The sequence below is a fragment of the Tamandua tetradactyla genome, chromosome 4 (assembly GCF_023851605.1).
Source record: "Tamandua tetradactyla isolate mTamTet1 chromosome 4, mTamTet1.pri, whole genome shotgun sequence".
Taxonomy (NCBI): domain Eukaryota; kingdom Metazoa; phylum Chordata; class Mammalia; order Pilosa; family Myrmecophagidae; genus Tamandua; species Tamandua tetradactyla.
In genome coordinates, this window is record NC_135330.1 from 100,674,202 (window position 1) to 100,796,097 (window position 121,896).

Here is a 121,896-nt window from a genome sequence, read left to right on the forward strand (position 1 = left end):
AACGTTGACTGAAAGAAATGAATTGTCCTGAAAATTGACTTTCTCCCAAAATTAGTTTGCAGCGTATCCAAACTAGCCAGGGTGCTGGGTGCTGGCAGGATTAGGCTCATTGGGAAGGCCACCCCTCTTTCCCAGCTGTACTGCTGAAACAAAGAACCTCAGACTGGCTGCCTTAAACAGCAGGAGTGTGTTCGCTCGTGATTTTGAGGCTAAAATACTAGTCCAGGCCACGGTGCCATCAAGGCGATGCGTTCTTTCCAAAAGCCTCTTCAGGTCACCAGCTGCCAGCAGCCCTGGGCTTCTCTGTGACAAGGCGCAGAGCAGACTCTCCTTCCCAGCCAACTTCTTCTCTTCCAGGTGCCGAGGACCTTCAACTTCTTTCTCCTTGTGGGGCTCTCTGTCTCTCTCTCTGAATTTCATTCCCCTGTAGAAGACTCCAGCGATAGGCTTACAAGCCACCCTGGGTGAGGAGGGCCACACCTTAGCTGAAGTGGCCTCATCGAAAGGTCCTACCTAGGATGGGTCCCCGCCACAGGGATGGATTAGGTTTAAGAACATGCCTTTCTGGGGTTTGCACAGCCCCAGACCACCGCAGGGGCATATGGACAGTTCCTCTCACATGTATTTCTGGCTTAATCTTTCTCCTGACTTTTGGACCGTGTTTCTAATCACCCATAAGACGAGTCTATTTAGAAGAACTACATCCGTCCTAAAAGCTGCAACTTCAGAACTAAGCTCATCACCTCCTTCACCTCACGTTCTCTCCTCTCTTAACTAACCCATTTGCTCAATTAGACCTTTCAAATCATCCTGTTTCTTTCTTCCCTCCCATGTTTAGCCCCATATCTCATCTCCTTCCCCTCCCTCTGCCACTGAGTTAAAGTTCTTATCACTTTATTTTATATTGTTAGTTGAGGTTTTCTTTTTAGGAGGGTGGGGCGGAGGGTCAGGCACTAATATTCATGGATGCACACTTTCATTTTATACATTCTTATTTCATCCTTTTGCACATGTGAGAAACGGTGCTAAACAATGAGGAAACGATATAAACGTGGTGCTCTGTTACAGACCCAGAGAAAGAAACAAGCAACAGCACGAGGCAGGGCCTTATACCAGGCTCTGGGTGTAGAAGGCAGTTCCGGGAATGGAGAGTCAGGGAGGGAGGGTTTGGTAACGAGATGTCTGTGCAGGCGTGTGAAGGATAAGTGGACATCAGCTCAGCACATGTGATGGCCGAGCGCAGAGATCCAAGGTCATGGAGACGATACACCATGACGAGGGAGACGTGAACTGTGGAAAAGGCACTGCAATGGTTTTAAAAGCTGCCCTGATTTAGACACGGCTGCAGAGGTTTGACAGCCCTTGCTCCGAATGTGGAGCCTAATTTCCCTTCCCTGGAGTATGGCCCAAATTTGGGGCAGAGCATGGTACCCTAAGGCTTCCGAGGCCACGTCGTGGAAAGGGGGTCCTGTGACTGTCTCTGTCCCGGCCCCCTGCTTGTGGGGAGCTGGTGCTGTGCTTTCGGAGGCCACACGGGCAGCCCCTGGGCAGGGCCACGTGGGTCTGGGGGCGTCCTGCGAACATGGCCACGGGCGTGAGGACCACCTGGGGCAGGGGTCTTCTACCCAGAGCCATCCACCCCCGACCCCCACGGGCACCCCGGTTTTGCATGTCCCGCAGATGTCTGTGGTCACAGATCAGATGACTAAACGCATAATAAGGGGAAGGTGCTACCTCAGATGTGCTCTTCCTCATCAGACATCATGAAGCGAGAGCCTGGTGCTGTACCTCGCAGGAGACAGCCTCCCTCTGCAGGATGTTGAGTGGCTCTGCCTGTCTCATCTCTGCCCAGCCCTCCCTCCCCCTCCCTTCCTCTGATAAAGAAGCATTTCCACCCTTTTCCAATCCCTCCACTGAGAGCTGTGCCAGAGAGGGTCATGGATAGGATGATGGAAGACAGCAGCCCGTAAACTAAGCCTGTCCTAGTCACATCTTGTGCAACCCTGGATGAACTGTTCTCTAGCAGTGGGAATCCTCTTCTTAGTTAAGTGAAGATTGGGAACAGATAGAACTTTCTGTAGCCCTCCAGTCACTCAAATAGGTAAGCCATTTGTGCCAGTTTGAAGGTATTATGTACCCCAGGAAAGCCATGGCTTAATCATAATCCAATCTTGTGGAATCAGCCTTTTCTTTTGATCCTGATTCAACACTGCAGGCTGGAAACTTTTGATTAGATTATCTCCGTGGAGATGTGGCACGCCCAATGTGGTTGTGACCTTTTGATTAGAGGGAGATGTGACTCCACCCATCCCAGGTGGGCCTTGGTTAGTGTACTGGAGTCCTTTAAAAGAGGAGGCACTTTGGAGAAAAAGCAGATGCTTCAGAGCCAACGAAAACTTCACAGCAGAGCTGACACAGATGTGGACATGTGGAGAGCAGAGACATGGATGTTTGGAGATGCTTGGAGATGTTGCCATGAGACATTAAGCCAGCCAGAATCTGGAGAGAGCCAAGGGAAGCCAAGAGATGAAAACAAGCCCTGGAGAAGCAAAGTGAGGAACCCCCACAGGAACAGAGGCTGAAAGCAACAGAGCCCAGGAGCAAGGGACCAGCAGATGCCAGCACGTGACTTCCCAGCTGATAGAGGGGTTCCAGATCCATCAGCCTTTCTTGAGTGAAGGTAACTCTTGTTGGTTACCTTTGGACACTTTGACTTCCCTTGAACTGTAAACTTGTAACTTATTAAATTCCCCTTTCTAAAAACTATTTCAGTTCTGGTATATTACATTCCAGCAGCTTGCAAACTAACACACCATTCAAACTTTAGGCCATTCCTGGCCTAGACAGAAGCAAGGAAATGCCAGTGAGTTTAAGCACAAAGCACGTTTTGGTTTATGATTGCCAATTTCTGCCACTGGGAGGCTTATCCAAAGTACCATATGTTGTTTCCCAGGGTCTCCTTCAGGACACAATGCTACTAAACAGGATGCAGCTACTTCATCCGTCATTGCCAAAGCACAATCTGCCCGTGGGGCGCCAAGGGGCTGCGGAACTCGGAGTCGCTGACAGTGCTCCCTGTGTCCAGCTGGCCAGGCTCCTGCTGCTTCGCGGCAGCCCCACAGCTCTGCTCTAACCCCCATCTGGGCCTGGGATGGGGCCTGGGACGACATCAGACCCAACTTCCCACTCATCTACGAATTTGGATTCGAAGAAAAGCCTTGAGAGTCCGTTTTAGCCTATGGTGGAAAGGGGCCACGGTAGCATGCCACTGTTTCCCCAGGGGGTTCCTTTGGGAGCTTCTGGGGCTTTGGAAACAACATGAATGTTTAAACTGACAGAGAGACCAGCGAGAGGTCCTGGTAATCATTTCACTTTTTTTTTTATATGTTGTATGGCGGGGATCACATTTCATTCTTTTCCAAGTGAATATCTCATTATTGGAGCATCATTTGTTGAACTTTGTTTGTTTTGTTTTGCTTATTTGATTATTTTTTGGAAGTGCATGGGCTGGAAATCGAACCCGGGTCTCCCGCATGGCAGGCAAGAATTCTATCACTGAACTACCTTTGCACCCGCAGTCATTTCATTTTAAAAAGTTTCTCCAGGTAGGCTGTATTGGCCCCACCGACTCGTGTCCTGAAAGGGCCCTTGTGGGTGTGACGAAGCCAAGGGCCCCGAGATGGGAGGGTTATCTGGGGTCATAGGATGGGAGATGCCAGGAGACCCCAGGGGCAGAGGGAACATGGTGGCTGAAGCAGAGTGAGCTGGAGATGCTGTGTGGCTGTCATGGAAGATGGAGGGAGCCCAGGAGGGCAGCCTATGGGGCTGGACGGGAGAGAGGGCAGGTTTTCCCAGAGCCCCAGGCAGAGTGCCAGCCACCGAGACCTCAGCTTGGCCCAATGAAACCCACTTTATCAGACAGCATATATGGGTTGTTTGATGTCACTGAGTGCATCGTGATTCCACAAGGAACTACTGCAGGTTCCAACCACTGAAACCACTTCTAGCTCTGCACTGCGTCTCAGTTTCAGACACGCCTCTCCCTTGCCACTTCTGCGGGCGAGGTGACTGAGCAGCCTGTGGGTTTGAGAAGATCTTGTCTAGCGAGAAAAAGACAGCCTCCTAGGTTTTGGGGGGAAATTATGGAAAATATCACTTTTTACTTCCTTTCCTAGGTATTCTTAGATGCCTAGAATCTAAAAATACTGGGGCTGAGTCTCAGGAAATCATGTGCTGTCTTCCATGCCTCTTCTGCAGCTTGCCTGTTCTCTCATCACAGACGGCAGAAAGTCTCAGTATTTATAGGGGATTGGACGACAGTAACCCAGGGTACAGGACACTGATGAGTTAAGGTCCCTGTACCAGTCCTGCCCTTCTTGGGGTTACATACCTGGTGTCACGCAGATGCCAGAGAAGGACTCACAGAGACTGTGCTTAGCCATTGACATTGCAGCGAGGCAGGGATCTCTGCTGGGGCAGCCTGCAGGACAGATCAAGCCAAGGCGGGGCATGTTGGCAGCTGGCAGTTATGACATTCTGTCTTGAGAGGTGTCGGTTGCTCTCTTCTCTTCCCTACGGCATCACCACCAGGTGGTGGGTGCACTGGTAACTGGTCGCAGACCCGGTTCTGACATACACAACTTCTCTTGGCAGGCAGGCACAAAACCAACCACAACCTGCTTTGCAAGCTCAGTGGAGTGCCTCCTCTCTGTCTTTGAAGCACTCCAATAAATACCTTGCCTAAAAGATTGACTCAGGCAGAAATCCAAGCGACAAACTCCTGCCTGAGCCACTGCACATGAGGTGGGTTAGAATGAAGAGCCGAGGCGGCCTCTCCAAAGGGGTTGGTGGCAGAGCCGGCAGTATCCTGGGAGAGCCTGCACAGCGTTTCTGTCCAATCCATGCACCTCAAACCAATGAAAAAGTATTTCTAACGTCCACTTGAGACAGAGCCTTGATGTTCCCTGGAGGTAAAGATGCTTGAAGTTTGTATCGTGCCTCTCCAGTGTCGGCCTTGCATGCAAACCTTTCAGAGGTCCACGTATCACCCATGGGATATGTACTCAGGTTAGAGTGCCTTGGTTGTTAAAAAGCACCCCGATAGCTAGAGTCAAATGTACAAAGCACATGTCCTATGCCCAAGTATTCACGGGGACTACAGATACTACAAAGGATGGCTGGAGAGCTGCAGAGCTGTGAGGCAGGCACACTTGTCCCCGAAGAACAAATCAACCAAGGATAGCAGGAGTTATATGGTGTCTATTTAAGAGAAGTTCCTAAAAAGCACAGTCCAGGGAGATGAAGTCAATGTGCTTTTCTCTGTTCCTCTCACTGAGTACAAATAAAACCCCTGGTTATTTGTATGAAACAGGTGTAAGATGGCTCCGAAAAGTGGGCAGGACAAGGTGGCCTGGCCAGGGACCTCAGAGCCGAGGGAACCGCCCGCTGATGGGCTGCTGGGTTTCTTTGGTGCCTCAGTTATCCCGGACTTGGCCAAAGGAGCTGGCAGCCTGGGAATGCCAGTAGGGTAAGGCGCAGCCTAGCAAACCCCAAAATAAAAACCTCGTCAACAGTGGTTGTTCTACCCCAAACCCCACAGAGGAGATTGTGGCCCCAGCTGCACCTGAGCCAGCGATGGTGAATGGAGGCCTGGATGCCTGGAAGGAGGCGGCCTAGCTCAACAGAGAGCCCGGGGGAGTGTCAGAGGAGGCCGCCGTGGAGCTGGGACTTGCCACCCCACTTGGCATAAAAAGGACTGGGAGAAGGGCTGGAGGTGAGTCAGGTTTGCGCCCTCTCAGCCACCCCCGCCAGGGCCCCGTGGAGGCCACCGGTTCCGCGGTTCGGGTACCTCGTTGCTAAAGCAAGTGCTGTGCGCTGGGGAGGCTTGAACAGTGGGAGTGTATTGGCTTCCGGTTCCGAGGCAAGGAGAAGTGCACCTCGGGGGTGACGCTTTGTTCCCCGAGACTGGGGGTGTTTTCACTCACTCTGTCCCCTCCCGGGCCAGCGGGGCCTCTGTCCCCACCACCCTCTCTGTCCTCACTGCCCTCTTGCTTGCAGAGCCCTTGCCGGAATATCTGCTCTCCTTGCAGAGGACAAGAGGGAGGTGGGGTCCAGGCACCTCTGCTCAGAGATAATGTGCACGGCTACCGGGTGTGTGTCGCCCAGCTGTGCCCAGGGTCAACTGGGCTGGTACGTGGGACCCCTGCAAGGACCGGCACTCCAGGGAGGGCCCCGTGGGAGGAGCCCCTCCCCAGGGAGAGACCAAATGATTTGAAAAATAATAAAATCTGCCAGGACAAGGTCTTTTCTGATGGATGTGAATTGGGCTGAAACTTGTAACTTCAAAGCGAAGGGTGTGTGTGTGCATCCGTGTGAAAAAGACAAGTCACCGCCCAGCCCGGAGACCGCGCCCGCGACACAAGGCCGCTGCCTCCCTCCCGCAGCCCGGCTGCGCTCTCTAAGCATCAGTGGTGCCCTCAAGGAAAGTGGGACTGACTTCCCAAACGATGCAGAGTGAGGGTGCCGGGCAGCTGAAGGTTGCAGGGACCCGTCCTCCCTCACTGTCCTGGCCGGGGAGCTCCCAAATGCCTGGTGGTCAGAACTGGCCCTGTGGCCTGGACTCCACTCCAGACGTCTGAGTTTCACCCCAGGGAAAAAAAAAAGGAAAAAAAGGAAAGCCTATAACCTCTTTTCTCATCAACTAGAATCTAAGAACTAGTTGATCAAAATGGGCATCATTTCTCTCTTTTTTGAAAAGTCACTTTTACCGTAGTTCTTTTGGGCATGGCACTTTGTCCACAAGCTGAGCTCATCACTTTCCGTGAAAGGGGACACGGTGGATAATGCAGCCACAGACCTGCTCTGGGTACCGGACCCCTGGCTGAATTCAACAGCCCCCGTCTCACCGTCCCTCCTTCTCTCGGCTGATGTGCCCTTAGCTCAGCTCCTTGGAACCCTCTGCTATGCAGTGCTTTATCTCCCACAGGTCTGCCCACTTTCACTTTTTTGTTTTTTTAACTTTTTTATTGTATAGTAAAACATATATACAAAGCAAAGAAATAAAAAAAAAGCAATAGTTTTCAAAGCACTCTTCAACAAGTGGCTACAGGACAGATCCCAGAGTTTGTCATGGGCTACCATATGATCCTCTCATATTTTTCCTTCTAGCTGCTCCAGAATATAGGAGGCTAGAGGGCTTAAATACTTTTTTATCATCACAATTGACTTTTTTTCCTTCTTTTTTGTGAACAATAACATATATACAAAAAGCTACAAATTTCGAAGCACAGGACCACAATTAGTTGTAGAACATATTTCAGACTTTGACATGGGTTACGATTTCACAATTTTAGGTTTTTACTTCTAGCTGCTCTAAAATACTGGAGACTAAAAGAGATATCAATTTAATGATTCAGCATTAATATTTGTTTGTTAAGTCCTATCTTCTCTGTATAACTCCACCATCACCTTTGATCTTTCCATCCCTCTCTTTAGGGGGTTTGGGTTATGGCGATTCTAACTTTTTCATGTTGGAAGGCTCTGTCACTAATATGGGGTAGGGGATGGAACTATCTGATGTTCTGGAGAGGCTGGGCCCTCTAGGTTTCAGGACTTATCTGGAACAGGGACCCATCTGGAGGTTGTAGGTTTCTGGAAAGTTACTCTAGTGCCTGGAACCCTTGTGGAATCTTATATATTGCCCTAGGTGTTCTTTAGGATTGGCTGGAATGGTCCTGGGTGGGGGTTGGCAGGTTATGATCGGTAGCAAGGTCTACCTGAAGCTTGTGTAAGAGCAACCTCCAGAGTATCCTCTCTACTCTATTTGAACTCTCTCAGCCACTGATACTTTATTAGTTACACTTCTTTCCCCCTTTTTGGTCAGGATGGAATTGTTGATCCCATGGTGCCAGGGCTGGATTCCCATGGTCCCACGTCGCCAGGAGACGTTCACCCCTGGATGTCATGTCCTGCATAGGGGGTTCAGTTCTTTCCACTTTTAATCCTTCCGCCCTAAACTCCTGCACCAGGCAGAGGGACGACAGCACCTGATCCCGAGTTTCCTTTTGGTAACTGACCCGGGGAACCGTTGGATAATTTGTTACCATCGAAGGTAAGAGACTTGTCACTTGAGGCAAATCAAACCCCACATAATGAAACGTCAGCTGGTAACTTTACATTTCTCCTTTGTCACCCTGTGTCCTTTGGGAGTAAAAAAAGAAAAAAAACTCAAAAGGTAGAAGGAATCTGTTTGGGAGCTTTCTTTCTCTTTAGGCTCAGCGGGGAAAAGGTCATCCACATGTTTGGATGAGCAGAACTACAAAGGAACGTGAGATCTTGGGTGCCTGACTAAGCACCTGGGAATCTCAGCGGATCATGGCCAAGCTTCACTCCTCTTGGTTCTCCCAAGGAGAGACAACCTGTGACTGGGTCCGAGTCTATTGGGACACTAGAGTGTCAAAGACCCACTAGAAAGACAGAGACCCAGGTGAGGGCAAGGAAAGAATGTTTAGACTTGGCACGCTGGAAAGGTTTTGAACCCTATAGCTAATCATTTCCATTTGTTTCTGGTGTCTCTGCTTCATGTTTCTCTTTGCAAAACTGACACCATACACTTAGTGTATATGAAATAAGGCATCCCCCTGTGAGCTGGGAGAGCTTCCCTTTTTTTCCTGTTCCTCCTAGTACTTAGTGCCCATCCCCCATGGTTGTGCTGATTCAATAAACATAAGTCTGTGTCTTTTCCCTCCTATAACTAAATATTCCTTTTTTTTCCATTAACACTAGCAAGTGTAAAAAACAGCTCAAAGGTGCAAAGTAAATGCATGTCAAGTTAAATCTGCTTCCAAGGTGCTAACTCCAAAGAAAACTAAACTGTAGCAAGAACATTACTTTCCAGAATGGACTGCTCATCCCTAAGTGATTTTCCAATTTCCCAAACCCGCTGGAAGGAAACTCACTATGGAGGGATGCTGAAAAGACCGGTGGCTCTCACGGTGGCACCAGCTGTGCCCTTCCACCTGCTGCCCGCAACCACACTCCACCCACTGTGCCCTCCCACCTGCTGTCCATGGCTGCACTCCACCAGCTGTGCCCTCCCACTTGCTGCCCGCAGCCACACTCCACCCGCTGTGCCCTCCTACCTGCTGTCCATGGCTGCACTCCACCAGCTGTGCCCTCCCACCTGCTGCCCGCAGCCACACTCCACCCGCTGTGCCCTCCCACCTACTGTCCATGGCTGCACTCCACCAGCTGTGCCCTTCCACCTGCTGCCCGCAGCCACACTCCACCAGCTGTGCCCTCCCACCTGCTGCCTGTAGCCACACTCCACCAGGGACACCTCCCAGCTGCTGCCTGTGGCCACACTCCACCAGCTGTGCCCTTCCACCTGCTGCCTCGGCCACACTCCACCAGGGACATCTCCCACCTGTTGCCCACAGCTAAAATTCACCAGCTGTCCCCTCCCACCTGCTGCCCTATTAAGCAACCATCAATGTCGAGCTGCAAGCTAGCCCCTCACTGAGCTGCCTCTATCTTGCAGACACGTTTTACTTTCAAGTTTGAATAAGTTCCATGCATTTAACACTCAGGAATGTTTTGAACAAGTTGGATTTAAACGGGCCCTAGTTCTTCTCCAATATTTTATTTCAAACAGGATGTAATAAGCAACTTTGCACAAACGTTGTTTTGAAAGGTGATGAAGCCCTAGAAGGAGAATTGCTAGCTCAAAAAGAACTTAAGATTTTTTAAAATCCTGAATATTTGATTCCTTTTGAAAAAAGAGCGTGAGTGGTGGCAATTCTGCGCCCGCCTTCCTTGTGGTCACAGTCCATGACAGCTGAGTAGCCCATGCTGCTCTTCAGTGGGGCATAAGGACCATCTGCCAGTCCCCACCACACCCTAATAACCCAGGTCACTCGTCACTGTTGCTCCCCGTCTGGCACAGTGGACATTTGGTTTTGTAGTCCCTGTTGCAGAAACCCGGCCACCCCACCACATAATGCCCTGCCATCTCTGTTCATGTGGATGGACAGTCCAGGCACGGTCCATGCATGTCCAGTCCAGGTGCTGCCGCCTCCGTTCACACAGAACAGCCCCATGTCCCTGGAATCCCCCAGCCCCTGCAGACCTCTGAGCTTGTATTCGGTGCCATCTCTGCTAGGAACAAGCAAGTGCCCACCCAGCCTTCCACTCCGGAGAATTCCTGCTACTCTTTAAGACCGTTTGGGTGTGCCACCTGGAGAAGTCGGCTGCCCTCCCTGGGTCCTCCTGTGGCTGCATCGTTACAGTTCTCCCATCGTCGTGTCGCAGCTGTGACCTCACATTATCTGCCCTCTAGACTGAGGATTTTTCCAGGGCAGGGGTGAGGGTCTCAGGGTCTGTGGGTCCTGGCGGCTGCCTGGTACATGTTTATTCCATGAGTACGCAGTGTCCTGGGTCTGGAAAGAGCCAAACTCTGGGGAGAGAAAGACACTGCAATTGACAGACCCGTGTCCAAAACTCGGCACTGCCACTCATGCTGCCTTTTGGAGACCAGTTTTTATTTGTGAAAGAGGTTAGTAAAATGTGCCTTACAAGGTTATCATGAGAATTAAATGGGATCATTTAAATGAAATGCCTGATCGCAGCTGGCAGCTAATGCAGACACATGCACACGAGAGAGCTTTGGGTGAGGATGTCCACAGTTCATACTTGCAAATCCGATAATAATGTGTAGATAGAAAAATAACACTCTCAATTTAACCAAAAATAGTGTCAATTTATGACCCAGTTTTACGAGGTAGGGACCTAAACTTTTTACTTAAACTTTTCCATGTGCAGCCTGCTGCGGCTAAGGAGATGTCACAGCTTCCCCTGAAGGGCCATAGGAACCCAAGTTCTGCAGCCTGCTGTGGGCGGGAGTGTGTCCCCTAGAAGAGGCGCTGGGGTCCTATCCCCGATACCTGTGAATACAATAGGGGCTCTGCACATGGACGCAGACAGGACGAGCTCATGCCGCAGGAGGGTGGGCCCGTGAGCCAGGGAGAGGGTGACTCTGAAGAGAGGACGGTTCGGGCACAGGCAGGCTCGGGGGCAGCCACGGAACGACTGAGGCAGAGATTGCAGCCCAGTGACTGTGACAAGCCGCAAGGAGCTAGGAGAGCAGGAAGGGTTCCCCCCTGCCAGCTTCAGACGTCCAGGCTCAGAGCTGTGAGCCTGCGATGGCCCTTGTTATCTGCCACCCGCTCGCAGGCCTTTGTCACGGCGCTGCAAACCAGGATGGCTGCAAACCAGGACGGCTGCAAACCAGGATGGCTGTGAACCAGGACGGCTGCGAACCAGGACCGCTGCACACCAGGACCACTGCGAACCAGGACCCCGGCGAACCAGGACTGCTGCGAACCAGGACCGCTGCGAACCAGGACCGCTGCGAACCAGGATGGCGCTTAGGCCATTCTCATCTCCCCATTCTGCAGGGCTGAGCCTTATCCTTTACTTTCATTTCAAAGTAGCACTTAGGAAAGCAGAGTGGTCTCCTGCCTTCTTGTCTCAAGCAAGCTGCTGGCAGTTAGGCTGAAGGAAGAGGGAGGCGAGGGGCACATTTCCTAACCCTTCCAGGGGTCCCTGGCAGAGGCTGCACTGGGTGGGGCAGACAGTTCACCAGCCTCAGCGATGCTGCAGAAATGGCACGCCGAGCTTTTCCTTCCATCTGGCTGGGTGCCTAATTTCAGCATAAAACACCAGAAAAGAGCAAGGAGAGACAAATGGAGACCATCCCCGGGAACCTCCTGTGTCAGGCCTTTCCAGTGGAACAGGAATCAGAACGAGCTGCTTCTGGAAGATTCTAAGCACAACCCTGATTTCGCCAGCTCATGCTCCAAGGGGATTTTTCAGACTAGGAAGCCACACGCAAAATAAACATGATGGAATTGTCATTTTCACTCAGTTAAGCATTTCCTATTAAATCCCCCATTCTGCTAACTAAAGGGTGGCTGGAGGAGGGTGAGCTGCGGGCGCCGTGGAGGGGGGTCACTGCAGGCGATTCAGGAAGCCCGCAGCTGCTGACTCTGCTACCAGCCCAACGCTGTCTGTTCACTATCCGTGTCTTTCGAGAGGTAAAACAACGTAGGGCAGACTTTGCTGAACTAGCGAATGCCTGTGTGTGTGATTTAATCACGTATCTCCATGACGATGTCAGAACAGCTGAGCCGGCCCCTCGGGCTCATCCCCTGGCACCTGATTGGAGGTCTGGCCCCCTCCAAGGTGGACGCATGGGGACATTTGGCTCATGGACTGTTTATCTTGTATCTTACTCAGCTACATGAGTTTTGAATGCATTGAAAGGGCCTCTTTCTGAAGAAAATTAGAGAATTCAGAAAGGAGGTGGCAATGAAATGAGGTATTGTGGTTTGCTTATTGTGGACCTCTTCTCTAATGAATTAACACAACCACCAGCCAACTCTTTGGGCCTCTACTGACCAGTTTCTTCAAGAAAATTCACAGCCACTTTATTTTTTCATAGATTATGCTTGAATTTGGGACCGTGTAGAAGCTTCTCTCTTTTAATTGAGCATATTTTGATCAGCAACGGCTTTTGGCTGGAAAAGATGCTGCATATCATAAAATCCGAAACAAACTATAATTACTGGTGGATGCTGAGGTTACAGTGGAGACCGTGGTTTGACTGATGACAGCACCAATTTGGAGTTGGTCTCCTTCTCTGATGGACTCTGGGTTAATGTCTTAAGGATCAAATGCAGCACAAGGAAGAAAAGTAGCCTTTCAAGGCTCCAGGCCTGCCGAGCGCCACGTTTCCGCCGCAGACTTCGCACCTCACTGTCGGGGGTCCGCCTGCGGCCACTGCCTATTGAAGCAGAGCTGCTGAGACGGCCGCACGGGAGCGGTACCACGTTGCTGAGATGGCCGCACAGGAGCAGTGCCACGTGTGGCCATGCACAGAGAAGAGAATGGCCCTCTGCCTGGGCTGCGCTGCGAACTGAGCCCCAAGAGTTTGGGGTTATGTTGGGCCTCTCTTTCCAGGCCCTGGCACCCAGGTGTGTACCTGCAGGCACAACGGAACCACCAGTTTTCTTCGGACTTATCAGCACCAAAGCGTGTCCCCTGAAGAGCTGGGGGAATGCCCTAGTGACCATTTTGCTTTGTTTTTTCTCTTTTGCATGCTGTATAATGCGGGGTAGGGGAGGTCACATTTCATTCTTTTTCCATGTGGCTATCCCATTATTGCAGCATGATTTTTTTTTGGAAGTGCAGGGGCTGGGAATTGAACCTGGATCTCACGCATGGCAGGTGAGAATTCTACCGGTGAACTATCCTCACACCCCCTGGGTGGCCATTTTTTTTTTTTTTATTAATTAACGGAAAAAAAGAAATTAACCCAACATTTAGAAATCATACCATTCTACATATGCAATCAGTAATTCTTAACATCATCGCATAGATGCATGATCATCGTTTCTTAGTACATTTGCATCGGTTTAGAACTAGCAACACAACAGAAAAAGATATAGAATGTTAATATAGAGAAAAGAAATAAAAGTAATAATAATAGTAAAAACAAACAAACAAACAAAAAACTTATAGCTCAGATGCAGCTTCATTCAGTGTTTTAACATGATTACTTTACAATGAGGTATTATTGTGCTGTCCATTTTTGAGTTTTTGTATCTAGTCCCGTTGCACAATCTGTATCCCTTCAGCTCCAATTACCCATTATCTTACCCTGTTTCTAACTCCTGCTGAACTCTGTTACCAAGAACATATTCCAAGTTTATTCTCAAATGTCCGTTCACATCAGTGGGACCATACAGTATTTGTCCTTTAGTTTTTGGCTGGACTCACTCAGCATAATGTTCTCTAGGTCCATCCATGTTATTACATGCTTCATAAGTTTATCCTGTCTTAAAGCTGCATAATATTCCATCGCACGTATATACCACAGTTTATTTAGCCATTCTTCTGTTGATGGACATATTGGCTGTTTCCATCACTTTGCAATTGTAAATAACGCTTCTATAAACATTGGTGTGCAAATGTCTGTTTGTATCTTTGCCCTTAAGTCCTTTGAGTAGATACCCAGCAATGGTATTGCTGGGTCGTATGGCAATTCTATATTCAGCTTTTTGAGGAACCGCCAAACTGCCTTCCACAGTGGTTGCACCATTTGACATGCCCACCAACAGTGGATAAGTGTGCCTCTTTCTCCGCATCCTCCCCAGCACTTGTCATTTTCTGTTTTGTTGATAACGGCCATTCTGGTGGGTGTGAGATGATATCTCATTGTGGTTTTGATTTGCATTTCTCTAATGGCCAGGGACATTGAGCATCTCTTCATGTGCCTCTTGGCCATTTGTATTTCCTCTTCTGAGAGCTGTCTGTTCAAGTCTTTTTCCCATTTTGTAATTGGGTTGGCTGTCTTTTTGTTGTTGAGTTGAACAATCTCTTTATAAATTCTGGATACTAGACCTTTATCTGATATGTCATTTCCAAATATTATCTCCCATTGTGTAGGTCGTCTTTCTACTTTCTTGATGAAGTTTCTTTGATGCACAAAAGTGTTCAATTTTGAGGAGCTCCCATTTATTTATTTCCTTCTTCAGTGCTCTTGCTTTAGGTTTAAGGTCCATAAAACCACCTCCAATTGTAAGTTTCATAAGATATCTCCCTACATTTTCCTCTAACTGTTTTATGGTCTTAGACCTAATGTTTAGATCTTTGATCCATTTTGAGTTAACTTTTGTATAGGGTGTGAGAGATGGATCTTCTTTCATTCTTTTGCATATGGATATCCAGTTCTCTAGGCACCACTTATTGAAGCGACTGTTCTGTCCCAGGTGAGTTGGCTTGACTGCCTTATCAAAGATCAAATGTCCATAGATGAGAGGGTCTATATCTGAGCACTCTATTCGATTCCGTTGGTTGATATATCTATCTTTATGCCAATACCATGCTGTTTTGACCACTGTGGCTTCATAATATGCCTTAAAGTCCGGCAGCGCGAGACCTCCAGCTTCATTTTTTTTCCTCAAGATGTTTTTAGCAATTCGGGGCACCCTGCCCTTCCAGATAAATTTGCTTATTGGTTTTTCTATTTCTGAAAAATAAGTTGTTGGGATTTTGATTGGTATTGCATTGAATCTGTAAATCAATTTAGGTAGGATTGACATCTTAACTATATTTAGTCTTCCAATCCATGAACACGGTATGCCCTTCCATCTATTTAGGTCTTCTGTGATTTCTTTTAGCAGTTTTTTGTAGTTTTCTTTATATAGGTTTTTTGTCTCTTTAGTTAAATTTATTCCTAGGTATTTTATTCTTTTAGTTGCAATTGTAAATGGGATTCGTTTCTTGATTTCCCCCTCAGCTTGTTCATTACTAGTGTATAGAAATGCTACAGATTTTTGAATGTTGATCTTGTAACCTGCTACTTTGCTGTACTCATTTATTAGCTCTAGTAGTTTTGTTGTGGATTTTTCCGGGTTTTCGACGTATAGTATCATATCGTCTGCAAACAGTGATAGTTTTACTTCTTCCTTTCCAATTTTGATGCCTTGTATTTCTTTTTCTTGTCTAATTGCTTTGGCTAGAACCTCCAACACGATGTTGAATAATAGCGGTGATAGTGGACATCCTTGTCTTGTTCCTGATCTTAGGGGGAAAGTTTTCAATTTTTCCCCATTGAGGATGATATTAGCTGTGGGTTTTTCATATAGTCCCTCTATCATTTTAAGGAAGTTCCCTTGTATTCCTATCTTTTGAAGTGTTTTCAACAGGAAAGGATGTTGAATCTTGTCAAATGCCTTCTCTGCATCAATTGAGATGATCATGTGATTTTTCTGCTTTGATTTGTTGATATGGTGTATTACATTAATTGATTTTCTTTTTTTTTTTTTTTTTTTTTTTTTTTTTTTTTTTTTTTTTTTTTTTTAAAGGAAAGACAGAGAGAAGGAAGGAAGGATAGAAGGAAGGAAGGAAGGAAGAAAGGGAAACATTTTTAAACATTTTCTTGTTTTATTGTATTCTGTTTCTCCGTTTTTGTTACATGGGCTGGGGCCGGGAATCGAACCGAGGTCCTCCGGCATAGCAGGCAAGCACTTTGCCCGCTGAGCCACCGCGGCCCACCCCTAATTGATTTTCTTATGTTGAACCATCCTTGCATACCTGGGATGAATCCTACTTGGTCATGATGAATAATACTTTTAATGTGTTGTTGGATACGATTTGCTAGAATTTTATTGAGGATTTTTGCATCTATATTCATTAGAGAGATTGGTCTGTAGTTTTCTTTTTTTGTAATATCTTTGCCTGGTTTTGGTATGAGGGTGCTGTTGGCTTCATAGAATGAATTAGGTAGTTTTCCCTTAACTTCGATTTTTTTGAAGAGTTTGAGGAGAGTTGGTACTAATTCTTTCTGGAATGTTAAGTCTAGCTCATTTATAGTAATATTCAGATTCTCTATTTCTTTATTGATCCTCTGTCTAGATGTTCTGTCCATTGATGAGAGTGGGGAATTGAAGTCTCCAACTATTATGGTATATATGTCTATTTCCCTTTTCAGTGTTTGCAGTGTATTCCTCACATATTTTGGGGCATTCTGGTTCGGTGTGTAAATATTTATGATTGTTATGTCTTCTTGTTTAATTGTTCCTTTTATTAGTATATAGTGTCCTTCTTTGTCTCCTTTAACTGTTTTACATTTGAAGTCTAATTTGTTGGATATTAGTATAGCCACTCCTGCTCTTTTCTGGTTGTTATTTGCATGAAATATCTTTTCCCAACCTTTCACTTTCAACCTATGTTTATCTTTGGGTCTAAGATGTGTTTCCTGTAGACAGCATATAGAAGGATCCTGTTTTTTAATCCATTCTGCCAGTCTATGTCTTTTGATTGGGGAATTCAGTCCATTAACATTTAGTGTTATTACTGTTTGGATAATATTTTCCTCTAACATTTTGCCTTTTGTATTATATATATCATATCTGACTTTCCTTCTTTCTACACTCTTCTCCATACCTCTCTCTTCTGTCTTTTCGTATCTGACTCTAGTCCTCCCTTTAGTATTTCTTGCAGAGCTGGTCTCTTGGTCACAAATTCTCTCAGTGACTTTTTGTCTGAGAATGTTTTAATTTCTCCCTCATTTTTGAAGGACAATTTTGCTGGATATAGGAGTCTTGGTTGGCAGTTTTTCTCTTTTAGTAATTTAAATATATCATCCCACTGTCTTCTAGCTTCCATGGTTTCTGCTGAGAAATCTACACATAGTCTTATTGGGTTTCCCTTGTATGTGATGGATTGTTTTTCTCTTGCTGCTTTCAAGATCCTCTCTTTCTCTTTGACCTCTGACATTCTAAGTAGTAAGTAAGTCTTGGAGAACGCCTATTTGGGTCTAATCTCTTTGGGGTGCGCTGCACTTCTTGGATCTGTAATTTTAGGTCTTTCATAAGAGTTGGGAAATTTTCAGTGATAATTTCTTCCATTAGTTTTTCTCCTCCTTTTCCCTTCTCTTCTCCTTCTGGGACACCCACAACACATATATTTGTGCGGTTCATATTGTCCTTGAGTTCCCTGATACCCTGTTCAAATTTTTCCATTCTTTTCCCGATAGTTTCTGTTTCTTTTTGGAATTCAGATGTTCCATCCTCCAAATCACTAATTCTATCTTCTGTCTCTTTAAATTTATCATTGTAGGTATCCATTGTTTTTTCCATCTTTTCTACTTTATCCTTCACTTCCATAAGCTCTGTGATTTGTTTTTTCAGTTTTTCTATTTCTTCTTTTTGTTCAGCCCATGTCTTCTTCATGTCCTCCCTCAATTTATCGATTTCGTTTTTGAAGAGGTTTTCCATTTCTGTTCGTATATTCAGCATTAGTTGTCTCAGCTCCTGTATCTCATTTGAGCTATTGGTTTGTTCCTTTGACTGGGCCATATTTTCAATTTTCTGAGCGTGATCCGTTATCTTCTGCTGGCGTCTGGGCATTTAGTCAGATTTCCCTGGGTGTTGGACCCAACAGGTTGAAAGATTTTTCTGTGACATCTCTGGGTTCTGTTTTTCTTATCCTGCCCAGTAGGTGGCGCTCGTGGCACTCGTCTGTCTGCGGGTCCCACCAGTAAAAGATGCTGTGGGTCCTTTAACTTTGGAAAACTCTTGCCATGGGGGAGGTTAGCCAGCCGAAGCAGCTTGGAAGAGTGCCAGCCGGCCCGGTGGTCCGAACGCAGGGAGGGTCGCCGGCCACCGCAGCCCGGGAGAGCGCCTGACCGGATTTCCTAGTCGGCCCGGGGCGCCAAGCGTGGTGGGAGGGCGCCAGCCGCCGCAGCCCAGGAGAGTGCACCATTCCCAGTCAGACCGGGGAGTCACGTGTTTGGAAGGGACCCCGTCGGTCACCGTTCTCCGCGGTCTGGGGATTTCCAACCCAACTCTCTCAGTTGGTCCGGGGGGCCTCGCGTGGTGGGGGCGCCAGCCACTGTGGCCCGAGGGGATCACCTGCCCAATTCTGCCAGCTGGCCTGGGAAGGAGGAAGGGAGGGACTCCGGCCGCTTGCCGTCCCGCCTGGGAAAGCCCGCGCCCCTCGGCAATCTAACCAGAGCTGGTTCTCCCAGACAGTCAGCCGTTCCAGGATGGGGTACGCCGTCCCTTTGATCTCCGTCGTTGCTCCGGGAGCTGCTCTGTATCGTCTCTACTCCCAGAGTAGCTGTTCTGGAGGAGGAAAGGTGAGGGTGGCAAGGCTGTCGAGGCCGGTGGTGGAGGAGCCGGTGAAGGCGGAAGAGGGCACGGTGGTGGTTGGAGAGCTGCCGGAGCAGAAGGGGAAAGAGGAGTGCAGGATGGCGGCGGGAGCGCCACCGGAGCAGAAGGGGGAAGAGGAGGGCTGGATGGCGGTGGGAGCACCGCCGGCGGAGAAAGAGGGAGAGGAGCCCTGGGTGACCATTTTAAAGGGTAGTTTGTGGTGTGCTGCTGCAGGAAAGTATGTCAGACTTGCAGCCGCTTTCCAGCTGAGGGTTCTGGGGCAGTGTGCTCGGAGAAAGCCTGCGATTTTGTCAGTGCAAGAGGGTGCATGCACTGTCATGTAGAAACAGCACAGCCTGGCGCTCCCCACAACGGTGGAAGAGCACATGTTCATGTTGCTCACACACATTATCACATGCACTCACACCTCCAGAGGCTCTAATGGGAAGAGGCGGGGAGGCCCGAGGGTACAGGAGCCGTGGACAGCATCAGGTCTGCTCCTGAGGCCTGGGAGACCAGCCTTTCCCTTGTCCGGGTTTTAGCTGTTCTGCATGAAATTTATGTTTGGTCATGGGCGGCCCAAGTGCTAACATACTGCCCTCCTCATTTTGTTCTTTATTTATGATTAAACCAGAGCAGACACTCAGGCAACAGGACACAGCATTGGAGTAGGATTCCTCACAAGTGCCTTGATGGGGATGGGCATCTCCCGCTGCCGGGTCTGCTTTAAATCAGCCCTTGGGGCTCCTCTAGAGGCTGCTCTTATACAAGCTTCAGTTAGACCTTGCTAACTATCATAACCTGCCAACTCCCATCCAGGACCATTCCAGCCAATCCTAAAGAACACCTAGGGCTCTATCTGAGATTCTACAAAGGTTCTATGCACTAGGGTAACTTTCCAGAAACCTACAACCTCCAGATGGGTCCCTGGTCCAGATAAGTCCTGAAACCTAGAGGGCCCAGCCTCTCCAGAACATCAGATAGTTCCTTCTTCCTACCCCATATTAGTGACAGCCTCTTCCAATATCAAAAAGTTAGAATTGTCATAGCCCAAACACCCCTAAAGAGAGGTATGGAAAGCTCAAAGGTGATGGCGGAGTTATACAGAGAAGATAGGATTTAACAAACAAATATGAATGCTGAATCACTAAATTGATATCTCTTTTAGTCTCCAGTATTTTAGAGCAGCTAGAAGTAAAACCTAAAATGGCGAATTGTAACCCTCGTCAAACTCTGAAATATGTTCTACAACTAATTGTGGTGCTGTGCTTTGAAATCTATAGCTTTTTTGTATATATGTTATTGTTCACAAAAAAGGAAGGAATAAAAAGTCAATTGTGATGATAAAAAAGTATTTAAGTGCTCTAGCCTCCTATATTCTGGAGCAGCTAGAAGGAAAAATCTGAGAGGATCATATGGTAGCCAATGACAAACTCTGGGATCTGTCCTATAACCACTTGTTGAAGAGTGGTTTGAAAACTATTGCTTTTTTATTTCTTTGCTTTGCATATATGTTATACTGTTCTAGTTTGCTAGCTGCCAGAATGCAACACACCAGAGATGGATTGGCTTTCAATAAAAGGGGACTTATTTAGTTGACAGTTCTTCAGAGGAAAGGCAGCTAACTTTCAACTGAGGTTCTTTCTTACGTGGGAAGGCACAAGGCAATCTCTGTGGCCTTCTCTCCAGGCCTCTGGGTTCCAACAACTTTCCCTGGGGTGATTCCTTTCTGCATCTCCAAAGGTCTGGACTGAGCTGCGAGTGTTGAGATGAGGTATGCTGAGCTGCTTGAGCTGGACTACCTTGAGTCTCTCATTTAAGCACCAGCCAATTAAATCAAACATCATTCACTGTAGCAGGCACGCCTCCTAGCCCACTGCAGATGTAATGAGCAACAGATGAGGTTCACATATCATTGGCTCATGTCCACAGCAACAGAACTAGGCACCTTCACCTGGCCAAGCTGACAATGAATCTAACTACCACATATACTATACAATAAAAAAGTTTAAAAAAATAAGTCAGTCCTCTGGGTGTCGTCCTAAAGACGGGATGGGCCGACCAAACTGGTAAGAGTATCAGACAGTCAGTTGGAGGGTTACAGCTTGACTCAGACCTTTCTGGGTTCAAACTTACAGTTTGCTTTCTTTTCCCCAACCCTTCACCCATAGGCAAGAGTCCAAGAAAACTGGTGCCCAGGACGCAGCTGCCTGGCGGGTTCTGCCCTGGACATGGAGCACCTTAGGGGTCCCCAACAAGACCAACCACACTGGTGAGCAGGCTGCCTGACCTTCTTCCACCAACACCCGGCTGAGCCTGGTGAGTTCTCTCTGGAGAAAAATCAAAAAGTGGAGGGAAATAATTCTTAGAAGGACTCCTTGTTCTTTCCAAAAGCATACAAACTAAATGACTTGGGATTCTTGAAAACCTAATTCATTATACGATTTAGGTACCTGGGGTAACAGAAATGAATGTGAGTCAAGTAAAGATGAAAATATTAGCCACCATATCAACAGCCTATTACAGGACGCTAACTGAAGGGATATCATAACAAAGCTTTGCTCTGAAATTTTTTTTTTTTTTTTTTGCATGGGCAGGCACCAGGAATCAAACCCTGGTCTCCAGCGTGGCAGGCAAGAACTCTGCCTGCTGAGCCACCGTGGCCCACACGCTTTGCTCTGAATTTGCAAAGGGCACTTTGGAAATGGGCTTGCGTTGATGTTCCAGTAATCAGGCTGTTCAGTTCCAGTTTCCTGAGACGACTGGTTGCAGCTAAGGATGCAGCGTGTGGCTTTGTGCTACGACAGGCTGCCTGACCATGGCCTTCTTGTGTCTGCAGCTAGGCAGCGGGGACACACAGCCAAGACGGAGCAGCGATTTGTACAGAGGGCGTCATGCATGTTCTCGAGGAGGCTACCAGCCGTGGCTCTACCACAGGGCATCCAAAGGATGCCCAAGTGATTAAGACACATGGTCCCTGTACTTGAGGGACTCGACCCCTGGGAAGCCGGTGGACCTGGAAACCAACAACTGCCACAGGATGTGACCAGCATGAAAATGAAAGTCACAGCGCAGAGAGAGGGTCACCTGCAGTGCCTCTGCTTTCCTGAGCCCAGCTACCCCTGGCAACGTGACAGGCACTCAGAATAAAGTTGGATAAACATGGAGGGCAGCTCAGGCTCGGTCTGAAGTGCTCCAGGGAAGGTTTCCTGGAGATTTTGGCAGGACAGCCTCCGCTTAAATGATGAGAAGGAGGTGACCAGGTCGGCACGTGGGGAGCAGGCCTCCCAGTCCATGAGCAGAGAACACATGTGCATGGTGGTGTGAGCAGAGGGCACACATGTGGTGTGGTGTGAGCAGAGGGTGTGTGTACGTGGTGGTATGAGCATAGGGCATGTTCCTAGTGGTGTGAGCAGAGGGTGTGTCTGTGTGTGTGTGGCGTGTGAGCAGGGCAGAGGTGCGTGTGCATGGTGGTGCCTGCATGGAGATGCCCTGGGACGCAGCATGCCAGGCCTTGTGCCTGCCGTGTAAGCTGCAGGTTGCGTTGGGGACAGGCAGGTGTGTGGCCATCCACTCTGCATCACGGAGGCCTGGACTCTTTCCACATCTCTTCTAAGAAGGGCTGGAGGGCACCGGCTGGGAGATGTTAGGAGGTGATTATGACAACCCTGAAAGAGATGAAATGCTCTTTCCATGCATTCTTTCATCCAGAAAATATTTTGTTAAGCACATACTAAGGGTAGGCAGTGGTCCAGCTGCTGGAGATACAACAATGAACAAAATAAACAGAATGTCCACATTGAGCTTACATTCCCATGAGAAGAGATGGGATTTTAATAAATTAAATGCAGATATAACCTATCAGGTGATGGCAAGTGCTGGGAAGAGAACCAGAGTCAGGGCTCAGGAGTGAGGGGTGTGCTTGCACTCTCCAACAGTGCAGCCAGGTCAGGTCTCCTAGACAAGGTGACTTAGCGGCAGAGACCTGGCAAAGGAGGGAGTGACCGCTCTGAAGACTGGGGGAGGTGAATCCAGGAAGACAGAAGAGGGTGTGCAGAGGTGCTGAGGCTACGGCTCAGTGGCCGGAGGCACCCCAGGGTGGCCAGGGTGGCTGGGTCCCACTCGAGTCCGCATGAAAAGGGGAACCCTGGGGACATGGGCAGAGGATCACAGGATCCCACTGGACCCACACCCCAAAGTGGTGGGAGAAACTTGCAGCTGGCCCTGCTTGGCTCAGTCCATCTGGTTAGGACGCAGGGCGTCCTCTGTGCCCCCGTCCACTCCCAGAGCCCACATCCCCAGCCTTCTGCCCAGCCAGGCCCCTGGGGCGCTGAAGGGTGGGCTGTCAGGTGAAGCTGGGGGCGGTTTGTGCTCCAGGGTGGCTCACCCCTGAGCCCCTCTGCACCCAGACTGGCCTCTTCTGTCCTTCCTCTCCTCTGCTCACCATCAGCCACCCCCTGGCCCGCTCCTCCCTGCCCACCCCAGGCTCAGCCTTATCTTTAGGGAGATGAAACAAACATGGTCCATGAGGAAATGAGTTCATCCAGCACTTAGGAGAATGGTTTTTTTGAATCCTAGTTTTTGCTTTGGTGTAGGATAGAGGAGGACACAGCGTCACCTGGGGGAAAGTCTCCATAGGCCTAGAGAGAGATGTGAGGAAGGCACACCTCTCTCCTTCTGGTGTTGGCCTGTCTGGATGTGCTCCCCTGTCAGCACAGGGAGGGAGGCAGAGCTAGCTGCTGGGCCCTGGGAGCTGGGGAAGATGCTCTTCTCACTGCAGCAGGTGAAAAACTGAATTCACTGGGATCTGAAAAAAGTCAGCTCTGCCCAGTTATAAAAGACCTCGACAGCTATGCCAGAAAAATCAAGAGGGCTACCCTACACGGCCCTGCCATGGATGAGTTTGCAGAGGGGAACTCAGCATTCCTGCCTCATCCAGGCCATATGGACACATGTGCCAGGGGTGAGACAGCTGGGCCATGGAGGCACACACCTGATCCACACAGGAAAATGGCTTCCCACAGTGCTCACAGCACCCACCCCACCGCAGCAGACAGCATCCACCCTGTGGTGGGACAGCGTCCACCCCACGTCTGCTGACAGCATCCACCCCATAGTGCTGACAGTGTCCACCCCATAGTACTGACGGCGTCCACCCCACAGCAGCTGACAGCATCCACCCCATAGTGCTGACAGCGTCCACCCCACAGCAGCTGACAGCGTCCACCCCACAGCAGCTGACAGCATCCACCCCATAGTGCTGACAGCGTCCACCCCACAGCAGCTGACAGCATCCACCCCATAGCAGCTGACAGCGTCCACCCCACAGCAGCTGACAGCGTCCACCCCACAGCAGCTGACAGTGTCTACCCCACAGCAGCTGACAGCGTCCACCCCACAGCAGCTGACAGCGTCCACCCCACAGCAGCTGGCAGCGTCCACCCCACAGCAGCTGACAGCGTCCACCCCACAGCAGCTGACAGCGTCCACCCCACAGCAGCTGGCAGCGTCCACCCCACAGCAGCTGGCAGCGTCCACCCCACAGCAGCTGACAGCATCCACCCCACAGCAGCTGGCAGCGTCCACCCCACAGCAGCTGACAGCATCCACCCCACAGCAGCTGACAGCGTCCACCCTATAGCAGCTGACAGCGTCCACCCCACAGCAGCTGACAGTGTCCACCCTATAGCAGCTGACAGCGTCCACCCCACAGCAGCTGGCAGCGTCCACCCCACAGCAGCTGACAGCGTCCACCCCACAGCAGCTGGCAGCATCCACCCCACAGCAGCTGGCAGCGTCCACCCCACAGCAGCTGGCAGCGTCCACCCCACAGCAGCTGACAGCGTCCACCCTATAGCAGCTGACAGCGTCCACCCCACAGCAGCTGACAGCGTCCACCCCACAGCAGCTGACAGTGTCCACCCCACAGCAGCTGACAGCATCCACCCCACAGCAGCTGACAGCATCTGCCCCTCAGTGTTGTGGAAGAAGCCCAGCTCCCCATCTTGCTCCCACCCTGGGTGCTGACCATCCTATAACCATGTTTTCTGGTGGGTGTGAGAGTCACCCTCATTGTACAGGAGACATATTGGGTCAGCAGATCTTACACAATTGGCTACTGCCCAGGTGTCACCTTGTATGATAGAGCATGTACCACAGACATGGTCGACAGGAGACCCAGAGCCTGTCATTTCAGGTCACTCCTTTATCGTTTTATGAAGTTCATACAGAAATACAGAGAATGAGACCTTTCAAGCTAATGCTTTAAGTGCATTTGTAGCTGGCAATAATCTGAGATGAAAGAAAACTATCTGTTCTTGGGTAAATTTTGCTGTGGAACAGTCTTGTAATTAACACTAACAACCAACCAACAAAAATAATCCTGATCACCACCTCAAAATCGGGTGAGAAAATTGTGTGGATTTTTATGTGAACATAGAGGATTCATAGTGAGAAGTCTGCTAAACAGAACCCTTCTGGTTAATATCAGCATTTATCTCACTTGTACAGTTGTCACGGTCAGCTTCATGTGTCAGCTTGGCCAGGTGATGACGCCCCATCATCTGGTCAGGCCAGCACTGGCCTGCCTGTTGCTCTGAGGACATTTCATGGACATAAATCATGATTACATTGGCCGTATCCACAGTTGATTGCGTTTGTAATCAGCTAAGGGGAGTGTCTTCTGCAATGAATGATGCTTAATCTAATCACCTGAAGACTTTTAAGGAGGATTCAGAAGAGACAGGTTCTCTTCCTGCTTCATCTGGTGAGCTTCTCCTGCCAAGTCGTCCAGACCCTTCACTGGAGTCGCCAGCTTCACAGCCCGCCCTACAGATTTTGGACTCTTCCATTCCTTGGCCGCCCAGTCAGCCTCTCCTGAGAGTTCACTGGGGAACTTCACTGAAGTCATCAGCTTGCAGCCTTCCCTGCAGACCTTGGACTCTACATCCCCACGTTATGTGAGACACTTTTATAAATTTTGTATCTATGGATAGCTCCTGCTGATTCTGTTTCTCTAGAGAACCCTAGCTAATGCAACAGTCATAGTGCCTAACCAATGAAACACTTTAAAGTCTGATGTTCATTATTATGGATAACAGGTAACGAGAAATTAAATGCCTTTGCAATGAATATGTCACCAAGGCTCAAAGTGAGGCTGGAGAGGGGGAGTGAAATGGTCAGAAGACCACGTGGCCCGTGGCCTGTTCCACACGCCCTGCATTGCTGGGTGGCGAGCCTGCCAGGTGGGAAGCAGTTCAGGTCACAGCAGCACCACAGGCAGGGGGCCAGCCCAGGGAGGTGGGGAGAGACAACGATTCTGGATGCATCTTGAAGGCAGGGCTGCCTGGTCAGGGCATGAGAGGGAAGAGTCAAGGATGGCCCAGGATTTTGCTGTGAGCCCCTGGAAGAACAGACTCACCACGAAAGGATCATCAAGGAGCCGTGGAAGGACCAGTTGTGTGAGCAGAGGCTGTGGGAGAGGAAGGTGTTTGGTAACCAGAGTTCATCATTCACTCCACAAGCTCAGAGCTGAAAGAGAATAAAAATTCAAGAGCTCCTTAGGAAGTGGGGTTGCCAGAATTTATTAACCCATTAAACATCTGGAGTGGGCAAGAGGGGAAAAAGAGAGGTGTCCAGGATGACTTTCTGACACGGGCTGGACAAAGGGGCCATTCGTGAGGATGGGGCACTGATAGTGGGCATAATTTCCAGTTGAGCAAGTCACATTTGAAGAGCCTGGGATTCATCCAAGTGGAGAGCACCCTATGGTGTTTGGAGCTAAGTGGAAAGGAGTGTGCTATAGATTTAGGTATCACCCATTAGTGGGTGGGAACTGAAGCCTCAGGAGAAAATGAGAATATTTAGAGACAGGGTAGAACCCAAAGAGAGGTGCATTAAGGCCAGAGCCTTATTCAGTAACATTTAAGGCAAAGAGCCCAAAGAACACCAATCCTGACCTTGTCCAAACTTTCCTGTTGATGGAAAATATTTATTAGCTGCAGAGAAGAGCCGTTAGAGATTTAGACATTGAGTCATATTTTTATAATTTTATTAATAAGGCAAAAAATAGGCTTCAAAGATCAAAAGCAAGGCCACTTAAATTATTTTTCTCTGATTTAGATTTGAGAAACCTTAGGCTATCTGAATTTGAGAAAATACTTAACTTTTTATTGTGGTATAATTTGCCTACAGAAAAGTTCATGTATCATCAATGTACAATATGCTGATTTTTCATAAACTGAACACACTCATTGAATCAGAAGCATAGAAAGGAAATGGCACATTGCCAAGCCCTGAGAAAGCTGCTTTGTGCTCCCACTTCACCTGCCCCAAGGTAACTGCCACCTTGCTTCTAACAGCATAGGTTACTTTTGCCAGGTCAAATACTTGATATAAATGGAATTGTATGATATGTATTCTTTTGTGTTTGGCTTCTTAACTCAACTTTCTGTTGGAGAGTTCATTCACTTTATAGCATGGAGATATGGATTGTGCATTCCTCGCTGGGGCACATTCCATTGACTATTCCTCAGTTTACTTATCATGTTATTGTTAATGGGCATTTGAGTAGTTTTCAGTTTGGGGCTATTATAAATACCATTGCAACAAATATTCTAGAATTTGCCTTTCGATGATGAAAAGGTCTACATTTCTGCTGAGTATACATAGGAGTGGAATCTCTGGATCACAGGATATGCCTCTATTTAGCTTTGGTTTTCTAAAGTGGAGTACCCATATATATTCAAACCAGTGGTGTGTGAAAGTTCCATTTGGATTGAAAGGTCTTCAACAGAAGGAAAATTGGTGCAAAGGAATTTCTTCAATGAGAAGAAAATGCCCAAATCCCAATCCTGCTGGATAAAATATTTTCTCATTTTATGGGCTAAAAGACACATGGTGGAAACAGAAAATAATTCCAGTATTGTGTGTGTATTTTTATTAAATCCTAGTAAGTAACAGGCCCTTGTCTCCCATGAAATGCTGACTTTTTCGAAGACCCACTCAGACGTTATGCCTCCATGGCACCTCTCCCGTCCCCTGCACCAGCAGTCATGCCCCTCGAACGTTTTCCCTGTGCACTGCTGCTTTTTCCACTTGCGTTGGCCAAATCCCCTTCCTGCTACTGCTTGAGGCATGGCAGCCTCTTCCTCACCCACCTGGGCTTTTGCCCACAGAGGGAGCTCCACAGGTAACTGCTTGGTGAATAAACAGCTTTCACAGGACTGCGAGGGGTTCTACCATTTACTTCCAGCTCCTCCACTTAGAGCAGCTTCTCACTTTAGAGAACAAATGACTAAAGACGGTTTCATGAACTCTAAGTTTGAGACTCATCTCCAGCCTACCCCCGGAGGCAGGAAATGGGAGGAATGAAAAGGGGAAACAGAAGCCAGGCAGTTTCATAGTTCAAAGGAACACGCTGCCATCTGCTCTGGAGCCCTGGGACCTAAGTCGCCATGGGGACGCTGGCACCCGGGCTTATTGTGGGCACAGCGTGGGGTGCCCGGGAGGCATGTGGCTGTGTCGCACCTGGGCCTGGCAGCACCATCTGTGTCTTCTGTGCTGAGCAGTGGGACTCACCTGCTCCCCAGGTGGGCACACAGGCGTGTCTGCACACACACACGTGCACCACCTCCCCCGGCCGGAACGGAAAACACCCGCTGGTCTCGTTTCAGATGGTCCTCCCAGCAGGAAGTTCAGCTGAGCCAGGAGTCAGAACGCAGCCCCTTCACGGAGAACCACGAGGGCCTGGCGGAAACTGGCAGCAGAGCCCTCAGCCTGGAAGATGAGTCATGACAACAGAGGTGCCAGTCAAAAAAAAACCCCAAAAATTCTCATCACCAAGCACACAGAAATGCTGGGTAAAATATAGCAAGCATCCCTCGAAATGTACAAACTGAGCTTGGAAGAGAGTGAGAATAACTTCTGTAGTCAAAATGTATCTTCCCCAAATACCCAGTAATTACAGGGGTGTGTTGGTCAGAGTTCTCCAGGGAAACATAACAAATGGCATATATACATATATAGGTATATAGGTAAATATTATGAGATTTATTGTAGGAATTGGCTTGTGGCCATTGGGATTGGAAGGCCTGAATTTCATAGAGCAGGCTACAAGCTGGGACTCCCATGCAGGTTTTGATGAATTTTCAGATGGAAACTCTCCCTTCTGACTGCTGAAATCCTCAGTTCTCCCTTTTGGGCCTTCAACTGATTGGATGAGACTCCCTCAGTGCTGAAGGCATCTCCTTGGTTGATTGTAGATGTCATTAGCCTCAGATGCGATCAACTGGCTGATGATTTAAATCCACAAAATGTGCTTGCAGTGGCACTCAGGCCAGTGCTTGCTTGACCAGACAACAGGACGCTATAAGGTAGCCGATTTAACCATCAGAAAAGAGAAAAGGAGCAAACTTAAAGTCGAGCGCCCCAGAAGAGACCTAGCCTTGCTCCCGTCAGCACCATGGGGAATGCAGCGCAGCTACAGGGCCCCAGAAGGCAGCACCAGGGTTACACCACTTGGTGGGTCCCTCCCCATAACACAGGATTTCAGTACAATCAGAAGACAACTGCAGAGAAACCCAAATTGGAGACATTTTCTCAAATATCTGAGCAGTATGCTAAGACAGTGTCATGGTAAAGGAAGGCAAAGAAAAACTGAGGAGATGCCCCAATTGAGGCATATTGAAGACTGGGGGAGACGAGGCTGATCTGAGACTGAACACCTTGTGGGACGTGGAAGAGAAAGAAGACAAGAAACCCGGTGCCCTCACGCTTAACCCTAGTGTAACCGGAGCATTGTAGCAAGGCTGAATTCTTTCTTTTGATAGATGTCCTGTGCTTACCTAATACATGAACATATGGGACAGCTGTGTATGGGAGACTGTTAAAGAAGGTGTTGAAGCACAGGTGAGGGGCACGCGGGTCTCTGCACAGCTGTAGGTGTGTGGAAGGTGTTGAAGCACAGGTGAAGGGCACATGGGTCTCTGCACAGCTGTAGGAGTGTGGAAGGTGTGGAAGCACAGGTGAAGGGCACGCAGGTCTCTGCACAGCTGTAGGAGTGTGGAAGGTGTGGAAGCACAGGTGAAGGGCACGCGGGTCTCAGCACAGCTGTAGGTGTGTGGAAGCACAGGTGAAGGGCACGCGGGTCTCTGCACAGCTGTAGGTGTGTGGAAGGTGTGGAAGCACAGGTGAAGGGCACATGGGTCTCTGCACAGCTGTAGGTGTGTGGAAGGTGTGGAAGCACAGGTGAAGGGCACGCGGGTCTCTGCACAGCTGTAGGAGTGTGGAAGGTGTGGAAGCACAGGTGAAGGGCACGCGGGTCTCTGCACAGCTGTAGGTGTGTGGAAGGTGTGGAAGCACAGGTGAAGGGCACATGGGTCTCTGCACAGCTGTAGGTGTGTGGAAGGTGTGGAAGCACAGGTGAAGGGCACGCGGGTCTCTGCACAGCTGTAGGAGTGTGGAAGGTGTGGAAGCACAGGTGAAGGGCACGCGGGTCTCTGCACAGCTGTAGGAGTGTGGAAGCACAGGTGAAGGGCACGCGGGTCTCTGCACAGCTGTAGGTGTGTGGAAGGTGTGGAAGCACAGGTGAAGGGCACGCGGGTCTCTGCACAGCTGTAGGTGTGTGGAAGGTGTGGAAGCACAGGTGAAGGGCACGCGGGTCTCTGCACAGCTGTAGGTGTGTGGAAGGTGTGGAAGCACAGGTGAAGGGCACATGGGTCTCTGCACAGCTGTAGGTGCTGGTGGAGGATGTGGAAGCACAGGTGAAGGGCACGCGGGTCTCTGCACAGCTGTAGGTGTGTGGAAGGTGTGGAAGCACAGGTGAAGGGCACATGGGTCTCTGCACAGCTGTAGGTGCTGGTGGAGGATGTGGAAGCACAGGTGAAGGGCACGCGGGTCTCTGCACAGCTGTAGGTGTGTGGAAGGTGTGGAAGCACAGGTGAAGGGCACATGGGTCTCTGCACAGCTGTAGGTGCTGGTGGAGGATGTGGAAGCACAGGTGAAGGGCACGCGGGTCTCTGCACAGCTGTAGGTGTGTGGAAGGTGTGGAAGCACAGGTGAAGGGCACGCGGGTCTCTGCACAGCTGTAGGAGTGTGGAAGGTGTGGAAGCACAGGTGAGGAGCACGCGGGTCTCTGCACAGCTGTAGGAGTGTGGAAGGTGTGGAAGCACAGGTGAAGGGCACGCGGGTCTCTGCACAGCTGTAGGAGTGTGGAAGGTGTGGAAGCACAGGTGAAGGGCACGTGGGTCTCTGCACAGCTGTAGGAGTGTGGAAGGTGTGGAAGCACAGGTGAAGGGCACATGGGTCTCTGCACAGCTGTAGGAGTGTGGAAGGTGTGGAAGCACAGGTGAAGGGCACGTGGGTCTCTGCACAGCTGTAGGAGTGTGGAAGGTGTGGAAGCACAGGTGAAGGGCACATGGGTCTCTGCACAGCTGTAGGAGTGTGGAAGGTGTGGAAGCACAGGTGAAGGGCACGCGGGTCTCTGCACAGCTGTAGGTGCTGGTGGAGGATGTGGAAGCACAGGTGAAGGGCTCATGGGGTCTCTGCTCAGCTTAGGTGCTGGCAGAGGATACTGAAGCACAGGTGACAGGCACATGATTTGGAGCTGTATGTACCACCCCCCACACACCACCCCCAAATCATGTTCTTAGAGCTAATCCATTCCTGTGAGGATGGTAGGATCTTTTGATGAGGTACTTCAGCTAAGGTGTGGCCCAGGTGGGTTGAATCCTCTTACTGGAGCAGTTTATAAATGGGAATGTAGCTCTGCAAAGGGCCGGGCAGAGCCTCTTTCTCTACCTTGACCATTGCAGGCTGTGTAAAAGGGCATGTGGTCACAAGGGCCGAGACTGCCTTCTAATTGACAAGCTGCTGCTGATGGAAATGTCACCCTCAAAAGGAGGCTGTCAGAAAATCAGGCATCATCAGTGTACCAGGTGGCTTGCAGTTTCCCAGAGGCAGTACCTACCACCTTTGGTGATACACTCTGGCTGCTGTAACTTTAATGAATCCATAAAAGTAATGAGGCATTAAACCAGCCTCGGATGAAGAGGCTGGAAAAGTGAGAGTGGGGAAAAATTCTAATTAACCAATCCAACCAATGATGTGCTCAATCAATATAAATCAATTACTCGAGGTGTTTTCCTCACTATCGCTGAGGTTTCTCTTAGACCCGCATGCCCTATAAAGTATGAGAGAAGGTCACTAACCAATGTCCTCTAATCGCTCTGGGAAGTGCTGTGATGCTCCTTGTAATCTTGGGTGAGAAAATGGGGCTTAGGGTGGGTCCCAGGACCCAATGGACCTAAGGCTGCATATATGAATTAGCCTCTCCCAGCTTCCTTCAAAGATGTTCACGTGGCAGACACAGGTGCAAGGACTGGACCATTCTGATGTGGCGAAGGGCTCAGAGAACCAGTAACTTGGAGCTGCAGGAACAAAGCAATGAGCTAGGTGCAAGAGTTTCTCATTACAAACCACAGAGGTGAGGAGGCAGTGGGACAAAATATTTAAAGCGCTGAAAGAAAACAAACTCCAACCAGCAATTTTATTTCTGACAACACTTTCTTTCAAAAATGAGGGCAAGATTATGACATTCCCACACACAAAAGCTGAGGGAATTCATCACGACTGGATGTACCCTACAGGCAATGCTAAGTGGATTCTTCAGACTGAATGGAAAGGACTCTAGACCTTTCAAAGCAACAAAAAGAAAGACTTGTGGTAAAGGTAACTTTTGGGGGGTTGTAATCAATTCAGTATTACTGTAATATATTGTTTGGTATGTAGTCTCACTTCTTATTTCCTACAGGTATAAAATGCAAATGCATAAAAAGAAATTATAAATCTAAGGATTTGGATATACAATGTATAAAGATATAATTGGTAACAAATATAAATTAAAAGGGGACAGAAACGCATAGGAACAGTGTATGTGTGTGCTTTCAGATCTATGTTGTATCAAATCAAATATGATTGCTATAGATTTAGGAGGTTACATTTTAACCCCATGGTAACCACAAGGAAAATAAGTAAAAAAAACATATTCAGATAGAAATGAGAAGGGACTTTATGGGACAATACAAAAATATCAAATAAATATGAAAGAAGGTGTTAATGGAAGAATTGAGGCCAAACAGCAGAAGATTTACAAAAACAAAATAGCAATGGCAGAAGAAAGCAATAACAGTAGTTACATTAAATGTACTTGGGTTGAACTCTTTTTTTTTTTTAATTTTTTATTAATTAAAAAAAAATTACGAGAAGCACAAACATTCCCAACACATACACTCAGCAATTCACAATATCATCACATAGTTGCATATTCATCATCATGACCATTTCCCACACATTTGCATCAATTCAGAAAAAGACATAAAAAGACAACAGAAAAATAAAACAAAAACAGGAAAAAAAAATTTTTACATACCATACCCCTTACCCCTCACTTGCATTATTCACTAGCATTTCAAACCAAATTTATTTTAACATTTGTTCCCCCATTATTTATTTTTATTCCATATATTCTACTCATCTGTTGACAAGGTAGATAAAAAGAGCATCAGACACAAGGTTTTCACAATCACACAGTCACATTGTGAAAGCTATATCATCATACAATCATCATCAAGAAACATGGCTACTGGAACACAGCTCTACATTTTCAGACAGTTCCCTCCAGCCTCCATGGGTTGAACTCTTCAGTCAAAATGCAGAGCCCTTAGACAGAAGAGGCTGAATGGATAAAAAGGCATGACCTAACTGTATTCTGTTTACAACAGGCTCACCTTAAATTCAAAGACATAAGAAGTTGAAAGTAAAAGGATGGAAAAACTATACAACGCAAGTAGTAACAAAAAGAGAACTGGAGCAGTTATACTAATATCAGATAAAATAGGCTTTACATCAAAAACATTTATAAGGGACAAAGAAGGTCATTATATACTAATAAAGGTGTCAATTCAACAAGAAGACATAACAATTATAAATGTGTAAGTACCTAATGGCAGAGCCCCCAGTATATGAAGCAAATACTGACAAATTTTTCAGAGAGAAATAGATGATTCCGCATTAATAGCAGAAGACTTTAACACAGTAATTTCAGTAATGGATAGAACATCTAGACAGAAGATGAATAAGAAAATATAAGAATTGAACAATCTCTAAACCAACTAGAAATAAAAGACATCTAGAGAGCACTTCCGCCAACACAGCAGAATGCACATCCTCCTGGAGGGCACATGGATCCCTCTCCATGAGGGACTACATCTTAGATCACACAACAAGTCCCGGTAAATCCAAGCATATTAAAATCATGCAATGTCTCTTTCCTAGCCACAGTGGAATGTGGCTAGAAATCAGTAACAGAGGGAAGATGGAGAATTTTTTAAAATGTGGAAATTAAACAACATACTTTCAAACAACCAATGGGTTAAAGAAGAAATCAGAAGGGGAATTAAGAAATATCTTGAGGCAAATGAAAATGAAAACACAGCATACCAAAATTTATGGCATGCAGCAAAGGCAGTGTTAAAAAGGGAAATTTATAGGTTTAAATGCTCACATTAAAAGTAAGAAAGATCTTGGATACCTAACCTCAAAACTGAAGGATCTAGATAAAGAAGAGCAAACAAAACCCAAAGTGAGTGGAAGGAAGGAAATAGATTAGAGCAGAGATCAATGCAGTAGAGAATAAAAAAACAATCAAGAGAATCAACAAAATCAAAGCTTGGTTCTTTTAGCTAGACTGACAAAGAAAAAAGTGAAGAAACACAAGTGACTACAGTCAGAGATGAAAAGGGGGATATTACTATCAAGTCCTCTGATACGAAAAGGACTGTAAGTGGATACCATGAGCAACTGTACACCAACAAATTAGATAACCTAGATGAAATGGACAAATTCCTACAAACAAACTACTTTCACTGACTCAAGAGGAAATAGAAGATCTCCACAAATGAATTCCTAGTAAAAACACTGAGTTAGTTATCAAAAGCTCCCAACAAAGAAAACCCTATGATCAGATGACTTCACGGGGGAATTTTACCAAACATTCTAAGAAGAATTAACATCAATCCTGTTCAAATTCTTCTAAAAAACTGAAGAGGAGGAAACACTGTACCTCATTCTATGAGGCCAACATCACCGTCATACCAAAGCCAGATAATGATACGACAAGAATAGATAATTACAGACCACCAACCCTTACGAGTAAAGATGCAGACATCTGCAAGAGAGTACTAGCAAACTGAATGCAACAGCACTTTAAAATAATTATACACTATGATGAAAAGTGGGAATTATCCCAGGTACGTAAGGGTGTTTCAACATAAGAAAATCAATTAACAGAATGAAGGAAAATAAACACATGATTGTCTTAACTGATGTAGAAATGGCATTTGACAAAATCCAGCACTCCTTCTTAATCTCTCTTGATAAAAATGCTTAGAAAAAACTAGGAATAGAAGGAAACTTCTTCAACATGATAAAGGGCATCGTACTCAAGGCGAAATAGGAAAGAGTTCCTCTAAGGCCTGGAGCAGGATAAGGGTGCCCGCCGTCACCACTGTTATTCAACACTGTGCCTGAAGTTCCAGCCAGAGCAATTAGGCAAGGAGAAGAAATAAAAGGAATCTATTTGTAAAAAATGAGAAAAATGTCCCCTATTTAGATCCTATATATAGAAAATCCTGAAAAATCCACAACAAAGCTACCAATACTAATACACTAATTCAGCAAAGTGCTGAGGTAGACGATCAACGTGCAAAAGCTGGCAGTGTTTCTATATTCTAGCAGGGAACAATCAGAAGCAGAACTCAATAAAAAAAAATTCTGTATACAATAGCAACTAAAGGAACCAAATTTCTAGGAATAAATCTAACCAAGAATGTAAGTGACTTGTACACAGAAAACTACAAGACATTGTTAAAGAACTTGAAGACCTCAATAAATAGAGGGACATTCTGTGTTCATGGATTGGAAGAATCAATATTGTGAAGATGTCAGTTCTACCCAGAGATTTACAGACTCAATACAATCCAAATAAAAATTCCAGCAGCCTTCTTTGCAGAAATGGAAGAGCCAAACATCAAATTTATATGGAAGTTTTAGTGACTTCATATAACCAAATCTGTCTTATAAAAGAGCAGAGTTGAAGGACTTACACTTCCCAATCTTAAAAATTATCGCAAAGCCACATTAATCAAAACAGCATGGTACTGGCAAATGGACAGACACATAGACAAATAAAATCAAATTGAGAGCTTAGAAATCAACATCCATGGCTAACTGACTTTTGACAAGGGTGCCAAGTACACTCGATTGGGAAAGAATAGTCCTTTTAACAAATGGTGCTGGGAAAATTGTACATCCATATATAAAAGAATGAAGTTGGACCCCTACCTTGTACCATATACAAAAAACAACCCAAACTGGACCTAAGACCTAAATGTAAGAGCCATAACTATAAGACTCCTAGAAGAAAAGATTGGGTAGCATCTTCAGGATTTTGAGCTAGATAGCGGTTTCTTAGACTTTATACCCAAAGCACAAGCCACAAAAGAAAAAATAGATAAATGGGACCTCTTCAATATTAAAAACTTTTGTATATCGAAGGACTTAACATGAAAGTAAAATGACAACCTATAAAATGAGAAGAACTATTTGGAAACCACATTTCCAATAAGAGTTTAATATTCAGAATATATAAAGAAATTCTATAAATCAACAAAAAAAAATTTTAAATGGGCAAAAGACTCAAATAGACATTTTTCCAAAGAAGATTTGCAAATGGCTAAAAAGCACATGAAGAGATGCTCGACATAATTAGCTATTAGGGAACAGCAAATAAAATTCACAATGAGATACCATTTCACACCCTACTAGGATGACTACTATTAAAAAAATACAAAAAAGTACAAGTGTTGAAGATGATATGGAGAAATGGGAGCACTCATTCATTGCTGATGGGAGGGCAAAACGGTGCAGCCACCGTGGAAGACAGTTTGGCAGATCCCCAGGAAGCTAAGTGTCAAACTACAATATGACATGGCAATCCTATTACTAAGTATGTACCCCCAAAAAGTGAAATAAGGGACTCAAACTGCTATTTTCACACTGAGGTTCATAGCAGCACAATTCACAATTGCCAAAAGGTGGAAACAATCCTAGTGTCCATAAACTGGTAAATGGGTAAAGAAAATGTGATATGTTCATAAGATGGAATATTAGTCAACAGTAAGAAGGAATGAAGTTCTGAAGCACGCGGCATCCTGGAGCATGAATGACATTGTATTGAGTGAGATAAGCCAGACACAAAAGGACAGTGTGGTAGTTAGGTTCAGGTGTCAACTTGGCCAGGTGAAGGCACCTAGTTCTGTTGCTGTGGACATGAGCCAATGCTATGTGAACCTCATCTGTTGCTGATTACATCTGCAGTCGGCTAGGAGGTGTGCCTGCTGCAATGAATGTTTGACTTAATTGGCTGGTGCTTAAATGAGAGAGCACAACGTAGCACAGCCCAAGCAGCTCAGCATACCTCATCTCAGCACTGGCAGTTCAGCCCAGGCCTTTGGAGATGCAGAAAGAAATCACCCCCAGGAAAGTTGTTGGAACCCAGAGGCCTGAAGAAAGGGCAAGCAGAGACCATCTTGTGCCTTCCCAGGTAAGAAAGAACCTCAGTGGAAAGTTAGCTGCCTTTCCTCTGAAGAACTATACATTTTCAACTACATAAATCCTCTTTTATTAAAAGCCAATCCACATCTGGTTTGCTGCATTTTGGCAGCATTGGTAGACTAGAACAGACAATATTTATGATCTCACTGATATGCAGTATTAGAATAAGCAAACTCAGAGTTAGAAGCTAGAATACAGGTTACTGGAGGTTGGGTGGGGGTAGGGAATGGGGAGTTAGGGCTCGAATTGTACAGTTTCTTTTTGGGGTGGTAGGAAACTTTTGGTAATGGGCGGTGCTGATGGCAGCACAACATTGTGAAAGGAATTAACAGCACTGAATTGTATATTTGAATGTGGCTAAAAGGGGAAATCATACGTTATAGATATGTCACTAGAATGAAACATTTAAAAAACCAACACCAGAACTATAGGGCTGGTCAGCACAGTGAACCCAAGTTAAACCAAGGTCCGTAGTTAATAACACAATTATAAAAATGTGCACACCGCTCACCTGGTCACAATTATATGCTCCCAGTCCTCCTTGCCCCCAGTGGATAATATGCATGGCCCATTAGAGGTTCTATACTAATCTCCTAGGTAGAAACAACAGGTAACGATTTTAGCACCTTGATGACTGAGAAAAACAGATTTTTATTTCATGTTATAGCTCTGGTGAGGGTTGAGGGGCTGTAGCCGCAAAGCTGCCATTGGACAGCTTCTGCAGAAATCCCCGCCCTGCCAAAGGGGACTGCCACACTCAACAGGGGCACTGCAGGGCTTGAGGGACTGGTTGGCACAGTGGGCAGGGGCCTCAGTTACCATCTCCATGCAGATCAGTCTGAGTCGAACACTGCCTTTTTCCCTCTATTCCCTCCTTTGGGGTTAAATCCTGATTTCCTGTGGTGGAGAGCTTCTATCTTTATGGGCTATTTACGCTTCTTGTGCAGTATGTAACTGCCTTTACACCTTCCAAAAATGACACCAACAGAGGCATCTCTGAATTGTACATGAAGGAAAGGCACTGTTTATTCTTAGAAAACGAACAAACCCAAATGCATGGCGCTGTCATAGGCTCTTCAGGCACACAGAGTAACCAGACGTCCTCCAGTGGAAACCGAGAGAGGAGAGAAGCAGATGGGGAGCCGGGCCGCATGCTTGCACCCTCAGCCTCCTGGCCCTGGATTGAATAATACAGGGACAGACACCCCCACCCTGCACCCCCATGAAAGGGCCCGAGGGGCCTTTCCCTCAGGGCTCAGAGGAAGAGTTATGGGGTTAGAGCTGATGGCTCCTAATTTCTGCCATACACTAAGACCCTAAAGGTACAGGTGAAGACATGAGTTAGCAGTGACTTTAATTCTCTGCTTTGGAGAACGAGTCGATGCAGGTTTGCACAGTTTGACTGAGATTTATAGTAAACACCACTATGTTTTCATTTCTGACATTTTTATCCCTCTGCCTCAAGTTTCTTGCCTGTAAAAGCATACAGTGGTGTTGTGAGGAGGGGTATCCTTGTGGAGAATAAGATGGGAAGGTGCGCATGGGGTGAGGACTTGGGGAGCCCATGAAACTTTCTTCCTCCACCGTGTGTTCTCTCTTTCCCAGCTCGGTGGAAGGTACTTAGAGCATATGGCAAACGAGGGCAAGCTGCCCCTCCCTGTTCCGTGGACTCCTATCCTGTCTTTCCAATTTTTAAACTCTCACTTCCTCTAATCTTTCCTTCCTCAAATTTATTTCTCATCCCAGAGCAAATGGGCTCCAATTTTCCTTGTCACTTCACTTCAGTTGCCCAGAGTTCCCGGGAACCTCCTCTACACTCAGCCTGAGACTCATTTCACCATCTGACCGGTCTTGAACGTGGTCCACTGCTGGCTCAGCCTTCCTGAGCTCCGTCCTTGAGCTTCTATTAGTTACCCTCTCCTAGATGGCCTACACGACAGACATCACACCTAGCAGTGAGTATATGCAGATGAAATAAACACCATGGAGTTAGCCCCAATATCTATTGGGAACATAGAGGTAATTGATTAATTCTGCCCGAAACACTCAGCCCAGTCCGTGAGCTCAGAATGTTTCTGGAGGCCAAAAGATGACACTTTCGATAGTCAGGGGTGGTGGCTCATAGCAGAACATGCACGGAGGGGCTGACCATCATGCTTTTGTTAGCAGCTGTGTTCCAAACGGACAGGAGCCTGAGCCAGCTACAGGCTGCGGTGGCTACAGCCGTCAGCCAAGCCGAAGTCATCAGGGGACTCAGACTTGTGCACAGTCATTCAGTGCCACAGCTCACAGCTGATTAGACCAAAGAGGGCGCTGGCCACACAGTACAAAGATCGGCTGGGCCTGGGTCCGATGGGGAAGCAGAAATGAAAGGTGCTGTCTTCATCAGCAGGCTGGGTGGCTTTACAGAAGGCAGGGTTTCATAAAATCTTAGAATCTCACTCTTGAAAGGAAATGATTGTCCTCCCACCTTATTATTCTGTATTAAAGGAAACTGAATCCCTGGAGAAATGGAAATGAATGATCTCAAATCCCATCTTGGCAGAGCCGATTTCTTGCCCATCCTCTTTACCTCACCCAGAACAGGTCGGCGTACGCACCTGCCGGGCTTCTCTGCAGGAAGCTGCTGCTGAATTCACTCACCTGACATTTCCTGTCCCAAAACGCTGTGGCCCAGCGACTGGCACGCCAATGGCGGCTCCAACGCTCAGCACCCTTTCTGCCGCCTGAGGCTTCTAACACATTTGCTGAACGACACAGCATTCTCCTATACTTACAACCATTATCACATATACAATAGAGGAATATATAACCACCCAGGCAGAAGGAAGAGCTATGTGAGAACACCCAGAAAGGAGTGCTATAGTTAAAATGCCAGGCAGCTTCAAGAGGGGACATCTACGTGTAATTTTTCATTGTGAGTTCTGTCTCCCTGCTTGTGACCTGGATGATGCAGGAAATGTCAGAATTCTGTTTAGAGCTGCTATAGGCACTGGCCAGCTGGTAGTGGGAGCAGCCCAGCTCTGGAGCTAGAAGAGCTCCAGGGAGACGCTGCTTTCAACCTGCTCAGCATTGGCTCTGCTTCCTCCCCAAAGGAGGATGCCAGGAGCTCTGGGAAGGCTGGCTGTCAGGAGCAAATAACTAAGGTATGAAAAGAACCTGGCACAAGAGGTCTTTTACTGAGGCTCTGTTCCCTTCGCCTTTTCTTTGTGAGGGTCCGTGACTGCTTCTCCTGCTTGGATCGGCTCCAGTTTTCTTTCCTTCCCAGGGCCTGATCAGGGTGAGATGTGGGAGGCACTCAGCTTGGGCACAAAACTTAAGGGGCCTTCAAAATGAAATAATCTGTGGTCTGTGGGTTCAGTCCAGTAGTTTTGTAAAAAAGTTGCTGTGACAAAGCCATGCCTAATCATTTGTGGATTGTCTACAGCTGATTTCAAGCTACATTGGCAGAGCTGAGCTGTTGCAACAGAGATTGTAATGGCCCACAAGGCCTAAAATACTTATTATCTGGCTCTTGAATGAATAAGTTTGCTAATTTCTGATCTATGTGGTTTAATTTTGTGGCATAAAGTTTTTCATAATATTTCTTTACTATTCTTCTCAATTCCATGGGATCTATGATGATAAACTCTCTTTCATTCCTAATATTGGTAGTTTTTCTGTTTTTCTTGATCAATATAGCCAGAAGTTTATCACTTTATTGATCTTTTCTAATAAGAAACTTAAAAATTTTTTTTTGTTGTCATAATATATACATGCCATCCAATATTTCCCATTTTAAGCACTTTCAAAAGTATGGCTATTCAGTAGTATAACTATTGAAAACTCTCACCAACGTCCATTACCTAAACTTTTTCATCATCTTAAACAGAAACTGAACCCATTAAGCAATAATTCCCTCTTCCCCTCATACCCCTGCCCCTGGTAACCCACTATCTGTCTCTATGAATTGACTTATTCTAGCTGTTTCGTATAAGTGAGATCATACAATATTTGTGTTTTTGTGCTTATTTTACTCAACACGATGTCTTCAAGTGCCATGGAACTTGTAGTATATATGGTTGAATAATATCCCATTGTGTGTATATACCACATTTTGTTTATCCATTCATCTGTTAATGGATGCTTGGGTTGCTTCCATTTTTTGAAATTAGGCTACTGTGCCTAATGCTGATATGAACATGGGTGTACTACCATCTGTTCTACTCCTGCATTCAATCCTTTTAAGTATAAACCAAGACATAGGATTTTCAGATCTTGTGATAATTCTATGTTCAACTTTCTGAGGAATTGCCAAGTTGTTTTCTACAATGGCTGCACCATTTTACAATACTACCAAAAATGTATAAGGTTTTAATTTCTCTAAATCCACTGATCCTTATTTCTGTTTTTTTTAAATAATAGCCATCCTAGTGGGTGTGAAACAGTATCTCGTCATTTTGATTTGTCTTTGCCTGATGACCAATGATGTTGAGCATCTTTTCATGGGTTGATTGGCCTTTTTTTTTGTATGTTGTATTGTAGGGGCCACATTTCATTCTTTTTCCATGTGACTATCCCGTTATTGCAGCACCATTTGTTGAATTATTACTATTATTATTTGGGGGGTAAGTGCCTGGGCCAGGAATCAAACCCAGGTCTTCCACATGGCAGGCGAGAATTCTATCACTGAAATATCCTTGCACCTCATTGGCCATTTTCAGTACCTTTTTGGAGACATACCTATTCAAATCCTTTGCCCAACTTTTATTTTTGTCTTTTAGTTGTTGAGTTGTAGATTACTTTGTATAATTGGGATATTAAACTCCTATCAACTGTATGATTAGTAATAATTTTCTCCCATTCTTAGGTTCTTTCCACTTTCTTGATAATGGCCTTTGGCATACAAAAGTTTTTAATTTTGATGCTCATTTCATATTTTTTTCCTTTTGTTGCACATAATTTTATGTCATATTGAAGAAACTGCTACCAAATTAAGGTCATGAAGATTTCCCCTATGTTTTCTTCAACGAGTTTTACGGTTTTAGTCTTATGTTTAGGTCTTTTACCCATTTAAAGTGAATTTTTATGTGTAGTGCGAGGTAGAACTTCTTATAAAAGCGAAGTGGGTTCAACACACCACTTTCTCTTTAGTTTTTCTTGGTTATAATTACTCCAGTAGGGACAGGGAAGGAACCTACCTGTGTTGTTTGTACTGTGGCATGGTAGTCCAGAAACTCAATTTGGTGGAGATCAAAGAAGACTTCTGAGAAGATCCCTGATCCTTCCTGCCTGTTGCCTTCCCCTTGGGCTTATAGCCACACAAAACCTTGACTCTAAACAGCCTCAACTCTAAATTTCTACAGGAAAAAAAACGCACTGCTTTAGAAGATGGGCCAGTGGCTGAAGTTCCAAACCCACAGGGATGGCCACCATCTCGAAAACGTGGAGACTGCTCTTACGTCAGTGAGATGGTTCAATTCTCAACTAGCTGTTCTTTCGTTTTAACGTAACACCTGGTATAATCCATTAACTTTAACACAACACCTGGTATGACCCATCCTTTCTAAAGTAACACTGGTGTGACTCTTATCAATAACGTAACACCTGGTATGACCCATCATTTTTAAAGTAACACCTGGTATGACCCTTATCTATAACATAACACCTGGTATGACCCATTACCTGTGATGTATCACCTAGTATGACCCATTTTACCGTTAGCATAACACCTGCTATAACCTTTGAAAAAAGACGAAGTACCGCAAACGGGGTGACTTAAACTACCAGAATTCTCTGAGTCTGGCAGCTGGAGTCCAAAATCAAGACGCTGGCAGGGCCACACTCCCTCTGACATCTATAAGGAAGAATCTGTCCCATGCCTCTCTCCTGGCTTCTGGACATGGCTTGCCAGCAATCCATGGTGCTTTTCCTTATTTCTGCCTGTATCTAATTCTCCCCTCCTTATAAGGACACCAGCCATGGTGGATTAGGGCCCACCCCCCTCCACAATGAGCCCATTTTAACCTGCCCAGTTCCATCTGTAATGACCCTATTTCCAAATAAAATCACATGCTGAGGTGCTGGAGATTAGGCTATCTTCTGATAGGATACACTTTAAATGAGAACAGCAGCGGAACCCAAGGTTTTCCTTTATCTTTGGCCCACAAGTCATCATCAAAGAACTAGGATTCAACCATTACAGAAACAAAGTGAAACTTTCCCAAGGACATTTATCTACAGGTATTCTATTGCTATATTTATAAATTATAACAAATGCTAAGAACATATTTAAAAATCACAAGTTGCTATCAATGAGACACAAGCATCAAAAGCATCATGCATTCACAGAAATATTTTAAAAATCCCCATTGGTCACCCTTGGAGGATGCAAGGTGACTTATTATTTTGGAAACGGTGGAGAGAGGGAAAGGATAAAGCACTCATCTCACTGTGCCAAGACAAACTGTACCTGAGGATGACCAAATAGATGATAAAGGGGAGTCTGCTTTTAGAGAAGTACTCTAGCTAATGACATGAAGAAGGAAACGGTAGAATTAGAAAGCAGAATCAAAATTTTATAATTCCTATAGGAATAATAGATCTATGGAATGACTTATAACCACTTGTGATTTATAATGGTGCTAATATTACCATTATGTGTGCCCGCTATCCTAGGAAGCAGGCTTGTCAAAAAAAAGACAAACATGAACTGGTGAAATCCCTAACCGCCATTTCACAGGGAATACAAGGTTTTATTTAAATATTGGTTCAAACAAGTAATTTTAAAAATATATGAGAGAATAAGCTCAATTTGAACAGTGACTAGATGTTTAATCTTGAGGAATTCCTGTTAATTTTGAAGGTAGGTCAATGGTAGCAGTTACATTTAGAGAATTAATCATTATCTTTGAGAAATACACATTATATATACATCTCATATCTATTTTAACACTTACTAGGGAAATATGATATTAATTGGTGAAGAATAAAATCAGAATACGGATGTTCTATATCACCACTGCATACAATTATATATATATATATATCATATCTATTCCCTAGTAAGTAAAATCAGAATAAAAGAAGGATGTTCTATATCACAGCTGAATCACGGTGAGTCCTAATCCCACACTGGAGGCTTTATAAAGAGAAAGCCAGGGAGGGGTGGGGAGTCAGCAGCACCTGTGAGGAAAGGCTGGGCATCACCAGGTGGCAGGAAGTCCAGGGAACTCAGGATTGCTGCAGCCTGAGCACTGAGCGACCCCGGGGGAAGCCAGTCTTAAAAACGAAATGATGTTAGGGATTTAATGCAAAATAACCTGTGGGGAGGGAAAGTCTGCAGGGATATAGAAACAAGACTGTCCATGAGATGATAATTATTGAAAATTTCCATAATATAAAGCTTAAAAAAACTGAGGTAATATTATTCTGCATAAGTTTTATTGACTAGGCTTTAAAATACAAATAAAAGTACTTAAGAGTTTAAGGTTTTAATAATACCGATAAAATTAATTTATATAACAAGGATTAATGACTCAAAGTAAAAACGGTAATATTATAGGGAGTCAAATTTTATCATGAATAAAACATACAAAAGTAATCCATTTAGTGGTTTAAAGCAGCATCCACACTACTGATGCGCCCGGCCACAGTGTAGACAGACACCCCACTGCAGGGAACGCTTGGCAGCTCTGGTTGTTTCAGTGCCAAACCATCTCGAGTGTTGAGATGTTTGAATAATTAGTGCAAATATCACTGACAGTGCACACAAATAATCTATGTGAGATAAACTTTGTGTTCAGGCCTGAGCTGTTTGCATGAAAATTATTTCTTCTTAGGGCAAAAAAAAAGCCCTAAAAGCAGCACAGACATATTCCGAGAAGTGAGCTGATAAAATACATAAACACATACATATATTCAAGCTTTTGGAGAGAGTTTTTGCTTAGTACATCACAGACTGACTTCACTTTCACCTGGAAAATATTTACCGGCAGATTCAATAATGAGGTATTTCAATGTTAATGATAGTTTTTACTCTGAGGCTAGTCTGAAGCATGAAACACTGTTCTAGTTTGCTAAAGCTGCTAGAATGCAACACACCAGAAATGGGCTTTTTTTTTGGTATGGGCAGGCTCCAGGAATTGAACCTGGGTCTCTGGCATGGCAGGTGAGAATTCTACCACTGAATCACTCTTGCATGACTCTGGACTGGCTTTAATAAGGGGATTTATCTAGTTAAAAATTTGTAGTTCTTTGGAGGAAAGACAGCTAGCTTTTAGGTGAGTTTCTGTCACATGGGCAGGCAAACAACATCTGCTGGCCTTCTCTCCTGCTTCTGGGTTCTAACAGCTTTCCTGGGACTATTCCTTTTTCTGCATCTCCAAACATCTGGGCTGAACGGCTGAGATGAGCTGTGCTGAGCTGATTGGGCTCCCTTCTGACCTCTTTTTTAAGCCTCCAGCTAATTAAATTCAACTTCACTTATTGTGGAAGGCACGCCCCCGTAGCCAGCTGCAGATGTAATCAGCCAGGGATGAATTTCACACGCTAATGATTCAAGTCCACAGCAACAGAACGGGCACCATCACCTGGCCAAGCGACACCAGAGCCTACCACAGTCACACTGCCAGAAGGTCACACTGGATAACCCATGACCATGAGAAGGCAACTCATACCGATGAATAAGGAAATTGAGGGAAAAATAAATTATTTGTCATCATTTTGAAAACCTAGAGTAACCTACTGTGCTATCCAATACAGTAGCCACATGTGACAATCAAGATTTAAATTAATAAAAAATAAAGCTAAAAATTCAGTTCCTCAGACCCATACAAGTCACATTCAAATGCTCATGAATGTGCATTTGTGCACGTAGTGGACTGCAGAGCAAAGAACCTTATCACTGTCACGTCCACTGCGAGTGCTGAGGACCAAGCATCCAATCAGTGGTGTGTACACCAACTGTGAACAGTTATTTATCGAGCTACTGGCTTAAAGGCCCTGCCTCCTCCCTCTATCTATGATGAATTTCCATGCCATGTTAATTTATTTGAAGAACTTTGTTTCATCTATAAGGACCCATACAATGAACAATTGAAGGGTTTCATAACAGGAAAAAAGTTTTTGTATCCTAAACAATGGATCTATTTCTTTTTATCAGATGAGATTATTTATTCAGATTTCCTTCTTTGCCATGGCTACAAGTAAACACAAAATTAATGTACTGCTTAACTGGTATAACTATTATTAACCCAGGTTTTGAACAAATGTGCTTCCCTTTTCTCATCTGTTCAGTTTTTTACTTTACCCTTTGTATCTTATGGTAAGCAACTGAAATTCATTCTGGAGGTGGGAGGAGCATGAATGGATTATATGTAAGTAGAACTTTACTGCCCTCTTTTGATACAAGAATAAAATGCAGCAAAAGTTCCAAGCGAGACACAATCAAGTACAATTTTTTTAATATAACCTATAATATTCATTACATCAACATATGTACACATTGATACTAAAATTCGTTTTATAAAATTTATTAATTACTCTTGATAAGACTCCAAGAGAAAAAAGAAAAATTGAATATGGAAATTACCAACACTTACTAGGGAAATATGGTATCAGTTGAAGAATAAAATCATAACAACAGAAGGATGTTCTATATCACCACTAACATTCAACAGTTTTCTACAGCGTAACTAATTCAAGAAAAAGAATAAAACACGAAACAGAATATCAAACAAAAATATTGGAAGAGGCAGTGCTTTAGTTTCCCAGGCCCCTAACACAAATAGCCCACAAGGGATGGCTTAACAACGGAGTTGATTAGCTCGCGGTTTGGGAGGCTGGAGGCTGGCTTCCCCCCAGGGTCGCTCGTGCTCGGGCTGCCTGCGACAATCCTGAGTTCCCTGGACTTCCTGCCACATGGCCATGCCCCCTCCTTTCCTCACAGGTGCTGCCGACTCCCCACCCCTCCCTGGCTTTCTCTTTATGGAGCCTCCAGTGTAGGATTAGGAATCACCCTGATTCAGCTGGCCACACATCTTGACTAAAAATACCACCTTCGACATGGCCTATCTACGACAAGTTTGACCCAAAGGAATGGGATTGAGATAAAGAACAGGCGTTTTCTGGGGTACATAATTCAATGTGCCACATGCAGTTAGTTATCTTTAATTTTAGAGGGGTACACCTAGAAAATCTACATATCCATAATACAGGCAATTAAAATAAGGAGCTTATTAAGGGGAATAGATATGAGATATATATATATAATTGATAAGCTTCTCTATACCAATGTAACTAATTATTGCAGTTATAAATGAGAATAAATCCTATTCTAATAACCACAATACTGCCTTTTTTTCAAAATCTAACTTTGTATTTATTTATAGAAAATATAACACTTTTCTCATTCATTTAGCCAGTCAATCCAAAGAAAAAAGTGAAATACTATATTACACGTATGTTAAAAAAATTCTTTTACAAAGATACACAAAAAACATATTTTCAGCAACTTTTTAAAAATCTGGTATGAAACAAAGGTAAACAAAGCATTTCAGAAATGACAACATTAGTTCACCTATCCTGTGTTCCTTCATTTGCCCTTCTCATCCTGGCTTAAAAATAGAACAAACGCTCAAATTACTCTCTTTAATCCAAATCAATGTACTGTATTAGCAAAACTTCATAAAGTCCATGAGGATATATTTTGGTAAAAGCAGTAAATACAAAACTATAGCAATTCCTCACAGCATTTGCAAACGTGGAAAGACAATGAGATTTCATTTTGTTAAAGAGAAATCAAGGCACAGCGCTTCGTCACATTTATAAATGGCCCTGAAATACAGGACAGGTTTCCTGTTGGCAGATTTACCTTCTTAACTGCATTTAGATATGACCCAGGCATTAAAACAAGTAGGGAGTTACTTGAAGTCTGGAAAACAGACTCCAGCCGTGAAACACAACTTGAGATTGATGCATGTCACACAATTTACAGTATGAACTGGGAGAGAGGGAGAGTAATGCTAGGAAAGGGATCATAATACTCAAAAGATTCAAAAGCTCATAATATGGCAAAGTTCCTCCCAAACCTAGCGGAAAATAGAAAAAGTAAAAAAAACAGTCTTCCTTGGAAAGCCAGTATTCAGACCAAGGGAGGAAAAAGATGTGTAGAAATGGACAGGAAATTATTCACTTCAGTATCTCCAAGTGTTTGGCACACATTTCCAAAAATATATATAATTCTCCCGATACTTTCTTGAGGTAGACAAATATTAGGGATTAATTGAATTCATGTTTAAAAATGTAAGGAAGAAATAATAAGAAGCCCCTATTTGTAATGCCTATAAAAACATTTAGATTATTTGGAAGTATCCCTTTCAAAAAATGCTCAGATTCCATTTCATTCCTACATCTAAAGGTCGATATTAAGTATCTTTTGCTGAAGAACCAAAGCCAAGTTAGGGTTTTATTAAAAAACCCACCAAAGTTCACAGCAAGTTTAAAACGTTTTATCGTGTCCACACCAGGCTGTTTCCCTCCGCAGCCGCACCTCAGCTGTTCCAGTCCTGGCCCAAGCCCTCCCCTGGAGTCCTCCCGTCAGGGGCAGCGCATGCCTCTTCCCAGAAGCCGAAACCCACTGCCGCTGCCACTGCATCGGCTCTGGCTGCATGCTCGTCTCCCACCAGAGTATAAGCAAGAAAACCCATCTTTCATCTTTTAATCTCCAGGACCTAGCACTTAGTGGGTACACAAATTAATAAATAGGACATCTGACTCATTATTTCTCTAGCAGTAAATTTTCTTAGGTGAAAACACTGAAGTTTGTAGTTCTTCACGTGAAATTCAATCAAATATCCTCTAAACCTATTTTTGCTGCCATTTTCACCAGGAAGATCAGTATTCCAGGGCAATTAACCAGTTAAGTCCCTCTTTTCAACCTCATTTTTTTAAAATTACATTTATTTCATTGAAATATCCTTATGCATTTACAAGTAAAACTAAGTCCCAAGAAAGGGAACCAAACATGATTCTTAATGATATAAAATCAAATCCTTCTGATACTAGATCAGGTAAAAATAAAGAAACATATTCTTGTACCGAAAGATCAGTTAAGAATTTAACAACACATCTGAACTCTGAACTTCCCCTTGAAAGATCTCCAGGAAGAGTTCATGAATCCAGTGAAGGAAAATAGCTATTCAAAGGGACATATTTTTGCACTTGTTCTGCTCCAATTTCTGCGACGTAGATGGCTCCAGTGCTCCTGTCCACGTCTAAGAGATGAGGTGACACCTGGTCTGCGAGCTGGACTGTACTGACCACGGAGCAGTTGCCAAGGAGTCCGACCGGGGGCGCAGCCAGAAACAAGAGCCTGCCCAGATTCAGCTGGGCCGAAACCACATACTTCCCATCAGGAGTGAATCTGCAAAGAAAGACACTTTGTAGGCTAAACTTAAGGTAAATAAATGTCTATTTATGAAACATTTTTATCCCCTATAGAGCTGAATAAGTTGGCAACTAACACATGCTGAATGGTTTACTTAACGAGAGTTTATATTTTATCTAATGCTGTTTATGTGATGACAGACACATCTAAAGTTTAGCTTAAGTTTTTTAAAATATCAGTATTAGAGTACTACACAAAATGAAACTAATGTGGAACTGGTGGTAGGCCGAGTCTGACACTATAGAACTCAGACTTTGATTTTTGGTCTATATACAAAAATTAAAAATACACCTCATCAAAGGCCCCAGGAGAGTTCTAGTGTATGTCAGCTCCAATACATGGAGACTACCCTGAACGGTGGACCCCCATCCCCATACGCCGGGCCCAGCCTGATAAGTGGACCCCCACCCCAATACATGAAGTCCACCCTGACGCATGAAGTACTGGAGTGGAGCCCTACTCTGATATGTGGGGTCCCGTGATACATGGGTCCACCCTGATGTCTGGAGGCCTCCCCGAGGTGTGGACCTCCACACCTGTAATGGAGCCCACCCTGAAATGTGGGGCCAATTCACCGCAATATATGGGCTCAACCCCCTGACAATAAGTAACATAATCAAATAAAACAAGTATTGAACAGTAAAAAGACGCAATTACCGGACTGCAGAAGGTCCCTCTTCTGTGAAACAGTCAGTCCAGGCTCCTAACCATTCCCCAGTGTCTTTATCGAACACTTGCATTCTTTTATTTCCTCGGTCAGCAACCCATACCTGAGAAACACAAAGAAGTCCTTTGGAAAAGATCCACTAGTGATGTGAAGAAAAAAGAAGGGGCCGGGGACAGAATGAATGTCTTCATTAGTTTCAATACAAGAGGCCCCCAGAGAAGCAATCTAAGCCCCATTTTCAGATAAGGAGACTGAGGGTCTAAGAAACTAAATAACTTGTCTGAAGGGAGTTTACAGTAGGTTAAAGAGCCACAGTGTGTCTCAGCCATCTATCACAACCAAAGCCTAGTGCGCTCTTTCCAGTGAAACACTGGAGGACTCTACCATAATGCAGAGAATTAAGGGATTCTCAAAATGGCAGCCTTCCTTTCTTCCTCTAACAAGCATTCACCTGTCGAGTACTGCCCTATGTCAGCTCCTGGCCTGGCAGTAAGACAGCGGCAAAGAGCAGCAGCCCTGCTCTGGAGCTCCGGCATTCACACTGTAGTGTATAACAAGGTGCCACCAAAGGGCCACCTACGGAGGAAGCTTGGGAGAGTACCTGGTGAGCACCTGGGCCTACTCTAAGCTATACAAGTCCTGAGGTCCTGTTCTAGAGCAGGAAGGCAGGTTCTTCCTAAATGGCATTTCCTATCTTCAATGTTGGCAACCCAGGACACACATGAAGAGAGCTGTTTTTTTAACAACATGTAGTTAGGGTTACAGAGAAGATACAAGACAGACTGGGGTGGGGGAGGGAGCCTTGCCTACTTCTACCTCCCGCTTCAGGTCCTCTGGATTTCCTGGATTGGATTAGTGGATTCAGGGACTACTTCCTCAGGGTAACTTTAATTATTGCTTTATCAATGGAGAATCAGAGAGTCACTGAATTCATCTTCAATCAGAAAAAGGAGAAGTGATGACACTATTTTAGAAAGGTCGTTGACTCTTACGTAAGGTAATTTCTCAAGGCTACTCCCTGACTAAGAATTCTTTAATAAGGATGGGTTTGTTTAAAGATTTTGAGAACTCAGTCTCAGACAAATGACCAAGAAGGAAATACAATTTAGGCCCTAGGCCTGAGTAGCACTTTAGGACATCAGCTTTATCTTTCCTATTCAACTAATCTTGACCATGGGAAATCCTGTTGAAGAAACATCTTTAATTCTAGAACTAATTAACTTTTCCTATAGGGTTTCAGTGATAACTAAATGAGTTAATCATGTAAACTTCTTAGAATAGTTTCTTTCAGTCAGTGCTCCACATTGTTACTTAAAAAAAAAGCACCACATGAAACCCCTATTGTTATACCAATAAAAACATAAATGTGCAGAAATTAACACACAGTCTTCATCACTGAGTGATGCCAAAGTACAACCATGGCCTCCGAGGCCTCTGAGGAGGATGGTGTCACTGTAGAGTACACAGGACCTGGTCCGAGGCCCCAGTGTCCAAACCAACCTGTCTCTCCCATCTTTCTCTAGAACTGCAAATATAAACATTCGTAGAACAGTTTAACTAGTGAGAATGCAGCTTTGTTTTTCCCAGTTAACTTTATCTACCTTCAGTTCCATTATTTATTCCCTTTATCCCTAAAGTGGTATAGGGCATCTGTCTTGCTCATTTCTAAGTGTCTGTGGGAGCCCCTTACCACAGACCCCAAACATTTACAAAGGAGCATGCATGCACACCCAAGCCCAGAGGGAGTGCCTAGACATACCCAGATACACACACACACACCTTCACACCCACTGAGACACACACATGCACATCTCCACATGCAGAGCCTAAGACAGGAAGGCGCTGCATCTTTACCCGACCAACAGGATCAACTGTAACACTGTGAGGGATGTTGAACTGGGCAGGCCCTGTCCCATTCTCTCCACGCAGCCACAGCACTGCAAAATCTGCAAGTGGTAAAAGAAGAACATATAGGGTATCTCATGCATGTTTACACAATATATTTTGTGATATAAGTTACAGCAAAACAATTCAATTATACCTCCAGTTGTCTATGCTTTCTGGCTTCCTGTTTTATACTCATCTGCCTAATTTTATGCTCTACCCTTACCCCTGCCCCCCCAAAAATCTTGTTCTGCTTCAAGCAATTAATCTATCTCTTTAATGATGATCTCCACTAAATTTTTTATCCTTCCCTCAAAATCATTATGTTCAGGATTTTTACCATTCCTTGCCTCAAACTGGTTCCCCTTTCCAAACTGTAATTTGGTGTCATCATTCTTCTGAGGCTAAAAATTCAGTCAGACTTTACTGTCTCCTTCATTATCCACATTCAGTGTTTCCTAAATTTGCTTGTTTCTTTCTTTCCTACAATTTCTTGGAGTCTTGCTGTATCCCCACCCCACCTCCCTTTAACTATATAACCCACCAAATTCGGTTACTGGGACAAACTGACTACAAAGCCCTTAAATGACAGTGAGTTCTCTCCAAATATTTCCTGTCTCGTAAAAGACCTATGCTTCTGTAATATTGTTTTCTTACTAATAAACATCAAGGACTCTTCACAAGCAAAAAAATGGCTTTAAAAATCCTTACAGAAGCTTTCAAAGACACCCCAATCTTATTTCTACTATTCAGAAAGTGCATTTTCAGCTTCTTTCCTAGAAGTCATCTAATCACCACCTCCAGGCCTCCTGGACAGGCTTCCCTCCCCTCCCTTCTCCTCCCACCCAAACCAGTTTATCCAAGAACTACTTCTTTCAAGAAACTGTGCCCTACTTGTCCAGCCCATACTGGTTTCTTCTTCACTTGGTTCCCGTGTTATCTGTATTAGACCTGCGCCTAGAATATGACTGAGAACACACAGCAGGGCACTCAATAGACACCTGCTGGTTCACCAGCTTGTGGGACACCTTGATTCTGCGGTTCCAGGTTCCTGATTTCCCCATCCTTAACTGGACCGGGTACCCACTCATCTCCGGAGCCCAGTGTACACTCACACACTGCCTCCAGTTCCCAGCCTCAGGTAAAGAGTAAGCAGGCCTGTGATCAGAACCATTCTTTGTCAGCCATTCCACGCACCTGCTTTCTAGTTTTTTCCTAGTTATACACTTGAGTCCTGTACACAGAGTTTTATATACAACACAGTCAAAACAGTACACAAAGCATCAAACAGATTAAACTCAACTTATGAGATAATATTCTAAAGACATGCAGAAAATTAAGCCATGTACCTTGGGACAGCTTGAGCAATCTGTTATTCAATCCTCCATCTCCATCTGCAATGTATATATCTCCTGTGTCCTCTACATATAATTCTGCAGGGTTATCAAACTGCAGGGGATTCAAACCAGTGCCTTTTTTGCCTGGGGTACCCAAAACTTGAACAAGGTCACCAAAGGAATTGTATTTTTTAACAGTATGGCCATAGGGTCCTGTAGAGACAAACACACACATTTCACAAATAGAACTACTGTACAAAAATTCACATTTTTTCAAATAAACTGGGTAAAAATTTAATAGGCTTAAAGTCCTGACTCATACAGAAGGCTCATGATGTTAACTGTATCATTTTCATCTTGAATCTTATGACTGTGAATAAGCACTTCTTAAAAAAGGAACTCAAGAATAACAACTCATATTTGAAGACTTATTTTAGACATTAATGTACAAACTCAAATTTCAGATTAGTGAAAAAAATATCTATAATACAGTTTTTTTAAAGCTACATTTTCTCCTTGTCTAAGCACAAGTAAACCAAATGTTTTCTCAGAAATATGTGCATTTTAATTTACAGCTCTGAATAACATTTTCTAATATTCAGAGCTGTAAATTAAAGTGTGCATATTTTTTCCCAGCATATTCTACTAAACTATTTGACAGAAGGAAGGTTTCAGACATGCTACAATGAGTGGGATGTCAGAAATATTAACACTAGTTTTTGCAAATCTTTGCACTTTGAGCAATGAAACAGTTACGGTTTCTTAGCACAATCTCTTGAAAGAAAACTGGCTGAGGAAAATACAGAGGTAAGGATTCCATTCATTGCCTTCACATTTTACAGTTAACCTAATCTGAGAAGAGTAACTGTCACTTTAAAGTGGAAAAGTCCCCTTACTAAAGGTAAGATCATAATTATATGCTCCTTTTTAAACTTCTTGATTCTGGAGAATGACAAAATAAAGATTTTGGAAACAAGACTTCATGAATCATTAGGGAAATTAAGATCAGACGCAGCAACTGATTTTAAAATGTACAAGCAAGAACATGGGCAAATACGTGATTTCTGGCAACATAATCTAATAGCTATTACTATACATACCACTTCCTACATCTGTGATCCAGAGAGCCTGCTCATGTGAGGTGCTGGCTGCGAACATGCCATGAGGTGTGTCAACCGTGTAATTCCAGGCTCGCAGGAAATATCCGTCCTCTGAGAACACCAACACCTTTGGGATGCTATCTCCTCTCTGAAGTATGCAAAAGTAACTCTGTAGGTAAGCTCAGTTTTAAGTAAAAGCAATCCTTATTTTGGCAGCAAAAAAAAAAAAAAAACACATTAAAGGTTAACTGAGAAATTTAGTAACATTTAAAAGGCAACAATGTTAATACCTATTCCTACTCAAAATCAAAGTGATTACGTGGAAGCAACTCAAAGACAAATCCCACAACTACCATGGCACAAATGCATCTGGTTTCCTAGTACAGTAAAACGGGAACGGCTGTTTTCTTTGAGCTTCTAACTTATACTCACTTGCGCTACGTAAACCAATCCGTTGAGGGAGTCAACCGCCACACAAAACGTTGCTCCAGTAAAGTATTCCGAATACTTAGGCCAACCCACATCCAGCCGATAAAGAGTGTTTTTAGTGCTCCAGGAAACAGGAAGAGCGAAGTTCCTTAAAATCTTAAATAAAATCAGAAGACGATTCAGTTTACTTTAAAGGCTTTTTTTCCTTTCTTTCTTTTAAGGCTCTTTTCGGCATGCCTTGACACAGGTTTGCTGGACTGGCAACGACTCCCAAGAAACGGGCTTGGACGTCCACGGACCAGGTCCACCAACTGGGGAGTCTGCCAATTTGGGGGGCGCCGTGGGTGGGGGAAGGAAAGAAACCCAGGAGGAACGGCGGGGCGGCACCCACGGGCTCCTCAGCGCTGAGACAGGCTGGCCCGCGCACGTTTGGGCCGCGCCGGGTCCCCCGGCCGTCCCCGGCCGCCCCCGCCCCTCGCCCGCGCTCACCGGAGAGCCGCAGAAGCGTGAGTGCAAGGCCAGGCAGGCGAGGAACAGGCCGGCGCCCGCCGCGCACACCCAGGCCCTCGCCATCGGGAGTCCGGGGCAGGGAGACTCCGGGAGGGCCGGGACGCTGCGGCCGCGGAGCCGGGCAGCCGGGAGACAGGGGAGCGGGCGCGCAACGACACCCGGAACCGCGGGCTCAGACCGCTCAGCCCCGCGCTCCGGCCCGCCCCCTCGCCCTGCGCCTCGGGCCCCGGGTGTAGGCACCGGTAGCTATGCCTGAACCATTTCCAGCTCATTTTCAAAAAATTCAGATTGAGCCCCGAAACAAAACACACGGAAACCGAGTCTTGATACGAACTGCAGTCGGTAAATGACTGCCGGGCTCTGGGCAGGCCTCGGCCGCGCCCGATCCCCAGGCACTCAGGCAGCCGCCGCGGGCGCCTGTCCCCACCCCAGCACACCCTCCCCCTGGCTCGCAGGAGGGCGCGGTCCCGGCGGCGGCGCAGTGCTTAGGTCACTGGCGCGCGACGGGCGCTGCGGAAGGCCCCCGGGAGCCGGTGGGGGCTGCAGGGTAAGCGGGCGTAGTGCCGGGCGCGGGTGGCGCTGCGGTGTGCGGGACCCCCCTTGCTCGCCGCGGCCCCCTCCGCCCGGCCCCGGCCCGCTCCCGGAAGCCGCGGCCGCTGGCAACAAAGGGCCCCGCGCGCCCGGGGCCGCGGGAACGAGGAGCTGCGGCGGGCGCGAGGGGCGGCGAGGGGCCGCGGCGGGGATAGGCGGGCTGCGGCGGCGCCGGGCCTGGGCCGCAGGGCTCGGGGGACCCAGCCGGCTCCAGGCCCCGGGCTCGGGCCTGACGCGGGGCGGGCCCGGCGAGGCGCGGTTGTGGTTTTATTTTCTGAGAGAAACTTTCCTTCCCCAAAGTCGGCGTTTCGAGCCCCTGGCGCGCGCGGTTTGCCGCGCTCGGCGGCGTTGCCGGCCCTTTCCCGTCTCGGCGCGGCTCCCACAGTCGGCGGGCCCGCGCGGGATGACAGTGTCGCTGCCGACCGCGTAACGCCGAGGCCGGAGTCAAGATGGACAAAAAGTCGTTCGAGACGGTGCTGGATGAGATCCGGAAGGTAATGCGCTCGGCCCCCTCGGCTCCTCCTGGGTGCGAATATTCACGGTTGATTCTCTTCGCGGCGCTGCGTTTAGATCGCAGGAAATAAGGGTTCTCGGGTGGCCAGGTGGGTCTGAGTTGGGTCGGGTAGTGGGGAAGCCTCACTTGATAGAAGTAGGTGTTGTGTGGACGCCGAAGCTTTCTGAGACGCTGCGGTTCGCGGGGATCAGTTAGTCGGGCGTCCCGACCCCGGAGCCTGCCGGGTGGACGCGCGACCACGGCACTGTGCCCTGGGGTGGGGGTCTCACCGTTGAGCCTGGGCTGTCCTCGCGCGGTCCCGCGCGTGACTCGCCGCCGGGAAACGCGGAGAGAGCATTGACCTGGAGCCTTGAGCAAACAGAGGGCTCCTGTTAACATCGCAGGGACTCGCTGCACCGTTGTGTGGACAGGGCTAGCCAGACCGTGCAGGTGGTGGTCTGGTGTTTGCATACTTGTAAGACCCCAACAGAGAGGGGAGGAGTATTACTTTGTGCCCGGGTGCTGATTAGCTCGGTTTCTTATTCCTAAAATGGTCTCAAGACTTGCCACGTTTCTTCATCCTAGCTTTTTTCTTTTCCAATTTCACGTTAGGTTAAATTTACGTATTTGATACAGTTGAAGTTTGTAAAAGAATAGTGTATGGCTTCAAGTAAATCAGTAGGTTTCTACTTTTAGAAGGTAATGGACTGTCAATTTGCATATTCCCTCCCTTCTAAGTATTGTGAAGATACACGTAGTAAATAATAGTGGGGAAAATAGGAAATTTTCCAGAGATAAAAGTGTTTATGGTATATGGCAACTTACATTCTTATTTCTGGTCTGTGGTTAAAATGTCTTTTGCTCTCTCTATTAAATTGTTAAGACACGTAAGCTTTGTGTTAGTTTTGGATAAATGGGATAGAAATATATGTCTAGGTAAGTATGTGAATTAGTAAGTTGTGTTTTTTTAATTGCTTGAAGACTGTAAATTTAACTCAGTTTAAGCCAGGTAATCTCTTTCCCAAAGTGTCACCCAAGACCCCAGGCCTGTAGGTAATACTGGCCAGCACTCCTGGCATATTTAAAGCAGAGGTGGGTAAGGCATTGGGAAAAACACAGGGAGGTAGTGGAGTGGGTGGGGAGGAGAAAAGAGGGCACAAAACAACGTAGACTTTGCTTTTCAAAAGAAGGTCCTAATACTTTAACTCCTCACCGAGCCCTCGCCGTGAGTGCCGGTCTGCGTGCTCTCTCCACACATCATGTGCTGTGACCTCCCCGACAACTCGGTTATGAGCCGCTGCCTCCTGTTTCAGACACAGGCCTCCTCCGCGAGGTTGGCTGGTCTCCTCAAGCTTAGAGAGTAATTTAAGCCCGAGCAGTTGGACTCCTGCCCTTCCTGGGGACAGAGCTGGGCCCCTCAGGTGGGGTTGAGAGAATTGAAACAGGACCTGGGGCCGGCACAGTCCAGGCTTTGGTCCAGAGACCTGCTCTTGACTGCGTGTCCAGTAGCAGTGATGAAAGTCAGACCCTCCAGAGAACATTACCCGGAATGCCACATGCTGCTTCTCTTTTCACTTGTCTTTCAGTGGTTGGTGGCTCCTGAGTTGTGATAGTCTGGCATTTCCATCACCAAGTGCAGCACATACCTGCAGGGGTGATTTATTCCATTTCAGAAGGAAATCTGCATCTGTTGAACGCCTATATAGATCTAATGTTGACTGCTTAACCTTTGGGTGGGTGCTCAATGGAAGAGGAAGCGCTCATGGTGTTAAAATACTGCTGGTGGCGGCACAGGGATTGAACCAGGGTCCTTTGACTCCCTGGGCTCTCATCCCGTGGAAGTGCAGAGAGCCTCTTTCACTTGGTGCTTCATGGGCGTCAGTAAATGATGAATAAGAATGTCTCATGTGTTTAATTTTCTACTTAAAATCCACAGTTGTTGGATATGAGCTTTTCTGAAACTAACTACATTTACTCGAATTCCACATGTAAATTCTAATGTCGAATGCTGCCTGTCACAGTTTTATTCTCTTTCCTGGTCGCAGTGAGTAGGGAGGCCTCCAGGTCAGCGTGTCCCAGCATGGTGTGCCAAGACTAAGGGGATCTGCCCTGATCAGGGGTGCTTGGGCATCTGTGGTCTTTGTGGCTTACTATGCTGGGGGCACACACTCATGCTGGTTTCCATGTGTTTCAGGCTGTTTTGACAGAGTATAAGTTGAAAGCCCTTGAATATGTGCATGGCTACTTCTCCAGTGAGCAGGTACTTCTCGTGGTTTGTTTCTACCTCCTTTTTAAACCAGTGTAATTGTTATTGTCAGCTTACCTGCCGGTTAAGTTCAGAATTGTTGCTATTTTGTTAATGTATTTATTCAGTATATTTAGAGTCTTTCAGTTATGGCAGAAAACTGTAGAATTTATCATTTATAATTCAGGGGTATTTTAAAAAACAGTCCATTTCCATCACAGTTTCATATTCTAAAATGATTTTTAATTAGTATCTTTAAAAAAAGGCAATGTCTAAAATTTATAAACTTCTAATGGTAAACTTACCCAAATTTGTACAGTATTTAGAAGATAACAGTTGAGATTCACTATATAATATAAAAGAAAATTTGAACGAATGTTGAAGTATATTCTAATATGAAGCCAAATGAAAATTATAGCAGTGAGGAAAAAATACTGTATCCAATAAGTAGTTTCTGTACCTGCCAGAAGAAGACTGAACAAAGAATGTCTGATGTGTTTAATTTTCTACTTAAAATCCACAGTTGTTGGATATGAGATATACTACTATGCTTTAAGCATACTGTGCTTTAAGCATAGTAGTTTAGTGAAAACTTTTGTCCAGTTTTAAACCTATTACTTTAGGGTGAGGTTGCTAATTTAACCAAACATCTATGTTTATGTGTGTGTCTGTACATATGCATAAATATATGTACACACGCATACGTCACATAAATGGAGGGGGCGTGAGAGGATTTCTGAGACATGCTTGAAAATATGTGATAGAGAAACTAGGCACAGATAGAAGTTAAAATCTGGAGAACAGTTATGGAAAAGAGTGAGAAGATAGAAAGGGTAGACAGTGGATGAATCTATAGATTTAGTAAATGCTCCAAATATTCATCTATTTCTCAAGCACTTCAAAACTTGAATAACTTTGTAGAAGTTTTGCCCACTAAATTCTTAAAAGATAATTTATGATTTGCATTTGTTACTGCCTGTTTGAGTGTTTTTCCTCTGTCCTATTGCTTTTCTCAGAATCACCTTATGCATTTTTTAATTTAGTTACCCTGGTTAGAGGGTATGCCCTCACCTTTGCAGGAATAACGTTTTGCTATACAGCAAATGCTACATGGCATTTTAAAAAGATTTATAATTTATTTTTGCTAATAGCTTTTTTTTTTTGTTTTGAAATTTTGTAGAGCACTTTTTCCCTTCATGGTTGTTCCCTTTTGCTAAAGTTGCCTTGCAGACTTACTATGTTGAAGGTAGTTCTTTCTAAATCAGACATGATAGTAAAGCTTTGGGGTTGGTAGCATGCCATGTAGCATTTGCTGTATAGCAAAACGTTATTCCATAAAGGTGAGGGCATACCCTCTCACCAGGGTAACTAGAAAGTGTGTATTGTGCATAGGACTTGTTTGCTGTTTATTGATCTCTTTATAAAGAGTAAAAAGTTTTCCTCTTCTTCATGCATCACTCCAATTTCCAGCATTCACCTTGCTTTGTAGAGTAACTGAAGTCATAATGCATTTTCAGATACCCGCAGTAAAATAATTAATTTGGATTTGCAACCTTCTCCTTGAGGTACTGTTTCTTTCTGGCACACTGTTGGAGCCCTGAACAGGTGCTGTGACAACTACTGCCCCCGGCCGGGTGTGAGAGCCTGGGTGCCTGTGCTCTCAAAGTGAGGCATCTTGTAGAGGCTGATGGGATAATTGATGGTGATTCGTAGGTTTTTGGGAGATAGATCTGGTAGGAATCTGAGTATTATGCCCTCAGTGTTCAAGTAACAGGCTAGAAGTTGTAGGCCTATGCAAAAGGTCACCACTTAACAAAACTGTATTACTCTCCCCTACTGCTTTTTAAAGTTTCCATTTGTTATGCATCTTCTCCATCAATTACATCTCCACCCTTCCCTGCTTTGGACCCATGCTGTCCTGTGGCAGTGAATTTGCCCTCTCTGTGCTCTTTTGGTATTATCCACTGTGGCAGTCGCCATGGCATTCAACTTTCGAGCTCTTGAAATGGGCTCTTGAAATTCCTTTAAGGAATTGAATTTTTTTAATGTAATTTAATCTATTTAAACTTAAATAGCGCCTGCAGCAGCTCTAGTGGACAATGAGTTGTAGACAGACTCCAGTGCCATACTCATCACCTGGGCCCAAGCTGCATGCATGGAATAGTAATTCAAAGTTCTGAAATAGGTCTTAAAAGTGTTTGCAAAAACATTGCTGCTACAACTGAATTAGTTCTTTGCATTCAGGTAGTTGATTTGCTGAGATATTTTTCCTGGGCTGAACCTCAGTTGAAGGCAATGAAAGCATTACAACATGTAAGTAACTTATTTTTTCTTACAATGTAGAATTTAAGTATTGTAATTTTCCCCATTTTTCCATAATTTATTTTTAGTTGTAATTTGTATTTGAAAAGCTGACCCTAAATTTTACTGTACTTGGCTTTTTCAAATAACTATGTTAAGTTTTTGAAACTTCATAAGCTGTGCATTTAAATTGTGGGTACTCTTTTAAATTGTTCATCATAGTAGGTTTTTGTTGTTGTTTGTTTGTTTGTTTGCATGGGAAGGTGCTGGGAATCGAACCCGGGTCTCCGACATGACAGGCCAGAATTCTGCCATTGAACCACCGTCGCACCTCCCATCATAATGTTTTTATTGGGCAAGTTAGAGGAAGAAATAATCCTGGGCAAGCAAGCTATAGGATCTGAGTTCCTGGGTGTTTCTGTTTTTGAATATCTGTCTCCACCCTTTTGTACTTAGTCTCAGAAGATCATTTGGAAGGGTTTACTGTTCTGTGGTTTAGACCGGCAGTATCATAGTGAGCTTGCAGTGATGATGGAGCTATTTTATATCTCAGCCACATGGGGCTGGTGAGCTCTGTGTGAAGAAATGTATTTTACACTTTATTTACTATTACTTAGTTTAAATAGGCACATGTTTACCTGTGTTCACTGTACCCACAAACAGGGGTATCTGGCTCTATATAAAGATCTTTCAAGGGGTCAAGTTACTGTCCCTTACCTTCCTAAACTTATCTGCCTAAGAAAAATTGCTTGGTCTGTTAGTACTTTCCCACCTCTGTGTTAATTGCTTATTTCTACTGTACAAAAGAAAGGCCTGTATCACCCACCCCCTGGGGTTGCAAATCTTCCTCCAGGAACTGCAGAGACAAAGCTTTCCTTCTAAGAGGGAGAGCTAAGCAAAGAGAGATTCTGGCGGACATATTTATGGGTCTTGCCTTATTTTATCCAGGCAAAAAATTTATGACAGAACTCTGAGTCACCTGTCTGCCTGCCCAGCTTAGAATTAAAATTCAGAGATGAGGTGGGCATCATGAGGACCACATAATAAATACATTGGTTTAAGCTGAATTAAGCCCAGCCTTAATTCAAACAAGGACAGTCTGATTTGATTGATTGTTTTGACACGGAAGAGTCGTTTTGCCAATTAGGTTATATAGTGAGCATTTCCATAAAGTAAATTTTCCAAAACAATCGTATGAAAGCCTTTACAGATATATGAACTGACATATAAGAAAATTGATCTTTTTCAAATATTTAAACTTCTGATAAAATTTCTAGATGTCAATTTTGAAACATGTGGAGGAATACTGAGTTTTATCAGTTTGAGAACCTCTGCTCCAAATTTTTGGAATCTATTGGGGGTTGGTTTTAACCAACCTGACTTCTTACAGAAGGTTTGCTTTTGAATTTCTTTCACTGTGAACATAAATCTATAAATTGCCAAAATCTTCAACTGCTTTTCAGAAATAAAGGCACTCTAATCAAAGTACATAGCGTTCTACTCAATCCTGGTGAATTGTGCTGTCCAGTAAACTAAGACTCCTTGAGGGAATTTGGTGGAGTAGTACGTTCCAGGACAGTCTGTCTGCAGAACAACTGTTACAGAGTCAACTGTTCTGAAACTCTGGAGGCCAGTGGAAGACTGCAGCATCCAGGGAAGGGTGGGAGAAAGAGGCTGCCAGATTACTTTTAAATGCAAGGAAATTTCTTGGCAAGCAGCCATTATTGTTGCCTGTCCCTGCTCTTGCTGCAGCCCACATCTACTGGCGTAGCTTACTACTACCAGAAAGGGACATCAAAGTCCACTTCCCTAAGTGTGTGCCTGGGGTGGCCACTGATGATGACAGTTTTTGATTGTCTGCTAAGGATCGCTGGGTGTCCAGCTCTGAGAGGGCCTTGACTCCAACTCACCGCACATAAAGGCATGGAGGGGAGTTAAGGACAGTGCATGTCCTTAGCTGCGGAGGAATGTTGAAGAGCTGCACTCGCTGGGCGGGTCAGCAAAGCACAGCTTAGGGGAGCCATCCTGACCTCTCCCTCGTCCCTCTACAGGGTGGTTTGGAACCAGCTGGCACCCCTCTGTGGGTCTGTAGCCTTGTTCTCTCTGGGAGAGGCTAATTTGGGAAATGCCTGTCCTGTGTGCTGTAACCCTTCACCCAGAATATGTTCTCCAGACAAAAGCAACTGGAAACAAAGCAGTGTAAGAAACTAATGAGGTGGATGCCTGGGGCGGAAGCTTACCTGCTTTGATTCTAGAAGCAGAAGGCACCGGAGAGGGAGAAGTTCTGTCTCTTGGGAAGAAGAAGGGGGCATTCAGATACGTATAAATGGCCACCTGCAAGTACTAGCCCAGGTCAGGCTGTAAACCCAGAAAAGACAGGGAGAACCCTGCACTTTACATTTTCCTTAGATGGACCTTCCTGGTAGGAGGACTGGCACTTGAAAAAATCTATGCTGTATCAGCAATCAGCAGCTGGTTATATAAATTCAAGAGATAGATATCTCAGGGAATAAATCCTATAGTAACATTTTAAAATATTAAAATGTACAGAGTACAACAAAAAATTACAAGACAAAGAAAGAAACAAAAAATGATGGCCCATCCAAAGGAAGAGGAGAAAAGTCTAGAAAACAGAACCAGACTGTAGATATACTGGGCAAAGTCTTTAAAAAAATAATCGTAAGTATATTCAAAGATGAGAAAGAACTGAAGGAGATCAGGAAAACAATGAATGAACAATATGTGAATCTCAATAAAGTGATAAAAGTTTTAAAAAGGAACCAAATAAAACTACTGGACATGAAGACAGTGAGTGGAATGAAAAATTCCCAGGAGAGTTTCAACAGTAGATTGAAGCTGACAGAAGAAATAGTTAATGAACTCAGAGACAAGACAATTGAAATGAGTGAGGCTGAGATGCAGAAAGTAAAACGAATCCTAAAAAGTGAAAATAGCCTGAGTTCTCTGGGATACCATCAAATGTACTGGTGTATGCATTATGAGGTCCTAGAAGAATAAGAAGAGAGGAGGGGCAGAGGGAATAGTCAAAGAAATAATGACAGAAAACTTCCCAAATTTAACAAAGAATATAAATATGCATGTCTGAGAAGCCTGGAGAATACCATAGGATAAACTTGAAGAAACATATACCCTGTCAATACTGGTCAAACTGTCAAATGCGAAGGACAAGGGGAGAATTCTGAAAACTGCAAGAGAAAAGCAACCTTACTGTGTACACTGGAGTTCCGATTTGATTGAGTACTGTTTCTCATCAGAAACTGTGGAGGCAAGGAGGCAGTGGGCTGAAATCAAGTGTTAAAAGGAATCAATTGCTTAACAATTTTATATTCAAAAATGAGGGAGAGAGTCAAATATTCCCAGATAAACAAAATCTGAAGGAGTTCATCACGGCTAGACCTGCCCTGGACGCAATGTTAAAGGAAGTTCTTGAGACTAAGAGGGAAAGGCACTAGGCAGTGTTCAAAGCGGCATAAAAACATAAAGACCTCCAGTAAAGGTAACCATGTGGGTAATTATAAATGCCAGTCACATTATATTATTTTTTTGGTGTATAACTCTACCTCTGACTTCCTATAGGTGCTGAAATGCAAAGGCACAAAAAGTAATGATGAATCTATGGTTTTGGACCGCCACTGTAATTTGTAGTAAGTACAGAGAAAGGTGGAGAGGCAGAGAGCTATTGGAACAGTGTATGTGTTGAAGTCAAGTTGGTATCAGATATCATTGTTACGTATTTAGGATGTTAAATTTTAACCCCATGGTAATCATAAGGAAAATATATAAAAAATGTATCCAGATTGAGAGGAGAAGGGACTCTATGGAACAATACAAAAAATGAAATAAATATGAAAGAGAAGGTGTTAATGAAAGAATTGAAGGCCAGAAGACTTCCAAAGATTATATAGCAAAATTACAGAGCAAGTCCTCCATTATCAATATGACTTTAAATGGAAATGGATTAAATTCTCCAGTCAAAAGGCACAGATTGGCAGAATGGATAAAAAAGCATGACCAAACTATATGCTGTTTACCAGACACCTTAAATTCAAGGATGTGAGTAAGTAAAAAGTGAGTTGATGGAAACACATACATCGTTCAAGTAGTAACCAAAAGACAGCTGGGGTAGCTGTAGTAATTTACAATAAAATTGACTTGACTTCAGAAACAGTTATGAGGAAAGAAACAGAAAGACAAGAAATAAAAAAAAAAAACAATAAAAAGAAAAGAAAAACAAAAATAAAATAAAAAAAACAGTTATGAGGGGAAAAGCTGATCATTATATACTGATAAAGGGGCTGACTCAACAGGGAGATGTAATTGTAAGTAGACATGCACCGAACAGCAGAGCCACAGAAGCATGAGGTGCAAATACTGTCAGATTTGAAGAGAGAAATTGACATTTCTACATTAATAGTAGGAGATTTTAATTCACCACTTTCAATAATGGATAGAACATCTAGACAGAAGATCCACAAGGAAGCACAAGACTTGTACAATACTCTCAACTGACTTAACCGACATATGAAAACACCTGACCCCACAACAACAGGAAGCATGCGCTTCTCTAATGCACATGAAAGATTTTACCTTAGGTCACAAAACAGGTCTCAGTAAACTGAGACATATTGGAATCACACAGCATATCTTCTCTGACCACAGTGGAATGAAGCTAGAAGTCAGTAACAGAGTGAGGAATGGAAAATTCACAGTGATGTGGAAATTTTGTCGTCCTAAACAACTAGTGGGTTAAAGAGGAAATCACAAAGAAAATTAGGAAGTATCATGAGATGAATGAAAATGGAAACACAGTATACCATAACTTATGGGATGCCACAAAAGTAGAGCTGATGAAAATTCTTAGCTCTAAATGCTTACATTAAAAAAGAAGAAAGATTCCTAATCAGAGACCTGACTTCAGATCTTGGAAGAACTAGAAAAAAAGAACAACTAAACCCAAACCAAGCAGAAAGAAAGAAAGAAACACTAGAGAGAATTAACAAAACTGAAAGTTCTTTGAAAAGATCAACAGATTTGACAAACCTTTAACTAGATTGACAGAAAAGAGAAAGGACACGAATGACTGCGATCAGAAATAAAAAGGGGGACATTACTATCAACCTGACTGAAGAATGACTGTAAGAGGATGCTATAAACAGTTGTGCACCAATAAATTAGATAACTTTGATGAAATGGACAAAATCTTACAAATAAACTGCCATCGCTGACTCAAGAAAAAATAGAAGAGCACGAAAAATGAATAACTAGTAAGGAGATTGAATTAGTAATCAAAAACCTCCCCCAAAAGATAGGCCAGGATCTGATGAATTTGCAGGGAAATCTTACTAAACATTCTAGGAAGAACTAACACCGATCCTGCTCAAACTCTTCTAAAAAGTTTGTGGAGGTAATACTCTACCTAATCCTATGAGGCCAACATCACTGTCATACCAAAGCCAGATAATGATACTACAAGAATAGATAATTACAGACCACTATCCCTTATGAATATGGATGCAGAAATCCTCAACAGAGTACTTGGAATCTGAATGCAACAGCACTTTAAAATAATTATACACAGTGATAAAAAGTGGGAATTATCCCAGGTATGCAAGGTTAACAATGTAAAATCAATATTATACCCCACATTAACAGAATGAAGGGGAAAAAAAAAAAAGCATGAACATCTCAATTAATGTAGAAATGCCATTTGTCAAAATCCAGCCCCTCTTCTTAATCTTTCTTAAAAAAATACTTAGAACTTAGGAATAGAAGGAAACTACTTCAGCATGATATAGGGCATTTGTGAAAAATACGCCCCTAATATCCTATTCAGTGGTGAAATACTGGAAGAGTTCCCTCTAAGGTTTGTAGCAGGATAAGGATGCTCACTGTCACCACTGTTACTCATCATTGTACCTGAAGTTCCAGCCAGAGCCATTAGGCAAGAAAAAGAAATAAAAAGCATCCAAATTGGAAAAGAAGAAGTGAAATTTTCCCTATTTGCAGATGACATAATCCAAAATACAGAAAATCCTGAAAAATCCACGATGAAACTCCTAGAATCAATAAGTGAATTCAATAAAGTTGGCAGGGTACAAGATCAACACCCTAAAGTTAGTAATGTTTTATATACTTGTAAAGTAATGAACAACTGGGAGATGAAATCAAGGAAAAAATTACATTTACCCTAGCAGCTCAAAGAATCAACTATCTAGGAATAAATCTAAGGATATAAAAGGCTATGTATGCTAAAAAAAAAAAAATTGATAAAAAAAATCAGAGAAGACCCAAATAAATAGAGGGACATTCATTTTTATGTGTTGGAGAATAAATATTGCTGAGATGTCAGTTTTACCCAAAGATATTTACAGATTTAACACAATCCCAATAAAAATTCCAACAGCCTTCTTTCAGAAATGGAAAAGTCAGTCATCAATATGTATGGAAGGGTAAGGAGCCCCAAATTTAGCTAAAACCATTTTGAAAAAGAACAAAATTGGAGGGCTCATACTTCCTGATCTTTTTATTGACAAAACAATGTACGAACACAAACATTCTTAAAATACGAATATCCCATACATGGTGTACAGTCAGTGGCTCACAATATCATTACATAGTTGTATATTCATCACCATATCATTTTTTAGAGCATTTGCATTTTCTCCAGAAAAAGAAATAAAAAGAAAAAAGAAAAAATTCATACATACCATATCCCTTACCCCTCCCTCTCTTTGACCACTAGTATTTCCATCTACCCAGTGTATTTTAACCTTTGTTCCCCCTATTATTTGTTCATATTTTTATCCATATTTTTTACTCATCTGTCCATACCCTAGATAAAGGGAACATCAGACACAAGGTTTTCACAATCACACAGTCCCACACTGTAAACATTTTATCTTCAGACATTCATCTTCAAGAAGCAAGGCTACTAGAGCACAGCTCTACAGTTGCAGGTGCTTCCCTTTAGCCACTCAAATACACCCTAAACTGAAAAGGGATATCTATATAATGTGTAAGGGTCACCTCTAGGATAACCTCTCGTGTCTGTTTGGAATCTCTCAGCCACTGACACTGTATTTTTTTCTCATTTCTCCCTTCCCCCTTTTAGTCAAGAAGGCTTTCTCAATCCCTTGATGCTGGGTCCCATATCATCCCGGGAGTTCTGTCCCAGGGAGATTTACACCTCTGAGTCATGTCCCAATAGGAGGGGAGGGCAGTGGATTCCCTTGCCGTCTGGACTTAGAGAGGCCACATCTGTGCAACAAAAGAGGTTCTCTGGGGGTGACTCTTAGGCCTAATTTTGAGTAGGCTTAGTGTACCCTTTGCAGGAATAAGGTTCATAGGGGCGAACCCCAAGATCGGAGGCTTGGCTTATTAATTTGATTGTCCCCACTGCTTGCAAGAATATCAGAAATTCTCCAAATGGGGAAGTTGAATCTTTCCCTCTTTTTCCCCTTTCCCTTAAGGGGACCCTGCAAATACTTCTTTATTCACTGTCCAAATCACTCTGGGATTTATCAGGGCATCACACTAACAAAATCTCATGTCCTGTTCAGGATTCCATGTACTATGGTGTTCAACTGAACTGACCATACAAGTTAAATTAGGAAATGCACTACCCAAAATGCAAATTTTGCGCCAAATAAACATCTCTCCCTTTAGTCTCACACAGAATACTTCCCAATCTTAAAACTTATTACAAAGGCCAGTAATCAAAATAGCATGATACTGGTACACACACAGACATAGACGACTGGAATCAAGTTGGGAGCTCAGAAATCAACCCTCATGTTTATGGCTAACTGATTTTTGACAAGGGTGCCAAGACCATTCATTTGGGAAAGAATAGTTTCTTCAACAGATGTGCTGGGAAACTGGATAAGCATATGCAAAGTAGTCAAGCTGCTGCCACTGTGGAAGGCTGTGTGTCAGTTGCTCAGGAAGCTGAAGGCAAGGACTAGGACAGATATTTGCACATTGATATTCATAGTGATATTATTCACAATTGCTGAAAGATGGAAGCAACCCAAGAGTCCCTACATAATATGGTATATAACATATAATGGAACATTATTTAGCTGTATAAAGGAATGAAGTCCTGAATCATGGAACAACATGGAGGAACCTTAAGGATAAAGGGAACATCAGACACAAGGTTATTGTGTCTTAAGGATATTGAATGAAGTAAGCCAGACACAAAAGAACAAATACTGTATGATCTTATTGATATGAAATAATTAAATAAGCAAAGTTGTTGAGTCAGAATCTAGAACATACATTACCAGGGGACAGGGTAGGGGTAGAGAATAGGAAATTATGGCATAAAAGGTGCAGAGTACCTATTTGGGACGATGGAATGGTTTTGGTAGTAGATGGTGGTGGCCCTAGCACAATATTGTGCATCTAGTTAACACCACTGAATTACATGTTTGTGGTTAAAAGGGGGAAACTTTAGGTTGTGTATACACTATTAGAATTAAAATTTTTAAAAAATCCATGGAACTGCACAAAACAAACTGAACCCAAGGTGAGCTAACCATGGACTGTAGTTACTAGTGCAGTTATGAGACTGGGCTTCTTTCGAGTGTGAGAAGTGCACCTCACCAGTTCACAGTGTTACTAGCAGGGTGATATATGGGATCCCTGTATTTATGCATGATCTGTAAACCCACTACTTCTCTAATAAAATAAGTAAACAGTATTAACAAGTGAATGTAAGGAAGTTAGGCAGTAAAGAAACCTGTTCAGCCCAGCACTTCCTCACATGGAGCTCAACACCGTGGGTCTCTTTGGGAAGTGCTGATTTGCAGAACACCTGGCCCCTCAGCTAAGGAATATCGTACATTTTCCTGACTCCCTGAGCAGTGCAGTCTCCCGTATATGCAAGTACCACTTTTTATATTAACCTTTCCTGAGGAGAGTAGGATAGGTAGTTTTTTTTTTTTAATTCTAGAATGAACACATTGAGAAATAGGAATAAAAAAGAGCTCATAAGAAGACTTTGATCTTGAACTGGAATACTTACATTGAAAGAACCTACATTTAATTTCTGTAATTTTACAACTTCCTTTATGAGCAAAGAGTTTTAATTTAAAATGTTTATTTTAAGAATGTTTTAACTGTACTTTCCCAAAAAAATTTTCTTGTGTTGAAAATAAATTTACTTTTTATATTAACAGAAAATGGTAGCTGTTCACCCAGCAGAAGTGGTCAATATACTCAATTGTTTCACCTTCAGTAAAGATAAGCTAGTTGCACTTGAACTGTTAGCTTCGTAAGTATTTTCCTTTTTACTTCATTGGAGAAAAACTTGGAAGACTTTTTTTTATTATTATTATTTATTTATTTATTTTTTTGGAAGACTTTTAAAGTGTCTTTTAACTTACTAATGTGTGTTAATGTGTCAGAACTTATATTAGTAAATGGAACTTATAAAATATATTCTATGAAAGCCTAGTTCTGAATTCTTATTTCTTCATATGAATAAATATCTAGTGTAGTTATTACACATGAGTATACATTGCAAGATAATGGGATTTATCCACCCAGTTATTTCATCTGGTTGGTATACATTGCAGCAACTTGCTTTGCCTTCCCCTGAGTAGTTTGAAAGGCATGCAGGAAAAGACAGGATTTAGAGTAAAGCTCCTTACTGACAGCATATTTCTTTGCAAGGTACTTATTCTCTGTGAACCATATTTTCCTCAGTTTAAAAACTAGGGGTCTCGCCTACCTAATGGGGTCTGTGAGCTAACAATGATGATGTTCTGCGGAGGCCCAGCCTGTGGCACGGGGTCCTGTGAGCGCGGCCACAGGGAGAGGAAGGAGCCAGTCCACTGCAGACCTATTGGTCAGTGCTGTTTACGGATGGCACATGCAGGCCCACGAAAGCACATAGAGAATCAAACATATGGTAGAACTTCATTTTTTAATTAACTGTAATTTTTATGTACTTGACACAAGAGTTTGTTCTTTTGCCATCACTCTCCTAACACTTGGTGAAGAGAGTATATTTTCAGGAATCTCAAAATGGTGATTTATATCTGCAGCATTTCTGTGTTGGTTTTAGATAACCTCATTCAGTTATAATCACGTTATATAAAGCATGCTGTTTAAATAGATTTGTTAAAAGTAAATAAGCAAACTTTTGCTGTGGCATAGGACAAACACTCAGTTGTGTTTGTACAGGAAACGTATTCTATGTGTGTACAGGTTCTTACGTGAAAAGCTAAATTGTATTTCCTTTTTAGAAACATAGTTGATGCTCAGAATTCTCGCCCCATTGAAGATTTATTCAGGATAAACATGTCTGAGAAGAAACGGTGCAAGAGAGTTCTTGAACAGGTAATTTCTTCCAGATTGCTATGTAAATGGTTTGTTGGTGTGTTTGAATGTTGATGTAGTAAAGAGGACCTCTCCTGTTGCTCCACTAACTTCAGTACAATGGAGGAAGAGGTGGCGTCATTGCAGTCAACAGAATAGAAATAGAGCTGGGCAGGGATGCTGTAGTGAGTGAAATGCTGAGGGTGAGAAATAGAGCTGGGTAGGGGTGTGGGAGCTGAATGAGTTGGTTGAGTATGAGAAATAAGAGCTGGGCAGGGGTGCTGGAGCCGAGTGGGATAGAAAGGGTGAGAAATAGAGTTGGGCAGAGGTGCTAGAGCAGAGTGAGACAGACGGAGAAGGTGAGAAGTGGAGCTGGGCAGGGGTGCTGGAGCCAAGTGAGCTGGTGAGGGTGAGAAGTGGAGTTGGGCAGAGCTGTGGAGCCGAGTGCAGTGAAGATGAGAAATAGAGCTAAGCGGGGGTTCTGGAGCCAAGTAAGCTGGTGAAAGTGAGAAGTGGAGGTGGGCAGGGGTGTGGAGCTGAGTGAGCTGGTGAGGGTGAGAAGTGGAGGTGGGCAGGGGTGTAGAGCCGAGTGTGATGGAGACAGTGAGACACCAGTGAGCCACTCAGGATGGCCCCATGGGGGGGCTTATGTCTTAATAGCTGGTAGCTTTGTTGTGGCTTCAAGCTTTTTTCTTGTAATTTTATGTATTTAGGAAGTTGATTTTACTATATCACAAGACTTATGTTTATTAAATCCAGAAGAAATGAATATTAAAGCCAAATTCTAGCTTACTAATCTAAAATCCACAGGAATGAGAGCCTGGAAGACTGACTTTGCCATCTGAGGCAGCTATTTCCTGGGCAGTGAGCACTGGCAGCTGAGTGGGTAATCAGAAATCGTGCCTCTTACCCTAGGCCTTGCCACTCAGGGCCTGCCCTGGGCTCGGAAGTGAGCAGGGACTGGGTCTGAGCCGTGGCTCTTCACTTTCACGACTTCCTGGTTGGGGTTTTGACTGAAATCTTGAAGGTGCCGTGCATTTTATTGCTGTAGTTTTCTTCCTTATAAAGTGTTCTGACCGTGCCACTTTCCTCCTCAGAAACGCTCGGTGCCTGGAAATTCTGTGGAGTAGGCCTTATGGTAGGGTGGTATGTTAGGACAGCTTCTTTGGAAGGTGAACTTGCAGAAACTTTACCATGTTCATACCTTTTGGTCCCAAAGTTTTACTTCTAGAAATTTATTCTAAGGAACTAGAAATGCACAAATTCATATATAAGGGTATTCACCCCAAAACTTATAATGCCGCAAAACTGCAGTGGGTTGGCATGTTTGACAAGGAGCTGGATTATATGGCTAGTGTAAGATAGGTGTTGTTCGTGAGTTTATAAAACCAATATAACACAAGAGCTGTGTCATTAGTACTTTTAAAACAACTCTATGTACAGAACTTGAGGTTCCTGTAATGCAGTAAGGTGCTTTTGGAATATATATCATGTAATACAGTGTTTCATTTATCTGCTGTTTACTGAGTACCAACTCAGTATGTGTTAAGAACTGTTTCAGAAGCAGAGATGGGACAAGCAGGCCAGGCGAAATCTTCTTTCCTCATGCCGTCTCCTATTTATCTCATATTTTTCAACAGTGTAGCTCTTTGGTCGACCACTTTCCTGCTCTTTGCGTTTCCTCCAGGGCAGGGACCATGACTACTCCATCACTTGTTGCTTCTCACACGCGCTGGGTGCTTGGAGAGATGAGATGGGGTCAGTAATAAAATGGACAGAATCATTGTGAATTTGAAGCAATTTCACTTACTCATTTTGGTTGTGTTTACACTGTCAGTGCTGAGTGATGTCAGCTTAGATCAATGGTGATGCTGTTTCCTAATTCCTCTGTCTTAGCCAGGCTTTCCGATACGTGGAGTGCCTGACTCTGATGTGCTCTTTTACATCCCTCCTGTTCATTATGTTCCAGGCTTTCAAGGGAGGCTGCAAAGCTCCTCATGCCATGATATCATCTTGTGGAACGATTCCAGGAAATCCATATCCTAAAGGAAAACCTAGTCGCATAAATGGAATTTTCCCAGTAAGCACATACTTCTGTGGTTATACTGAAATTTTTGTTGATTATGGGAAGAATTTCACAAAGGAAAGAATTTCATTGTGTGCCTCTAGACAATCTGTGTCCATGTAAAATACAGGAACCTGTGTTTGTGACTTTAATAGGGAAAGGTCTTTGTAGATAAAATTAAATTAGATGAGGGCATCCTGGATTAGGTGGGCTCTAAATCCAGTGTGACTGGTGTACTTCCAGGAAGAGCCAAATTTGGACACAGAGACATAGCACAGAGGGAAGTGGGCCATGTGATGATGGGGCAGAGATTGGAGGAATGTATCCCCAAACCCAAGGACACCAGGGCTTGTCAGCCACCACCAGAAGCTGGGGAGAGCCTGGAGTGGAGGGGTTTGAGGAGTGCATTTGGTAAACTCTGCATTTGGTGTTCCCTTGGAGAATCACACTGCATAATAACGAATCTGAGAAATCCTGTAGTAAACTTGCTTTTATATCATCCGGTGTTCGCTGAATCTGAAAAATATCTTCTTCAGAGAATGGTTTATTTCCATTTTGTATAGCAGCTAACCCCAAATCTTCAAACAGTAAGCTTTTATTAGCTCACACAGTTTGTGTGGGTCGGGAATTGGAAAGGAGGCTTGTCTGGGTTGTTCTGGCTCCATTTCTGACGAAGTCGCTGTCGTGTGACAGTTCGACTAGGGCTCACAAGTAAGCTTCCAAGGTGGCCCCCTTTACCTGCCTGGCATATCAGCACTGGCTTTCGGCAGGGTCCTTTACCCCTTGCCACAGGGTCTTCTCTCCAGGGCTGCACAGTATCCTTACCACATGGTTCCTGGCTTCCACCAGACCAAGTGAGTCTAAAGAGAGGAGAGTGGGAGCTGCTGTCCCTTTTCTGAGTTGGCCTCAGAAGTCTACTGCCGTCATTTCTGCGGCTCTGCTCCTCATGGGAAGGGCCTGCACAAGGGCACACAAGCAGCAGGGGTCCTTGGAACCATTGTGAAAGGAGCTTCCCTAATGGTCCCAGTGAGAGACTCACAGCATTAGGGACATGCTGTCATGGTCTGCCTACTCATTCTGGCCTGTTCCCTCGGCTGTTAACTACAGCCATCTCAAATGAGGGCTCATGCTCATGCAATGTGGAAAAATCACACGATGCTTACAGAGGGCTCCGTCTTTCCTCACCAGTTTTCAGCTGCAGTGTAGGAACTCTTGACTCCTTAAGCGCTGTACATGCTGGACCATTGGAGATCTTGTCTTTGTGGAGGAAATCAGTTAGAACACCTGTTATCTTCCTCTCTGCTGTCGCCTTTGTGTGCTGCACGCTTTCACTTCTGAGGGTTCTGCAGAGTCCTTGTCTCGGTCGTGCAGCTAGCCTGGCGGTGGGGTTCAAACCCAAGTCTCACTCCCTGTGTGAGGATGTCTCTTCACTGTGCTATAGTGCTGTTCTTTGATTGTTGGCTGAACTACTTTTCTTCGTTTTCTTTTTTTTAAATAGGGAACCCCTTTGAAAAAAGATGGTGAAGACTGTAGCAATGAAGGCAAAGGAATAGCTGCACGGATTCTTGGACCTTCTAAACCAGTATGTTTAGAAAAGATAATTGACAAACTCCTACGTGTAGTTTTCTGTCTGTTCACCACTTCGGCTCCCTTGTTGCATTGCTGGTACCACTGACTCTCAGGACACCAGACCGCTCCACCTACCTCACTGCTGGTGCACGCAGCTGTGTGCCTCAGGGAGTGCCACTGTCCCCTTTAAGCCAAAGGGAGTGATGTGCCTGAGGCCACCTGATATCGTGAGCAGAGGTGGGATTTTCACCCAGGACCGGTAAACAAAAGTCCATCTTCTTAGTCGAGCTTTTATACCATCAAGAGGAAATATTTTTATTAAGCACTTAATGTAAGCTAAGTATTAGAGTTTTATAAATCTATTATTTACCTGTCCTTTAAAATGGTAGTCCTTAAATTTTAGTAGCCTGAATCTATTCTGTATATTGAGGATTTATTTATATTTATACATACCAGTATTGATACTTGTTTCTGCTATTCACTTTATCTACTGTGTGGTAATATAGTGTTTTTAGTTGTTACAGAGCCCACAATTCAAAATATTGCTTTCAAAAAGCTGTCAGGGTTTAATTATTCAAATAAGACAAATTGAGAATTTCTAGTAGTGGCAATGTCTTTATAATAAAGCCACAATTTTAGGAAATTATTATAGTGCACTCACAAAACCTTAAGAACTTCTAAAACAGTGAGCATTTATAGAAGAGAATATCTCATCCTGGATTATAGTAAATTCTGTTTGGATGTCATAAGTTGAATGTACCTGTTAGACATACCATTCAGGTGCAGGTGTCAAATCAGGCTAATTAGGGTATGTAAATATCAAGAGATTTATTATAAGGATTGGCTCATGCCAATGAGGATTGGCAGTCCAGATCCCATAGGGCAGACCACAAGTTGAAACTAGAATGGAAGTGACAGTGAATTCCCCAGGAGAAGCTACCTGGTTGAGTAAAGGCAGAAGTTGTTCTGAAATCCTAAGTTCTGGATTTAAGACTTTGAGCTGATTAGCTGAGGAGAGCACCACCCCCTCACCCGCACCCCCCATTGCTGAAGGAAAGTGCCTCTGATGTTTGTAGATATAATCAACTGAGTATAGACACAAATCCATCTATGAAATACCCTCACAGTAACATTCGGGCCAGTGCTTCCTTAACCAAACAACTAGGTACCATAACCTAGGCAGGTTGGCACATGAACTTCACCATCCCAGAGGGAGACTGAATGGTCTGGGGAAATATGGTAGGATGGGTCAACTGTAGTAAGGACCCCTTTGAGATCACGTGTTTGATTTTAAAGTGAGACCAGTCAAATTGTTTATTTTTCCCTCCAGCCACATTCAGTTGTGCAGTTGGAGGTAGGGAGTGTGGAAAGTTCGCTTTAACTAGGCTTGTGGCTTGGCTGAATTAGATAGAATTAGGGAAACAAGAATGGAGCCGCTTTCAAAGGAGCGTTATGATGCTTGCCTGTGGCATTGACAGTCATGTAGGAGTGGACATCTCCTGTGGGTTGTAGTCTCTGCCCAGCCACTTGACAACTTCAGTGGCAATTGTTGACAGCAGAATAGTTGAAGATTTGTGCCTCAGCCAGGGCTACCCTTCTGAGAGCCAAGAGAGTCTGAGTCCCCCTGCACCAGTGGCCCCCTTTCCTGCTCCAAGTGCCCCTCCCTCTCAGTCATGAAGAGCCACCCTTGGCTTGGAATCAGGTAATTCAGCTTCTGGAAGACCAATTCCTTGACCCTGTATCATGAAATATTTGTGGGTTTATGAATTTCAAAAACCAAGAAGGTTAAAATATTGAATTCTGAGTTCCAATTTACATTCTGTTGGTTACCAAAATGCGAATGCTAATGCAAACAATGCTTTATTCTTCCAAAAGGTGAAGAGATGGAAAAGATGGTGAATTCCTAATTAGTTTAGGAGGATGTTGCCAGTGAAGTTTCTTGGGTAGCTGAGATTCTAAAACCTAGTGAATTTCTTGTTCGTAGTTAGATAAGAATTCTGGGGTTGGTTAGTGCTGAGATTATGAGCTGACCCTTCATTGGTGATGATTTAGTACTGAAATAAAAAATAAACATCTTCACCACCATCTTAGACAGACCAGCCTTTGGACTTTAATAGGAATCACATTTATTAAATAAAGAGATTTCCCTCATTTGTACTATGTGTTAGTCCCTAGCATTTGATGTCCTGGGACATTTTTCACCCAATAGGATTAAATATTATGAAAGATGAGTTTTGTGTTCTGTTTTGCTAGGAGACAACTTCTTGATTTTCTTCTAACTGGAATACTTTCCTCTGTCACCTAGCCTCCTTCCACATACAATCCACATAAGCCTGTTCCTTATCCGATACCGCCCTGCCGGCCTCATGCAACTATTGCACCAAGTAAGGAGTTCTTTTATGTTTTATCTTCTTGTTGCTGCTTGTGTGTACTGAATTGGAAATAAGGCTAGTGTGTGTACTTTGGAGAGCTGGAGCCCTTAGGAAGTAGACTGCAGCGAGTTTAGTTTTGCACACAGTTGGCTGCCCTGACCTATAACAGTTTCCTTTTGATAAATTAAATATAAAATATTCTTAATGATTAGTTATTCTCACTTTGCATATCTTTTTGATAGTTGGTGTTTAGAAGCATCATTAATGTATTTATTTAATTAGAAAAAATCAAGTGGATGTGCTTGACTGAAAAGACAAGTTTAAGTGTGGCAGCTTCTCCCACCATGCCATTCCGTGTCTTCATGCCTGGAATGAGCATTCAGCGGGAGAACCGAATCATCTCTAGTTCTCTCATTTTGTCTCAGTTTTCACGTATTTTCCATGGATAGTGTCAAGAGACTTTCGAGGGTAGTTTTTATTAAGTAATTTTCACTACCCTAAACCCAACCTCCATTTTATGAACAGTTTTGAAAATATATTGGACAGCCGCATTTATATAGTTTGAACTCCTGGTCACAGAACATTGCTGAACTGTCTTTTTTTGCTGTTGTGTTTTTACTTTAGGTGCCTATAACAGCGCAGGGCTGGTGCCCTTCACCAGCGTGATCACCCCAGGTGCACCCCCCCCGCCTCCATACACGCCTCACCCAGCAGGGGCAGGTAAAGGCATGCTATTCTGGGGTGTTAAAGGTAAATGCTGTCTTCATACATAAACATAGATTACAGGGCACAGTTGCCCCTAGCAGGGGCAGTTCTTGGTAGTATTGGGCAGTTTGCGTGACCCTGACGAACATCGTTTCCATGTTGACAGTGTGGAGTAACACTCTTCACTCATGCAGCCATCTCAGGCAGGCCCCTGCTCTGTGCTGCTCGTGTGTTAGGGGTTCAAACCTGAATCCCTCTTTACAAAGCTTGCAGTCTAGTGAGAAATGCACTTAAGAAGAGACTAAACAATTTCAGTATATTCGTTTTCATCAATTCTGGTTGTACATTTCTTCAGAGTTTAATTTCTCTGAAATCAAGATGGGTTTACAAAAAATGTCGTCTTATATTCTGTGAGGTAAGAGGAAACGGTCAGTGCTTTAATCAAAGACAAAGCTATGGGAACCCCTAGGACCAGCCCTCACGAAGGGGTGTGTAAGCTGCTGCCCTAGTCTTACTGCTGAAGCTTGTTGCTAGGCTTGTGGGCAGCAGCAAGTTCATTGAATTAAGTTGAAGAAAAAACAGATAAGAGAGGACGGGGAAGAAGCATGAAGAATGAGCAGTGACAGTGAGACAGGCACTCGTGATGATTCCAGTTGCCTAGAAGAAAGGTAGGAGCCTGGTAGAACTGGAAGCCATCATCCTATTGGCTTGTTTTCAAATCTCTCTTTTAACTCCCACATTGAGGATTCCCCAGAGGCTTTCTGCCTCCACGCCTGTATTGTGACTCCTCAAACAACACCCGGGCATGTCTGAGTCAGTGAAGGACTTGAGGACAAGCGGGCTGGGGTCGATGAGTGAGTGTGCGTGGGGTCAGGGCATTCGCAACCAGAAGGGTGAGCCCTCTGGAGGGCTGGGCAGAGGCCAGGGAGAGCCTGTGGCCATGTGAGCCTGCTGCCTGTTGGCATGTTTTTCTCCTGTTTGCTTTCAAAGACACAAAGGCCCAGTGGGGTGGCCTTGGCCCAAAAGCGTGACCGTGGACAGTCGTAGGTCTCATGAGTAGTGGGCTTTGACATGATGTTAAAGCTGTAAAGTAGGGTGGACTTAGGAGTGTCACCTTTTTGGGTAAATTATTCCCATTTTGGAGGAAGGTTTGTTAAGGCGTGAGAGGGGCTGAGACTCCTCCCAACACTTTCTAGCCCTTCCTTTTCCCATGGGTCTATATGGAACATGGGATAGGAAGCGTTTCACTTGCCATATGTGGTCAAGCTTTTCCCAGAAGGCTGCACCACTCACCCTCCTGCCAGTAAGAGCAGGTGAGTGTGCAGTTTCTTCACTCCCTTTCAACCTGAGGTTTTGTCATTTTTTAACCTTTGCCAAACTGATAGGATCATATAACTCAGATTTTTCATTTGTGTGTCTTTTGTAAAAGCTTAATTTTCATTTAGATCAGTAATTGTTTATTTGATTCTTCTGAGATTTTTGTCTCATGTACAAAACCTCTCCCTAGCCCAACAGTATGAAAATACCCTGAATGTTCTCTAATTACTTTCATAGTGTTTCTTTTTTAACATGTAGCTTTTAAATCCACTTTTCATTTTTTTTTTTTTTTGTATGTGTGGGCTAGGGAAACATTTAATTTTTTTGTTTTGGCCTTCCCAGAGGCTCTAAGTTACTTACTAATATTTAATAAATTATTTTTCTCTTTTGCTCACCAGGATGGGTTGAGTATTCTAACGAGAGTTAGAAACATTTTTTTCCGAAATTTACTGTTACATTTCATGTCTGCTTGTGGTGCAGACAGATAGAAGCCATGGCTTGTAAGATTCTTACTCCATCTGGAATTTATTTTCACAGAGGAATAGAATAGAGGCTCATCTCCATCGTTTATCCAAATGGCTGGTCATCCTGGCACCATTGATTAATCCAGTTCAGCTTCCCACTGATTTGAAATACCACATTCCACTCACATAAAATTTTCACGCATGCACACATACATACAGACTGAATCCCAGATTCTTTTTTCTGCATCAGTCTAGTTCTTTATGATTACCTCATATTGGTTTGATGAGCAGATTTATCGTATGCCCTGATATTTGATAAGGCATGCTCCTTCCTCACTATTCTTTCATATTTTTCTTATGTTTCATATTTTTCTTATGTTTTTGGAAATGTTTTCATCCTTAATGATTTTGAGATCATTTATGCAATTAAAATAATAGTTGGTTTTATGTATAATATAGTAATTTGGGAAAGAATTGACATTTTTATTGCATTGTCTTACCAGCCATTGATATGTATGTCTTTTATATCAAATCAGATGGTAGTGTTTTCTTCCCCAGGATTTATTTGACATCTTTCAAGAAGAGTTTTTAGTTGATTCTTCATAAGGTTCTATAACTTTAGTTTATCTCCAGGGATTTTAGAGGTGCTTCTGGGTTTTTTTTGTTGTTTTTTTTTTTGGTGTTAAAATTGTATATATGGAATATTTCATTTCTGAGTGCATGTTTTTAAAAATAGAAGAAGTTAGTGATTTTTATTTAATTTGTATCTGGCCGTTTATCACATTTTTATTCTAGTTTTTCTTGAAAGTCTCAAGTTTTCTTTGATTTTTTTTTGCTCTTTTAGTTTGGTTTGATTTGTTTTAACTCAGGTCAATTAAGGAAAATTCTAAAAGATTTGTTTTATTGAATTGTAAAATTAGCTACAGGGAAACTTCCTACCAGTCATTGGCTTCCTATTTAAAGAGAAGTTCAACAACCCAACTGTTTTAGACTATATTCTTTTCACCTCTAAAACTAGTATGCCTATCAAGTGCTTTCACCAGCACCTACCCCCTGAGTATAATGAGTACATTGTCTCTGTGTGGTCATCTGTTCCTGCACATCGACACTGTTAATATTCTTTACCACTTTGAAAAGAACACATTTTTTATTTGTCTCCATCTTTCCCATCAATGCAACAAAAGAAAGTCTCAAGTTTTTAGGTATAAAATAGTATCAGCTGAGTTCCACTCCTGCTTAAAAAAATTCTTTTTTTCTAGCCCTTAGCTGATGTTAATATTGTCCTAACTCCTTTTTGTTTTCATTCAACAGAAACTATTTCCTCATACCTTTATTTTCATTATTTTTTACAGCTTTATTTGGCTGGTTGATGGGTTGGTTGGTTTATATATAGCTTGAAGCTTTGCCAAAGTTCATGGTTGAAGAATCTAACCAATTGGAGAGACTTTTGATAAGAATTACCAATAATTTTAAAAATTAGTTCTTCCATTTTATTTTTATGTTCATTATGATTTTATCTCAGTTTTTCCTTTTCCTTACTTTTTGCATAAATAAATTGATCAAATTGCCCTCATTTTTTAGCAACTTTTTCTCCTTATTCCTACCCTAAAATTAGAAATTTTATCTTTAAATTTTTTAGTGATTACCTTCATTTTTAATGGTTCATTTTAAAATAAACTAAAAAATACTCTGTTTTACCATTTTGCTTCCATATTGCCTCTCTTTTTAAATCAGTTTTAATCACTTGAATTTTTTGCTTCTGCATGTTTACTTTTTCTTTAAGCTTTCCTTTGAACTCATGGCTCATTACTTAGTCTTCTGTTCTTTGATTCCCTGTTCTGATTTACTTGTTCTAATTTTCTATGTTTTTTAACTTTTTTATTGTATAGTATAGCATATATACAAAGCAAAGAAAGAAAAAGGCAACAGTTTTCAAAGCACTCTTCAACAAGTGGTTACAGGACAGATCCCAGAGTCTGTCATGGGCTACCATACGGTCCTCTCAGGTTTTCCTTTTAGCTGCTATAGGATATAGGAAGCTAGAAGGCTTAAATATTTTTTTAACATTACACTTGAACTTTTTTCCTTCTTTTTTTGTGAAAAATAACATATATGCAAAAAAGCAATAAATTTCAAAGCACAGCACAACAATTAGTTGTAAAACATATTTCAGAGTTTGACATGGGTTACAATTCCACAATTTTAGATTTTTACTTCTAGCTGCTCCAAGATACTGGAGACTAAAGGAGATATCAGTTTAATGATTCAACATTCATATCCATTTGTTAAAATCTTATCTTCTCTGTATTCCACTATCACCTTTGATCTTTCCATCCCTCTCTTTAGGGGTGTTTGGACTATGGCCATTCTAACTTTTTCATATTAGAAGGGGTTGTCACTAATATGGGGTAGGGAGATGAAACTATCTGATGTTCTGGAGAGGCTGGGCCCTCTAAGTTTCAGGACTTATGTGGTCCAGGGACCCATCTGAAGGTTGTAGGTTTCTGGAAAGTTAACTCTAGTGCATGGAACCCTTGTGGAATCTTGTCCTAGATATTCTTTAGGATTGGCTGGAATAGTCCTTGTTGGGGTTTGGCAGGTTATGATAGGTGGCAAGCCTAACCGAAAGATTGCATAAGAGCAACCTCCAGAGTGGCCTCTTAACTCTCTTTGCCACTGATACTTTATTAATTACACTTCTTTTCCCCCTTTTGGTCAGGATGGAATTGTTGATTCTAAGATGCTAGGGCCAGATTCATCCCTGGAAGTCATCTCCCATGTCCCAGGGAGACTTCTCCCCTGGATGTCATGTCCCATGTAGTGGGGAGGGCAGTGATTTCACTTGCAGAGTTGGGCTTAGAGTGAGGCTACATCTGAGCAACAACAGAGGTTCTCCAGAAGTAACTCTTAGGCATGCCTATAGGTAATAAGCTTCTCTGCTACCTACATAAGCTTCGCAAGAGTAAGCCTCAGGATCAAGGGCATGAACTTAAACACTCTTTGTACACGAATCATATCTTTGACGTAGTTCTTGCAAGAACTCATATTTCTAGTGTTAATCAGTGGGACACATAGGTCTCTACAACCCGTTTCAATCTTGTTCATCTTCAATATAGTAATATTACTTATAGACCCACTAGAGAACTACCGTCACTGCTATCTATTCCCTTACATTGGAGTTTTGGTAGAAAATGTCTTTTCTTTAGAAAGACTGTGTACAGAGTTATAGATGAGAACCCAGTTCTAATTATTTTCTTTATTAGAAACTTGACCTATTTCTGGAAGCTTTTTAAAAAGAAAATCCTATCTTTAGAATTTAGAAGTGTCTTTTTCCTTGGTAGTTCAGAAATTTCACCAGGATATTTAGATTTGTATCATATCATTAATTTTTTCATTAAGCCCTTTCAATGAAAAAATTTGTCTTTAAGCTTAGGAAAATTTTATTTTTATTATTCCTTTAGTTGCCTTTTCATCTGTTCTGTTTTTTCTCTCTATGGTACTCTCGTGTTTATTAGATTTCTATGGCATCCTCTTTACTGAAAGTATTTATGAAGTGCCTATGAAATAACAATGTTTTTAAAGCCTGAGTAATTAAGGGGAGGGGTGTGGGTAGCACTTGCTCCTAACCCTGTCTTGATCTCCATTCAGTTCTGTTACATGAGTTTTGTGTATTTCTTTCCTTTTCCCATATGCATCCTTTTTTTATAACACAGTTTGCATACGTATATATGTCTCGAATTTTTTTACCCCTAATATGTGATTATTATGGTTCTGAATAATTTGATTAAAGTTTACAATCAACTTTTATTTCTCTATTTTTATATAGAAAATGAGGACCTTTCCAATCAGTCGAAACCCACACAGAATCAAAGTAAGTATCAAGTTGGACCGAGAAATAACTGGTGTCTGTGTATGCAGAAACTTGATGCTTTGACCAGAGTTTCTGGTTAAAGAATGTAACTAATACTTGCTAAAAGTGGCTTATTAGTGATCAATTTTATGCATACAACATGAAATGCACACATCAAGTGTCTTGAAAATTAGCCATGAGACTTAGACCCTTATTTGTGTTGCTCATGGAATAGTCTCAGTCCACTTATATTACAAGCAGTTATATTGGAAGCCTTGTTTCTTGTTCAGTAAAGTTTGACTGTAAACACATTGAAAGCCTTTTTACAAAGGCTGTGTCATATCCTGCCTTTAGACATAAATCATTTCAGTCGGTATTTGGGGCAGCATAACCCAAATAGCCAAGAAAAGGAAACTGAGAAATACAGCAGAGCTGGGGCCCTGACACCTGCAGGGGGCAGCAGAGCTCCTCCCTGGCTGCAGGTGAACCTGCTCGGGTGGAGGCAGGGACCAGGTTTCTGCTAAAAGTCCATGGGGGTGGCAGAGTCGGGGAGGGGCGGGAGAAGTCACTCCCGGTGCAGGCATTGTGGCTGTGGTCTCTGGCGCCCCTCCCTGGAAAGGAGAGCAATGTGCCTGTTGGTGGAGCTGTGGCCTTTATGTTGGCCGTGGGGGAGACCTGCCCTTGGGAAGAGCGTGTGTCCAAGTGCCGTGGCAGGCCCAGGGTAACAGGCTTTGTTTTCTCATACATCTGGTTGGCGTGGTTTGTTCTTCCCTGTTTGGAGCCATATTAAGACACAGAAATAAAGGCAAGGTAGTACAGAGCTCCACGGCATGGTCTGACAGCCCTGGGCTGAAGTGTCACCCCACCCTCCAAAGCCTCAGGACCTTTTCTCGGCTGAGCTGACTGCAGACAGCTGAGCTGATGTGCTCAGAGCTCTCAGCACCAGTGTGTTTTATGGCTCAGAGCCAATTTGGATACTAGGGAAGGAATGTTTATTGTCATGCTGTGGGGTTGAAGGTTTTGTGGTTTATGTTTCTGTTTCAGTTTTAACTGTGGCCACTAGGATTGCTTGTGCATGGTTTTTGCCTTATTTCCTAAAAGAATTTCTAGCAGAGACTGATAAGCATGCTAGATAACTCGGCTTTTCCTTGAGATCTGTCATTGGCCACATAATCTTCAGCACGCAGTTAAATAAGATAGTTGATTTTCACGTTTCCCAACCAGTGTTGACTTAGATATTGTTTTGGTACATTTATTTATAAACTCGAAAATGCATGTCTATTCTTAATGCTCGTAGTTCTCATAGAACTACAAAGCAAGTTGAATACAGAAGTATTCATCTATGTTCCTATACACACCAGTCTAAATGATGGCTGTTGCTCTTTTCCCTGAACCTCAGTCACTGTTTGCAGCACCAGTATGGTACAGACTTCATGCTCTTGGAGTTTGAGGTTTGTGTGCTCACACATTAGCACATGTCCATTCTCAGATCCTCCATACTCCTCCTCAGAAGCAGCGTCTAGCTTAGTGCAGCTAGGGTCCTTGAATTGTACACACTGAGTACAATGCATCACTTAGCGCCTCCTTCACTTGTTGCCCTCCCCTGCTGTGATTCATGTCCAGCATTGCTTCACTGGCCTTGGCAGCTTCCTTATGGCAAATGTGTCTTAATTATGTACAGATTTAAAAATTTAAGCCTGTTGCTGAGAACGTAAAAGGAACTTTCTCTGTGGTACTGCAGCAGACTGCCACCAGCCCAGCAGGGGATGGTCGGCACAGCATTGGCTGCCTGCATCACACTTACCTTCTGGCACCCAGTTTGAGCTGACTGCTGCCACTCACTGCCACCAGTTGATTCAGGGAGGATACCCACATGGTCCCCAAATGCTGTTACCCATGTGTAGAGGTTATCAGGTGATGGGTTTGGAGGCTTAAGTTTGAGAAGATCATGATGCATCCAGTGCAGCAGACACTTATTCAATGCCCAGGTGCTGTGCACTATGTTAGGTATGAAGGCACTAAAGATGAATTAGGTGCAGATTCTGTCCTAAAGATGTTCCCAGGACAGGACAGGTAAGGGCTGTGGTTAGTGTAGTGCAGAGCCAGTGTGTGCAGATGCTGGTGGGGAAATGTCACGGAGCAATAATTGGAAATGTTAGCAAAAAGAGTTGGGGGGTAGATTGTCATTTCCTGGCTGTGATCATGAATCTATGCCATGGGTTGGCTTAAACAACAAGGATTTATTGGGTTAGGGTTTGGGGCTAGAAAAAAATCCAGAATCAAAGTGTCAGCCAGGTGATGCTCTCTCTCAGAAGAAGTTGGCACTTGGGGGCTGGCTGCTGGTGTCCTTGCTCCTGGGCTCTTCTCTCCCAGGACCATGAATGTGCAGGTGTCTTTTCCTTTCTCCTCCCTTCCCTGCTTGCTTTCACTCTGTCTGAATCTCACTCTGCATATCAAGGACTCCAGGTGTAGGATTAAAACCCTGCCTGGTTCAGTTGGCCACACCTTAACTAAAGCTAACAGCTTCCAAAGGCCCTTTAAGAGTATGCTTTTTCCCCTGGGTGTGAGCCCTGACCTCCACAGCCTGGTGTCTCCAGGAGGGGAAGGGTCTGGATGCTGGGAATGGGGCGTGTTTTGCTGCTCTAGGAGGGTGGCATGGGTGCTTGAAGGTTAAGGTCAGCGTGCCACACTAGTTGTGGTACAGAAGAAGTTCTGGATTTTAAAAAGAAGTGGAAAAGTAGGAAGGGAAGTTTATTTGTTGGCTTCTTGATGCTCCCTCTCTGAGTCGGAGGCTCTTCGGAGCAGGGTCTGGAGAAGTGGGTCTCTGCATTGAAGATTAGGGTCCAGGGATTCGTCTCCTTATACCCTGCAGTGGCCACGGCCTGTTGTGTATGTTTTAGTGTTTCTGATATTTGGTAATATTACGTATTTTTATGCATTTCTTCTGAGTTTGTTGATGTTCAGCAAGTTCTTGGTGTCTTTTCTCTTCCTGCAGCTTTTCCCACCCCGACGGGCCAGCTCTTCTCTCCTGGTACTGCCAACCCAGCAACTCCAGCAGCGGCTCCGGCGGCAGCTCCTGCAGCTACTACTGCCCCTCCTGCGCCCCCTGCCAGGGCCCTCAGCCATCCGACTGCACCAGTGCCTGCTGCCGCACTGGGAACGAACATGCCCAGTCCTGTCATCCCTGTGCTACCAGGGCAGGTCTCAGCTGCACTTGCCCCGCAGCCACCAGCGCCAAATCCAGCAGCCACCAGAACGCCCTCCCTGCCAGCCACTCCTACCACGTCTGCCCTCAGCACGGCAGCCGCTCCTGCTTCTTTGTTTTTTCCTGGCCTGGTTCCACCGCCAGGTCCTGCTCCCACCCCAGCCCCTCTGACCACCTCTGCACCTAGGGTACCTCCTGCCCCCCATGAAACATTTGCTCCCACCTCTGCTACTTTCACCAGCCTCCCCTTTTCTGCTGCCTCAACTGCTGCGTCTACCAGCAACCCCAGTTCTGCTTCGTTGTCCTCGGGTTTTGCAGGACTACCGTTGCCCTTAACTTCCCAAGGGGCATCCAGCCCAGCTTCTCCTGCACTTGCTGTTGGCTCTACCCCCACTGCTGCTGGTGCCCTTGGCGTGAGCAGTCCTCTTCTGTCTGCCTTGAAAGGCTTCCTGACGTCCAGCGACACCCATTTAGCCTGTCCTTCTGCTCTGTCCTCTGCCATGACGAGTGGGTTGGCCTTGTTGTCTTCCCTCACTCATCCGCGTGTTGACTCTCCAGCACAGGCCCCCACGAAGTGCTGTCCCCCACAGCGCCCCCCCACTCCAGGACTGACTGCACTGCCAGGCCCCCCAGCTCCTGCCACCAACCCAGCACCCACACCCACTGCTGCATCTGTGCAGTCCCCATTGGCTGTGCCTACATTGTCTTCAACCACAGCGACCGTGAGTGGTGGCTCTTTGGCCACCCCCTTGCGGGGCCCCCGCCCAGGCACCTTGGGCTTGCCTGTCCCAGCCATCCCCACTGCCACGACTGTCGCCGTTAGGATCAAAGCCGAGCCCACGAGCCCCACTCCTTCAGCCTTCAGGGGCCCATCCCACCCGGCTGGGCCCACTCATGGCGCCTTGGGGTTGCCAGGGGCCTTGGGTCGCGCCTACGCCCCTGCCTCAGGGCCCATCACTTTACCTGCTTGCCTTAACCCGTCCCTGTCGGGGCTCCCCAGTTTGAGTTCTCCCTTGAATGGCTCCAACCCCCTTTCTTCTATTTCCCTCCAGCCACATGGCTCCGCCACCCCCCTTGCACCAGTGTTCACTGCTCTTCCTCCATTCACGTCTTTGACCAGCAATTTCCCTGTAGCTGGCAGCCCTGCTCTCAGCCCCTCAGTGTCTCTTCCAGGGGCCTTGGCAGCCACCTCGTCGCCCACCAGCGTGCCCACGCCAGCCCTTCCCCCCAGTTCCACAGCCACTGTCCTCTCAGGACTGTCTGCCTCCGGGCCAGTGTCGGCAGCACCTTTTCCCCTCAACCTGTCCACGTCTGTCCCCTCACTCTTCTCGGTCACGCAGGGACCGCTGCCGCCCTCGAATCCATCCTATCCCGGCTTCTCCGTCTCCAGTGCCCCCAGTGTCACCCCTGCGCTCCCTTCCTTCCCGGGGCTGCAGGCACCCTGCACTGCCACGCCCCTGCCTGCTGCCGCCACCACCTCGTCCCCTGCTCCTGTCCTCCCAGGGTTCGCATCAGCCTTCAGTTCCAGCTTCAACTCTGCGCTTGTAGCACAAGCCGGGTACGTGCACACCTTGCAAAAGACGAGAATTGTTTCCACCTTGCTTGGGTTCATGGTCATTCAAGTGAAAGTCAAATTCAGTTATTTGGTTATGTTAAATTACATTCTTTTTTTTCACTGTGTTGAAGCTTCAGTGTTTGAAAAATATTCTGTGGCCACTCAGCCACATGAAGGTAAATGTGAGAAATTTATGTGCCTGCTCGTGCCATTTAAGAAATTGTGTTTGGTAATTTAACTTGATTATAAAGCAGCAAAAAAATTTTATATGTAAAACACTGAGCTACAGAATCCAGAGAAGTATATTGTAGAAGTAAAATTTAGGTTTCCCTCTTGGGTAGTTAATTTAGATTGCTTTCAGCGTTCCTTCTAATGAAGAAATTCTGAGATTTTTAAATTTCCAACTATTCTCCTGTCCACGTTTGCAGTTTATCGTCAGGACTTCCAGCTGCCAGCGGCTCTGTGTTCTCAGGCCTTCTGTCCCTCCCAGGCATCCCTGGCTTTTCACAGAACCCTTCGCAGTCATCTTTGCAGGAATTCCAGCGCAGCACGGCCGCACAGCCCGCGGCATTCCAGCAGGTGAGCATGGCCTGGCACCAGTCGGCGTGATGGGTGCGAGAGCATGGTGAGGGAGGGGTGGCTCTCCCTGGGCTGTCTTAAGATTGTGTGGCCATTTCCGCAACCACCAGCACTGCTATATTCTCTCAGGAGAGTCACAAAAGTTGTTAGATACACTCACCTTCATGACTGGCTTTACCTACTGAAAGGGTTTAAAATCTCAGTTTGGAAATTTTACTTAATAAAATGGCATCCTTATCCATGAGTTACATTTTAATTCATCTTCCACGAGTTAAGCCAAAATAATCGACTGTTAAAACAGGTTACCTCTAGAAAACCTCCCAGCTTTTCTCTTAATGGATATTATATATTTTCAAGTCATTTACTGCCTCCTGCACTAAAGGTAAGTTTGACTGTTTCTTAATTTCAAGGCACTGTGCTAACTTTATCTTGTCCCAGCATTATTTGTTTCCTGTAATGTAGCGCAGTCAAGAACAAGGGCAGACTGATTGAATCCAGCACCTGCTAAACTTCCTGTTCTTGTTTGTCCAGGTCCATTCCACCTCGGCTCTGGAAAGCTATTCAGCTCAGCCTGATGGATTTCCTAGTTACCCTTCAGCACCAGGAACACCATTTTCCCTGCAGCCAGGCCTCTCCCAAAGTGGGTGGCAGTGAATGTTCATGTGTCCTACTTGGGAGCAACACTGGAATTGCCTGAGAACGACTCTGGCAAGTCTGGCGAACCTGATGGGCGTGAAGTCGGGAAGAGGTCAGAAGATGAGAGCAGGAACTTAAAATAAGAATTTAAAAATCAGGGCTGCATTTTTAAAAAAGTTTTAGATGTGAACATTCCCTGTGTAAATAAACTGACAGTTAACTCTGTGGAGATCAATATTTAAAAAGCATTTGGGGACTTTTCACTTCCCAAAACTCCCATATGAAGTTTTGAATGATGTATGTGACCAACACAGAAGGAAGGTTAAAGAGGAGACAGAACGCTTCAAATCCAAATACAGCCTTAAATCTGCTCATGTGGCATCCGCTGACAGAAGTCATGGTGTGCCTCGGACATTAGGGTGGCCTGTGGCCCCGGTGGTACAAACGCAGCTCGAGACCACACTTGTTTTTAATTTCTGATACTAATAATCACCCTTTATACTGCTAAATTTAACTCAATATATTTCAGGTAAGTGAAAATGGTGCTTAATGTAGTCCTCAGAATGGCTTTCAGGTGTTTCTGACTAAAATATATATCCAGAACTACTTTCTTACAGAAATACAAGTAAGGCCAGTGATAATTTGCCTTCAGAACCTTGTTTCTTAAACTCAGCAGTATCCAAATAAGAAAGGAACATTTTACTGACAATTGGGCTGCCTCTGTGATTCACTGAACCCTGAAAGCTCTGGGCAGATGTTTGCAATCATGGGAAGTGGTATTTCTGTTGACACTACAAGTCAGGTGCTGTGACAAGTGCTGATCCTATGACTCTGGGGATGGAGGCATGCTCTCTTAGTAAATATGCAGTCCCCTGCCTAAGGATCTGTGGTGTAGAACATTGGGTGTTGCTTATTTAAGAATGACAACTCTGCTACATTTTATGGGGTTGGTAGGGAGAATGATCTCCAGTCCTGGGATTAAAAGTAGAAATGGGGGGTGCACAGATGGTTCAGTGGTAGAATACTTGCCTTCCATGCAGGAGACCTGGATTCTATTCCTAGACCATGCACACACCCCCCCCCCCAAGAAATGTGTAAATGATAGAATCTACTGTAGCACATTTCAGCATCTAGAAGGTTTACTTTTATAAAGATGGTGTCTGGAAGATGTGGCTGATGTATTTTCCTTCAACATGGGGAGCAAACTTTTTAAGGATAGTAAAAATAATCCTGTATAATTAGTTTTTAATAATTTTTTAGAATAAACTATGGATGAAATATTTTATAAATGTTTTGTTAAATGCTTGGGTAAGCTTTTTACTTTTTAATTTGTGCTAGAGCTAATACATAGAACATTTTTAGTCATAATTGACTTGAAACCAAATTGATACTATTGATTGCTAATTCCTTTAATCTTTGAGGTGAAAGTTATATCCAGCATTTGAAACTGGCAGATTTATGACTTATAAGTATCTTCAAACACAGAATGTAACTGCATAGTTACTCCAAAGCCAGTTGTCAAAGTTGTCATTTATTCTTTGTTTGTACTCATAATCCTTTTTAAAGATTATATTGTGTTGCTTATGTATGTTAACCATTCATTCAGAAAACATTTGTTGAATAAGTGAGCTTTATACAGGATGACACCCCATGAGGTCTGTTTCTACCATGTTACGGGCCCCTTTTGAACCCTGTTCATCTCTTAGATGTTATCTCTGGCATCTTGCACATTCGGGGCGCTTGGGAGATTTATTCGAGAGTGTAGAGAATGTGTTCGGAGTGCTTGCAGTTGTCACTGGAGTCTAATGCTGTATGTCTACCTCACAGCCACCCTATGCGGTAGGTACTAGTAACCTCATGAACTGATCAAGAAGTCAGGGTGCAAGCTCAGGCCGGGAGCATGCAGTGAGTTTGAGCTGAGCAGTCATTGCTTTCCCAGGCTACTTGTGTTGTCAATGCTCTGGGGGGGTGGGGGGAAAGGAAGTGGGACAGAGGCAGCCTCTCATTGCCCGGGTGTCTAGAAAAATTTCCAGTGACATCAGAGTCTTAAAGGATGAGACAGAAATCACATCCTTGGTAAAGGCAGAACATAATGGAAAGGAATAGCAGTTTATTCATAGAGCCTGTTGGAATGAGTGTGTAGTTTAATGGAGCCAGAAAGCGAGAGTCCTCTGTCCCTTTCTCTAGAAGACCTTCCCTGGTAGAAAGCCATGCTAGAAAACATTCTGCAAGAAGCTCCTGGGTTGCAGTACAGACGACGAATCAGTGGGAATAAACCAGTGACTGATGCAGAAATTCCAAAATGAAGACGGTGAGGACTGACATGGAAAGGGATTAGGAAAAGGAACTCTAGTTCAGGTATTGGTGGGAGATTTAGGATTCCTGTAGGACTCCAAAGATGGCATGGCTAGTAGGTGGGTATGCCGGTTTAAAAGGATTATGTGCCATAGAAAAGCCATGTTTCAAATCCTGATCCAATTTTGTGGGAGCAACAATTCCTATTCACTAACATAGGTTGGAATCTTTAGATTAGATTATCTCCATGGAGATATGGCATACCCAATTTTGGGCATTAACTTTTTTTTTAAACCTTTTTTATTGTGTAATATAACATTCAAAGCAAAGAAAGAAAAAAGCAATAGTTTTCAAAGCACTCTTCAAGTAGCTACAGGACATCCCTGAGTTTCTCGTGGGTTACCATATGATCATCTCAGATTTTTCCTTCTAGCTGCTCCAAAATATAGTAGGCTAGAAGGAATAAATGTTTTTATTTATCATCACAATCGACTTTTTGTGTGTGTGTGTGAAAAATAGCGTACATACAAAATAGTAAATTTCAAAGCACAGCACAACAATTAGTTGGACATATTTCAGAGTTTGATATGGGTTACAATTCCACAAGTGTTGGTCTTTACTTCTGGCTGCTCTAAGATACTGAAGACTAAGAACTATCAGTGTAATGATTCAGCAATCATATTCATTTGTTAAACCCTTCCTTCCCTGTATAATTCCACCATCTCCTTTGATCTTTCTGTCGCACTCTTTAGGGGTATCTTTAGGGGTATTTGGGCTATGGCCATTCTAAATTTTTGATGCTGGAAGAGGCTGTCAATAATATGGGGTATGGAGATAGAACTAGCTGATGTTCTGCGAGGCTGGGCCCTCTAGGTTTCAGGATATATGTGGTTCAGGGACCCATCTGGAGGTTATTATAGGTTTCTGGAAAGTTACCCTAGTACATGAAACCATTGTGGAATCTTATATATTACCCTAGGTATTCTTTGGGATTGGCTGGAATGGTCCTGGTTGGGGGTTGGCAGGTTATGATAGGTAACAAGGTCTAACTGAAGCTTGCGTAAGAGTAATATCCAGAGTAGCCTCTCGACTATTTTGAGCTCTCTCAGCCACTGATACTTTATATACTTCTTTTCCCCCTTTTGATCAGGATGGGATTGTTGATCCCACAGTGCCAGGGCTGGACTCATCTCTGGCAGTCATCTTCTGTGCCACCAGGGAGACTTTCACCCCTCAATATCATGTCCCATTTAGTGGGGATGGCAATGATTTCACTTACATAGTTTGACTTAGAGTGAGATGGCATCTGAACAACAAAAGAGGTCCTCAAGAAGTACCTCTTAGGGGGGGATACCTATAGGAAGGCTAAGCTTTTCTGCTATGTACGTAAGCTTCATAGGAGTAAACCTCAAGATCAGGGGCTTGGCCTGTTGATTTGGGTGTCCCTAAGTTTCCCTGATGGTAAAGTTTAATAGTTCCCGTGTTATTTTTCCCATCCCTCAAGGGACTTTGCCAATACTTTTTGATATATGCTTAATACTCTGGAATGTATACAGGCATTATATTAAGCTATGCAGGATTAAAGGCCTTCATTCTTATTCTGGGCTCCCTGTGTTGCAACTGTGCAAATGAACTCTCCAGACAGGTTGAGTTAGATTATGTGCACCAGCAAATTTAGGTTCCAGACAAAATAAACCTTTCTTCCTTTGGTCTCAAAGAGTAGGTGTTGTTCTAAAATACAGGCAGTGGAGATATGACACACCCGATTGTGGGTATTAACTTTTTGACTAGATGGAGATGTGACTCCACTCAGAACAAGTGGGTCGTGATTAGTTTATTAGAATCCTTTAAAAGAGGAAACATTTTGAAGACAGTGATAAGAATCACGAGAGCCCATGCAGCCAGAGAACTTTTTAGATGAAGAAGGTAAAATACCCTCAGGGGAGCTTCATAAAACAAGCCTGGAGAGAAAGCTAGCAGACGTTGCCATGTTTGCCATGTGCCTTTTCAGTTGAGAGAGAAACCCTGAACTTCACTGACCTTCTTGAACTAAGGTATCTTGACCTGGATGCCTTAGATTGGACACTTCTGTAGACTTGCTTTAATTTGGACAATTTCATGACCTTAAAACTGTAAATTCTTAATTTATTACAACTTAATAAATTTCCCTTTTTAAAAGCTGTTCTGTTTCTGGTGTATCACATTCTGGTAGCTAGCAAATTAAGACAGTGGGTGAATATATAGTCTTGGGGCTCTGGAGGAATGGGCTGAACATAATTTGGAGTCAAAGTGGATCTCTGCAACCATGAATCAGTGCCCTGGCCAGTGCAGGACTGAAGGGTGGAGCCGTGGGCAGAATGGCCTGAACAAGACTGAGAGCCAGGCCGGAGGCTCACAGAGCCCGGAGGAGGAGAGCGGTAGAAAAGGAAGGCCAGTGTCGCTGTCCGCTCCAGAGTCAACGGTGGAAATGGCATGGACATGAAGGGTGGTGGTGGTGGTGAGGGGAGGGGCAGAAGTCCGGTTGCACTTGGTTGAGGGATGAATCAGAATTGAGTAATTAAGGACTCTGTGCAGAATAATGTTTCAGCAGTTTGGCTTCAAGAGAGAAGACAACTGTGCTCTCTGTTGAACGGTCTGTGTGCTTATACGTAGACATGCCCCATGCCCAGCCTACGCACCCTGGTGCTTTGAGAATGTGAGTTATGTGACGCTTTTCTCTGCCTGAAAGTAAATACTGACTAAAGGGTCTTCAGGAAAATCAAGAATTACACTTAAAATAAGTTCAGTGTAATTCACCTCTCTTTTATTTAGTTTTCACTGGGATCTATTTGAAAGACAATTCAGCAGTTCTTTCCTTCTGGCACTTTGTTTTTGGTTTCCTAGTAAGCCTGTATGTTTAGAGTGGTGGTCTGAAAAAAGAAGTGTGCCTAGGGGAGGGAAGAGCAGTGACATGTGGGGTGTCGATCCTCCTAGGTGCTAGCTGTCTCAGAGCCTAGGTTTAAACTGGGGCAGGTGTTAGCGCTCACGTGGGTCTGGGATGTGTTCTCGGTCCAGTGGAGTAAGCCACCAGCAGTAGTCACTGTTTGCCACCTTCTAGTCTAGAAGAAAAACACTGAATTGGTAGCAGTTATTGCTAGAATCTTTTTTTAATGTTTGCATTGCTTCTTTACTAAATATTAACGGATAGCCCTAATACCTAACATAGCCATTATGTGTTAGTTTATTCTGAAACCTTAAACATAAAATTACTGTTTAGCTTAGATTTACTTTAAAACATAATGGAGTATTGTTTTCATTTGTTTGTTTTTACAAAAGCTGTTAATTCGTTTAACTGGTTAACTTTAATTTAAAGCCTCACCATTTGGTTTGCCAGGTAAGTTTAGTCTACTAATAGTTGGTATGTTATAAAAGACTTTATTTCAACTCAAACTTTGAATGAGCTTTTCTTTTTCAAAGGTGACACAATAATGGGTAAGCAATGACTAATTTAGTTAGTTTAAAAAAAATAAAGATTAACTGTATAAGCAAATAAGTTGTGAGGGGTGATCAAAATTTGTATCCCCAAGGTCTTTGTGTTCATGAGGGGCATTATGATACTGCTTAACTTTTAAATTTATGCCTGGTAAGATTTAATGGTGAGAGCTATAAATGACTGGTGTTTATAACTCCTAATCAGTAGAGAGGGAAAAATGGAATGGGGAAAAACAAAATCCAAAATAAGGCAAGAAAGAAGAAAAGCAAAGCATATGGCAAGATGTTGGCTACACTTTCCTATGTATTTTAACCACAGTATTCGTAAATGAACTGAACATGCCAAGAAGGCAGTAGCATGCCCAAAAGTGTTTATAGGCAAGGTCGATGGAACATTCAGGAATGGATCATTCCAAGGGTGTGCAGACTCTTCCCAAGAGAGTAGATGGAGAAACGCTGCTCAGTGCAATCTAATAGACCAGTATGATGTTGATTCCAAAACTCAGAGAAGGATTTTATGAATATGAAGAAATACAAGTCACTCTTACTCAAGAAGATAGGAAAAATTATATAAAATGTTAGCAACATTAGACCAGTGTTTTTTTTTAAGCATGATTTATCCTATTCAAGTTGTATTTGTATCAGGAGTGCAAGGGTGAAATGACAGGAAATCTATTAGCAAATGCAGAAAAAGCATTTGATAAAATTCAGCCACAATAATGGCTTTAAAAATAGACAAAACTTGGCAAACTAAGAAAAAAAGGAAACTCTGTCAGCTAAAGGAGAGCTATAAAGGTACCTGTACGGCACATCATTCTTAATTATAAAGTATTAGAAACATCCCTTTAAAATCAGACCAATCACAGAAAATGTAAAATCAGTATTGATTAGAAATCTAGCCAGAGTAGTAAGGTACAAAACAACAAAAAAAGATACAAGGATTAGAAAGAAAGATATAAAGCTGTTGCTATTTGGAGGTCACAAATTATTAAAATTAATTAATGAGATTTGCAGACACAAAATATTTGAATATCAGTTGCCATTTCAAACATCAGCAACTTGATTCAAAAAAAGAAAACATAATGGCATATTACCTAGGGATACACCTGATGCAAAATGAGTGACAACTTTATGGAGATTTTTTTTAAAACTGAAGAGCATTAAAGGAAACCTAAATAGAATGATCATACTTATAATGATACATATCCTTAAAATATAAAATCTCACAAATTAATCTCTGAATGCAATGTAAGTCCAATCAAAATCCCAGTAGAGTTTTCAACAAATTTCACGGGCTTACCCTAAGCCTCGAGTTTGTGAGGAAGAGCAAAACATGAAGGCTAGCCAAACCACGTCTGGAGGCAGTGACTGCAGGGAGGGGCCTGTGCCAATGAGTAATAAGACGTCATCGAGTCTCCAAGGCCAAGACAGCATGGTATTAACTGGGACTACCTAACTGATGGTGTGTGTGATAGAGAACCTGTGAACACCAGTCGTGCACGGAAACACTCATAACGTGGCTGCCAGGACAGGTCGGTTAAGACACTGCCCGTGAAGTGCTGTGCTAATATGAAAGAATGCCGGAATGGACCCTACACCACACCGTGCACAAAATGCAGCTCTGGGTGCAGTGAAGACAAATTCAAAAGAACAACAAACATCTGAAAGAAAATATAGGAGGATCTCTTTGAGACCTTGGGAAGGAAAGGAGTTTTTAACAAAGCCAACCAGGCACTGAATATGAAACTTCGTATACTATCAAAATAACATTAAAAGGATGCAAAAGAACAACTGGAAGAATATATTTGTAATATATAAGAACTATAAATCAAACCGGAAAAGCCTCTCCCTCCACCCCCCAAAAAATAAGCAAAATGTACTCATGCGCAATTCACAGAGGAGAAAACATGCATTGTACATAGTTTTTTGAAAGTTGCTCAGTTTCTTTAAAAGTCAGGGAAATCTAAATCCAAACCAAAATATACCCACTAGATTGTCAAATACGAAAAGGTCTGACAAGTGGCATCAAAGGGAGTATTTTTATACTGCTAGTAGAAGGTAAAGTTGATGCAAACCACTTTGGAAAACAATTTGCACAATTGTTTACAACAGTTTATAAAGGTGAACATGAGATCCAGCCATTCTTTCCTGCACCCTTGATTCCAGGGCCTAGAGGAACACTGGTCTATGTGGACCAGGAGATGTGTACAAAAATGTTAACATTTATAATAATCAAAAAGTTGAAAATAATATAACATAGATTGTAGTTTATTATGTTGTGTAGTGTTCATTCAGTAGCACCAGGAAGGAACAAGCAGCTTCACGGAAAGGCATGGATGGAGCTCAGAAATACAGCAGTGGAGTGATAACAGAAATTACAGTATACATAGGTATTTTTATATAGCACAAAAACAAATAAAGCTAAGTAATATATTGCTTAGAGATGCATGCATATATGATAAAAACTATTTTTAAAACAAGGGAATAATAAAATTCTGGATTGTGGTTATGAGGAGGTGGGGAGGGGGGGGCGAGTCCTCCAGCAGCCTCTGTGGTCTTGCTGCTGTTGGGGAATTGGTCCGTGGCTGCGCGTTTTACTCACTGAATACACATGCAGGGTATATAGATGTATGTTCATTGCATATATTATCTATATGTGTCATCAGATTTGTGTGCTAAAAATAGTCTTATTCAATAGATTGACTAATAGGAAGGGTGGTGAGTTAGGGTGGGTGACTATTTAGTTTCCAGGCTGTTAAAATAAATGCCACACTATGGGTTGGCTTAACAGCCGGAATTGATTGGCTCACAAGTTTCAGAGGCGGGCAGGCTGGCTGGCAATCTTTGGGGTTCCTTGGCTTTCCCATCGCGTGGCGATGCGCATGGTGGCGCCTTCTCCTTTCTCTCCTGGGTTCCGCTGGCTTCCGGCTTCTGGCTTCTTTCTCTGTGGTCTTCTCTAGGAGCCTCCAGGAATGGGGCTAAGACCCCTTCAGTTGGCCACACCTTAGCTGAAGTGACCCCCCCAAAAGATCCTATTTATAATGGGTTCAACCCAACGAAGATTAAGGACACATTTTTCTGGGGTACGTACCTCCAGCCACCAGAGTGGGTTTTGGAGAAATCCAGGTAGAGATATTTGGTCAGTATGATGGAAAATATGAATTGTTCTGGAGAGAAGTCTAGACTGGTGTGGCAGTTCTGGGAGTCTGTTAGGGTGCTCACAGATCTGGGGACCGAATTGGTCGTTTAAAGATGCAGGAATTCAAAATTGGTTGAACTGGGATAAATAAAATGAATGGATGATGAGTACTGGAGAAAAGTTGATGGAGTCAGAGAAAAGAAAAGAGAATGTTTTCCTAAAGGAGTAATAACCCTCCTGGAATATATGTGTGCGTCTAGCAAGAAATGATGGTAGAAAAGAATTGAAAGCAGGGACTCAACAGATATTTGCACACCAATGTTCACAGTGGCATTGTTCACAACAGCTAAAAGGTGGGAGCCAACCCAGTGTCCATCTCCCGGTGAATGGATAAATGAAATGTATTCATGTGAAGGGATGTCATCCAGCATTTAAAAGGAAAGAAGTCCTGATACATGCAACAACATGGATGAGACTAGAAGACCTCATGTTGAGTGAAATAGGCCAGACACAAAGGACACTTGTATGAAGTACGTAGAATATGTGAACTCCCCAGACAGAAAGTGGATTCCAGGCTCTGAGGGGCCAGGGTGGGCAGGCCATGGGGGGCTGCTGCTTAATGGGTACAGAGTTTCTGTTCGGAGTGTTGACACGTTTTGGTTTTGGATGGTAGTGATGGTAGCACAACATTATGATTGCATTAATATCACTGAAATGTGTATGTGAAATGGTTAAAATAGGGACAGTGCAACGATGGCTCAGTGGCAGAGTTCTCGCCTGCCATGCCGGAGACCTGGGTTTGATTCCCGGAGCCTGCCCATGCAAAAAAAAAAAAAAAAAAAAGTGGTTAAAGTGGGAAGTTTTATATTATCTCTGTGTTACTACCATAAAAATTAAAACTGAGAAAAAGAATGGGGGTAGGTGCTGTCTGGCATGAGAGTTTCCTGCAGCCACAGGCTTGGGAGAGAGCCAGTGGGGTTGTTTCAAGTGGGGGTTGTGCTCTATGACGAACACTCAGGGAAAGCAGATGTGCACACCTAAAGACAGATGTCCTGTGTCAAGAGTGGGAATAGAGTCAGCCTCTGGAACAGCTGTCCTCATCTCACTTTAGGACCTGCCCTGGAACCGGCACTCATAGAATGAAGTGTAGGAAGAGCAGGACATTCACAGTAGCACGCCATGGTGACCCCAGTCAGTTTGGTCCCCCACCCTCACTTCTCTGGCATCAAAGGGAGAAAACCCCACTAGAGTGGCCCGTGGATGATGGGAGGTCATGCCGGACCTGAGATTTGATTTTGTATAGACAAAGGAGGAGACGCTTGAAAGTGGACTTATTTCATTCGGTCCCAGAGGCCCCGAGTCGGGGACGCCCTTTTGCAGGTGCTTACTTATACTTGTTGGGACCATTCTTGCTTTCTAGGCTGAGCTATTCGGAACATTTTGCAGGTAGAAGAAAACAGTTGCTTAGTCATCTTCCAAGGGAGATACCAGGCTCTTAGGGCTGCCACCAGGGAACAATTACTGAGTGTTGTTTTGCGCCTCAGCAGCTGTCAGGCCTGGCTGCGGTGGTATTTGGCCAACACAAAGGGTAAAGTGTCTAGAAATAAGCCAAGTGAACACTTCCAAAACATTTTGCAGCACTGCTGTGTGGAGAGGGAGGGTCTTCCCTTCCCAGTTAAGACTGCCTGTGCCTGGGCATGGAAATGGGGGAAATGGATATTCCCTGTCATTTCTCTGCGAGGCTAGTGGCAAGTGACAGCAGCCACGGTGATGAAGAAGAGGCTGGGAAGAAGCAGAATGGAATCTACTTACTGGCAGTTTGGGATCAGGAATGGGCCTGTTTGCATATTTGCAGCAAACTGGAGCAGCCCTGGAAGTAGAGAAGAGTTGATGAGTGTTTTGGCTTGAAACACAGAAAGGAGAGAAATTGTGAAAACAGCACAACACACCCATTCCAGAGAGAGAGTAGCTGCGTCCTGCACAGTAGGGCCCTCCTACCATCACAGTAGTAGCAGTTGCCATCAGCCATGCCAGCCACCGCTTCAGAACTTTTCCTGTGGAGCTTGCACGTGGTCCTCCAACAACTCTTATTATTAGCCCCATTTTACACATGAGAAAAATGAAACATGAAGACCTTACAGGTTTTACCCACTGTCACCCAGGGGTCCACGCCCCAGTGCCTCGGCATCATTTCCCGCCAGACCACAGACAAATCAGTGTCAGGAAAGTGCAAAGAAAAGCACCCCAGAGCAGCCAGACTGTGCATGCATCCCTCTTTTATTCTGTGTTTCCAGTTCCCAGCCCCTTCCCCAAAGTGCTTTTATCTGTATGTATTCTTATAATTCCAGACTGTGGAGAGTAGACATGGTGATGACTGTGATTTAGTTTGTGGGGAAGGTAATTGAAGATCATCAAGCAGTTGGCAGAAGTAACCCAGTCTGGGGAAGTCTAAGTGGAAGTTGCCAAAAGCACATGTCAAGATGGTTGATGTCAGATGACCATCAAAGTTCGTCCAGTTTTAATTTGACATAAAGTAAAACAAAATGCGACTTGAGATATTGATGCAGGAGAGGTGAAAGCATCAGAAAATCAGGAACCCGGTACTTTTGTTGTTGGGATAAGCTAAAGATTGCCCTGGAGTCCAGGGGGTGTAGGAAGGGGACTTGGTAGAGGAGCCAAAGATGCTGGTGCAGGAAAGAGCCTGCAGGTGTGAGCTGGTACCTTTGAGGGATTATTTATTGACTTATTCACTCAACAGATGTCTCCGAGCACCAGCCACGTATCTGCATTGTCCAGCGTGCTGTGGGTACATGTCTAAAAATAGCAGACGCAGTGAATTTACAGGGTAGACCGGGGTCAGCACACTTCTGCAAAAACCCCGATAATAAATATCTTAGGCTTTGAAAGCTCTGTAGTCTCTATGGCAAAGACCCAACTTTGTCATTGTACCAATAAATATTGTACCAATATACAGCTGTGTGCCAATAAAGCTTTATTCACAAAGCAGTGGGGGCCAAAACTGGCCGGCAGGCTGCGGTTTCCCAGTCCCTGGTCTGGAGGAAGAAATTTGGTTAAGACCAAATAGCCATGCACATGAAATCATGGGCATAGACCAATGAAGCAGTCACCGAGTGAGTGAGGGTCTGAGCGGGCCTGGGGCTGGCGGGGGAAGCAGGCGGAAATGTTTGTTTGCCTGCTGGCGAGGGAGGTGTGCACATGTGCCAGGCAAGAGGGGCGGCCACTTAGTGGCCACAGAGACCACAGGCCAGGAGGAGGCCATCGCGGCCACGCAGGGATCCAGGCCATGCCGCAGCTGAGTGCATAGAGGAAAGAGGCCACTGCTGGGGGCTGAGACCCCGAGTGGACGGATGTGAGGGCAGCATTTAAGCCTGACCCCTCACTGCAGGTCCTGAGCCGTGGATGGCCACTTAGGGTTGCTCTTGACCATCCTAGCAAGTGGGTCTGCGCTGTTCTCAGCAGGGTGCTGGCGTGGGCAGACCTGTGTCTCAGGAGACCACTCACTGGAGAATGCGGAACGGATTGGATTGAATCTGCGTCTGAGATGGACAGCCATGGTGGCGAACACGTTACCAAGGGGCTCAGATGGGTTTTATAAAATGTAAATGATGTAGAAACTACGCTCTGGCACTTTCCAGGAAGCAGCAGTCACCAAGGTCTCATCCTTCGGATTTTCTCTATGAACAAAAGATCTGTGTTGTGTAAACAGGCCTCCCTCACTAGGGAAACCACTCCCCAGGGCCCTCGGCAAAGAGAAAGGGACTTCTCTGACTCCCTGGCACTGTGCTTCTCCTCCTCACTCAGCTCGTCCACGCAGCTGCCGGCAGCCCAGGCCCGCCCCTGACCCATGCACGCTCCCTAGGCCTAACAGCTTCTCAAGGATGAGATGGATTCTGGGGCGAACACCCCTGAGAAGCAGGATAAGGCGAATTTAGTGGGTATGTTCCTTTTTCCTGTAGCAAGCTTGTTTTATGTGTATCAAGCACATAAAAGCAAGCGTGCAGCATCAGAGGGCTAGCACGGGGTGGACTCATCCAGATTGCAATTGGCTTCCATTTCATTCGGGCCAGGAGTTTGCCTTAATCATTGATGCTGTTTTTATTTACTTCTTGAGTAGCACTCAAGAACTTGCTCATTTTGTTCAGTTCTGCATAGAATTTGTGTTTATCTTTGTACTCTTTTTTTTTTGCATTATGCAGCGAAGGTATGTGGGAGAGGCTGAAAAGAAAAGTTTGTTTTGAGCTGCATCATGTGTGTTAAGTGGGGAAGAGTTGAGAAAGAACTGAGAAAGGGAAAACAGTCCATTAAGTATCAAACACTATCTCTTATATATCATGTATTGCAGAGCATTTTGCTTGCATTGTTTTTTAAGCCTTGTGAAATTCTGAGAGGGCGATCCTCTCAGAGGTACAATCTCATTTTTAAATGAGAAAACAAAGTCTTGTAGAGTTAAAAAAAAAAAAAAAAAAACTTGTTGGGGGCCCAGCAGTGGTGCTGAAGATGTCACTGATGAAGGTGACCATGAGTGAGTGTCTGGTATGACAGGGCAGGTGGGTTTGTCCCAGGGTTGACATACTCATGGGTCTGTGACCCGAGCCCTGCTGCTCGCTGCCTGATGTTTGTCAAAGAAGTCAGAGAACAAGTCAGAAAGAAAAAGCACAGTTGGCATTATCAATTTCAAAAGAAAACCCATGCAGTTAGAGAAAGGTAACTGAATTGGAAAAGAAACTTTTCCCTTGAATAGGCCTAGGAAAACAGATGCGCTGAAGGCAGGAGGTGTTATTCAAAAGTGCGAGTGGCCTTCTCTCCAGGAGTGCCTTTCCGTACCATTTGAAACAGGAAGCTTCATGAGAAGTCTGAGCTTCCACTGAACAGATCACAACGCACCTGAGTAGAAGGGCTGGGTGAAATAGCATCGTCGTCAGCAAGATATTTGAAAGTGCTCATGAGTTTTCTGGTTGTTGTTGTTTTTTCTCACATGATGAAACGCTTGCACTGCTCTGCAAAAGCAAAGCAGGGCTTGTAGTTTATGACTTCTGGTTTCCTATGTATGAAGTATTCTTTCACAGGCTCTTGGGACTTTGTGAGATGTAATATTGACTATTTTCTGGAATTTGTGGGGATCAGGTCTCCCCTGCTGGTAGTACCAGAACGGTTCTACTCGGGGCTTTTAAGCAGTACTGGGGTTTCCATTCACAAGTGGTGAGGGAATTAAATGGACTACTGATTCCCGGTCATCAGCCCAGAGGTGCTTTGGACAGCAGCCTGCTCCTCGCCTGGCCCAGCTTTCGAAAGCCACTTGTGCACTTTTCTTCCCAACTCCAAGTTCAGCAAGCTCACTGGGGTGGCTCAGACCTGCCTATGGGCGAGTATGTCTCCCATGGAACTGCTATAAGGCAGGGCACCCACCCCCCAGAGAACCTGCGGTGAAACCTTAACTAGCTCACCAGTGCTTATTGGCTTTCAAAATTGCCCCATCCCAGTCTCTTTTTAGAGATCAAGTGAGGCCAGTTGGAATATGAATCAGTCTTAGACGCTCTTCTCTGCGTTGGGCAAGACTCAGCATCTTCTCAGAGATGTGTGGAAGCTCGGATGGATTACTGCCCCCTCCCCCGAGAAGATGGGTGTTCTGGGTCTGGGGTGGGCTTGAGGCTCTGCGCCCCACACAATCCCCCAGGAGCTGGTGAGGTCGTAGGAGAGAGATGTCTGTCCCCAGGGTTTCACTTTAGATTTTCTGTGACGCTTACAATCCCTGATTCTCAAGAGAAAGGCCAAGAGGTTGTTGAAGGTTCATGTTTCTGACGATGCCTGCCCAGGATGGGAAGTGGAGAGAGGAGTTTTAGGCTCCCCTAGCCCAGGAAAGGGGGTGCATCTCTCCCACACCTCCCTGCCACAAGAGTCTGGTCGGTCTTGCTCTGGAAACACCAAGATTTTTTTTTAACCTGACATTATTAATTCTTACTTTTAGATTTTCACAAAGGTATCCCCAAATTAAGAAACCTTATAGGAGGTCAAAGAGCAATCACTCATACTTTCACCGCTCAGAACTAACCACTGCTAGTATTTTGGTTAATTTTCTTCCAGTATTTTTTCTGAGCAAATATTTCTACAAATTGGGGTCAGAGTGTCACATAGTTTTTGTGTTGTATTTTTTTAGGAATTTTTCTTCCTTGTTTTATGATGTTTCCATATATCCATAAAGCAACGATCTTCGCTTTATTCCCTACTTATTCCCTTATCATGTGACATAAACTGTATTAGTTTCATGTTGTTGTATTTTAATTATAGGATAGCAAATATAAGAGTACATTTTACCCAAGACCTTACATCCTATTCTTGGAAAGGTTAGTGCATTTCTGGTTGTACACAGGACAGTTGTGTATTCTTAGGTGAAACTATGACTGTTTCCTTTTTATTTAAGATGCTAAGTTCAGTTTGAGGACACATGGGTGGATGCCGAGTTCACAAGTGGCGGACTGCGGTGGTTGAATTCCCATGTCAACTTGTCCAAGTTACGGGGTGCAGTTGTTTGATCAATCAAGAACTGGCTTGAATGTTACTGTGAATATATCTCATGGACTTAACCCATTAGTAAGTTGAATTTAAGGCTGATTACATATACAATCAACTAGGGACCTTGCCCTCAACAATAACAGAAGCCTAGTCCAATCAGTTGTCAGCCTTAAAAGGGGAGGTGATCATTTCAGCAGTCAGAGGTGAGAATTTCCAGCTCTACTTCAGCCAGCCTGCTTCCCCCGGGGGCTTCACGGCAGGTCATCATCAGACTTCCCAGGTTGTTTCCTTCTCCATGGGATTTGGATTTGCCCATCCCCACAGTCAGGTGAGCCAATTCCAGGTCAGATATCAGGACGTGGAACTGGAAACTGTTTCTCTCTTTGAAGCTTTTTAAGGCGCCAAAAGTCTCTGCTCTGCTGGGGCCCCAGAGATTCGGGCATTTGTCCTGGAGGGACGCCAAATTGTTACTGGACAAAGGCTATGGATTCTTTTGCCCAACATGCTCAATAACCAATTCTTGAGACACCGGGGCTTCCAAGAGAGAAAGTTTATTACTAGGCACGTAGTAGGAGAGCAGATGGCCTAGTGGCTCAAAATCTGTCTCTCGTCCTATAGTTTTTATCCTACTACTTTTTTCTCCTAACATCATACCATAAGAATTTTCCCACTTCATTGTAATATTTTTGTAAGCCTTTATAAAACTATGCGTAATGTGATAATGTATAGATAGATCATATTTTGCTTAATTATTTTTCCCTCATTTCACTTTTGGAGTATTTCTGACTTCACGCTATCATAAAGAGCACTGTATTTGGGCATAAATCTTAAGGACAAAGTGGTAGCACTTTTTGCTGCCGTGGAAACAAGAGCAAGCCAAGTGAGAACACACCTGAGTTCTTTATCACGGCTTGCCACAGAGAGGCAGGCAGCCACGTGGCGTGTGTTTTGCAGAGGAATGGGAGTGTTTTATAGTGGGAAAGGGGGGCTTCAGGTGCGTCCTGATTGGAGCTGTTGGCCTGAGGGGGGTGGTTCGGGTTGCCTGGACTTGGACATCCTGTGCAGTTGGTCAGGGGAGCAGATCTGGTTGTCTCCAGGGTATCCTAAATTGGAAGCAGGGGCGCAGATTAGGGAAGCTGCCAATTCCTGGCTCTTTGGGGTTGATCTGAGGATTGGGACCTCCTGGAAAGGTTGCTATGGAGAGGACCCCCTGCCCTCCAGCCCCACCCAGAGAGAGCTAAGATTCTGACTGCAAACATAATAGATTAGTTTTGGTTGTTCATGAATGAAATCATACAGTATAAGTGAAATCATACAGTATGGACTCAAACATGGAATCAAAAGTATGTACCTCTTGTGCTGGCTTATTTTGTCCAATATTATGTTGATGAGATTCATCCATATTTTGCATGTCATAGTGGTTTATTCTTTTTTCTTGCTGAGTAATAGTCCTTTGTATGAATATGTCACAATTTTTCAATCTGTTCTGCTGTTGATTTGGGCTGCTCTTCATTTCTTGTCTTTTATGAATAAAGATGCAATGAAAATTCTTGAACATATTATTTGTTCGTTTCCCGCAGGTATGACCTAAAATTTAGATGCTGAGTCATAAAATATGTGTCTGGTTAGCTTTAGTAGATAGTGCCCAATGGCTTCCAAGGGGATCGTAACACATTATGTACCCAGCAGCGTATGTGAGGGTGCTAAGCTGCCCCACCGCCTCCTCAAACCTGGCGTTGCCCGTGTTTAGTCTTTGCCATTCCCTCGTCTAGGTGTTAGTATCTCATTATGGTTTTAATTTTCATTTCTATAATGCAAAATGTACACCATTCTATTTTATTGTCTTCAAACCATTCGACAATACCTACTCAGCCATCTCTTCTTAGAAACACAGTAACCAGGCCTGTGAGCGAAGATTGCAGATAGTATTAATTGAACGTTCCAATGCCAATGACCAAGCCCAAGCAGGGAAATGAGCAACTACGTCACCTTGGCTTGTTTTCTTTACTAAAACTCAATTCTGCCTCCAGTGCCACTCAAGTGGGCTTGGTCTTTGGAATTGCTTCCCCTCCTTCCTTGGCTCACGTGTTTGCACTGGCCAAGTGGATCTGAGGCTCCTCTGGTGCCCCAGACTGCAGCTCGGCCCTGGGGCAAGGAACGCTCCAGAGGCCCCAATGGGGGCTGGGTTTGGCTTCAGTGTCCTGTATATGTAACCCCTGGAGATATGATAGATGTATATGTAATTAGTGGAGATATGATAGATCTATATATAAACAATCACCTGGAGATATGACAGCTCTATATGTAACCACGTGGACATATGATAGGACTATATGTAACCACATAGAGATACGATGGTTTTACATGTACTCATGTGGAGATATGATAGATCTATAGGTAATCACGTGGAGGTATCTCCAAGATCTAAGCCAAAAACATGGAGAAGCTTAGCTGTACTGTGATGCCAGTTAGCACAAAACAAAATCTACAAATCAAAACCAAGCATTCCTGAATGTGGATACACAGGTGCAGACACACAGGAAGGACCTCGAAAGGCGTACAGCAAACAGGTAACTGCCAAACTTCCCCAGAGGAGAAGGCAGCCAGGGGCATTCTAGTTCTCTCTGTGCTGCTTGAATTTTACGTATTTTTTACAGTGAGGATGTATTTGCATGGGCTGCATAATTAACGATGAAAGAGCGCTAGTAGACAGAATACAACAGAGAGCCTATGAGGATGCACAGGTCCCTTTTTTCTTGCGTAGTGTAGGTCTGGTTCAGCTCAGTGTGGGCCAAGGCTTTGGAAGGGCATATCTAAGGGACTGAAACTTTCCTATATGTAGGTAAGGCCGTATTGCTTATCTTTGTGTGGATTTAGAGCCTATGAGAGGACTTTAATAGAATTATAGGACATTTTAAATAATAAATACGTGTCTAGGAATTGGCTATTTTCATGGTCAGAAAGCAGTGCTGAGAGGATGGGCAGCGTCTCCGAGGCCAGGGCATGTGGGAACTGGCCACACACTGTCCTGAATGCAGGCTGGTGACTCGCCAAAGGGCACTTACCATCCAACTGAGCTGTCAGCACTAACACCTCTGACTCAGCACATCCACTGCCAGGAATTTATCCTACGTACATGTACAGAAACACACGCGGGAAACAGCTCTGGTGGCGCGGTGTGTCAGGGAGACTCCGAAAGAGTCAAAACGGGGGCCCGGGCCAAGGGACGTGCAGCAGGAAAGCAGGTATGTGGGGTGGACTTCAGGTGGCATCAGTCAGACTCGGCGACCTCTTTAGCTGGACAGGGCTGAGTCGGGGAGGCCCCGAGTACCTAAGCCGGGCCTTAGGGTGGGCGGCTGGGACTGTGACCGCGACCGAGAAGGGGCAGCTGGAGGGGCGGGAACAGCCCAAGGTGTTTGTGGGGCTCTCTGGGTGCAGACATCCAGTAAATATCACTCATCCTAGGGACAGGAGTCGGGGGAGGATGGAGGTTGTGAAGGAGAAGGGAACACGAAGAAAAGAAGACCAAAATTAGACAAAAAATAAAAAAGGTGGAAGTGTGCATGAGGAATTCTAAAGTAAAAGGGTCCCAGCCCTGCATGTTTTACAAACAAGAATTCTCAGGTGTGCGTAGCAAAAAGGCATCTCATGCGCTGAGCCAGTGTGACAAAATGCCATGAGAGTCAGGAGTCCCAGATATCGCATCCCGCCATCGGGCAGCAGGTCCCAGGACACCTGCCCCCCTGCACAGTGGGGCCACCAGCGGCGACACACGTTTGCAAATGTAGTGGTTAGTGTATGGACCAGGTGCCACGTGAGCCTAATCCCATCAAATCCTCCGAGGTCGGGGACGTCTGTCTCCACCCGCAGAAGAGAAAGCAGAGGCCCAGAGAAGCTGAGAAGCTGGTCTGCGCTCATGGGCAGTACTCCTGGGACAGCGCTGTCCTCCTGGCGGGCTGACGGTGGCTCCCGCCCACCCGGGCATCCCCTGGACGTTCACAGGGGCCAGGACTGTGCCTTCCGAGCGGCACCCCGATGGCCTGTGGCGGGTCACGTTTGGGAAACCCTGCTTCACGTGTGTTGAGAATAACACTGTGGCTGGAATGAGACTTGGAAGAGACGAGTCCATTTCAATTTCTAAAAACCTGAATGGCCATCTCCTGGCTTGCGGTTTTATCTGTTAGTTCACTGCGTTCCTGGGTGCGGGTGGACTGAGGTTTCTCCTGGCTTGCCTCCTTCCCATCTCCTAGGCATCAACCACCAGCGGCTTGGCGTGTGTGGCGGGATCCTGGTTTTCCTTTCCTTCCTGCTGCTGGTCATTACCTTCCCTGTCTCCATCTGGATGTGCCTGAAGGTAGCGCCCCGGGGGGTGTGCGGGGACGCCCAGCCGGCCTGTGCGCGGCCACACGCGGTGTCCTACCCCTGCCTCCTAGGTGGTGAAGGAGTACGAGCGCGCCGTCGTGTTCCGCCTGGGACGCATCCGAGCTCAAAAGGCCAAAGGGCCAGGTATGACCCCCGCTGCCCCCCGACGCCGGCCCCTGGGCACCTGTTCTTCCACCACCTCCACCTGTGTTTTCCCCTGGCGACACCTGCTGAGAGCCAAAGCAACCCCCGGGGAGCCGAAGCCCTTGCCTTCCTGTGCAGTCGAGGCTGTTCCTCTCTTATGGCCTTCAGCAGAGTGACCACTAGTTAGAGTTCAGGAATCTCTGCCAGCTTGCCACCCTGCCCCTGAGTGGCCCGATGCACACCCACGAAGGGCACCCCTGGTCACCCCTGCTGGACTCTCCTCACTGCCCCGAGCTCCGAGGTGGAGGGCGGGTGGGGGACGGCCAGCGGCCCAGCGGGGGTCACCTCCTCAGGGACAGGAGGCAAGGCCTTGGTTTTTGACCCTCCCTCCTTGCAAAGTGCTGCCAGAAATGTAAAAGGCAACTTCCTCTCCTGGCGAGTGGATTAAGAGAAAGCTAGCACTTGAAGCCATCCTATGCCTTCTCTTGTCAAATCCCCTGGTTCTGAAAATAGAGAACCTGAGGTCAGCACAGGGCTGATGATTTACCTTCGATGACCTCGGGACGGAGGTAAAGATGAGCTTTCAGGCTTCACAGCACCTAAAGCCCTTACTTATTGCCACCGTTTCTCTACAGTGTTGGGATGAAAAGTGTTCCTGCCTGTTCTTGTATAAAAGAATTGTTTTTGGAGGTGGGGAGTTGGGGATTGTCATACTAAAAGCTCCTTCTAAGTAAGGTACTGATTTAACTGATAGTATCTTTTAGAGTATCTTTCATTGAACTATATGAAACTGCCGACATTTAACTTCATGACCCACAAAGATGGCATTTTCATATAGCTGAAAGGAGGAGCTGTCAAAAGCACACGCTAGGAGGCCCTGGAACGCGGCGGGCCCTGCAGCGGTCACCTGGGGCCCCTGTGCCCACCCCGCTGGGCCCCCTGCTTACAGGTGTCCTCAGGAGTTGGTCAAAACAGGAGGTTTAGAATCACCCCCCAATGTGCAGTGGAGAAGTATTGACCCCTTCTCCCACGACTGGTCGGGCTAAGGCCGCATGCTAAACTAAAACCAAATCTGGGGGAGGCCGAGAAGCCTGACTTGGAGGAGTCCAGAGAAAAACATGTCTCTTCTGAGTGAATTTTCCTAGGAGATTTCGCTGCTCCACGTTCCAGGTAACTGCCCTCGTCACACATGTCCCCGGGGTTTAGGTGTTACCTCAGCATGTCCTTAGGGCAGATTCCAAATTGCTTATGGAAACCTCACCACTTCGCTAAGTTGTAGACTGTTCACTAATAATAAAACAATAATCAACAATAAAGCTGCCACCTTTGGACCCCTAAGACCATGCTTGGCGTCCCCAAGCACACACCTGCCCTGCCCTAGGAGGCCAGAAGGCAACTGAGGCTCGGGAAAGCTGGGGGCACGTTCCCAGGTCAGGGCTGGGAGGTACAGGGCTGGGCAGGGCTGGGGCTCAACCCCCACGTAGGGCCCCAAGTCGAGAGGCCGTGAGTGCGCCCAGGGGGGCACCCGGGGAGAAGTGTTAGGTGAGAACCCGCGTGGCAGCAAGATTTGGAGACCAGAGGAAAGAGAGCCCCTTCAGCGCGACTCGGCTGTGCTGCCAGCCATTCTCAAGCTCAAGACCTGCCTCTAGTCTGCGCACAAAACCAGCGACACCACACCTCTGTGACCCAGGGAAATGCATGGAAGCCCCCACCTGCCGGGCAGCCTTGTCTTCTAATCAGCGCAACTCCTGCTGAGAAGAACACTCCCCACTCCCGGGGGAGCTTTAAGAAGGCGGGGGGGTGGGGGTGGGGGCCTCCGGTGACTTCTCTTACACCCCCCACCCCCAAAACCTTGACGGCTCAGAGAGACACTAAGTGTTGTGAGCGGGGAAAGTCACCGTGCTGAGCTGCTGGCTTCGGCTCTGCAGCACCTTGGGTCCAGAGAATGTGGAACTGGGAAAAGATTTCAATTTAAATTTTCCTTCAGTAGCATCCGAGAGACTGAGAATGCTCAGTCAAGGGCAAAGCCCCGATGGCTGGAATCTTTGAAACCTTTAATAGAGGGAAACCAATTTCCAGCATATTTTTAATGTGTCAAATTCAGTATTGGATGGAAGTAGACCGAGCATTTAAAAAACAATCTAGGGTGGGCCATGGTGGCTCAGCAGGCAAGGACACTTGCCTGACATGTCAGAGGACCTGGGCTCGATTCCCGGTGCCTGCCCATGTAAAAAAAGAAAAAAAAAAAGGGAAAAAGCAATCTAAAAATTATATGTCAAAGAGCTTTAGCTTCTTAACCAAAGGCTGTTTTTTTATTAGTTAATATTAAATAAACATGAATGGTTATTATTTTGTCACTGACCGGTAGGAAGACATCTCCCCCCCACCCCCAGCTGCAGGCGTGCACACGGAGGGTGCATGCAGCCGCGGGGCCTGCGGACGCGGGGGCCTCTTCAGCAGGGGCGGTTCTGACCGCGTCTCCTCTCCTTCCTCGCGGCAGGTCTGATCCTGGTCCTGCCCTGCGTGGACGTGTTTGTCAAAGTCGATCTCCGAACCGTGACCTGCAACATCCCCCCACAAGAGGTGCCACTGCCACGAGTCTGGCTAGAAATAGACAAAGCCTGCGTCTCCCGGTGCCGGGCGCGCTGTGTCTTGCAGCCTGTCTGCACCGCGAGGGGCCGTTGGCTCACCTCCCCAGAGCCGGCTGCGGCCCCGGAGACCACCCGCCTTTGTTCTACCCAGGGAGGGGGTCCTGGGAGAGGGAGGAGCCTCCGCTGGAGGGGAGGGAGCGCTCGCTGGAGAGGGGGAAGCGCCCGCTGGAGGGAGGGGGAGCGCCTGAGGGAGGGGAGGGGGCGTCTGTTGGTGGGGGGTGAGCGCCCGCTGGAAGGGAAGGAGGGCAGCGGGCGCTGGGGAGGGGCGCAGGGACGCGCCAGGCCGCAGGGGCTGTACAGGCAGCAAGTGCTCCCCCAGTTTGGAAGGTGGACCCCGAGGGCTGGGGCACTGGGTTTCACGGGGAAAGCGCCTGTCCACCTCCCACCCCACCCCCCACGGTCACAGCCGCCTCGGGGCCGTCGTGGCAGATCTGGCGTGGGCGCAGACCGCGCGGGGACTGAGGTCTGCGCCTTTGGGCCCGGGCTCAGCGGCCGACGCGGGCTCTCCCCACCCCTCCCGCAGATCCTCACCAGGGACTCGGTGACGACGCAGGTGGACGGCGTGGTCTACTACAGGGTCCACAGTGCCGTCTTGGCCGTGGCCAACGTGCACGACGCCCACCAGGCCACGTTCCTGCTGGCTCAGACCACGCTGAGGAACGTCCTGGGGACCCAGACTCTGTCTCAGATCCTGGCCGGCCGGGAAGAGATTGCCCACAGCATCCAGGTAAGGCGCCCACCACCGCCTGCGCCTCCACCGCGGGCGCCTCTGCTGGGGCAACGCTCACACCCGCAGTTCAGAGCACACGTGTATGCACGCACATGCTTGCATACGTGCTCATGCACACGTGCACTCGTGCCTGCACGCCCATGCACACACACGCACACAGAGGCATATGTTTTCATTCTTCATAGTAGTGACATGCAGCGGGGAGAAAGGGGCTGTTGAAATGGTGCATTGTTTCCATTTTCTGTGGGATTTAAAATCATGGGTGAGCATGCTACACTTCAGTCTTTTCTCAAGAGGGTAGACAGCAGGTTTATTTTTAGTTTAAATTGCTCCAGAAATAGTTCAGCTGCTTGTCTGGCAGCACTTGCACCCCAACTTTGGGGCAGCGTGAATGTTAGAAGTGGGTTCAGCTGTGAGGCGCCACCCCCCTGGATGCTGGGCTGGCACACGTGCTGCCCACGGCACAAGCACTCATAAAGGTTATGGAGCCGGGCTTGTGTATAGACAGCCGCATTTCTGTGTGTAATTAAAACAATTCCATTTTGACTTGGAGCCTCCTTTCCTTAAGTTTCTTCTCAAGGTGTTTTCCTTGTCCCTCGCTCTCCGGGATAGCCGGCAAAGCGCCATCGGTTTTCACTTCTCCACGCAAAGATTTCCCTGACATCAGGCTGCTTCTGCTCTGAGAAGTCCTGCCTTGGTGCTGATTAGAACTGGCCACGGGGCAGGGGTTAGACCAATCAAGACATGCAGTATCTGGGAAATTACCCGCAAGTAACATTTATCCAGGCTCTGCTAGGCATAGCTTTCTCAGATACATCCCGTGCAAAACCCACGACAGCCCTGCGTGGAAACCTCTCATAGATGAGAAGTGGCCAGATGAGGTGGCAGCCCGGAGTCCCATATGGCCGGGACGCCCTGGCACGAGCCACTGTCTGAGCGACAGGCAGCCTGGGGTCTTGGCTCGGCCCTAGATGGACAGAGTGTGCGCCCTCAGGGGCCACTTGGGGGTCCTGCAGAGGACGCGATCAGGTTCTGCTCCCGATTCTTCCTGGCACTCCCCTCACCCCGGGGAAGGGGTCGGCAGGGTTTCAGCCCCTCCTCCCAAACCTGCCACAGCCGTTAGGACAAGGGGAGGGAGGCGGGAAGTGACCCTGCAGACAGAATAGAGATCGGACGCTGAGCCGCGCCCCTCCCCGATGCCGTGCCCTCTTCTGACCCGGAGCAGACCCTGCTGGATGACGCGACGGAGCTGTGGGGCATCCGCGTGGCCCGCGTGGAGATCAAGGACGTCCGGATTCCCGTGCAGCTGCAGAGGTCCATGGCCGCCGAGGCCGAGGCCACCCGGGAGGCCCGAGCCAAGGTAAGAGCCCCGCCCCGTCCCCAGCCCCGCCCACCTGCGCACCTGAGCAGGGGACTAGGGCAAGCCGCCCCGTGTGGGTCAAACAAAAGGTCAAGTCTCTGAGTAGCTTCTGTGGGAAAAGGGGCTGTTTTCCCCTGAGACATTTCGCTTGAATCCAGAAGTAACAAGCAGCTTTATGCACCTCGGGACGGCTTTGAGGGAAGGGGGCTGGGTGTGCTGGGACTGCCTCAGGCCGCACGTCAGCGCCCCCAGGACGCAGCAGCGACCCCGCGTCTCACCTGAGACCACAAGAAGCAGGGTCCTGGGCGGCCCAGGCACCTGTAGTTTTGTAAAACTGGTGATTCTGATGTAACCAGTTTGGCGGCAGGCTTTGGAGAATCACTGTTCTGGGGTGCTATGTTACTGCGTGGAAAGGATGTGAGTAAATACCGCCCAAGTTAGAATTCCAATTCCCAGCACTCTTAGACCCCGGGGTCCGTGTGGGTGGGCTTCCCAAACGCCAGAAAGAAACTCCGTTTTAGCCTCCTGGGGATCTCACTTGGGAGTGGCTGGAGTTCCTTTCTCCACCCTTTCCGTGCTCCTCTGGTTGATCTGCTGAGCTCCTTCGGCCTCTGGGCCACTCGGCCTCGACAGGCAGCAGGGCCTGCCTGCACCGTGCATGCCGCTTAGGGGCAGCTGCGTTTGCAGTCGGTGTGTGGCAGCCTGGGGACGGGAAGGGAGCATGAATACTGGAGAGGTTTCCAGTCACGCATCTCGCTGGTACTTGCTACCCTTGGAATCAAGATCCGGGAGAACTGGAAGCAACTCTTAACGCTGTAGGCAGGATACCAAGCTGAATGGCATAAAACCTCTGGTGATGAGTAAAAACCACAGAACAGCCACAGCAAGCCTGGCTGTGCGGCAGAGGGTCGGTCTCCCCGGAGGGCTGCCAGGACAGACGCCAAGCATCCGTCTGTCTTAGGACCAGTGTCTTGGTTTGCGTCTGAAAACGACATCCAGGGGTTCATCTTTGTAAACTATCCGCCCGCTCCCTGCCACCCCCTCCCAATGCTGTGATCACTGTAGGAGGGAAATTCTGACCATTGCCAAGGAAGCAGGGAGGTGGGGCGCGCGCGGGGGCCGCACGCACGCGGACAAGGGCGCGCTGGTGGCGGTGGAAAGCCCGATGCGGGGCCCTGTCCTTCGTGTCCTCGCAGGTCCTGGCCGCGGAGGGGGAAATGAACGCCTCCAAGTCGCTCACGTCGGCCTCGCGGGTGCTGGCCGAGTCCCCGGTGGCGCTCCAGCTGCGCTACCTGCAGACCTTAACCACGGTGGCTGCCGAGAAGAATTCCACCATCGTGTTTCCTCTGCCCATGAACATCCTGGAGGGCATCGGCGGAGTGGGCGGGGCCGCCCACGAGCCCGCCCAGAACAGGGCGTGACCCCCCGCTGGCCCTCCCCCTTCTCGGGGCGCGGGTGGGCGGGGTCTGCCCCAGCGCCGGGGGTAGCGTTCGCCGGGAACGCCTCGAGGCTGCGCGCACACAGAGCACTGCTTTTCTTTTTAAGAACTTAAAACCCCTTGGCGATGCTCTCACAGTAGTCGGTAGCTGTCTGATTCCTAGCAGGCACTTTCTTACAGCAGGGCAAGGAAATCTTTGGGGTATCTGGGGCTAAACTTTCAGAATTACTTCTGAATTGTTTTAGGAAGCACTCCAAATAGTTTGTAAAGTAACACAGAGCTCATATTTCTATTAGATGTTTGCTTTATAGTCCCAAATAATTGTTTGCTAAGTCTCCTGACCTAGGAGAAAACCCATAATGAGTTACATTGTGATTGAGTTTGTTGTTGAAGGTGAAACCCGTATGGCGGCTTCAGGCTGCAGACTTCTGGCCATGCCGACCCTCCAGCCCACCCCCTCCTGTGGCCTGTCCTGTAAGCCGCTGCTCCCGTGGGAATGCCTGTAAGAGATCTCGTGGGTTGAAGCCACTGGGGAAATCATCTGTGGATTTCATGGAATATTGTCATTCCCCAAAGTCACAGGTGATTAAGAATGTTTGTAAACTCCACCAAAAAAAAAAAAAAATTGTTAAGAATAAAGAAGCTGTAGAATGTCGATATATTTTTAAAATTGCTTTCTTGAAGGTAATTTTGATATGAGATGAAATTTCCTTTTAGGATCAGTTTTGAGAAATGGGCTCGACTTTTGGGGTTACTGCTTTATTGAATATCTGCTATGTGTCACACTGTTTTCAGTCCCTTAGAGCTTCCAAAAGTTGTCCTATTTACTGCTGAGAAAAGGAGGTCAAGACGGTACATACTTGGCCAAGATCTCACAGCTGTGAGTGCTGGAACAGGATTAAAACCAGGTCTGGCTCCGAAGTCCTTGCTCCTAAAACATCACTGGGATTCTGGGAAGGGCTGGGGTGGTGGAGGGGTGCAGAGCCACACATCTTCTTTGCACCTTCAATCCTGCACTTTAAGGTTCTGCGAGTCCCCCGGGCCCACTGCACTTCCCACCATGTGCAGGACTGTGCGAGGACGCCTCACTGCACCCCAGACCTCTCTCTCTGCACACAGCCCCACTCAGACACCCCGTAACCCACCACCCCTGTTCCCCACCTCTGCTCAAGTCACCCCTATAACCCACCCTGCCGGACCCACCTCTGCTCACATCACCTCCAGGTCCCCCCCCATCCGCCAACAACTAACACACATCGTCTCCATAGAAACGGCTTCAGGTTTTACAAAACGGGGTTGGCCTCCACTTTGGTTTCGTGCCCAGTGTTCGAGCGCAACCCCCCGTGGCCGGGATGAGCATGCACAGCCCGCGGCTCATGAGCGGGGCCATCCCCAGAGCCCATGCCATGCTCTTGCATTCTGAGGGTTCTTGAGCAGGCCGGCGCCTGCAAGAAGGTGCCTGATGGACGAGTCCTGGGGCAGACACACGCCACCGGACCCCGCGTCCAGTAGACAGGGCCTTGGGGAGACCCAGGCTGCAGCGCCTCCCCTCTGGGAACCTCATGCCCACAGATCCCCACGGGCCACAGCACAAATCCCTCCTCGGCCTGCGCCTGAGAGCTGGGGCTGCGCCTGCCTTTGATCGTGGGGTCCTGCGAATGAACCCCGCTTTGAGCAGTGGTTTTCAGAGGAGGCCGCGCTCTCTGGGCCCCTGGAAGCTTCTGCAAAGGGCTCTCCTGCTGCTGCTCCTGTGCCAGGGGAAGGGGGCGCGGGACCGGCATGGGGTGGTGATGGGTGGGGTGTGAAAAGTCCCCAGAGCCCTAAACAACTCCACCCCGTACTGCTGGGAGCTGCTGTGCACCTGGGTATGGCCGGGGGTCACCAAGTACCTGGTGGCTGCCAGCACTGCCTGTCAGGTCTGCCTGCCTGCTGGGACCCACGCCACCCACTCGCGGCCCCTACAACCCGTGGGTGCTGGCTCTCGGCCCCGAGCCGGGGAGGGTCCCCACCCAGGGGTCCCCGGGGCTGCTTCCTCCCGGGCCGCAGCATCTGGGGCTGCCCACTGCCATCCTTGGGGCTCCCTTGGTTGTATTCCCACCCCGTCACTGTCCTCCCCTTTCTGACTCCCAGAGCTCCCGGGTTCCCCTTACGAGGCCTCAGGTACCCAGCTCGGGGCCCCCCTGGCTCAGGCCCCCACACCTGAACTGACACTGCATCTTCCCAGGGTCCTGCTGGCCTGGGTCCAACCCCGCTTCATACTGAGGACGCGCCTGCTGGGGCGTGTGGGTCCACCTCACCGCCCAGAGAGGAGGCGGGGGACGAAGTGGCCTTGAAGACAAGGGGCTGTGGCAGACCCAGGACGGGGCAGCTCTCTTCTCCTCCAGTGCGGGCACCAGGGCGTTGCTCAAAACACAGTCTCCAGGGATCACCGCCTAGGCGAAGCTCTCTTCTCCTGAGGAGGGGATGGAGGAGAGGGCGAGGGCGAGGGCACCCTGGAGGGGACACAGCAGACACCCCCCTGGGAGAAAGGAGACCAGTCCCCTTGGCCAACGCATCCAGACCCCAGCCACGACAGCTGACCCCTCCACCTCCAAGCCCAGAGCCCCCAGGGGCCACAGAGCCAAGCAGGGCCTGAGGTCACCAGGGTCCCCGGCACTACCTGGTCACTGCCAGGCCAGGGATGTGAGCCTTAGCCACGTATGTGATGGTCAGGTGTCAGCCAGATGCTGGCTCACACGAATGTGGGCTCTGCAAGGTTGTCCAACAGCCTCAGAGTCCCCAGGGTGCCAACATGAGCCGGGGTTCCTCTTGGCCTGATGTGCCAGTCCTGCACAGGGCAGCACGGGGCAGCACAGGGAAGCATGCCGCTCAGCTGGGACAACCTGCGAAGCAGGCAGGAACTGCGGCCTCCACAGAGCCTTCTAGGGGCCTCCTACTCCCCGTTTGTTGAGCGTAGTTTCTGAAAATAAAAGTCTCTCTCGGTCCAGGCTGTAGTTTAGTGTATGAACTAGGAACCGTCTTCACTGGATTCCCCCAAAGCAGGCCAGGAGACGGTGCTTGGGTGCCGGGAGGGTGGGCGGTTATTCCCAGGAGAACTCTGAGGGAGAGGTAAGGGGCAGGGGCAGGGGCAGGGAAGGGGCCGCAGAAGTTGTGCTGATGAGTAGTTTGCTGCTTCGGGCAGTTGGGCTCAGTGCCGGGAGGGCACACGTCAGGATTCCCTCACTGAGGACAGCGCGCTGCCCCCAGGTCCACCCCATGTTGGTTGAATGTCAGGAAAATTTTTGGAAGTTTCTGAATAGGGCAAAAAACGATCCGTGGGTGTCTGGCTTTTCTATCCAGAGTCTTCCCCATTTGCTGTCCTTGAGTTGCTGCCTAAGTGAGTTATACGAACGATCTGTGCCCATCGAAATGCGGAGAGCGCAACTGGTTATTTTCCTGCGGCACTGACGGTTGTACCTCCCTTTGCAAGTCCATCTCAGCATTCTTCGTCAGTGTGCGTGGGGCATTCTGGATTCTCCTCGGAACCAGTTGCAGCATCTCCTGGTCTCCTCATTCACGAGTGAATAAATGAAAAGTTTGACTCGTTCATTTGATAGCTGTATGAGAGTTACAACTTTTCCTCTTTTGTAAGATCGCCTTTAACAAGGGCGCTTCCCCAGGGCGTTTACAGCACCGTCTGCAAGTGGCCTTTTTGGCTGGTCCCACAGGCTCCGCTGCAGTGCCGGGAAACTTCCCCAAAGAGCCTCCCTCGGCCTTCCAGGCCCAAGTGCTGTGAGCTCTGCCCTTCTCCAAGAGGCCCTTTCAGGAAGACTCCTTAGACCATGCAATGAGAGGCTCTGATTCGTTGCTCAGTCTCTCCGCAGGTGGCTCTCCCTTTAGGGTCCTTCAGGGACCCGGGTTGACACATGAATACCTCCACTGCCCACGTGTCTTCCTCAGACGCGGATTTTCCATGCCAGGGTCACCTTGGAAGCCACGTGCCTTCCCTTCCCTCCCCTCCCCTTACTTCCTGTTTTTATCCCCTCTGTAGGAGACGGCAAACATTGCCAGCTTCCAGTGATAGCATCTGTGATATGACGTGTTAGTCTTCATCTCTTATAAACCCAGATGTACGTTTTCCACCCTCAGTAATTGTGCTCTGTATCTCCCTTCTAGCTCATTCCCTTGTGTAGGCCTGAGCAGAGCGTGGCTGTATTTAGTGGCCTTCAACTTTACTAAGTGGGCATAAGATACATTGTATTCACTTCTGTACTAGTTGAGTACTAGTCAGAGTAATCAGTGCTAACTGGTGCAATGGTAAAACCCCACTTCGAGGAAAGCTTGTTTTCCCCCTTTTGCAGATGACATGGCCAGTGGGTCTTCCAGTGCCTTGTAGCCGCACCAATGGGAGCACGCCTAGCACTGCTGCTGGGAGCAGGGGCTGGAGGAGGCTCATGCTGCTGGGAGCAGGGGCTGGAGGAGGCTCATTCCCGGCCACAGGGTCGGGAAAGGTGGAGCGGCACCCAGAATGTCCAGGGGGAACAGCCTTTCCCGAGAGCAGATCAAATCCGCTCTGAGCCCCCTTTCGGGCTGGTGGGGCTCCTGGTTCTTGCCTGCATGGAGTCAGTCACTCAGGAGACCCAGACTTCTGGTGCCACAAAATGGGGTTCCTTGGTCCCTGGTTGTCACACCCTTTACCCCACTCCTCGGGTGATACCACATGGCCCCCCCCCGAGGTGACCCAAGCCCCGTTGTTCCTGGGGTGGCCTCCCTGAAGCCCTCCTGGGGCTGCAGAGGACACGCTTTCTCCTTCGTACAGCAGTGCTGGCCTTTACCCTCTGTCCCGGGGGCTCCCTCAGCCTTGTGGACAGCTCACCATTGCCACTGGGTTCAGCACTTCCGCCTTCCCACCACACAGCCTCCCTCTCCTTCCCTCCCTCTGTGGACACTAAGACTTGGGGCAGTTTGGGTTTGAGAAAAGGAGAGGTTACCCACAATTTATATTATTCCTAATAATACCCCCAATGCATATGTTAATTCATGGCATCATTCTCCCTGTGACCGAGGCTTAAAAGCAGCTTTCCATTCGTCACATCATCCTGATTTGGCCTCCAAAATGCCCCCACTCTTCTTTGCTTTTCCTTTTCTGTTGTTGTCCCATCTTTTAGTCTCGTGTGCTAAATCACCCTAACTGATTTTTCTGACTCCATTATCCCCTTGTCCAAACTGTCTTCGACATTGGCTTTAATTCATAAAATGCTATTTTCTAATTGTTGAACAAACCCATTTCAACTAAGTGTAAAATTTTTCAAATATACCTAAAAGTAGAGAGACTGGTGAACTCCCATGTGTCCATTATCCAGCTTCAACAATTACCAAATTTCTGTGTCAGTTTTCCTCTACCCTTCCCCCACCCTTTTTGGGTTTTGATGGAATAATTAAAAGCAAGTTCTAGACATATCATTTAACCATAAATATTTCTGTATCTAACTCTAACAGGTCAGGACTATTTTTATAAATTATCTAATAATAAATTCCTCTTAAAATAACCCCAATAGTGCGAACTGTCTTTTTCCCTGTAAGTTGCTTAAATAAGAGCCCCAAGCTCAGAAGGAACCATTGTGTCTCTTTACCCACCACATTTCCCGTCAACTGGTTCGTTACACCCAGAAGCATGATTCGATTCAGGCTCAACTTTTGGTGAGAGCTCGTGTTGCTGAGCCTTTTTCTTGGTTCCCTGCAGGCACACACGGGGTGTGG

At 45.6% G+C, this 121,896-nt stretch overlaps 3 protein-coding genes across 11 annotated transcripts; 2 read left to right on the plus strand and 1 right to left on the minus strand.

Annotated features, from left to right (window-relative positions):
* Window positions 1-48,185: 48,185 nt before the first annotated feature.
* On the minus strand, window positions 48,186-56,161 carry NHLRC3 (NHL repeat containing 3). 2 transcript variants are annotated; one of them, XM_077158035.1, is made up of 7 exons: window positions 55,722-56,161; window positions 55,236-55,388; window positions 54,804-54,951; window positions 53,716-53,916; window positions 52,262-52,428; window positions 50,473-50,585; window positions 48,186-49,791 (listed from the first exon to the last, which is right to left on the minus strand). In XM_077158035.1, the coding sequence occupies exons 1-7, from the start codon at window positions 55,803-55,805 to the stop codon at window positions 49,539-49,541; spliced, it is 1,119 nt and encodes a 372-aa protein (XP_077014150.1). In that variant the 5' UTR covers window positions 55,806-56,161; the 3' UTR covers window positions 48,186-49,538. The 2 variants fall into 2 exon arrangements, with proteins under 2 accessions (XP_077014150.1, XP_077014151.1); XM_077158036.1 differs by having other exon boundaries at window positions 52,337-52,428; window positions 55,722-56,154.
* Window positions 56,162-56,562: 401 nt separating this feature from the next.
* Window positions 56,563-94,512, plus strand: PROSER1 (proline and serine rich 1). Of its 8 annotated transcripts, none has more exons than XM_077158037.1 (13): window positions 56,566-56,827; window positions 59,021-59,086; window positions 61,316-61,384; window positions 70,576-70,670; window positions 71,647-71,740; window positions 73,689-73,799; window positions 75,283-75,366; window positions 77,659-77,737; window positions 78,350-78,475; window positions 84,038-84,082; window positions 87,057-88,824; window positions 89,250-89,400; window positions 89,932-94,512. In XM_077158037.1, exons 1-13 carry the CDS (start codon window positions 56,783-56,785, stop codon window positions 90,052-90,054), a joined length of 2,856 nt encoding a protein of 951 aa, XP_077014152.1. In that variant the 5' UTR covers window positions 56,566-56,782; the 3' UTR covers window positions 90,055-94,512. The 8 variants fall into 8 exon arrangements, with proteins under 8 accessions (XP_077014154.1, XP_077014152.1, XP_077014153.1 ...); XM_077158038.1 differs by having other exon boundaries at window positions 56,567-56,827; window positions 78,350-78,445; XM_077158040.1 differs by lacking the exon at window positions 56,566-56,827 and adding an exon at window positions 56,964-57,525.
* A 4,045-nt stretch (window positions 94,513-98,557) lies between these two features.
* On the plus strand, window positions 98,558-116,140 carry STOML3 (stomatin like 3). Its single transcript, XM_077158045.1, has 7 exons — window positions 98,558-102,897; window positions 109,723-109,826; window positions 109,906-109,978; window positions 112,479-112,561; window positions 113,153-113,356; window positions 114,585-114,719; window positions 115,916-116,140. The coding sequence occupies exons 1-7, from the start codon at window positions 102,846-102,848 to the stop codon at window positions 116,138-116,140; spliced, it is 876 nt and encodes a 291-aa protein (XP_077014160.1). The 5' UTR covers window positions 98,558-102,845.
* Window positions 116,141-121,896: the final 5,756 nt, after the last annotated feature.

What these genes read in the sequence shown, in the direction of transcription:
- NHLRC3 (XM_077158035.1), bottom strand. Translation starts at nt 55,805, where the DNA reads ATGGCGAGGGCCTGGGTGTGCGCGGCGGGCGCCGGCCTGTTCCTCGCC. An exon ending in GATTGGTTTACGTAGCGCAA is followed by an intron (nt 54,952 to 55,235) that starts GTGAGTATAAGT and finishes TGCATACTTCAG; the next exon opens with AGAGGAGATAGCATCCCAAA. An exon ending in GTGTCTCAGTGGGTGTGAAG is followed by an intron (nt 50,586 to 52,261) that starts GTGTGTGTGTGT and finishes TGTGTTTCTCAG; the next exon opens with GTATGGGTTGCTGACCGAGG.
- PROSER1 (XM_077158037.1), top strand. Translation starts at nt 56,783, where the DNA reads ATGGACAAAAAGTCGTTCGAGACGGTGCTGGATGAGATCCGGAAG. An exon ending in GCTACTTCTCCAGTGAGCAG is followed by an intron (nt 59,087 to 61,315) that starts GTACTTCTCGTG and finishes CTTTGCATTCAG; the next exon opens with GTAGTTGATTTGCTGAGATA. An exon ending in TCATGCAACTATTGCACCAA is followed by an intron (nt 77,738 to 78,349) that starts GTAAGGAGTTCT and finishes TTTTTACTTTAG; the next exon opens with GTGCCTATAACAGCGCAGGG.
- STOML3 (XM_077158045.1), top strand. Translation starts at nt 102,846, where the DNA reads ATGGATTCTGGGGCGAACACCCCTGAGAAGCAGGATAAGGCGAATTTA. An exon ending in GGATAAGGCGAATTTAGTGG is followed by an intron (nt 102,898 to 109,722) that starts GTATGTTCCTTT and finishes CCCATCTCCTAG; the next exon opens with GCATCAACCACCAGCGGCTT. An exon ending in CCCGGGAGGCCCGAGCCAAG is followed by an intron (nt 114,720 to 115,915) that starts GTAAGAGCCCCG and finishes GTGTCCTCGCAG; the next exon opens with GTCCTGGCCGCGGAGGGGGA.